The sequence below is a fragment of the Bombus vancouverensis genome, chromosome 1, assembly GCF_051014615.1.
Source record: "Bombus vancouverensis nearcticus chromosome 1, iyBomVanc1_principal, whole genome shotgun sequence".
In the NCBI taxonomy this organism is placed as follows: Eukaryota; Metazoa; Arthropoda; class Insecta; order Hymenoptera; family Apidae; genus Bombus; species Bombus vancouverensis.
Window position 1 is genome coordinate 15,815,661 of NC_134911.1, and position 114,896 is coordinate 15,930,556.

The following is a 114,896-nucleotide window of genomic DNA, read 5'->3' on the forward strand; positions in this document are numbered from 1 at the left end:
CTCTCCAGTTGACATCGTACTGTCGCTGTCGAACTCATTGCATGCAAGCAAGTTTCATAACACCTCGAAGACGATACTATCGAATCAATTGCGGTGTTTTCTTGCACAAAATCGAAAGAAAACCATTGAAAAGAGACTTCGGTGCGCAAGATCGACGGTCAAGAAGCTCGAAGTTGTACGACCAGTCCGAAGTGGTTGGCGACCAGTCACGGGCAAGGTCGACGAAAGCTGCTGCACAGGTGGCAGCACGACTCGACAAAGGACGGTTATAGACCCTCCTCGTTGGTACCGTGGCATCGTTGCCAACGAGAAAAGTGGGGGTTTGCTTCGGGCTATTAGGTGGGGGGGCTTCCCTTTCCACTTTCCACGCGACCACCCCTCTTGCTATTCGTCCTTCTCGCACCTAAAGGGACGGCAGGGGTGCCATGTATACTTTCGACAATGTGTGCAGCAACGGTTGTCACCGTGTTGAATACCCGCACTTCGACAGGTTCCACGAGTGAGACGTTTCTAACGCTAGACCGCGGTGCAACGAGGAAAGAATCATGGACGGGTTCAGCCTGCACTCGGTAGAGTGCGCTTCGGTTGCATTTTTGAATTCAATCTTCCACCTTTCTCTCGAATGCACGAATTCTTCTCTGGAATGCGATGGATATTGGCATGGATTCAATCTGATGCTCCTATTAAGACGAAATCCTATGATCCTTGTAATCCATGATTCATGGAGGTAAGCTTGAAACAAGTGATTATTTCAATTTTGTATACATATATTGTATACATATACATGTGACAAGTCTTTATTTTCTTGAGACTCGACTGAAAGTCTTTTTCACATTATTACAACATGTATTGTAATTACTACACGCTTGTCTTAAATATTTTTCACATAATGACTCGTAAATCGTGATAACCATCGCTGCCAATTTCTACGATATTATATAATCCTATAATAAGTAATTTTCAAGCCACGTCCCAAACTTTCTTGATCGTTTCTTTTCAATTAAAACTGTTTGTCCATCAAAGTATCATATCCATATCGGGACCTTATGCGCGGCTGCTCATAAATCAAAGACGCTAAGGGATAAAGGCAGCTAGGGCACGAAAAGCCTTGGAAGCAAAGCGAAGTGTACTACTTATGGAGTGAAGTGGATAGGAAGCCCGGTATAAACTTGAGTGATTAATCTTGCCGGATTGATAACGCTCCCCCTCGGTCGTACCCTCGTGCTCCCATAAATTACGTTATAAGGAGGCTCGGGATAATTAATACCGCCTCCCGTACATAAGCACGCCGTTGTTGGGCGTAGTTGACACAAGGTGATCTGCGACGGTGTTTCCACGGCGTCATTGTCCGCGATCACTTCGCCATGAAATCCATCGCGTGAATTCTGCCGGGATTCGAACGGATTGCGCGATCTTGTTACCTACAAGATATCGCCAGTCATTGCTGCTATTTATTGTCGCTGGAACGTGGCACTCTATCACGAGTAATTCCGAAGTTATTAATGAAATTACGGTTACTATGCCTTTGATTACGTCTAAACGATGACAATGCTATACGAATATTGTTCACTATGTTACTATCAATAAGAATGATAATAAATACTATATTGATTTTTAAATGTGTAAATGGGGAAATGAAAAGATTGAAATTGTAACTTTACTAAAGATTTCTTCTATTATTGCTTGGATTATGATTGACAGCTGCTGAGAGATTCTTTAGTTTCCTTTTCAGCTTACATAACGTTTTGAAGTTTGCTTTCGTTTTCTAACGTTCAAGCGAAAGAACTAAAATAGAAACATTTTTTGTCATCCGTTTGCCGATCCCGATTCAGCAACACTTCGAGTGACATAAGTAAAAATACCTGGTACCTGATAAGGGTCAGCTAGAATGAGTGGCATGTCTCATGATCGTCGGAGCCATCGACGATCACGCTGGCGTTATCAATGACGGACGGAGTGCACGTCCATGTTTCAACGCAAATCAAACAACGAATCGACCGATAGGCGATATCTTCAAAGGATTTCGGCCGACCCTTTGTCAACCTATCACTGATAAATCTGAAATCTGGTCCGTGTAAATATGTCTGTAGTTCGGCACGTCACAGGTCGATTGTGTTTCATGCAGAAGGCAACCGCAACAATCGCGAATTGTTAAACATTCACAACTTATCGTGACCATCCCTAGCTTTCATGCGAACTACAAGTTTAAAAGCTGAAACGAATCGAAAGGAAATGAATCATCGAGTGGATTAACTCTGAACGAATTTCCACGAAGTGCCCGAACAAATTCGGGCTAGCTAGTGGTCAGAAACGCTTCGATGTATCAGATCAGCGTCGATATATGTTTTTTCGTTCGACGTCGCGATGTTCGTTCATCGGGAAAAGTGAGCTCGTATCTCATCGAGCGGCAACATGAAAGATTGTTCGCAGTAGAAAAGCTAACCGGATTCGTATGTGTTCCGTTCCAACCCTATACACTACCGCGAGCTGAGTAGTCCATAAACAGCGTGATCGTTGCCATCCGCACATAGGACGCGCATGTAACTGTGAGAAGAATCCAACTGGCGGGAGAGAAGGTGAAAAGGGAGAGACCAGGGCTAGATCAGCGGTACGACCACCCTATAAAGGGAAGAGAGAAACGATGCCGGCGTTCATTAATTAAACGAAGCGTGAGATTCCCAACCCTCTTCGAACTGGTCTTTTCTTTGCTCCACCTCCTGCTTTGTTCCAAACCGGCCAACCCCCGCGGACGATCAGAAGGAGCCGCTCGCGGCCGATCATCTGCCAGAAAGTCGATCGACCGATTCGTAAATCTATTCCGAAGCCCCTTTTTACCCCTCTATCGTTAAACTGTTGGGACGGATCAAATGGATGGGATAAAGGATCGACGGATAGTTTGTGTAAGGAATACAGATGAAATAAATTTTCCTTCAGACATGTGGTTAATCGACCTACTTCTATAGCCATATTAGGTGTAATTGTAATCGATGCTCTAGCAAACGATGTTTCAGAAAGAAAGAGATACGATTCTCGAATCTTCAAGCAGAATCGGATCAATCCATTGTACTTTATATTGGTCTTTCAAATATATCAAGTGTATGTACTTCATTCAAGCAGTAAATTTAGGACAACGACACACAAGTGTAGCGCGTGCTCGTCGTAGAATTACGAGCCGCTTGGGCACGCCACGTCGACGATTCATCATTTATCATGGACAGTTTCGACTTTCTTCCGAATTTGGCTGATGGATTGTGATTTAGACGGCAAATGACAAGTCCGTAACCGCGGGCCGGATTCACCGAAAGCGCCTCGTCTAAAATACAGCGTGTTTTTCTTCGACAAGAGGGTGGTTTCTCTGAACTGGTTTCTGGATTATTGCACGACAACCAAAGAACGTTGTTCTCTTATCGGTAGACGTTCAATTATGGAGCTGTGCAGCTCTCTGAAAACTTCCTGCTGACTCCGAGCTGATAAAAAGCATGATCGATGCACAGGTACCTCGTCAGAAGGGCAACGAAGACGAGGAAACTATCGCTCGAGTGACGAAACCTTTCTACGGGACGAGAGAGATGGCTCGACCTCAACAATAATCGATGCGGATCGTCAACATCCGGCGAAACGAGCTTGAAATTCAGTGTCTGTCCGAGTTAATGGCGTACGTATTTATCGCGATCGAAATCGACAGAGCGTGGAAGGCAAGGGTAGGCGGAGAGGAACGAAAGGCGGGTCAGGCTAATCGACGAGCACTCGAATGTCGATAATCGCGTTTCGAGCACGGTGCACCCCTTATCTGCGGATATATTGACGGCACGCAGAGCTGCGAGCAACGCGTTCCCGCTTGCTTTCCTCTTTTTTTCATTTTTCCATGGTGTTAAGTGACTCAAATCGTTCGCCTGCCACGGTATGCACCGTTACGTCGTTAATGACGGCACTTTGCCTTAACAATGTAATGTCCCAGGACCGATAACGATGGCCATACGCGATATCATTTTCACTTCGACATGGGGTTCCCGCGATAGAACCGATTCGTTTTTATTTCGCTGGCGATCACGCGTATGCGCTTGTACGTATGCTTTTACGCGCGTACACACGCCTTTATAGAAAATACGATAAAGCGTTGCTTTATCAGTCGAAGACGTTCGTTTAGATGGACCGTAATTATTTTGCGAGATAGTTTGCGCAAGGAGAACTAGCGACGTTGAAAAACTCGTTGACGAGAATCAAATAGAGCTAGTTTCAAACATAAAAACGTATGTAACTGGTTCAGAGTTAGAAAATTGTTAACATTGGTTATAGAGGACATGTTTTTTTTTCTTTTTTACATAATATATACATAACGAGGGAAACTCTGCAATTATATAACGTGTTAGATATATGCTCGACTACAATGACCGAGTGCTCCAAGGAAACGATAACACGGCTTTTAACGTGAATTATGCATACGCTACTTATTAAAAGCAGTCTTTTATCTAGGAACGAGTGTGATGCCGTGTACGAGAATTAGCGAGGATAGTTTGGTTGCAAATTACATCGACGTTGACAGCGACGTATTTCTTTCAATTCAACCTTGTATTTCGAAACGCGCAACCTTTTGATATCTTGTATCTTATCTGGAAACGTCGCCATCACGTGAAATATTTGCCGATGCGATCCGCTAATTATTTCGTCGTTGGGAACACAGCGGGTGTCTTCCGCGAATCGGTGTAATTAACTGTTTAATCGGTTACAATTAAAAAGAGATTAATAAACTCGCGGTAGGGAGTATTCGTTTCTCCGGCAATTAATTTCGCGGCAGTCAAGATGTTATATATACAACGGCGATGAAAACGCAGAAAACGAGAAGATAACCTTATGCAGCGATAATTATTAAGTCAAATAAGTTTCTTGATATTAACCGCGGCAGGAGACGATTAACGTTATGCGAAGCGTTTTAGTGCGTTTTAAGCGTACGTACGAACTTCGCCGGCATAACGTGTGCTATGCCACAATTATCTCTCTACGATCTTTATAAATAATCAAAGCAATTAAATAGCTACATCGCGCGGCGTGTCGACGCATCAGGATCCCGGCGATGAGAGACAGGTGCGCTACCGTTCTCGTTCCACTCGCTATTAAACGGTAATTAAAGGTAATTGCGTGAGTTTGCATCCGCTCGATAACAAAGTAACAATCGCTTCCTGTTGTAACTTCGAACCATGAGTGGGGCTGTGTACCGGTAAACGCCGAACCGCTTTCCCGTTCTATCTGAAAAACTATAACGTTTTGCTTTCCACTTGTCTCTATAAAATCTAGCTATGTTTCATTTTTACTTATAACTGCATATGAACGAAATGAATCGCGCGTCATGTATCCGTTCCCACGTTTCCTAGGATCCATAAAAATGTTGATCATGCATCGTGTTCGAGGATTCTTCGGCTGTCTTGAAAACATCGTCCGTTTTCCATTGCGGTCGGATCAGGGTACACCGATAAAGCAACCAGCGAGAAACCTCTATGGTTCTCACGAGAGCCTTCCATAAATTGCGAATAACGTCGAACGTCGCGCAGCCAACGCCGAGGTCTCCAGACACGATTAGAGAGACGATAGCGCTAGCGTAGAGCAGCATGGTCGCGGTGAACGCGTTGGTCGCAGCTCTAGGACAGAGTCTCGGTACCGGGTAACGTTCGCAACCCCGCGAACGCTCTCTCAGTTTCACCACTCCCAGCCGTGGAGGCATGGTTTCTCCAGGTGAGTTTTTCTCACCTGGTGCACCGAGGGGTCCGTTCGTCCAACCAGGTCGCACCGGTGGTCGGGCCCACGGGCCAATCCCCGCTGATGATCGCTGGTCCAGAGTCACAGCCTCCTTTCGTTTTCCCTCTCCGTTCTCCAGATACGGTGCTCGTCCGAGCGTCTTCGTCGCACCTTCGGTTTCTTCGTTCGAGCTCACCGTCCTCATTAGTGCCTCCTACCTTCCTCGGTCCGACGAGACGTCGTATCCTGGTCCTTATATCAACGACGCGTAGGAAAAGGGCGACCGTGCCCCTCCACCCTCTTCGCCGTTCAGTAACGCCCCTTTCTGATACCTGCTCATGTTTCATTATTTTCCCCCGGAATCATTAAGGCAGCCAAGTCATCTCCCTCCAAAGAGGCGCGGACTGGACTCCCATCAGCCCTCCTCCATGCCATAGAGGAGATTAAACGCACACAATCGCGTTGTACGCATGCATCGACGAGCTCCGTCTTTCTCTCGCTGCGTTGTCCTTTCCTAGGTTTCTCGACTTCTTTTTTTTCCTTCCACTGACTACTACCCCTTCCACGAGCCTTCCTCCGTGTCTGTCTCTCTCGTCGTCTCTCCTTTCTCCACTTTTTCCTTTTCCTCTTGCTCTCTCGATTCTCGATCCTCTTTATCGTCCCTCCGTCTCTTTCTACATCATCCTCTCTTTGTTCGTTCGACCGGAGATTCTCGTTTCATTCATCTCTCCTCTCCGCCTCCGACGCCGTTCCTCCTCCACCTCGACGGCTTTTTAATTCCACGCTGTGCAGTGCGGTGCTGCCCTCTGCTACTTACGGGAACTAAATCTTTTTATGCGTTGCAACACTTGCTCCGAAGCCAGGGAATCCTTGGCTTATTGCGCTTAACGTTTGGCCCCGGAGATTCGCAGTGCTGAATTCGCTTCGCTGAACCGTCCCGCGGACTTTCGATCGAGACCACGGCCGTGATCGTTCTATCGAAATGATTTATCGTGATAGCAGTGCTGCGTGTTTCGAGGCTTAATGCGGTTCGATAGCTGTACCGGTTATTGAAGTCGATGTTAGGTCGATCTCGATTAAGGCTATCTTACGTGTGGATTTTTGAAGAAGTTTTACTTTTAATCGTTACTTTTCTACGTCAATAATCGGCTAAATATAACAAATGTTCGGTTACCATATCGGACAAACTGTTCAACGTATATAATTTTCCTCGTTCGTAGCGATAACCATCTTACCAGTTAGCTGATTGAAACGTACAATAAAAATACATCGTAAAGTATTAGAGAAAAACCAACACAGACATCGGTATGACCTTTGAAACATTCTACTTCCAAGTATCTACTTACTATCGGAGCATTATTGAACGGGCACGCGAACATATTAGAGACTTTCTTGCAGAAAACGACGTTCCATGTTCGAGCAAATGCCGACACGGGATGATTTGCATCCACGGATAATTCCCCGGGACACGAGTACGCGCAGCCGAAGATACATCATAGAGTTGCAACGCGATCGCGCTATGAGCTGCCATTTCTCTGATAATGAACGCTAAAGCTGCCATTATGCGTACGCCGATAAACGCCGCCTTTTTCACCGGCTTATCAGTAATAAATGATTACGAGTACACGAGTCGGGATTGCTGCAACCGAGATTGGACGATAAAAGTCCGCTAATGAACAACGAGCGATCCCGTTTGTCGACAGAGTGCTCGTTTCTCGAACGTAACGTACGTATGTTCGATGAACAGAATAGTAAAAAAAGAATGAAATAAACTCAAGTAATTAGTTGCTTTAACAAAATTAATTAATACGATTAAAATGTAGCAAGTTAGATTTACGAGACGAGTCGTGTATGAGTTTCGGATCGCGTTAGAGTCGATGGAAAAAAACCGGGGAAAATAAAAACGCTTATCGTTCGAGAATCGAACGCTAGAGAATTCGAAACGATAATCTGGACGACAGGAGTGGTGGATTCCTTCGAGAATACGTAGATACGAGCCACGGTTTGATTCGAGCGCTGATTGTCAACACGAACTCGATAACTACTGTCGGTAGAATGAAATGGTTACGTGCAGGAAAACACTATGTTGCCGGTGGTAATTATAGCTGTCGCTTGAAGGCGACGAAAGGTGCGAAGTGTCGTTAGACCGGTACATGAGCGCGCGACATAATTTCCACGACTTTTAACGAACCGAGCCTATCATTTGCCGCCACGAATTTTCGAACGTCTACTTAGACACTTATCTCGCCTGTTCGGAAACGAGATCATTCGCGTGGGAAACATTCCATCGATCTTCCATATACATAGATAGTTACGAATTTCGTATTTTCGTGTAATCTTCTTTGTACAACGTGAACATGCTTATCGACTTTTATCTGCACGATTGTACTCGAGAAATACGTCTCCGAATTAATCAAACCGTGAAGCATGAAGAACATTTTAATAACGGCTCGGGTAAAAACACGGGCTCGAACGGACCTCGCGTTGACGGTTCAGTCACGGCAACCCGATCGCAGTCCATTCAGATTTATTCAATGGACCGTGACTGGAGAATAATGTCCGTCCAGATCGTGCCCTTAACGCAAACGAGAACGCCGCAGTGAGTCGACCGAGGCGAATGTTTTTCCACCTCGAAAGCTCCTCGAATCATCGGCACACTCCTACTAAAATATTGTTGGAGGAAGCTCGACGAAATATCAAAAGATGGATAAAATAAGAAAGCTGGAGTGCCCCGTAAATAAACTGTAAATGGGGTGTAAACGAGGAATTAAACGTTGACGTGTCTCTGAATTAACCGAGGGTGCACCGGTCGAGAGCTAATCGCGAGAGTTTATCTGCGATCTGGGATCGTGCGCCGTGTCCCCTAGTGATTTCCACTGTCCTTGAGGATGCGTTTCGTTGGTCGTAGATCAGGATCAAGCATGTGGGGTCGGGGGAAGCGTGGTGCAAGGATCGCTCGCGTCCTGCTCGACGCGGCAATAATTATTCCGATGTAGATAGGGCCGCGTAACTCGAGCGTTAATGCTTGCCGACGGTGCAAGTCTTCGGGTCGAGTGGAACGCAGCGGCCAAGAGAGCGAAACGAGGAGACAGATCACGAGGCTCGATTGCCTCTCGACTATAACCTGGCTTCTGAACGATATTCATGCCAGTCAACGGTAATAACGATAAATTGCCTGTTCGTAATGCGTGGCCGTACGTACGGTTTCACAGGATTCGCGAGTGAACATACCGAGCTCCTACTCGTCGGGTTTGCCGCATTTTGGTTAGGTACATCTTTCCTGCGGTACGCTTATTTGTAGATGAACCAGTGTTTATAAAGATAGAGACAGGTATAAAATCGGGATTAATTGTTTATAAACGTCGATGGAAAATATTGATATCGTATCGGTAAGAAGCATCGTCGATTACTATACGGAAGCATTAGGAAACGATAGGATAAGAGGACAGCTCACAATCTAAGTCTGTATTCAAAGAAATCAATACTGTTCGAAATCTACAGAAACACGGGTCTAACTTTCGGGATTCTAATAAACGTAGATTAGAGATCGGTTTTCGCGAATCGTGTATTGCAGTCATCGACGAAGACGCGTTTCAAATGCAATCGTATCCGATCGTTGAGAACGCGACTCGTCGGCGAAGAATAATTCGTATCCCGGCATACGGTTGAAAACGAACTTAATCTAGGATAAAGTTTCCCCGTGTACTATCTAGGGGAGGACGAAAAAGGGGGAGAGAGCAAAGTTGAGAGCGCGAACTCGCTCGGCTCAGACTGTTCCTCGAAGCTACTTCACCCTTGCCGAGCACGACACGTGCACGAGCACAGTCTCCGTTTTCTTCTTCTTCCAACTGCCTTCTTCCAACTACGCTCCGTTTCCATGCTCTCGCGAGCGACGTTATGTTTCCGTCGAAGCTGAGTTTCCGGCCGCGTATATTCACACAGCCGGCTTCACCGACTCGGTGCTCTTTTCCCTCAGGAAAGTTCCTGTAAGTTTTGCTGCGTTACGACGACGTTATATACCACCTAACCCTCCACCCATCCCTTATCCACTCTCTTTCGTACGTCGTATATACCTACTCTAGTCGCTGTCGAAACGTCCTGTACGTACAGTTTGTACAAGTACCTGAAAGTTTCGTCACGATGTGTGACGTACACGTATAGGACGTGTCGTGTTGGCCGGATGCGAGTGCGACGTAAAAAGGGTTGGAAAACGTTGCTCGCGATTTTCGAGCCTGTTGTAGAGAGTTCGTCGCTTCGAACATTCAGCCACCCCACGAAGAAGTTTCGAGTACTCTCTTCGTGTGTTCGGTTGGTGTTAATTCGCGGTGGATGTGAGTGTTGCCTTTTTCGGAGTGTATTTGAGTTGCTGTGGCAGGGTGAAGTGGTTCATTTATGTTTTAGAGTAATTATCGTTAAGCTATGATGCCTGAAACGTGTATCATCGTATGATTTTCGTGTTATATATTATCTCTCACGTCATTCGTTATCTATTCGATCGCATACGTATTTCAAACTCGTGTAAGATCTTCAGAAGAAGCGAAGATTATTTGACTTAGTTGAGAATTTGAAGATTGTTTCACTTATTTTCCATTGAAACATATTTTAAATACACGTGCGACGTGGTCGCAGCGTAATTATATTACTGATCAGTGCACGGCTTGCTTAAGAAATATGTACTACGAAATTCGTCTCCAAGGGACTGTTCGATGAAAATTTCTTTTATACTCGGTTTTCCACGAAATTTGAAGCAACGAGTCGCCGAGGGACTTGTATCATCCTGGTAGCTGCAAGCATTTCGAGTCTTCCCTCGCGTCGTGTTGTCTTAACACGTGCAAAAGTTTCACCGTAAAAGCTCGACTAGGAGGAGACTTCGGTAACGACATCGCTGCGTACTTGCAAAGGTTGAAAGTTGGTCTCGTTCGACGTGTGCCATTAGACGACAAACTTGGTCGTTAACACGCGTGCCGACACCGATTCGAATCGGTTCTGACGTTCTATTTCATTCGCCAGCGAATTGCAATCTCGGATCGGGCAATCGTGCCTTCTTGAATGTTTAACGAGGTCTCGCCGTGCACGACGAATCGCGGTCCACTGAATACAATGGTCTCGAACTTGGCGGTCATGAGACCTCCGAACTGAGCCCAAAGTCAATTAGAAATTCAGGAGCCTGCGTCGAAAGTCAACCGGGGGATTGGCGACCGTGTCGGCGAACGTTCCTCCCGAGCATTTATATCGTCGTCCATTGTTGCTGAAATATTTTTCACTTCTCGGTAAGGTATTCAGGTATGCTTGGATTTGCATCGTTAGATACATTCGAGAGGAATGCGCGTAGGCGTTCTTGAGCAACAATGTGTCCGGTTAAGGTGATTTGGCTGTACCTGGTAATTGTCCTCTTGTTTGCCGTTGCTCGTTAAGTCGGATATTGAATTGAACTAGGAACCGAGTTGCGTGAGAGTGACGTTTTATCGATATAAGCTCGATCTCTAATAGTTTATCGAAGAAAACTCGAGTCCCGTTAAATGGCGTTGCTTCCACAAACTCGTTTTCGACAGTTTCGCTGAAAAAGTACAGTCTTCGAAAAAATAAAACTCTATCGTTAAAAAAATGATAATCGCGAACGATTCCAACAAGCCACCGACAAAGGCGAAACTTCGGGAACGTTAAAAGGAAGATGAAGAGAACCGTTTACTCGATTCCTAACTTATCAAGCAGTGAGAGAGATGGCGTCGATCGATCGCAGAAAAATAAAGAGCGCGCATTGAACCGGCCCGTGGAACACGCTCGACACGAACCTGGCCCGGTCGAGAGTGCGCCAATTAATTCACCGCGGTTTATTTATTTATCGAACGGTCCTGTGGTACCACGCCACTTAATCACCACGATCTACGCGAGCCTGGGACTCGGCCCGGACGAAAAAGGCGGCTGGTTGAGCTTCGTCGGTGCAGATAAATCAGCGCCGATCCGCGAGCGATCCGCGGACCAACAGCTCCGCTCTGTATCAGCGGAAACCGGGCGTTCGCGCGGCCGATCGTTTCTAACGAGCTCGCGTGTTCGCGGTGGCGCGTTTTGTTTCACGCCACGATACGGCCGAGTTCTCGAACCGATATGCAGATACAACGCGGTGGCAACGACGACGGCGGCGGCAGTGGTGTACACAGGTAGAGGAAAGGACGCCGGTACGCGCAGCTAGATGCTCGTAACGGGGTCCCGCAGGGAGAGTAGCTATCCTTTTTCCCGACTCCTACGCGCTCGCGGGGCTGTCCCTAATGTCTAACGAATGGCCCCCAATAAATTCATAAGCCGGCCAAAACATGGCCGCGAGATGCAGAACACGCCGCCGACGCCGCTCTTCCCACCGCATTAACCCGGCCCCGAAACCGCGTTTTATATGCACACGACCGGATATGTAAGTATACGACTCAGTCCTGGCGGCTCTAAGTATTACTCTACTGGCCGGTGTCCTTAGCGTTCTCGTCGGTCTGTTTCAAGTCGTTTGGGTGTCGAATCTGTTGATTCTTCGAAGAATGAAATGCCAAGTGGATTTTCACGAGTAAGGCAAAGAGAATTTTAGCAAAATAACGCGGTGCAGATTCTACATGATTCGTGCGAAATGTATGCTTCTAACGAGAATCTTGTAATTTCTATATACAGGGTGGTTGGTAATTGGTGGTACAAGCGGAAAGGGGGCGATTCTACGCGAAAGAAGAGGTCGAAAATATAGAATAAAAATTTTTCGTTTGAGGCTTTGTTTTCGAGAAAAACGACTTTGAATTTTCGCTCGGTCCGCGTGCACTTTATCGCGTCTCGTTGTAACGGATCATACTGTAGATCGTTGTCTCGATGGAAAAATTAAAAAAAAAGAAAAAAAATTAAAAAAAAAATGTTTATTCTATATTTTCGACTCCTTTTTTCGCGTAGAATCACCCCCTTTCCGCTTGTACCACCAGTTACCAACCACCCTGTATATTTTCAAGCTCGTCCCGAATTTGGTGAATATGGGTAATTCTGATAGCTGTATCGTATTACGATGTTAATGAAATTTCAAAAAGTTTCATGTAACGCGTAGAATATGTTCGCAAAAATTTCCAATAGTAGATTCGTAAGCCGCTCTAGATCTCGATATGATCAGCTAACGAGGCGTTACCATACTTTGGTAATATGTAATTTACGTTAAGCAAACAACGATTTGCCTCGCACACGGTTCAAACAAATAATTTGCGGTTTAGCGTTTTAAAAGAACTAGCTGTACTGTCGTTAACCTCCGTTGTCGGAAACCATAAAAATCCCTCATTTTTGACGTTGTTCCGTGACGACAGAGAACCAAACGGTGGTGTTGAAACGTGGCGGTGTGTAAGGACAAGAAGAGCGCAGAATGGAGGACGTACATTAAATTAAGTCAGTTTTACGAGGTTGGCGTGGAAATGAATACGCCACGCCATGAACGCACGCCCCATGCCTACCTTGGTACGCGATACCATAAAGTGTGCCGTATCACCGTAACGCGTGGATACGACCACCGGCCACGAAAGCGAGCGGGTTCGCACGTATCTACGCGCCTCCATGCACCCACGATACGCGCCTTTCTTTGCGTTCGTGTTTCCTCTTATCGCGCCACTCAACGCCGTTTCAATCGCAATCGCTTCCATCGCGGTTACTCTCGTAGAATACAGGAGAATACCAAATTTTCCATTTAGAGCTTGCGTGTGAATCATCGCGTTCTCCAATTCGTCAATTTCCAAATTCTCGAGTTATCGAGTACTCGAATTCAGAAATTTCCAAATTGCCCGATTCTCAAGCGAGTACTCGAGTAAACGTTTACGGTTTGTGAATCGTCAGATCGGTTTGCAACGGTCCTGGAATCTCCAAGTTCCCTAACTTCCAAACGAGTACCCGGACGAGTTACAGTTCTTGAATTATCGAGGTAATTTGCAACGAAGTACGTATAAACAAGGTATTAAAGCGCTCGTTCGACCGATTCCAATTTCTTCTTAAAATAATGCTTGAGTAATTATCCGGCGTAATCGTAAGCAAAGATTCCAGATAAGATTTCCAAGGCTTTCAACTCGAGCCGATCCGGTGAAATTGTGTTAAATGAAACTCGTTGCTTGAGCAAACGAAAGATACGCCCGTGGCGTATCGCGTGTTCAGAGAAATTTTTCGTCGGGTCGCTTAACTTTTCCTTAATATCCCCGAAGCATGATAATTGGTCGTTGCGAATTAATTAGGCCGGGGAAAAATCGTTGCGGTAGTATTCGCCGTTCCGTGCAAGCACAAATGTAGCGTAATTACGAGCGATCGTGATTCGAACGCGGCGCACGTCGAATTATGTATAGCGCGCAGTGCGCTTCTATGAAATAAGTCGGGGAAAGAATTATACGATGCCGGTGAAACTGGCAACGAACAACGGGACTAAATTCAAAAATTAGCTATGATATCGTGTAACGCGCTGACAGTTACACGGGTATACCACTACGTCGTCATTGTTCCGTCAGCGTGTCGCAAGAACACGGAACGCGGATGCGGGATAAATCAATTATTACAGCTGTAAAACGAGAACGTGCTCGCGTATGTCAGACGGCTGCACCGGTGGCGAAGCTTGGAACCTGAGCAAATAAGCAAGAGGTAGCTCAGCAGCCTCCTTCGACGATCGCGATTCGCTGACATTGATTCCTCCACGATTCCACCGAGAAAGAACCATTATCTTTCTCCTTTGACCAGTCTATCCAATAGATCTGTAAATATCATGGCAAGTCGGTTATCTGAATTCTATCGATCGTCGTGCGATCCATCGCTCGAGCTATCGTGCGAGCGAGCGAGCAACCCACGCCGTGGTGCGATAGATGATCGGTCGAGCGAAACGATCCTACTCCATCGATGACATTACACAGCATTCGAGCGCTCAATCGTTCTACGAACGGGTCCCGCGATCGATCGAACATCGTTCTAGAATTCGACTAGCCTCGAGCCTCGGAGCCTCTTAGATCACCGTCGATCTCCCGCTTCGAAAGCGAGACGATCGTCCCGCAGTAATGAGAACAATGCGAGGCACGTGACGCCGTGGCCATTCTTATTCGACGACTTTTCTCTCTCCGTCTCCGTCGTTTCTCGAGCTGGCTATCCTCTTTCTCTGCCGCGACCTGGCTCGCCCCGTCTCTCTCTGTCCTTTGGTATACAACGAGGCGCGCACAGAGAGCGAGTTATAGCGGCACGGATCGAGGTAAATAATATATTAATATAAGATACGAGTGGCGGTGCAGTGGTTGGCAGGGCACCAGGAGGTAATGGATGCCTGGGCTCGCTGGAAGTGACGGCTCTCCGCTGGTTGCGTGGCCATTCGTGGTTAAATTCCTGGTTCCTCCGAGGAGACCCCCCGCGGTCTGTAGGCCCCGCTGTCACCACCCCCTGCCAAGGCCCCCCCTCGAAACTACGCTCGCATGCCTTGGGCACCGCGTTCTTCCATCGCGTTCTCCGCCACGTTCCATCATCTCCAGCGAAATCCGCCGTTCTTCCTCTCTTTCTCTCTCTCTTTCACCATCTCTCGTCGTTTCTTCCACTTGCTTCCATTTGCTCGTATCCTAGCCTCTCCCCGTCCCTCGCCCTTCTTTATATCTCTTTCGCGCGAGCTTTCCTCGGTAATCTCTTAATCTCTCCAGTATTTCGGGTTTTCTCGCCTGGACAGACCTTCTCGCGGAACTTCGATCGGTCCGCGCTTCGGAACCGGGATTCCTTGCAAGTTGGTCCATACGTATCTCGCTTCGATCGATAAATTCTAAAACTAGATCGGTTCTTCGACCGATTCTAACGACCGAAACACGGCTATTCGCCACCGTGACAGTCCGTGTTGACAGAGTCGATAATCGAATTAGGCTGTGTAGTGGCTCACGACCTCGATGGAGAAGGGAAGAGGGAGAAGAGCAGGTGAGAGGCTGTCGTACGTATCGAATCTGTCGACCAGACGTTGGATATTTCATCGAATCGATGGAACCGGACCAAACCTCCTAACAGGCCGTCCTATACGCGTAACTGAAAAATGCTCGCAGCTCGTGGTGTTTCGTTTCATCCGTTACCCCCTGGTAAGTTGAGGAGGAGGAGGAGAGATGATGGGTCGCTGTCGGACCAAAACTGTCCGCCGATGCGTCGCCCCTTATCGTTGCCCGGCTTCAAAACGAAACGACGTTTCTGTGTACCACGTTGCCTCGTTCCGACGATACGTTTTCATTAGACGCCAGATCCGCTGATGCTCGCGGACGAGTTCGTGGCTGGACCCGCAGAGTTGTCGATCTCGTTTGACACGAGGCTTTTTCCTGGCTGATAGAATGTTCGTTTCGAACCGGAGTTGGCTTCACACATACAAGAAGGGTTTCCCAGTGTTATTAATGGCTCGTAATTTCTGGGAATTGTACCAGCTTTAATTGGATTATAGTTTTATAGGATTGCTCGTAAACAAGTTGAAATCGGATATTATTTAGTTTGCGCACAATATACTAGGAGCGTATAATGACAACCTTGCACGCGACGACACAGATGGAAGCTTCCTAAATTATGCTAAACAGTGACACGCGTCATTACCGTACAAACTTGATTACAGCGATGTATGCTACGCTTAGTAAATTTAGTATCGAAGCAATAACAAACACGACACGAAATTATAAAACAAACTGACATGTAATTCCCATCATGCGCGATGTCAACAGAAAGTTGAAACACGTCCAAGAGGACGTCGGCCAAGCCTCGGTTTATAGCGGAAGCTAAATTGATACAACAGTGTCTGAACGATGCCAAGCAGCGATTAGGTACGGCGATCTTCTCGGTGTCCGGGGACAAAGGGCGACAAGAACGTCGGCGAACGACATGTCCACGAAAACCGTGCAAAATCGTTTCGAGGGGGTTCGCGAGCGTGACCAATCGGTCGGGCGTCCGTCGCCAGAATATACGCAAGGCCTGAACACCAGGTACTATTCCTCTCTCTTTCTCGAAAGGGCCGAAAATAGCTTCGATACTAACCGTGCTAGGACCGCATGGATCTCCATCTTGGAAATAATTAGGGGGACCAAGATCGATGTCCTGGTCCCGAAAACCACTCGTAGATAGGATCGGGACCAAGTTTGAATGGAGCCCATTGATGCGTCCGCTTCTCTTCTCTCTGCTATCAGCATCCACGGGCCGGCCTAAATCTCCCAACTCGGCCGAGGGGATCGAGAGAGCGTTCCGAGAAATCGAGCGTCCTTTCCGGGACGAATTCTCGAGATAAAAAGGGTCTGAATGAATCAAGGCCAACCGCACGAGTCTATACGCCGACTTCTTCTTCGTCTTCTTCGTCGTTGTCTCTTCGTCCTCTACTCTCTCCACCGTCCACGTGAACATCGGTTGCCTTTCTTCGACCGCCGCTTCTTTTTCGTTCGTTCGGTTCGTTCTCGTCGCCTTCCTCCCCCTCTTTCTGAAGCTACGCGCTGTGTTTCTCGACCATGGTTCCCTCCGGTGAACAGACGGGCCTGTCGCCATCTCCCGAAGATGAGATCGCACGATAGAAGGACACCCGGTTTTTTTTTCCTCGCTTTCCGGGATACCATCTCGAAGACGGAAGTCGAACTCCTCCGCTATTGTCTTTGTCCAAGATCCAAGCGACTGTGTGTTTCGCACCACTCCGCTTCCTGTATGAGACGTAGCTTCGTTCGATCGGTACACGATTTTCTATTTCTGCGGTTTATCGCTTTCGGTGATTATCTATTTTTGGCTTGAAACACCGTTTACGGATATCAATTAGGGATTCGAATTCGTTGCTCGTGGCAGAAGCACGTAACGGTCAAATTATCGGCTGCCATACATCAAACGCCAGAATTTCGATATACCCGACGTGACGATCGATCTACAGGTTGCGCAATAATTACGGGAACATCATCGGCTCATTAGCTATCTCGTATAACGATCACGTTCTTATCGACGCTATATTTCGATCGTTTCCAAGTATTTTTGACGGAAACCTAAGTTCCGACCAGCTTTTTGTTCTCGTCGTCGATCCTTTTCGGAATAATCGGATATAGAGAAGAAAGTGGCGCGCGACGACGAAACATTTTCATACGAATCGAAGTATGATTCACTTTAATGCGTTTATTATGCGCGACAAGGAATGTCGGCGTGTCGCGTTAAGTGACAACGACAATGGCTCCGGCGGTTGTAACGATTTAGCTGGAATACACCACCGAACCTAGCGACAATAGACCGCCACGCGAATAGAAGGGAAGAAGGAGGATGAAGGAAAAGGAGGGACATAAGCCGATGATGATGTTTCTCGTCGTACGTGACAGGATGCACCGCCACGTGCCCGCTGTGCGGGTGGTTGCTGCCATATTCGGTGGTGCGATCTTCGTCATCGAGTACGTGGAAGACACTGGCACACGCTGCATGTAGATATCTGATCAATCGACACGCTATCAACCCTTCTTTCTTAACAAGCTTCGAGAGAATAATACATACTCTTCGTAGAATAAAAACAATACTTTCATCGTGGCATCGTGATATAATTGCTTACCCTGTGCTTACCAATTTCAACGGCGTACAAACAATTTCGAATTGAAAATTAAAATCTCTGATTCTGTTCCTTTTCTAAATTACGGATATTTATACATTTATGAAGAATCTAAAATTGCAGAAATACAAATGATATTATGGCATACGAACATCTGTATACGAAACTTTAAAACATATTCAACAAGGTGAAAAGCTTGTTATAATATTTCCAGGGTGAAACGAATTTCCATTTAGATTCTGTTTCTTTAGCTGCGCGTAGAAAGATACGAATGTTTATAAAAATACGTTGTGTAGTAATTGTTACGCTTTTGTCGAATCGAAAGCATAATTCGTGTCACGAACGCTTTATGTCACAAGGCAGAGAGTTAGAATGAATTCAGCATCGATAGAAAATAGAATTACAGTCCATCTTAGAGACCCAGCGAGCACGCAACTTTCCGCTTCTCAGAAACCATTATACGTCGATCCACGTGTCCCGTTCATAATTATTCTAGGTTGCACCTGGCAACATGCGACTGCATCAGTCTAGAGACGCGTCTACGGAATCGATGACTCACGGCTAGACAAGTCGAACGAGGTGTCACGTTGAGTTTCAATCGGTCGCTCGAGACAGGAGTACAATCCGACCGACGCCTGGTGGACGCGCGTAGTCTTGTCGAGTTCTTACGCGCTTTTGCGTATTCCACGCGTTCAGAAGCGACACGAAACCCTGTAATAACAGGCACAATGGATGGTCATTGTTTACATCGAGACAATCGACTCTATTGTCGCCGAATAAAAAAGAAATCACTTGTCGATGTTTGTCCGGCGAGTACCGATGGATTTGTCGATGCAAATCAGTGAGCGACGCTCCGTGCATTTTTAAGGAAACGTTCTCAGTAGTAGACATCAAGCGGTTGGTTAATCGTTCCACAGAAATTTATCGTACGCGACAAAGGGACGAATTGGAAACGCGTTAGACCGGAGGATTTGCGGCTGCAGCATGAAATTACGGTGATAAAGTGTCGAGGAACCTGCTCGCTTCACGTATAATGCTCATCTCCTGAGGCAGCATCGAAGCGTGGCCTGAGAATTTGCTCACAGGGTATAAAAGCCACATAAACGCGGCCCTGTCCGTGGCAATAAAATCAAGTTGAATTTAATTACGTACCGTTATCTTTCCGAGGATCTAGTCGTTTTATCATTAAACCCCCCTTCTCTCGATTCAACACCATAGACGGACCACCGCGCAAACCATTAAACTAACCCGGCTTTATTAAATTTGTAGCCGACCGTACGGTTCATCGAAATAATAGAACGGTCGGCCAATTACCAAACCAGGAAACAAAGGCCGGTCCTTTAAGCGTCGTCGGAACGTGCCAGCGTTGCAAGGAAATTTTCGCCTCTGATGCTACATTTTATCCACAGTTTTCGATGATTGTTAAAAAGAACGTAATGTTAAATACAACTGTCGCACGTGACGAACTCTATAAACGCAAGACTATCATTCGGTTCAATAACAATTAATAGAGAAAATACAATACGAACGTTGCTCGAAAACAAAAATCTCTACGAATCATCTTAGTCGACGAACGATCTTCACTGGACTTTCATGCTTTCCATTTCGGTCGTGTATCGAGCGAGAGGTTATAATCGGGGGAATTTGAACGACCGGATGTCCCGAAGGAGACGAGCTGTGGCGAGCAGCAGAACGCGGGCCCTCGTAAAGCGTGAAATAATCAAGCGAACGAAAAGTGGCAATAAAATGTGTCGCCAAGCTTGGTAACGAGCCCGAATGGGCCGGTAACGGAGGCGGCGGACCACCCAAAGAATCTTGAACGGGAGGCGGCTCGGGTGGCGGGGAACCTTGGGCCCTACGGGGGTGGGAGCGGGGACTGGGGGTCACTCGGCTACTCATTATGCATCTCGGATCTCTGCTCGCACCTCTGTTGTTAATCTCGCTAAGCGTTAATTTAATTAAACGCCTCCTCCGTGGTGCGCGACCGCGCCATTCATTCTGTTTCTGCGTTCCACTCTTGTCCTGTTCCCTTCCCTCCGTCCCGTGGTCAGATACCGCGACCCACGGTAATTAACGCTGGTCGAGATGGAACGCTCGGCTATCCTGACGGAATTATTCGCCTGCGGAAACGTGTACTCTTCTTCCAAGTATCCCTCGAGGGAATCTCCGCTAGATTCACTCGTTTTGCACGGTGCTTCGTTAAGAAAGATTCGATTTTGCGATTGAATACTGTTCGAGGGAATTTTGAAGGCTAGTCACATGGTGTACGTAGATGACGTCGAAGTCGAAGAGCAAGTGGCGTGCTTATTGTAGGCTACAGGTGTGCTTGAAGTGGAGAGAAAGTTGGAAGTAACGAATGGTGTAAGCGAATCGAATCGAGGTAGTATCGTTGGGAATATCTCTACGTTTGGAATATGACATTTTAAACTCTCGAGTTATTAACGTTTTCTGGGGTACCGATACTTTCTACGATATATAGTAGCAAATATATAAATCATCGAGGGGTACGCAACCGGGAACAATTCAACTTTTCCTTTAAAAGAATCGTTTTAGTTCGATATCCACGATAATAGCTTACTTGTTTTAAAACAATCCACGGTAACGTTGCGACGCAAAGAATTCCAAACTTTCCCTTTTCGCGTGGCAGCTGTACTCCCGCAAAAACATTTCGATCGAACCTCGCACCACGGTCGATCTAATCCTTTCCGGATACTTTTCGATTCGACTAAACCCGACTCTGGCAATCCGGCTGGTATCGATCCATTTCACGTCCACCAGCTGGAACTGGATTAACATGAATCGCGTTACGATTTCTCCGCTCGTTTTTCTTCTCGGATCCGGAGCATCGTGGACGTTCATCAATCACGTTTCTCAACGAGCCACGAGGCCCCGGTTACAACGTCGTACATACAGGAAACGATACGCGAACACGTCGAATCGTGCAAAGCGAAACGCTTCTCAACAGGTCGAGCGAGTCGAGCCAGATAAAGCGGACGATCGGTTGATTACGAACGGCGGCAATTAGTTCGCGCCAGTCGAGCGCGTTGGGTACCATTCGTTTCTTCGATACCTTCCGCGAACGTCCGTCCGATGCGCCGAGACTTGCGAAACGTTCGTCACCCTTTCACTCCACGGGAAATTATGGATCGAACGTCGTGGATAGATAGGACGGATGGTAACACGACGTTGCAACGCTGGTTCGCGCTCCTTTAGCGAAATACCGCTGCTCTTTCCATTCCGATACGCGACTCGGTGATTGTTCAACGTGTTCCAGGACGAGAGAAACGATTGAAGCGATTAAGTAGTAGTACGACTGCAGTACGAGTTACAATTATTTCGATAGTTGTTGGAAAACTTTGGGGCGTTTGGTGTGTCATCGAAGGGTATACGAAATATTCTATAATACGATTTCTATCAACCGTCCATACGACTTGTAGGTTCTTCTCACAACCCGTAGTGTTTCTTAATTGGATAAATTATCAAAGCAAGAGACGAGAGACAATAAAAAATCCATCGAAAGACCTTCGCGTGTTATATTTTCTTGAAGAAAACAACAGACTGCACCAGGCGGAAAAGGTAAAGATTGCGAAAATCGAGCGTTTCTTGAAGGTAGAAACGCGGACGCACGTAGCGTGGGGGTATCTCTATCAGAATGTGTTTTACATTAATACTTTAGTGTTTTAGTGGCGATTGCCGGCCGTTAATGCCACTCCGGCTTGAGTGGCCTGGCTCCCGGCTTTACAAATTTATACACTCTCGCCGGTCGCTCGTCCTCTCCGATATGATATCTACGTTCTCGAGCAGAGGCAGAGGCGAGGCGAGTCGAGGCGAGTCGCTTGACCTTATTCTCGGCACCGGTCTGTCCATCGCTGCGCGGCGACCTCGAGGTCCACCTGAACGATTCACCTTCGCCACGCGGAACTTCCCCCGTGATCGATGCGACCCGATAATTTTACTGATCCGTGGCCGATCAACCGAACCGCACTCGTTGCGCAACGCTCCTCGACACGGTCGTCTCAATCCACGATCTTTAAGTGTGTTTCTTGGTTCAGTTGACGCGTCATTAATAACGCGGACATTTGGTATACGCAATACGCGGTTCCCGATATCCTTATTTCTTTCAGTCGACAAATTGCCAAGTGACACGGTTTACCGTGCATAAAATTTAGCAGCTGTGCGTTAGATATGTATTTCTTTGGTTAAGTGACTAAACGTGGAAATTTGCACATCTCAGCATCAACGACCAGTATCACATTTTTTGCACAACGACAGTATTTGCAGTTCACGTGCAAAGATCACCTACCACTGTAAAGTGTTGCTTTATAGAATAATAGGATCTCGATTATCAGAACATCAATCAGCAAAATAATCAACTATTATTTGAACGTCGTCTAGGTAATGAAAAATTTGGGGATTGCTCCTTGTGGAAGAAGTTGGTTCTATCGTTTTACAGGTTTTACCGTACATCGAAGAAACATGTTCTAAATAATTTTCAAACGTCGTTTTCGAAACATCCTGCCTCAAGTGTAAAAGGACGAAATCTCCTCGATAGAACGCATACAGCGGCCGCAGCGAAAAGGAAACGTAGCGTGCACCGTCTTGGATCAGCTCGAGGATTGGTAGTGGTGACGGATACTCGGATACGAGAACGATGACGGTGCTGGTGGTAGTGGCGGTGGTGGTGGTAAGTATGGTACCCCTGGAGCGGGTGTCATCATTTATCTCGCACCGGAGATCGGGCCCGCCGATACAGCGGGACGTTTTAATGGCCGAACCATGTTGGAATTAACCAAAACAAAGACGAAGCATCAATTAGGCGACTTTTTCTTCCACTTCTCCTTCCTCTTCGTCTCGCTGCTGGCCCGCGTGATCTTGCTCCTTCACGGTCCGTCGTGTCAAAGAAGAGGATCGGAGGTGCATACTCGTATACGCGGCCCACCTATGTACTCTCTGCCTCCTCTGTGACTCCCTTTCCATCCCCTGTCAGGCCCCTTCTTCGCCGCTTTTACGTATTCTCTCCTTCTCCGCGATTCCCGCTCGCGCTTCTTTCTCGTCGTTGCTTTTTTTCTACTCTTCCTGCGGCGAACGCGCCCTCGCGAGTCCTCTCCCTCTTCGCTGTAAACCGTATGCGCCCTTTGGCGCCCAGGTAGCAGCATTGTTTCAGATAATGGCTAATAAATTGTCCGACGAAATCATGCGGACTTGGACCACCGCGAATCGCTGGCCGATTTTCTCCGTGATCTTCTCTCGACTTGTTTCTTCTTGATTTTCGTGAATTTTTACACGCGCAATAACCAGCCTATGATTTAAAGAGACTCGCGTCGAACAAAAGGCCGATATTACTTCGGAGAGTGAAAATAAAGCAAAGGTGAGAGGATTTTTGTTCCCAGCCGTGGCCCGCTTCTTCCGCGAGAACAATATATTTACTACAGCCGTATAATCTACGTATTTGTAATGGCTGTAAGCAATGGTTGCAACGTAAGTACATAAAGGGTCGGCGAATCGTACATTTTCCGCACCGTTCTCATTACCTTCTGTACAATACGACTTGCAAACAATCGTTGTTAAATCATTTAACATCGTCTATTCATGACCCTCGAATATTTTCTAGCCAATTTGAGCAAACCTACTCGTAGGGTAGCCGTAGGTTGCACGGGTCGTTGGAAAATAGAAGAAAATCGTTCGTAGACCCATCCGTTCGCGGTAAAGCAAAGGAACGGACAAATTGCCGGGCGTATATTACACGCTTCTCAGAGCCGCGTCACCGTGAAATATCACATTTTGGCACGAGACCCCCGCGTTTACGAGGGATCGAAGTGGCGCGCGATCGAGACGTTGCTTCAAGTGGGCTACGAGATGAAGAGGGATCGCTCCAGGCTATCCTTGACCATTTTCAAATAATTAACGTCGGTTTTCGTGAAACTATCGGTCTTCTACCTACCTGACCGTCCTTCGACCCTTACCATAGAAAAACGAGGATCGACGTGTCGTTTTCCTGGCGCGCTCCACAAATTTATCCCACGCTTTCAACCTATGAAACTACGGAAGAAGATGGAAGTTTTGGACAGTTGTTTGGAATCCTCGAGTAAGCAGAATTTGCAATTAAAAAGTTTTCAGAATCCGAGCTCGCAGAGTCCTCTTGCGTATTAGCAACGTTTTACGAGTCACGAATCGTAAATTATTCTCTTTTTACTTGTCGTCTCACTGTCATCGGGTATCAACGCCTCGCGGTGAAAGAGATCGGGACGACACCACGCTGCGACGAAAGGGCGCGTTTCACATGCAACGCCGATGATGATGGATAGTCGAGACGGTGGCTGGAAATCGGTCGCGGAAGGGCCAGGCTGCGACCACACGCCACAAACGAGAAGCTGATCGCGCAGGTGACGCCTCCTCCACTAATCACCATCGGTTTTAGATTATTCTAAAATAATGACGGCCTTCTAGCAGCGAATCGACGGTGACAAATCGCCGGAAATCGACGATCGGCTGACGTAATCACTGGATGTCCAACGTTCCTGGTGAACGGGTCGCGATGAAACGAGCTCTCAGGTGTCGCCCAGACATCCTCGGAACGCGCTTCGTAACTCGCCGCTCTCCTATCGGATGCCACGAATTGTTCCTAACCGTCCTGGACCACGGTTGCGGCAGGAAATCCTAAATCAAGTTGCTCGATAGTAAACGTACTTAGGTGCCGCGTGAGAACCAGCTCCAAGGAAAGGAAATCGATCTTTACACGATGAGATTTACCTGGAGGCGTGCCTCTAGACGAAATCTGTGTATCGTGATATGTATCTACTTCCAATCAGGTTTTAATAAAAAAAAAAAAAAAAAATAGTGAATATTTATGTAAAAGAAATTGCAATTATTAGGTATAGCAGCAACTATAATATATACGTTAAAGTGAGAGGGATTTCAAGAGATTATATTAATCGATAAGAATTAACCAACTAGTGAGAAACTCGAAAATTGAAAGGTTCGTAAAAAGAAAGACGCCTGTCCATTTATTTTTTCGAGAAAACCGAAGAATACTCTAGTCCTTTTAATTTTGCTCAATTTGTTCAATGAAAAAATAGGAAGCTACGAGTGTACAGCAACTTGAACTTCGTTCAGAGCGCACAACCGCGTAAATTCCAGTCATTCATCGCCAAAAACGAACAACCGAACTCCCCCATTGATCGGCATCCACGCTCGGAGGACAAAGCAGAAGTCGAGGAACGGAATCGTCGCCAGATACGATCAATTACTATAAAACTGTCCGACCCTACCGAAAGCTCGAGGTGCGTTCCGCGTCCAGGTGTGACCGCGACATCCTTGGAACGTCTTGACCGCACGGTCCTCCCGCTTTTTCTCATCGAGCGTATCCTAGGAGGCGACCGAAGATTCGGGCGTTTTTCAGCGCGCGGTCTCACGACAGGCCGCGACCAAAAAAGAACAGAGGGATCGTCGGGAGTATTAATGCGAGGGCCTTCCTCGTTACGCCATCCGCGTCGCATAGTTCCCTTCTTTGGAAGTGCCGCGATCCTCCGCCATCAATGGGAACGCGCGTGAATGAACCACAGAGAGGGGAAGATGGTCGCGTATATTCGAGGCAAGAATACCACTCTCACGGTATCAGGGTTACTCGTTTCGTGGTTATTCGTGATTCGTTAGCTCGAGCATTTGGGAACTGAAATGTAATTGAAACTGTTATCGGTTACCTATAACCCTATTACGTGATAAGAATAAGCGAAAGCATCGCGAAAGACTTGCCCAGTCGGTTAAGACATCCGAGTGACGTTCGAGAGCTGCAGGGTGGAACCACTTCGGCGTGATAACTCATTTTTCCTGACGTGGCTCGAGCGTCCTTCGTCGAGTCGTTTTAACGCCATTGGCTGGCGTAGCAACAGGAACAAAGCTCGCAGAAGGAGTTCGAAGCGTAAAAGACGAGGGCGTAGCTTCGAGCAGGGGCAGGAAAGCGTTCGTTAATTTGATGTAATTTAGGAGAGCGGTAATTATATTTAATGGTGGTATCGTCCGATCTTGAAAAGTCTCAACAAATACACTGTACCCTGACACGAGAGGAATATTAATCTTAGTCGTAAATTTTGATATGCCGCGGAAAGCTGGCTCCGCGGTGCCTCGCCTCGCGAGGTTTATTGTCCCGCGACATGCACGTAACATCGCACCTGAAATTCTTATCGACTAACGGCTCGTCGTATGTAACGGGCTAACGCACACTCTCCGTACGATTCCGAATACGCTGTAATTCGTTCGTTGCTCGAATCCTTCGTCGGTTTATTACTCTCGAGAACAGCTGAGCGTCAGAAAGAACGTTCCTTACGGTAGATTTATATCCCTGTTTGAAATCTATCGTCGAAAATGTACTTAAATTTACTCGAAATCTCTTTGATTCCAGCCTCTGCGAAGATTTAAAAATTGTAACGTTTCAAAATTACATTTGCTATATACAATTAGGTAAGAAATTGTCTCTATAAATGTAGAAAATACTATATACACCACCAAGATGTCTCATTCCCAAGGTGAGACATAAAAAAACCTTGAGACACCTATTGAAACCTTCAAACAATTAACAATAATGCAGCGCGTAGGAAGCGGCGGACGATCGACGTGTCGCGTAATTTCGGTTAACGAGGAGGATCAGCCTCGGCCGGAGAAGGCGCGGCGGTAAGCGTAGAGAAAGAGAGGCTCTCTGCTAATCCCAGACAATCCGTGACCGAGTAACTAGCGTTGTCGTTGCCCTTGCTCCAACAGGGTCTTTTGTTTTTCCCATTGTCCAGGCTGTTCATTTTCAGGATAAATGTTCGGCCAGGTTGCAGACGTCCGTGGCGACAGGCATCGCGAAAGCTTACCTCGGCCAGGTCAGCTTGCCTGCTGACCTTAAATCACGGCTTTTCGACAGGCTGGCAAAGCCTTCTTCGAGTAGGAGAAGGGAGTGGAGAAAACGGCAAGACGAAATGATGGTGAGGCGAAGAGGGAAAAGGAGAGAGAGAGAGAGAAAGAGAGAGAGAGAGAGAGGTATCGTGCAAGTTCACGAGGGTTGTTTTTCTGGGCGACGTCGCCGATAAGATAGGGCCCCGAGTGGACGGGGAATATCCGGTGCCCACTTTCGAGCACGTCTGACAGTTTTGTACCTACTCGCGCGGCAACAGATAGTCTGTGGACGACGACGCCGAATTCCGAGTGGACAGGGTGGTCCCTCGTTCGGCTAAACCGCCAGCGATCGGATACAACGAGTCGCGGCAGCGACCGCTCGTATCTCGTTTGCGGAAGCTACGCGATACTTCGTGCCGTTCCGCCTTTTCATTAGAACCAGGAAACTGGTAGATAAACCTGGAAACCGAAAGGGATTATTGATCCGGGATCTTCCACATCGGCATCAGCGACTCCTTCTTTGATCGATTCTTTTCGTTCTACAACGTTTAAGAGGTGTCCTAATGGAACGAATATGTATGGAAATATCAGGGTTACCGCTTGTTTTTAAGAATCGAATGACAAATTACGTTTGCGCCGAAAAATAATGTGAACGATCTTCTTGTTAAACAATTTTTTTTTCGTACGATTAAAAGTTCGCGTTCAGATATGTAGATTCGATCGATAAGAGCGCGCTTATTAACATTTAATTGCGGTAAACGAGGTTTTACCAGAACCAATATTTTCTGATATTGTCGTAAAACACGTCCTTTATATTTGAACGATGGACACGTGAAACCGGAGAATCGGAGAAGAAGTACTGTTAACAAGGATTACAGGAAGATTAAGTCGCGTGTCTGGGCGACAGGTCCAATCACCGGCGGAAATCAATTACCGTCTCTCGAAATGACCGTGTCCTGGTAATTAACCAGACAGAAGCTTCCCCGTGGTCTGACACTGATTGGTCATCGGCGATAATGAACTTATTTAGGAATAACCGAGTCGTCACGTCACGACCGCCTACCTCTCGCGTCTTTCTCTTTCATCAACGAGCGTTAATACGCGGGTTCCTGGCGTTCACGAAATTCGACAAGCACTTTCGACGTGAAATAACGTAGAGACGCGGCTACCCGTATTAACCGAGAGCGGTAACGAGAATAGACGGGCACGCTGCTTCTAAACGCTGCTATCTCGGGACATTACGTTTTCATGAATTCCGATTCGTCCGGTTGAAGGAAATCAGGATTAACGAACAAGTCTTTCTGGTCTTCGGCCGACTTATCGTAATATATTAAGGCCATTTAGATACCGCTATCCCTGACTCTGTCACCCTATTAACTGCATGAAACAGGAGGCTTGCAAGGCCTTCCGAATTGTCGCGGACGACCACAGAATCTTCAGGATTTCGGTTGTACCTGTAACTGCATTAAACGGTTGCCTCTTAGAGATCGTTTGCTTCTATAGAGGAAATAAGCGAAAGCATGGAAAATTTATCCGAACGAATACTTCGTCTTAGTTAATATCCTGTATTTCGCGTGATAAAAGTGGTAAATGAAATTTATTGCATAATAGATATAGGATAGAAATTAATCTTAAATATCCTAAAACTAAGAATTTCTTACGGTTACGTACAAGGCTGTTACAAGGGGTCAAGTACACATAAATTAAGCGCGGAAAAGTTCCAAACTAAAATGAATTACGAGTATTTCGAACTCGAATAAAAAGCTTCGATTTGCTATCGTTCTCAAAGGAAGAATTTACATGGCAGATAATTCCTACAAGTGATTCTACGAAACGTATCAGCTCTATAACGAGAAAACAAATGCAGTTGAGCGACACAATGTATAGAGAAAAATGGGCATTGTCCAGGGAAAAGGTAATCGTTGCGAAAAATCAGTGGAAAAGGGACCGGAAGACCCCCCGTGTCCGATTCACAGGCGTGAGCGCTCGCCGCGGACGAACTGACCGTGTAATTTAATTTAAGTTACGAGCACCGATAGCGGCCGAGCCACAAATCAATTAGAGTGGTCCGTTCTTTCGGGGTGATAGTGATAGTGGCGGCGCAGACCACGCTGTAAACATCTTTACTGCCAGATAAGTGTGCGAGCGTACCACCACTGTCCCTGCACGTCCCAACGCCACGCGGCCAACCTTCTCTCTCTCCCTCTCTCTCCCTCTCTCTCTCTCCCTCTCCCTCTCTCTTATCTGACCACCATTTTGTACTCTCGATTATTTCGCTCATTGGATTATTGCCATTAAGGTGGACCCATGGTCTTTGCCCAACGACTTTATACTTTTGATCATGCGCTTCTGCGACTCCTTTTCGATTCCTCGATCGTTTGGAATATAAAAATGGTAGGAGAATTTTGAATCGTTCTACTCTTAGAAGCAGAATTTAATTAATTATTCCGATATTAATACACACTTATTGTCAAGTAATTATAAGAACAGTCGTAAGAATTTCTCAAGAGTAACAGCCAAGAATGGAAACTTATTTGGCGATACAACAAAGGGCTGATGACAAAAGCGATTCTCGTCTACGTTTGTCTTTCTTCGGCTGAGCAATATTCTAGCGTCTTTAATTTCATTTCTATTATTCTCACAGCCTGTCGATGTTATTTCCGGACTCGTAAACCATCCAGTATTCTTTAACATTCGTTTCAACAGCTCGTACGATATTGTTGTAACAAAACGATAAAAAAAGGCGGGAAAGGCAATCGCAAGATTTTTTAGCGAACAATCGGTTTTACGATCGGTCGGTTCTTGCGGTATACGGCACAGCGAGCCGACAGACGAGCACGAACACTGTCGTCGAAAAAGGAACGTGGCCAAATGGAAGTTGGCATTCCAGCGCAGCGTGAGCCGGCTCGTCCTAGTCCGTGCACCCGCTGCTCCCTCTCGGTTTTCTTCATTCATCCGGACCAAGTTTTAGACAACGTCGCGCCGTCGGGGGTGTCCACCCGATCGCGACGATCCTCTCTTCCTCGATGACTCCATCCGGCCAGTTTCTTCTCCGACCGGTTTCAGCTGCCACGTTTCGATATTGTTGTGCGGAGATTTCGTTGACACGCGGCAAATAAGAAGCATCGTTTTTCTCAAACGTCTTTAAGGACCTACGTAGAATTAACTAGAATCGAATATGTCGAAAGTTTAAGGGCATTGAACTGTTTCGCCTTCTACAAATTTTACTTCATTCGTGACGTTTTTTGATAAACCTGTAACACTTCTATAGTTAATGTCGGAGATACTTGACATTGAGCTATCGGACTATTTATTCCCTCCGTGTAGACTGGTCACTTGTTTGTAGTGTCTTGTTTCTTCCCATTGAGTCTCATAGAAGAATCTTCGAAGTCGGGGGCAAGATGTTATCGCGTCTCGCGTAGTTACGTACATTTAGTTTATGTACACTTCCATTTTTATTTACATTTACGATTCTGTGTGCCTGTTTACACTCTAATCCTGATTATTTGCCGTTCCAAACGCAAACGAAGAGAACAGGCCGCATCTTTTCGAAACGAAAACGTAATTTGCGCGAAGCAAATCTTCGCAGAACGACCGAATAATCGAATATGAGAAAATAAACTTATAATCATCATCGGGACGAAAGATTTGCTAGTTTCTCGGTTTACGTATCATCCAATACGAGAACCTGGTGTCGTCGAAAGTGCAAAACTCTAACGTAATCGCGATGAGGCTAAAAATCCTGGTAGAAGTTAAGAAGCCTTTACTAGGAACATGAAAGTCCGCGTTGGAAGCTTATCTTATCCGAGTGATTTCAACTGCTTTCTAAAGAACGTTCTCTATCGGTGTACGGTACGGAGGTTTACGTTTCTCGTTTCTCCATCGTATGCTCGTATCGTCCTATTAATTCTCCCGGTCGGTTTTTGAACGACGCGCGATTTTTCCTCCTGCCCGACCTGAAAACGAAAGACCGATAGATCTGTTCGAGGGTTTTTCTTTTCCTTTCAGCGACAATCTATTTGCGCTATTGCTTGTCCAAAGCGGTGGTGCAGGGTACCAACGTCTGATTCGATCCGATTCGCACCAGTGCGCAACTAGTTCCGCGATACAATGTCTGATCCGATCTGATCCGATCCAATCCGATCAAATCCGGCCCGATTCGACGTAGTACGCGACTCGCTTTAATCACGCACACGCTTTGCATACCTGGCTTACAGATTTTTGATCGCGATACCGTTTCACCTTGTCCCTCCCTCGAAGAGAATTCTGGAGACCCTCGCGATCCTTCGTACCTTATTACGCTGCTCTGGATGACATTTCCTTTCAGCGACACGCTGCAGTGACGAACCTCTGGCTTGTATCAAGTACACGCGTCGAGCTCTATGAACCCGACGATTCGTGGTTTATCGTTTCGAGAGTCTGCTTAGTACGAGGTTCTAAAGCGTCGTTAGGTCGAACGTATCGACCAGAAAAAAGAAGACGCGATAATTGAAATAAGTCTTTCGACTATCGTACTTTTCCTTTTTACTATTTATACTCCCTGTCGTATCCTCTGATACTATGTTTCATGGATTATCGACGTAGTTACTATGTTTCATGGAAGCTAAGTATCTTATTGGTAGTTTAAGGATCAACGCTGGAAACACTTAAAAAATCTCACAATCGCTCGAAACACTCGTTGTTACAGCATCAGAATTCCGTGCAACGTTCGCAACGAGACGAGAAACTCATTTCTTTCGGAGAAGAAGACGGCACCCAAAGGGAAGAGCTCTTTACAGGATCGTACAAGAAGAGAAAGAGGAAGAAGAAAAAAGAGAAGTTAAGGCAGAGAGGAAGAAAATGGTGGTCGAGCCCGAGGGGTGTCCGCAGTGCGATGAAATAGTGTCCGTAATCCGGCGTAAGTTAGCGCGGAGCGGTGTCCCACGGCGAGGAAGACGAGGCCCAACGTGCTGCTCTTCGTGGTCCTCGCGAGTGCTGCGTGTGCTTGTGAATACTCGTTCGTCTGCGACGCGAGTGGCCCCTTGCTCTCTCGCGGCAACTCGAAAATAAAACGTCTTGGGACAGTTGGAATTTACGACGGAAAATTTCGAGCGAATTGCACTTCCTCCGGCTCTTCGAGGATGGTCCAAAGACGAATGGCTCTTAGAAAATCGAACGTCGACCGAACGCTGTGTCGCGCCGTTCCGTTTACAGTCACACGTTGTCCGTACTTTGAAATTTTTGTTGGCGCTTCGTAGCGTGTGGTACGGGATACGAAATATATATCTATGCTGAATTTTTCTTGTTTGTAAATATTCGAGATGTAGATAGAGCAATTTCTCGGTAATTGCCGTAGCCATTCCGATGTCATTACCGGCTCATTAAATCCTTTCGAATGAGGCACGCAAGTTGAACATAGCCGTACACTATCTCCGTCACGATCTACATAGAAACGTTGCTCTAACAAGCATATCAAACTAATTTCATAAGCGACACTTTGCTCCAATGCAACGCGACATTTACGATCAGATAGGAGATCGATTAAGACCTCCCGTGCCTGCGTATACCGCTTTATCCCTGTGAACAATGTTAAACCTTCCTACCGCGTAATTCATCCAACGTCTAAAACCTTTAAAATTTATTTTCCACGGACAATTTACCGTGCGGTGAAATTTGCCAAAAATTCAATGGCAACGAGTCGAAGAGAGCGTGGTAAGGTTGAAGGCGCAACGGACGAACGATCTCCCACGGGAGGGGAAAGGGAAGGGGGCTAGCATGAACGTGGAACACCGCGAACGATGCATCACGGTTGCACCCCACGCGGTGCATCCCGGTATATTAGTCACCGGGAACGGGCACCAACAGCCAGGGCCAAATTGAGTCTTTGCCATAAAGCAAGCCGTAAAAGGGGTTGCAGTCGCAGGCAGACGATTCAACCACGTGGAAGATGAGCCTCCGCGAAGAAAGAACACCGGTCGTGTTCGATGCTAGGGACCAAATGGTACAACGAGAAAAGGTAGAGAATAGAGAGGCGAAGAGGGACGCGTGGACATTCAAATTTATGGTAATGTCCGACCGCTCTGCACGGGGTTATCGATATGGTCCTCGTTGCACGTTGTTATTCTTATTATTAATATTACTATCCCGGCGATATTCGCGACCCAACTGGCCGCTCTTTTGCCACGTTTCACCGGGGCAAATTTCAAGCGCGACCTCGTCTTCCGCGACAGACAGACAGCTTTCTTTTCTTTAGTCTCGCGTTCTCTCGTTTCGCTATTTGTCGCTGCTCCGTTATTTCAGATTTTTCTTGTCTTTCGTGCGTTGTTTTAACGCGTTGACGTATTCTCCGGAATTACAATGAAATGTCAACGTTTCGATAAACTCGTCAAAAACTCGAAAGACGACCCACCGAAACAGGTTGCTAGGCGCTATTCCGTCGTTTGCCAGGCACGCGCGGCGCACGCGTTAAATCATCGCAATACGTCGCTGGGTTTCCCTTCTGGAGGACGCGTGCATATTCATCGGGAGGAAACGAAACGAGGCAAGGCGTATCCGGTCGCGTCGGGGACGGTTAACCGCTGTGGCGCGCACGTTACGAAAGGTTTCCGCGCACCCGCGGAGCCTCGCGACACGTTCAACAGCCGGCTGCGAGATCTCATATTTCTTCGCGGATGATATAAGGGCCATCGCGTCGCGGCCTCTTCTTGTAAACCACGCTGCATCTGCCTTGGCGCGCGAACCGTCCTCTACATAGACGGCGCCACCGCGCCGCAACGCGGAACGCTCGGTCAGACGGATTACGACTTTATAGCCAAGCGGATCCTTTGTCTTAACGGACTGTCGCGGCTGTACAGGCCCCTTTGTTGTCCAATTTACGGTTCTTAGGATTTTAGTACGCGGCTATACAAGCCTACGCATTCTTGCCTCGCGTTGCAGTCGTGGAAGGGAATCATTTTTATTGCGCACTCTGGGAAATCTTCTTTGTTTTCGAGTGAAAGAAGTTTGAGAAGGTGGGAACAGCGTGTAGCAGTCGAGGGTAGATGTTTTATAGGGTAGGGCTGGTGTTAATAGTATTTTTCAGGGTACGTTCTCTCTATTTTGACCGATTAAAGGCTTCCTCGTTTCAGTGAATACCAATATACCAATTGATATATTTTGATTTGGAATCAAGTTGTCATAGCGACGGCATGAAAATTGAGAAGTGTTGGAAAATTTGTAAGCTAGGCGAATGCTAATAACGTCGTCGCAATATGAGAAACGAAGCTACACGTGCTTCGTACAAATTTGTCTGTTCGACAAGTAGAACAGTGTCGCGCTATTGTCAATCGATAGTCCTGAATCCGCCATTCCTACCTGAATAATCGCATCGTCGAAGGAAGAAGACAGAAGGCGATGCTGGCACGACGTACCAACGATTTCGTACACGGTGCGGCGTATAAATCTAACTAACAAAGTAGACAATTGCGCGTTTTTGCGGGGTGGAAAGAGTCGTGCTCGTAGCGCAGCTTTCTCCGAACGACGCGCGACAAGCGGCGGGCTGATTTATGCGTCACGAACCGGCGAACCTTGAATCTTCGTGGGAAGTTTTCAAGCATAAATCCGACCTGTAAATAACGCCGTGGGCGATCGAAGCGAGCGGGAGAGCGCGAAACGATCGTAAAAATCACACGGAACACCGTGTAAACCACCCCATCGTCCGTTTCCACCTGACGCGCGATATAAAGCCAAGCGAAATTAGTTTATAATGAATTTGCAAAGCCGATAATTGCCGGTCGCTTAACCGCCGGTTGGCCCACCGATACCCATCGATTCTCCTAATTATGCCAGCTTGATGTTCGTGTTAACCGCTAATATCCTTATACGCGTTCTTCTCGTTTTATTGGACGAATTTGAAAATTAATAAATTACGGAACCGGTGTATGGAAATTGGAAATTTGATATTCGATTCACGCGTGTATGTAGATTAACGTTGTTAAAGGCAGTTGTCGGTTTAATCGTCGGGTAGATGCTCCTTTTTAAATTGAATATTAAAACGATATATATCGCGGTATGTAGGACGATTACGTATTATGATTGTTCAAAATAAAGTGGAAGTAACGGTATTAATAATACTTCATCCCTGACGATTATTAATGAAGAGATACGTTTGTTTGAAGAAGAGACGATGTAATATATCGTTTCGTGCTGTATACTTGGAACTCCGCCTACTCGAAAGTGCCAATTAAATCCACCGTGGAACGTCAGAGTAAACGTTAAATGAATCTTACTAAATCATGCAAAACTGCCCGACCGTTCTAAAATAATCGACGTCGTAATCTTTCATGATTTCGTCAAACGGATAATAACGTAATTTCGCATGTTTCAAATACTCTATAAAACGACGATATTAGATTTTTAATCAAACCGTATTATTTGCGTACGTTAATTTTTCGCTGGTGAAGGGGAGGGAAGATAATTTGGGATGACCAAGGTCAGAAAAAAAAACAAAGAAACGAAAATAAAAGGTGTAAATGTACAACATAATAGTCTCCTTTTTAATATAATGAATTCATAATGGTAATAGACAATAATAATAATATAATAATATAATAATATGATGTTACCAATAATAATAATAAAATTAATATAATAATAATAATAATAATAATAGATATATTCTGTCTATATTCACATTCAGAACTATGTACAGTTTAATTAATTTACAATTGAATTTGTAAGAACAACCAAATAGAACCTATTAATCGTAATATATATATATATATATTTATATATTTATATTTATATATATATCTCTATATACTTAATACCTGTATATATATTCACACAGATATTCTTTCATTTCCTCTTTTTTTTCTGTGTCGAGGGATCACTCTGTGATCGTGTACAAGAAACACGTAAAATTCTTTGTCTCATTCTTTCCCTAATCTTATGATTCTTCTTTTATTTTTTATTTTTTATTTTCTTTTTTCTTTTTTTTACTTTTCGCCTGTATTCACAGATGATACAAGCGACACGCTTGACCCTCGATGTCATCACCTAGCTACACGCTGCGATGATTATTTACAAAACCATGATCAAGTCTCTATTAATTACCCTATTACGATATACGTGTCAACGAATGCACGAGCACCGACCATCTTCGTCGAAGTACACTAGCACCGTAGTGTTCCTCCTTCGTTCGTTTTTTCTTCTTTCCTTTAATCAAGTACATTATATATTTCACTCTTCCTTTCATTCTCCAACCGTTTCTCTCTCGCTTGCAACTCTTTTTTTTTTTCTCTCGTTAATTCTCTTCAACCTCGCCCATTATCACAGATATAAATAAATGTATTCTTTACAAAACAATGTACAATTTCTCCCATCGACCTGCTTCTCAGCTTCTGACACTCTCCAAAATTTCGTTTCCTCTCTCTCTTCCTCGCACGACGCAAAACTTCGACGATAACACGCACGCACACTCGCTTACACATGCCAAAGTACAAAATGATAGTCGATTTCTATAATTAATTTTCTTTTTGTCTTTACTCCGTTCATTTCGCTGCATCCATACACACACCCACCCACACACACACACCCACCCACACACACATACCCACCCACACATACACACCTACACGCACGCACACACACACACACACACACACACACTCTCTCTTTCCCTCCCTCTCTCTCTCTCTCTCTCTCTCTCTGTCTCACGCTCATTCACGAATCGGTCCTCTCTGCTCGTTCTCCAGCACAGTAGGAGAAACATTTGCGAGTCGACGCGTAATGCCTAGATTCCAGCACTGTCGATGATCAGACTTTTCGAAAGGAGGGTTGATTTATGCGATATACATATAATATAAAAAAATACCAACAATCTCGAGCACCGCGCATCTCGCTCTCCACCCGTTTATTATAGATCAATTTCGCTTCTCTTGCTCGTCCCGGTTCGACGCGACACGAAGTCGAGCGAAATCATCGTGGCGATACTTTGTTCGCGCGAGATCACGAAGATCTACGAAATTAAGGGGGCCGATGAATAAATGGATCGCGATCGATCTTGCTACACATATGAACACACACGCGCCAACTTCCGCATCGAGCGAGAAACTTCCACTTTGGCTGGGATCGCGAGAACACGATCACGAGACATTTAAGCGATCAACGAGCACACGATCTAAAGCAACATATTGCACAGAGAGACGGTTGAAAGTAACGAGGACGAAGTACGATGCTAATTAAAAGTAGACACGGTATCGCATCGTCGAATTCTCGTGGTGCGCGCGCCGCGGCCGCAGGAAACCGGAAGTCCTTCATGGATCACGAGTGCACAGTGCCCGCGCGGAAAAAGGACGAATTTTTACTCTTAATTAGTTTACCGCTGCTGTTACCGTTCTTTTCCTCTTTAAATCTCACCGTAATATCCATCCTTCGTGGATAGCGCAGCGTCCATCGACGACGATATCACGCGGATACTACACACGCGGCCGCGTTCTCCACTTTTAAAGTTACTTCCGCTATCCGTCGATTTTTCAACCGCGCCAACATGTATACCGATATACGGTGGATTCGACTACACCTCGACGAATTTTTCAAAGATCCAGATTTAAGGCAAATCTGTGCTCCACTATTAGCGTTCTGTCCATGTGAACGGCGCGGCGGCGTATTCGTGTACACGAGAATATTCCATCGGGAGTTTAATTAAAGAGTTACTGGTAGATTAAGGATAGAGTAGCGCCTGTACGATCCGGCTTCATCTTCTCCTTTCGCCTCTTCTTCGCGGACATCCTCGACGGACGAGGCTGCCATTACGCGAGTCATGTTATGTCGAAGGTACGGAGAACCGACTTTATGCAGGGGTTGCTCGTTTTTCGATCGTTCGTGATTCCAACGACTTCTCATTGGTCAAACGTTGAAAAATCTCAACGAGTTCAACTATGAATGGACCGATCTATGATCGCAACAGGACTTGCCCAAGCGAGTTTTCGCGTGAACTATATGGGTTAACCTGAAATGGCTGCTACTTTGCACGTTGCCCGTGTGGTTTGCGGGTTCTTTTGACTCCTGGAATCGACAAGATCCGCTGATGAACAGATGCAGATGAACGAGGAACGAGAAATATCCTGATCCGATCAGCTTGTTCCTCCATCCGCGATTTATATACAAAACAAACGATATTCGACGCGTTACCGGTTTATTTAAGTTTTAAACGAATCTCGCGTACGAGTGTACGACGATCTCTTTATTTACAGAATCGGAGGCCAGTTAAACACGCGGAACGATCGACGATGAACAATTGGTTGACTAAGGAATCGTCGAACGCGTGAAACGAGGTAACTTGGACGATGTTTCGCGCATCGAACTCTTTTCGACTGCTGCTCGACGAAGGACGAATACCATCCTGTTTCGTCCAAAGAGATAGCGTTTCTCGCCAAACTTCCATCAAATGTCACACACGTGCGATTCAGTGCGCGTCTTCCCTTCGCGACTATCTGTTCTCTCGCGATGACATCTTGCTTTACGTATTAGTGCGTAAGCAGGCACTTTGACGTAATTCTCGTAATTTCTAAATCTTCTCTAAGCCGAAACGATTGGCTCGTGGCATTCGTTTTTCGCAGTCGCACTTTGCACGCCACAAGCACGATGTATGTATCTCAAGGACGAACCTCCGTGCTCCATTTCTTCCTTTCAAAAGATATCTCTTTTATCGCTTTTTTTTGTATCCAGCGGCTTTTCGCTCCCTCTGCTTCTTCTCCCGCGTGTTTCTTTGTCTATTTCTTTCTAGTTCCACCACCTTTCCTCTTGGAAATCACGCTGGTAAATCCCAGAACCTCTCAGCGGCGCGTACTTACAGTCCAGTGTCGCGGGCCCTTGCGTTCTTCCTTTAATCCTGCAACAGAGAGACGAGGATGGTCTTAAGTGCAAGTCGCCGTGTTCTTTCGTTTTGGGTGTTCGCTCGGGGTGTTATCGATTAGGATTTTTTCACAGGGTTAGAAATATCGAGAACTGTTGAAATAAATTTTGCAGCATGTATCTGTGATCGTACAATGACAAATGACCGATTGAGATTGAGTGACGCGTGTAATCATGTACGACGAGTGATATATTTATTTCCCATCTTTTTGTAGACTTGCCGGCGATAAGAAACAAACGGCGTTCAACGTAAGAAAGGATACTATGCTGAAGAGTGAATATTTGAAAATTTCCAGTATTTCGAACTCGTTCTAATAAAACCTCTTTCGCACGATACTTTATAAACCTATTATTTATATCAAAAAGCGTGTTCACGGGTCCAGATAATTTGCGAAATAGTTATCAGGATTCACGAAAACTCAACGAATACCACCTAAACACGGTAAAATTCGCCTTAGCTAAAAGGAAACACCGCCAGAGTTGGACGGCGATTGGTTGTCTATTCGCGATCAGGGGTCAGCCTCTAAAATCGTTCTTGGATCTCAACGAGTAGGCGAGCTCGATAACGACGATAATCGCGACTCTCGCAATTAGACGGCCGTGTACGACTACACGGGTTAACCAGTCTGTGGTTGCCACCGGTATAAGATTTACGAAAATATCGTTTGCATGCTCGTAACCGGACTATTACGGCAGAGGTTATACCGCCATCGAGTTGCGTCCGCTCTGTGCGGTTATTATTACGCCGTAATCCTGCGTCCACGAATCCTGTCATGAATTTTCCATTAGTATAGCTAGCGATCGTGTGGCTTCTGCCGTTCGTATCATTCGACAGAAAAATTGGAATTTTAGGTAACAAGTCGCCCCCTCCCCCTCCTAATCTCTGTGGAAATATACAGCTTGATGCAATATAAATTAAACTTTACAATTAACTGTTGCACCTAATTTATGATAATATTAATAAATCGAACTTTGAGATGTTCGTTGTTGTATTTAATTCGAAGAATGGACGTAACTTCACCCCTTCACGTTCGGTTGGAAGGCGAAGTCCGTAGGTTTTCGCAACCGCGGCCAGATGAGCTGGATGTAAACTGCTTGTAAGATCATAGTTAACTATTAGCGAGCTGCAATACACGTCGGCGTTGCGGTAGATCGGAGCAATGTACGTCGTGGCTGGCTATCGATACGCGATTACCATGCGTCTCACCTGGTAGACAAGCGATGCTCTCGCACACAACGATCGCCAAGACCGATATCGAGCCGCTTCTCTACCTTCTTCCCGTTTCGCGACACGCTGCTGCAAATGGAACGTCGCTAACGTGGCTCGTCACACGGCGTACCGGTTCCGTGTGTGGCGCTTCTGCCTGCTGTTATCGTCGCAGTCTGATTAACGGGATTATCACCGAGAGTATCTGACCTCCAGCGTCAGAGGCGTTTCATCGCGACGGCTAAATGGCATCTACGTTCAAAAATATCTGGACATCGAGACGTTTATGCGGGGAAAAGTGGCAGATTAAATGGTAAAGAAATGGTTGTTCGCGAGAGCTAAACATAGATTCCATTTATTGAGTTTAATGGCGATATGGAGAAGGTAAATCGTTTTTTAATTCATAGACGGCAAGTGTTTTATGCTGAAACTATCTGTCTTCTTTTTGTTGTTACAAGCGTTACGACGAACATGTATGTGCTTTTAACAAGATTAACGTTGACTTTTATTAAGATCGAAATTTGATTAGGGATAATTTGATCGGATATCTGTTTTATTTTTATCGTATCAATTTTTATTACAATTATCTATTTGCGTCTAGATTCGAGATTGGTTGTATCGGCGTTAATAGATGTTCGTGATGTTGTTCCGTGTACTTGATAATCGATTTACGAAGATAGATTCGAAAATAACCTCCTTCTAAATCTTCGATGATCAAAAGTCGTATAGAAAATTAATTAAACGAAGACGTAGAAAACGCTATATAAAACGTAGTAATTCAAGTCCTATGTCTTCCTCCGTCGTTACGTAAGAATTCCTCGAACGAACGTCTATCCTCTACCCCGTTTCGACGAATTTGCATACGTAACGACAGCTCCCAAGTACATTCCGATCGTGGTTCCACGCTCGAATACCGAAAATCGCTGGCATTCGATTATCAGGCGAAATCACAGCCGCGCTATTCCAGACGTTTCGGCATCCAAGAATCACCTCGTTCGATCTGTCAACGACCCGACTCTCGGAAGATTCGCGAAACCTTCGCAATTATATCGCCTTGACTCTTTGATCTATATCTATAGTTCGTATCTCTCCGTTAAACGTTGATACGATACGCGTTAGAGAATCGCCGCAGGAGTCTCGCGAACGATTGGAAAAAATGTCTCATTTACCTGCGATGGTGTACGGCACAGGTCAACCCGTTAAGCGTGTCGTTCTTTAATTAGAGACTTTTATAATCAGAAAATTAACGACGATGCGGCTTTTTTCTTGCGATTTTTTCCCATCGATTTGTATTATCGGATTCTGTTTTTTAACATCGTGGCTACGACAGAGAATTCCAATGATTCGCTTAATATATCTTCCCATCGTTTCGAAATTGATTAAACTGGTTATTTAACGGAATAAACATCTCTTATATGGTCTTTTTGCAATAGACTTTGATCGTTCAACGAAAATGAGAGCAATAGACGACAATGGCAACAAACATCGAAGGAATATATGGATGTACCACTGTACACATTCTACGCTAGAAGGATGCGAAAATAAGCTTCGCGATGGAAATGAGGGGAACGTGAATGCGGTGGAAAAACGTCTGGAATATATCAGGGCCGTTAACGGAGCGTTACGTATGCCAACGTCGCTACGGATCGACGTTTTACACAGCATGGGACTATCGATACGCGATTACAGTGTCTCACCTAGCGAACGACTTCGTGTACGTGCGCTGCCGCGATCACCGTGGCCGATACAGGCCTCCGCCTCCAAGCGTGGAGAATCTCTGCACGCTCCGAATGGAATGCCGTCGCTTCTCGGTTATGGATACTTGAAACGGGGGCGATATACGCCACAGTATTTTTTCCATCGACGCGAAAAACTTTACTACCATTTCTGTGGACTTTCGAATTCCTTCAACTTTACGCGAAACTTCAATTAAATTAATCCTTCGCCTTGCAATATCTAGTTACGCTCGTCACGCGAATTACCATTTTCTTTAATAGAATTTCACATTCCACGGATCGCTATAAATTAATATTAACTATTATATAACGCTTCAACGTTTTACATTTGATACGGTGTATCGTTAGATAATGAACAGTTGGCGCGCAAGCACATACTTAACGAGTAATTAAACGAGCAGTTAAACGAGTAGCTAACGCTTATGATCGATTATACGTAGCTACTGAAAAGATCATAAAGCAAGAGGCTAATAATTCGTTTAGTTGCGTCTACCCATCGATGTTAAGTTAAAGGAGACCACAAAATTACAAAGTAGACAGGTAGCATGGTAGAAGTATCGCATCTCAACGACCTCGAGCAACCCGAGCAATCCGATCTGATTTGCAACAACACGATGCACAAAACGAGAAGTACGATTGCACGACGGATCGTCGAAGCGTTTCCTCGATTAAAACAATTAGTGGAACCTGCTATACGTACGTACGGCGTCGCGGAAATTTTTCACGATCGATTAAACGAGACGCTGTGTAGCCATTTGTTGAACGTTTCAAAGGTGTGACAGTGGCCGATGGCGTCCGACAAATATTTCAAAGCGCCACGGGCTATCTGTCGCACCGGCCGCGTCTCTCTTTATTCCGTTGCTCGTTCTCCGGTTCATCGCCGAGCGCGTAAACCGAAATGACGCGAAACCGGATGACAAATGCCGCGCGATTACGCGACAAGTCGTTCGAGGAGATCCGACCACGTTTAAACGCGCTTTCTCGCGTGTATCCAACCTTCGTAGGACTTTTTACACGGAACTCTCTCGGCCATCCGTCCATCACGGCGACTCGTTGTGTGGTTCTCTTGGAAATTCGCTCGGCAACGCGTGGAAGGCCGCCCAGGAACGACGAAGCAAGTAATTGCGGGGTGATTAGTGCGAGGTCTGTTAGACTACGTATTTGTCTCTTTCTGAGATTATTACTCCGCGCTATCTGTCGGATACGAGTCCAGTATTCGTGTACTTTGAAGCGTGGAAGAGAATTAGTTCAGTTTGATGGCAGGCATAGTTAGGTATATGGAACGAACTATTTATCAACACGTAGCTTCTCTAACATTTTTCTGAAGTAGTATATCTATTATTCGCAATACGATTGAAATTAATGTAAGTAATATGTCGTAACGTTCCTATCAATCTACAAGCGTCGCTCTTGTACAAGGCTACGCCTTTCTTCCATATATTTACCTCTATATATTCAAAACCAACCTTTTCCCCTCTCGCACTTCTTGTTTCACTTTGTTCGTTCAATAAAGACACGCGCTGCCACGTTGTTCCTTCGCTCAAAGGGACCCAGCGGTGCATGTATTTTTCATCTATATGAAATTCATCGGACACGATGTAGAGTCTGCAAGTTTGGTTCGTTTATTCAAACGACAGAGTGTCCAGGATCGAGTCGGGGAATATTCATGAACACCGGTTTGCCGGTGAATCGACGCGACAAGGAGCTTACGTACGCGTGCACCTCGGCGATGCTCCGTGTGGAAGAAGCGCCATGAAAATCCGGCTTTCACGCGAGCTCGCCTTTCTAAAAGCGGAATCTCACCTGAACGAAATCGATACCCAAGCCTCCAAAACGGAACAGTCATTTCTGCTATCGGCTTCTCGTAATTGCGAAGCTTTTAATACGACTCCCCCACTTCCAGTACCTTCCAGCGCAAGAAACCTGTTTATCCGTTCTCCATTATCTTCGACACGAAAAACGACATTACGAAACGCGGTTCGCGGTTAACCTCTCTACCCGGCCGAACCTCACAGACGTATTCCCCATTTTTTCGACACCCGAATTTCACACTGTCAACGAGCGAATTAAAGTCGTTTAATCTGTCGGGGATTTTTCTTCGTCGGAGGTAGGTTGCGCGACGCAAACGTTGCACAATCTATCTACCGAGCAGCTGGATTTAGAGAAAGCCATGCTAACGAGATGAATCCGCTATCGACCTGAGAATCTCTCCACATTGAGAACGAAACGCTCGGTTTGATACTATTGCGCTAATTAATGGGATAGATTTTTCGGTTGACACGAAGTATACGAAATATTGCTGGATATTATGTGTTTCTATTTCGTCGAAACTGGAAGATGGAAATTACGTCGAAAACCTAATTTCAAGTAACTACCTTGATGTGCAGTGTAAACATGTACATATTTTCTCTTTCTATCACGTTTAGTGCTAAGAATTGGATCAATTAAGCAAGTATACCTGTACGAATGAAAAACAGGACGGAGTAGCGCGACTGACCGTATCGATTTATGGAATTGTACAGCAACAAATATCCTTCGACACCTACGATGTCCACCGTTTTAATACGAAAAGATTCACGAACAAAGAGCGTGACACGCATCGTTTGCGAATTTTGTCCATTTTCGCGTCAGAGCATCCTCTATCATTCCCGATAGCGGAGCAAGATCCCGGGATAAGCCGGATTAAGATCTCACAGAGAGACACGGAGAGAAGGTTCCTCTCGGGCTGGCGCGGAGGCTCCGTGACGGTAATTTACGCGTAATCGCGACGATGATCTCCAGCCTCCGAGACAACATCCAACGCGACGTCGTAATTTCACGCGAACGGGGAAGGTCACGGCGAGCATCTCGTGAAATCGACACGTGCGCCAACCACGAAGACGAGAAACCGACAAGAAATCAGATGAGAGCGATCCGCTGACACGATAACGGCTGAATTTCGAACGGACGTCGCGCTTTAACATAATCAACGCTTTGAAAAGGAGGAAAGGAGGGCTGAATTGGATGGAAAAGCAGGATTAATTACAGCGTCACCGCGTTATCTGTCGTACGAGTCGGTGTTGTTTGCATGCCGCGACGGGAACGAGCGTGAAATTACGATGATTATAAAATTGATCCTCGTACGATCGCGCATTAGACCCGTCGAAATTACCGGACGCGACCACGACGTGTTTTCCGCGAGATCGTGCCGACGTACCGTTGATAATACGTTCTGGGTCTAGGATCTGAGCGGACACAACGTTGTTGCTCCATGTTTAATTGTATAATTACAACACTCGACTGCGCCGAACGACTGTATTAACGACCGGTGGCAGGCCCATTTTCCGGGCAGATCGTACGCGATTAATTGGCGGCGGAGCGAGGTAATTAGAAATTATACCGATAAGCTACGAGGAAAAACAGCGCAGCTAGTTTTCTTCGACGGAATCTCGACCACGGGCTGTTCCATCACGGGTAACGTGTCCTTTTAGGAGAGCGGAAAACAACGAACTCTCCATCTTGATACTCGAAGGATGTTCGACGTGAAACGTTCGACGAGTTCGTTCGATCAAACGCGTTTACTTAGCGATAACTCGTTCCCCGTGGCGAGCACGAATTTGCAAATGTCCAGAACGATTCTGGTGGAAGAGGAACGACCAGGTTGGGGAGGTTTTAGCAGGTTCTCCGGTTACTCAGGTAGCAAGCTGGACCCGAGGACCGAGGTCGAGACGTAAATCCGGGCTACCGTTTCGACCCTGAGGATCTCACGATCTACGTTGCGGTGTAATAAAGCCGAGAGCCGCGATCGCGCGTCCATCGGCGGATCCAGGGTAAAAATGGGGGTCGAGGACAAAGAAGGACGCGGTCTCGGAGGCGACCAGGCGGTGAAACGCCTGCCGGGAATTCCAGAAACGCGGCGATGGCCTCTCATCGAGACGAAGAGGAAAGAAGAAGGAGGAAAGAAGAAACTGCGCGGTGGCGGTTTCTCGCGAGGATCGTGGACAACACGGAGAAGGGGCGGAGGAATCGCGACGACGCGACGTCCCGGTAGGATTTATCGAGGAGACACCTGAATCCTACCGGAATCTCGTAGCTGTTAAAAAGATCGGCTATCCTGTCGCGTTCGCGGAGGCAACGTAGACAACGTACCGTCGACGGTACGGCTGGTGGTCGCGAATTTTATGCAGATCCGGCGCGATCGTGTAAATATCGCGGTCGGTGTTGCTCGGTTGAGATCAGGAAGAGCGATCGCCGGACCCAGATCGGGAGTTCACCACCCAGCCTAATGGCAATTAAATATCCCCGGGCTAATTGGCAATTATAGGCCACGGGTGTCGAAGGTGTTTTTCTTCTTCGTTCCACGCGGCGCCATTTAAGCTTCGATCTCTCTTTTCTTCCTTCGTTTTCCGTCGCTGCGCTGGTTCGTCGAGAGGAACAGCAGAACCGAAAAAAAGAAACACACAGGTCCGGCAGGTAGGTGCAACAAGGGGCACTCTCTCGTACGATCTGGAGCTTATACGTATACCTGGCTGCCTGTAGCCATAGCTCGCAGGTTGAGCACAGGTTTGAGAAGAGCTGAGAAGGAGGAGAGAGGGTCCAGGAGGGAGAGTTCGGTGTTTTGGACGCGAGAGAGGAGAGTTATAAGCGTCCAGACGCCACGAGGCCCCAAATGTTCCCTGGTCCATACACAGGCCCAGAGGAGAGGAAATGAGGAGAGAGGACCGAGGTGACGACAGCGAAAACTAGTTTATTTGGGACGCGGCTATAAATTAGGATCAGATCGCCACGCGATAAGAGTACCGGCTAACACCCGGTTCCTTTCGAAGGTAGCGTCTCTTTCTCTCTGATTCTCCGTTCCTCCGCGTTCCGTTAACCTTCCTTCTCTTTCTTCCTCCGCTTGTTTCGGTCGGTCGAGCTACGAACAGAAGACGAAGAAGAGAAGACGAGATCGTCCTCCTCGTTGCACCTTCGCCTAGTCGTGTCTCGAGTTGATCCTCGTTCGGCGTTTCGTCGTCGTCGTCGTAGCCGTCTCTATCCCGGTGAATAATGCGGGAAAGTTGCTCGTTTCCAACCAAACGAACGACGCGACGCTAATTGATACGCCTGATGTTTGCAAACGACTCTTGATTCTTCACGATGCCAGAATTATCAAAGTGTCGACGAACAACAGGCATTTTCATCGAACGGTGTTTGATTGTTTCTTTCGAACCGTGATTCGGATCTGTAATGGCCTGTCTTGTCCTTCCCGTTTCTTCTTCGTTGCTCCTTGCTTCTTGTTTGAAAAAACTGGTCCCGATGTGTTTACAACATCGACGAATCAGATAACCTTGAAACCAGCGATGCCTTCGAAATACGCGACGAAAGAAGCCAGAAAAAAATCGGAGTAGGAAAGAGACTTGGCGACGAATCTCGTTCTCCTTCTTTTTTTACATTGTCGCGAGTGGTATGAAGCCGCGATATCTCGGAGCCGATTAACTACTTGGTCGACTACTTTTCTATCTCTTCTTTCTATTAACGGGTCGTTGAAAGATACCGATAGCGAAGGTAGATAGGTATATCTGCCTAATTTCAGCGTTTCTTATTTATCTACGATGCGCGGACGAAGAAAGCGACGAATCATAGCAGAAGACGAGAGATAAGTGACTTGATCGTTCCAGGACTGGTTTCTAACGAAACCGCTACGTGGTTTCGAATTCATTGAAAGATTAACAAACCCATCGTTTTCGTTGCTACTGAAGACCTAATGGTGTCATTGCGATCCAATGTTATTCGATTAAATACGCTTTCATACCCTCTTTCTAAATAGAACGAACTCCCAATCAACGATAAAGACAAACGAATTTGCATATCAACTGGGACTATCCTCCCAAGAATTAATCAAGAAGAGGAAACCGCACCGCTTTCCCAAAGCCACTCCCGAAAGCCAGAGATCCATCAACCGAGTATCATCGTGACCTCGCCACGTTCCACGTTCTCGAAATGCTGCGCGTCTTATTCCAGCGAATTCGAGTGCGGCGCGTTCCACTCTGTGAGAGGATACATAGTACGCGAGAGGACCGTGCGGTCGGTCGTTCAGTCAGCAACGCGACAGGTTGAGGTGTGCCCGGTAGAGAGTGCGGTGTGTTCTACGGCACACAAACGTACACACGCTACTTTACACACAGGCAAACAAGCTCGGAAGAGCGTGGCCATAACGCGATGGGTTGCGCGCGCGAGAAAGACGCGGCCAGCCAGTGGTGATTCCATTCACTGATTGAAATCTCCGTCCATTTGTCACTGTCAAGGAGGTGGCGATAGCCTCTCTCCTCTCCCGTTTTCTTTCTCCGCTTCCCGCTCGTACTCTCCCGATCCGTTCACCGACCGAGCCCGGCTCGATACTCGATGCTCATTATTATTTAAACAATCGAAAGGCCAACCCTAACGACCCATTGACAGCATCCAATATTAATTTCTTATCGATTTTCGCGACCACGTACCGCGAAAAGCTCTCGCGACGAGATACTCCATTCCGCCGATTTGCAAATCTATTACGCGCCAGTGTACCGTGACAGCCGTCCTCTCTGCCGTGCATCCACGCGTTTCCCGCTTCTCGTTCGCGAAATGAATTATTGCGATCGCACCTCGCGGTGGTACACGAGGCACGCGATTAGCGTCGTCAATGTACTTATGATTTGTCATCGAGTCCCCTCTGTAGACATCGGCATACGAGGTGTTTTTTCACTCTGACCGTACAGTGATTCTTTCGTGATATGTTCTCGACGCGACGACACGTATATCAGGAATTCTATCCGACGACGCGACGTTGCCCTAAGGCGATCCAGGCATACGGCGTAGGTTCGAGAGAGATCGGAAGATCTGGTTCGTTAAGTGGCAAAAAATCGAGGCTTTAGCCGGGCGACAAAGAGAGCGGAGAGGTTCCACTCACCTGGAGGATCGCGACGGTGATCCGGAATCGACCCAAGGTGCCTTAGACCGGCGATACGAATCCGCTACCCATGGACTGCGAGCTGTAACAGTTGATTTCGAACGTTAGCCCTGTTCCTATTTCTATACCACGGTGGTTTATACACGCGGTGTCTGCGTGGATCGAACTATCAAGGTTGGAAACGAGGTTGGTCCACCTACCCCTTGTAGAACGGTTTGAACGCAGTGGTGGCCTCCGTGGGCGGTAAGCTGGCAGTGGTCTGATGCTGGTGCAGAATGGAGTTCTGTCCCGCCGGCGAGAAATCCTTATGAGGCGATGCCTGTAATCTGGAGCTGAAGGAGGAACCGCTGCTGGCCGAACCGGAACTGGTCGACAAATAACCGCCGGCAGCCGGATGACTCGGCCCGTACGGATTCGGATTACCGTTGGTCGTTGCGTTGCTGTTGCCACCAGTGCAGTAACCGCCCGGTGGTGCCTGGATCACTCCATTCGGTGTAGCCACCTTCATGTTGGGCGGTGTTTGGGGTGGAGTGTCCGTACCAACCTCGGGAAACCCCGCCGCCGCCGAGGAGGACGCGCTCGAGCTCGATCCTGACGAGGAATTGGGGTTGTAATGGAGCTGCCCTCCGGACGAGGACGAGAGAAAACCGCCGTATCTCGTCGCCGCGCTCGAATACGGCGCGGTCGCGGCTGCTGACGGACTCATCGACGCCGACGAGGGTAACGCGAACGAGCTCAGGTTTCCACCTCCACCCCCGGCGCCACCTCCACCACTACCACCGGAACCACCTAGCCAAGGCTGCTGCGAATGATGGTGATGAGCCTGATTGGACAGGTGGTGCTGCTGCTGTCCGTAGTGTTGTTGGTGATGGAGATGATGATACTGTTGATGGTGAGGATGCGTGAGAGGCGGTGGAGTCTTGCTCGCTGCTGTGTCCGCCAGCGACCAGATTTTCGGTTTAGTCGCAGGGATTGGTACGCCGGCCGCGCTGCAGTCCGACTTGATACCCTCGTCCTTGAGATGGTCCTCCCCGGCGTATCCTTGATGATGATGGTGATGGTGCTGCATCGCATGGTGAAAGGCATGTTCTCCTCGTCGGGGGTCCTCCTCGAGATCGAGGTCGTCCTCCTCGTCCAGGTCCTTGTCGTGCTGCAAGTGCTCCGCTTTCACGTGCCTCATCGGTTCTGCAAACAGACCGGCGCGCGTCAATTTAGTAAATTGGCCGTTGAGCTTCGATGGTCGACGCTGGGCCGTGCATCGTCTCGTGATCAAGGAAAAAGTTCCCTACCGGTCATAAACGCGAATACCTCGAGTGGTAAGTATATAACGAATAAAAGCCAACTTAATAGCTCGTAAAATTCCCCCCTCTTCTCCTTCTTCTTCTCTTTGTCCGCGATATAATACACAGGATAGAAAGAAAAGGTAAGGAAAAAGAGTAAGATGGAAAACATTTTCCACGGAACTGATAGAAAATTTAGTAGGGTTAACGGTATCGCATTACGAGCTCGCCCCTTCCTCTCGTTATTTGGCCTGCACGCAATGTCAGAATTAATGGTTTATAATCCCTGGTGTGAAAGTGAGATCTACGCGAGTCGGACGGTATATACATATATCGGGCTCCCTGGGTAGCGAAGGGTCGACGACGCCGGGGGAAACGTATCGAAGCCTCCCTTGAACCCCTTATACGGTTAAGCTGTAAGGGATGCTGTGAAAAAAAGGGAGCGAAGCCTTCAACCACTTTGAGGCGCGAGAGATTTTAGTTCCCCCTCGAGGCAGGGAGAACACCGGGAGAGAAAATAGGGAAGCTGTATCCTTTTTCCCTTTTCCTCTGCCTCTCCTTCGTATCTTCCTCTCTTTTACTCTCGCGAGTCTCTCTCAGGGCACTCTAGGATCGTCCCAAGCGTCTGCCAGCTAGCTAGCCAGCCAGCCAGCCAGCCAGCCAACCAACCATCGAGCCAAGCCAGCCAGTCAGTCAGGGGTGAGAATTTCATTAAGAGGTTCGAATGAGTCGGCAGAGGGTTTACTTGATGGGTCGTCAAGCGATAATTCCCAAGCTAGAAGGGGCCGCAACCCCCGCGCCAGGGAAACAGAAATGGACGGATAGATGGCTGGCACAGCAAGACAGAGAGGAACAGAGATACGGAGAAACAGAGAGATTAGGGTGCGTACGCGCCCCCTTATAAAGGGAACCTTATGGACCAACTAAATAGATACCACCGTCGAGTCCACAAGTGGCTCTTTAACTTTTGACCCCCTTTTATCAGTCCTTAATCTCGTAATCTTCGCACTGTCCGACACTGTACCTCGGACAGGACAAACCACGTCATCGATTCTATTTTATAATTTCTACATTCACGACGGAAATCGTAACCGTGCTTCGACAGACGACAGTATCGAAATTTACCGACGATGATAGAGATAGCCTGTTGCTGTTGACGTACTTGAAAAAAAAATCGAGTGGACCACTCGTGGAGAGTATCTTACAACAAGGCCAGACTGTAGCAGCCCTCCCGCTCGTGCTCTCGAGTGACCTTTTCCCTTCGACGTTTGGCATGGAAATTCATGAGGGCTCTCTTGAATTTAGCAAACTTCCTGGCAAACCTTGCGGCCGTCTCGTTCGACCCGGTACACGCCATATCCTCTACCGTATTCAAGGGCCAGCGATACGGAAACCGCTTTCGACATTCATAGGCGTGGAACGGGCAAGTTATAACGCACGACCGAATACGTTCCACGTTTCCAACGTTTCATCCGACGACTGCTTCGCTGTCAATATTCCCGAGAAGCAAAACGGTGGAAAGGTTGGATATATTCATACGCGAACACAAGCGAGTTGGGAATAGAAAACAAATCGCTTTCGTACGGACTCCGTTCTTTCTCGGCGAATTTTCGGTGGGCTTGTTTCCTGCGTGGTCCTTTAAAATTACGAGGCATCACGGGACGCGCGTGACGCGGCTCGACAACGCAACGCCTAAATGTCCCGAATCGAAGAGAGCTGGGCCGAGAGCCAGTGAGAACTGGAGAGAACGAGCGCGAGAGGGACAAAGTAAAGGGCGGCAGACAGAGGACAAGCGACGAGGCAGAGAGGATGAGGACGCGAGGAACAGAGAGGACCGATATTGGCCAATGTGCGGTGGGGTAATGGTGGCCATAGGAGGGTCCGTACCATTCGTCTCGCCGCGGGCGCCGATACATCACCGTGCCTCAAACCACCACTCTCCGTGTATCTATATACACTCTGTATATACATGGACCCTGTGGCACAGAGTGTATATGGTCCTACGGATGGCTACTCAGCCCGGGCGCACCCTCCGCCTCTCACTCACAGAGCCACGCTTAGGGAGACGAACGTGTGCGCGCGCGCGCGCGCCAAATCGAGCGCCAACCTGTACGTACCTACACGTACAGGTACGTATTCTGTACATGGCGCTGTGCACGGTGAAAGTGTACGCGTATCGTTCAACGTATACGTGTATACGTGTGTTTGTATGCGCGTGTATGTCAAGCGTATACGCGCGCGATCCTACCAACACCGACGAATCCGGCCGCCGGTCCACCAGGGGACCAAACCGAAGGCCATTAATCTCTTTGCGCGGCAACCCGCAACCCGTCACTGTGTTTACCCACATGTGAACCATTATGTCCGCCTCCGCGATATAGAGCCCGACACACGGCCGGTTTCGCAGCGAATTTCTAACTCACCGTTTCCGGCCGTTGGGCAAAATGCCTGAATAAGTAGCCTATCGAGCCGAGCGACGGCCGAACGACGCCAAGGGGCGAATAGAAACGACTGGATCTCGCTCGCTCGTCCGACGATTTCAGCGACGCTGAGAAACTCCAGTTTGGTAATTGAATTTACAGGCTGTCCGGGACAAACGACTCGTGCTACGCGACTTTGAAACTCGACCGACTCGAAACGACCTGCTTCTTGCATCGACGTTACGTGGCTTGAAAGCGTGGTACTGGGATTTGCACGATCCGATAGGGAGATGGTGTAGGAGGAATTTTAAAGAGGGACGTGTAGACTGGAAAACAGGAGAGAAGTCCAAGATTCTAGGCAATGTCTGTCGATATTTTCTAGAAATCTACGGACGGCGTAAAGATAGAAATCATGGACATCTATGTATAGCACGATATTTACGAATACGTAGGTGTAAAAGAAGGCATATTGATAATTAATCGCAAAAATGCTCAGTGTACGTATAATACGTAAAAATATGTAAAGCCTATTTGAACGCGTAATATGCAGGGAAATATAAACACATCTAGAGATATATGTAAATATTATAGCGTCAGCAATGCCATAAAATCGCGTAGTTTCTCCGCAACGGACTCTCCAAAACAGCGTACAATTTCCAAACAAGAACGAAGAGTACTCGAACAAGAAGAAACTCATACGCTTCTCGAATCCAATAGAGAGAAGTGGCATTTATCGTAAATCGTAGCGGGACTCGAGAGGATCAGAGAGGCTCCGTTCTCCCTAGAAACGTTCGCCGTCCGCAAGGATCTCGTCGCCGATCGCCGTGAATGGCGCGCGATCCATGCAGGGTGAGGTCGCGTACGGTTATTGTGCGCGGAATGGATGCTTGCGCAATATCAGAAACGGCGACCGATGGCCACTCGATATCGGGGAAACTAGTCACGCGAACGCTACACGCTACCGACATTCCTCGAAGAGATCGGTACGCTTCGCGGCCTGGTTCACCCTCGACCGCGCAACCGCGCAGCCGACTCCGACCTATTGTGTACACCGTACATCGGAACATCGATAATTGGCCCCTAATGGCGGTGCTTCTTCCGAGATTCGAGACACGGGTTGTTCTTCGAACATTCTTGCGGCAAATGCATGCACGACTGCATGGATTATTGCGTTTCGTGCTGTTACACGCGTGCAAGCTTATCGACTAAACTTGCCGGCACGTAGGTACGGTGAAACGAGGCTTCGACCTCAACTTTTTACGGCCAGTATGTATTTTTATCTTCGGCATGCTGTTTCAAATAATTGGGAATATAACAAGGTAGGGTTGCTCGAGTCAGCCGAGCTTCGATGTTTTCAAATTCAACGGTGAACCGTTCGCATATATTATAATAATCAAACTCGTTGCATACTACTAGACGTTGCTGCTAGTTTCTAACGTAGCAACGAAAGAATTATCCGAATAAACCTATGTTGCTGGGATCTACCTCGTTCGCTCGTTGTTTCGTCGTTATGTGCGAGAGAAAGCTGGAAAAAAGTCACTCACCGTTTTCCTCCAGGCCTCTCCTTGCCTCCTCTCCTACTCTGTCGCCTTGAGTGTCACTCGCGAGATCGTCCTTTTCCTTGTTGTCCTCCGAGTCCGTGAGAACCGCGTCATCGTCGTCGTCGGTCTTGTTTTTCGGTTCCCAAGTCATTTTGTTCTCCTTTTTGAGGCGCCGCCGCGCGTTCGCGAACCAAGTGGACACCTGCGTCAGTGTCATCTTCGTGATGATCGCCAGCATGATCTTCTCACCCTTGGTCGGGTAAGGGTTCTTCTTGTGCTCGTTCAGCCAGGCTTTCAGCGTTGCCGTGGACTCCCTCGTCGCGTTCTTCCGCCGTGCCGCCAGGTCGTATCCGGCGCCATATCTGCAAAGATTAGTATCGTACCTTGTAAATCGACGTCACTATAGCGTCAGGGAAAACTTAACTTTTTAGGTTCGGCTAGATTTCCTCGATCTACTCTGTAATCGTTTCTCTTTACATATAAAAGTGCTCTATATCGTGAAATAATTGACCCTTAAATCAACTCGATTTAATTCGACTGACATAAATCACTGCTACAGCCGTAACGCTGCCTCGAATCGCTATTTAACGCCTCGAGCAAACACACCAAGGCCAATCATATTTCAATCAAAGACGTTCCACGTGATTCTATCCTAAAACCAACAATTCATCCTCCGCAACGATAGTAAAAACGTAACCATTGTTCAACATTTGTCGAGTCGAGCCACTCCACTCGAAAAGTGGCATCTTGTCGAGGGTGCGAATTCCCCGTAGATTTTGGCAAGACCAAAGTGCTGGGCGGCAGAGGCAGAGGCAGAGAGTGAGAGAGAGAGAGACAGAGAGGAAGGGAGGAAGAGAGAGAGAGAGAGAGAGAGAGAGAGAGAGAGAAACGGCCTTCCTAGATTCATTCCCCTGGCCGCGGGCTGCGCGCCGGAGCATCGAACCCTCCGGGATAGGGGGCGACATCCTACTGGGTCGAGGGTGATACTCCGGCAAATATATACGGAGAATAAACCCCTAGCGGCGGCGTGATTCCATCGAGCAACCCCGGCACTCACTCGCTGTAATGGCGATTCGATCGATCCCCTCTCCCTTTTCCGTCGGTTGTCTCGCTCTAGACCTGCTGTTCTTCGTTTTCCTTCTCGCTCCCACCCCGTGTCCTCCCCACTGGGGAGCACCACGCGAGCCTGTTATAGGTATGTACTATTATATACTGTAGCCTAAAATACCTATCGACGATCCATCGGACGTGGAAGGGTGGCGGCGAGGACGATGGTGGTGGTACTACTGTTCGAGGCAGTGGTTACCAGCGACATTGTAGCCGAAGCGTGACGTAGCTTGACGGGGTACGAGAGTCGGATTCGGGGAGGACACGCGAGAACAGTGAATAGTCCGACGATTAATGGAAACCTTTGCACGATTCCTGATATCGCGATAGATCTCGTCGAGAATCGGGAAATAGACGGAGGTGAATGAATTTAGGCTACTATCGCTTTAAGTCGACGATAAATCTTGGAAAGCTCTTTAAGCTCGATATACGCAATAACAATGCCACGTAGAAGCAAAATTCATAGATCGTTGCAATGAAAAGATAAATTGTGTAACTTGTATTAACGCAACTCGTACTAACGTGATCAACTTGGTAGAAACGACTATCAGATCCTCTGTTTCTAATACGATTACCAAAGACGTTTTCAAAAAATACAGTTGGTCGATTTGATACTCGAGTGACTCGATTTAGAGCCTCTGAAAGCTCTACATACGAAACACGAAAAGTGGAAGCTTACATACGAAAACAGTGTTTTATCGCGACTCGTAAATTGATAAAGCACGAATCGTAATTCGGCGTTTCGCAAGGAAAATAAATAAGCGCGCGTAGGGCGATGTTTTGCGGGGTCGAAAAGTTTACGGCCGGCACTGCTTTTCGAAAGGGAATCTATCGCGTTTTACGTCCTCGCCCGACGAGATCATCAAAAGATCCTTTTTACGCGAACGCCAGAGTTTATTCAAATGGAGACGTTTCCCGAGACTAAATCGCGTTTTACGATCGCGCGCCTATCCGGCCGATTCTGTTCTGATGGAGCGCGACAAATGGCCCGATGAGATCTTCTGTCCAGGCTTACAAGTTTAGACGTGATCTAATCTCGGGTTTCGTCGGCGGAACGACCGACGAGTCTCCTAAAATATTGGTCGCGTTACGTCGATCGAAATTCGTACCGAGACGCGACATTCTCTGTGTAGTTCTACGTTGTATATCGAACATATGCTGACTATTTAAGAATTTTTCAACTATACTGGACACACGCGTTATATCAAAATGCAAGGAAAATGTCTTTGCACGTGAATAAACTCGCGAGATTAGAGTCGAAGAAGTCGAAGAATTGTCACCGAGGAAGGAAAATAGTGGCAAATCGAACGAAAAAGCAACCGATTAGGATCGTGTGCTGTCACTCGAGAAGCAGAGCAGAAGATTACGTAATTCCCCTTTCGAAATTCAACCGTTCCTTCCCGTCGTTACTGCAATCCACATCCGAGATTGGCGATGACCGCGTCGATGGGGATGAAGGAGGTAGCGATCCGAAGGAAGCGGACTCGTGCAAGTTCGAGGACGTTTCACCCTCTATTAAACTCCCTCGGACAAGGGAAAGGCGGCCGCCGTAGATCTCGTAGCTCGTCTATAAAATCAGCCGCTTTTTTGTTCCTACCTTTCCCTCTACCTTTCACCTCCCGTTCTCCCATCCACAATATCTTTTTCTTCTTGCTTTTCGTTCGAAAACGTCCGATCGATCGAGATTGTTCCAGATTATCCGAGTACGACGAAAAGAAAATGGACCACGAGGAAAAGTCGGTGCCTTTCTGGGTATCTTCCAGGATTCACGTTGAAGATGAACAAGGTAGAATCAGGTACGAGGAACCAACTACCGAATTTTTCTTGGATTCTCCATTAATTGTTTACGAGTCAACTAATTCTCGATGGTAAGAGACACGCTAAAGGTAGGATCTTGAGGGTAGCTTTTATCGAGTTCAAAAACTATCCTTGTGTTTAACATTAACGCGCTTGAACTGTGTCGATACATTTCAGTACTGCGACAACTTTTAATCGTTATTATCACTCTGGCAACTATTTCGACTATAGCCCGTTCCATCCACGGCTATCCATAGATCAACGCCAAAGAGAGTTCCTCTCTGACGGAACAAAAGTTTCCATCGAAACTATCCTCGTATCAATACAGCGACGAAATCGCCTACGAAATGGCGAGGCTTCTTTGTCCGCGAGAGCCGCGGCCGGATCGACGAAACAGTTCATATAAAGTTGCGGGAGCACCGGTGGAAACGTAACAACTGGTTCTGCGAATAGCCGGGGCGGGAAGTTAGAAATTGACAGCGGCCGCCGCCTCTAGATTTAATCGACGCCCGAGCCCCCCCTCATTGATATGCGCAATTTCGACTGCCTCCCACACGCGCGCGGGGGCCAGCCCGCTGCCGCCGCGCAATTATCCACACGTATTCAAACGGTTGGCCGTGTGTAGGGGCCGCGATTTACATACTAAGTGTGGCGTTGCGTGCCAGCGGAGAATCGCTCGGATGTATCGACGCGATCGTTCTGCGCCCCGATGCAATGCAGATGCGACAACCAGCGAAGCTCGCGTCTTATACGAGGAAGGTTAGATCGAGTCACGGTCTTGCGCGTAAAAGTTTGCGACACGGCCGTGCGAATCTTTAGAAGCAAAGAGGGGAAAAAGCACTCGGGCAGAATCGTCAGGAATCTGAACTGCGTGGGCTCTTCCACGATCGATCGCCGAAATCGAGTTTCAGATACGAACGCTTGGAATTTCGTGCTGTATATTGGATGTTGGTAATCGAGTAAAATTCCGAAACAACACGCTTTATACCTGAATCCTCCAATTTTAATAATCGTGTAAACAGAATTTGCTGGAGATGAAAATATCGCAAGCTGTACACGTGCAGTAACGATCATCGTACAGTGTCGGCGTATACGATTATTACAACAGCGTACAACGTCGCTATCAACGATCAGCGAAAATTTAATCGAATTCTCCTCGCACAGCAAGCAAACTATCCTTTCGCGTTTCATCCACGCTTCTCGTTACATCTCGAGCTTAGATACCAACGAATCGGTCAACGAATATTCATCGTCGGACGATCGTGACGCGTTCTCGTCGCATATTATCGCAATGGGGACGAAAACGTACGCAAATTTAGAAGGACAAAACACGAGAGAAACGAAGAAGGGTGCAACGCGAAGAGACGTGGCGAGTGGTGAGCGCGCGAGGGTGGGAAATAGTGGAAAAGAGAGGATATCGTCGAATAGCTCCGGTAGGTAATAACGATGCGAAAGGGGGGTAGAGATGAGCGCGTAATACTAGACACCAGGGCCACTCGAGCGACTCATTAGGGGCTTTGCATATGGTGGCGTCAACCTCGAAAGGTTAACCAATATTGGCAGAACGCGCGTAATTACGTCCTCCGGCCTCGTATAGAGCCGTGTATATAGCCTCGATAGTTACGCCCGGTCCCGGATGTGCAAACGTTTCCTACCTACCTACCTACCAACCAACCTACCAACCAACCAACCAACCAGCCAGCCAACCAACCTACCTTGTGCTTGCACCACGCAACCTACCTACCGCCGCGTCTGCTCCGCGCGCGCTGCATCCAACTGACCCGCCTCCCCTCTCTCTCTTTCTCTCTCTGTGAAACTGCAACTGCTGCACTCGGCGACGACAACTTCGCCACCTCTTATCTAATCCGAAGCGTCGCGTCGTCGCTGATCCTTTTCACCCGACTCGTGTTTGAAACGATTTTACTCTTGCGCGAGAACGACGGTTTAATGGTTGTCCGCTGCTACTTGGAACACTCGCGACATCTATTATATCTGGCTAGGTGGATGTCGACTTTGGAAGCATTTTAGATCCTAGAGCAGAAATTGCCGAGCGATATCGTACGAGTTTCGGAAGACTTTCGACTGCGTTAATTTCGAACAAACGCAAATTGTTGAGAGAACAAAGTATATAGAATTTGGCTGTTAACGATTAAATGGTGGATCGATATTTTTGCAGTCTACACGGTGCTACAAGGAGGTATTAATAGGAAAATCACGAGAATCTTTCAACTCAAGTGCTGGATAGAATCTAACGAATAATTTGCAGAGTAACGTTTTCAAAACCTTCGTGATCGAAGTAGTAGTCCTGCTACAAAGTCTAGGAAAAGTCTCTCGTGCCACTGTTATAAGCATGTTAAAACAATCAGGATATTGAGAACATAAACGAGATAAACAAGATATCAAGGTCACTGTATAGAGCTCCTACGGAAAGCGGACCACGAATTATAATTTTAATTCCGATAAAACGATTTACACGAGAGTAAAGTTAACGAAGGTTCTTTTTACCAGCGAAACGATAAAAATTCCACACCTCCGGATTAGCATAAAAATTTCACGATCGTTACATGGTAAGGGTCGATTATAGAGTTGGCAAACACGCGAGAAATTTTTCTTGCAAAGTTGGAGATACCGATCGATCTACGCGACGACGAGAGCAAAGAAAAATCGTGCTCGCAACCGGTCGCGGCTCCATCGCGGGAAAAAGCTCTCCCTCGCGCGAGACCGTTTCTCGTCTCCATAGTAGACGTCTGTATCTAACGATCGGATAAAAAGCGGTATCTCCGCATCGAGCCAGAATTGAGTTAGCTCGAGCAACAGCGTTCGAGAACATTGCGCGATTTCATAGTTTGGAACGACCGTCGGCGAAGTCGAGGAAAACGGTACAGTTGCGACCGATTTTCTCCGGTTTCGACGAGTGAAAAGACTGGCGGTCGGCTTCGAGGCAATTAACAGGAGCCAACGAGAACATTTGGAGAAAAGAGAGTGACGGACCGATGGAACCGTAATGGTTCTTGAGAGTTTCGTCGACGAGTTTCTCAAGGAAGGCCGACGCCGTTTCACTGTGATTTTTTATTCAGCAGTGAAATAGCGGGGTATCGCGAGAGGACTTGGAGAGTTAAAACGGGAAGGAAGAGAAGAACAGAAGGGCGAGGGTGTCGCGGGATCTACGTGAAAAATGGCGCTCGCGAATGGAAAAGCTCCGGAGAAGATCCGTACGTGGCCAGCATCTGCGCCACTTTTACTCGTCCTCGTGAAGATTATTCGACGGAGTGAATCGAAAAGGAGTGTCGATGTATAAGAAAAGAGAAAAACATTGATCACGTTAGCTCGCGCTATAAATTGTTTCAGGAAATTAATGTTCTCCGATAGAATTAAATGAACTGTATTGATTACCACGTGGGAAACTTGTCGTGGAACGAGCCTTTCGGCAAACTGGATAAATACCAGCCGCGATATTTTTCACACTATTATTACACGCCATTAGTAAACAGTTAGTGATTCCGTAATTTCAATATTCTTCCCATGTTCCCCTCATACTCGGCGTTTAAAATATTTAATTCAGCAAAGTAGCGATTAGAGGTAACGGAAGTTCTTTAAAAGGAGAAAACAGAAGCAGACGGCACGAGGGTTTCGAATTCAGCGTCACGGAAGAAAGGATGCAAAGGCACATGGATGCTGGCGACAGTTCCCAAAGGATCCTAACGACGTATTTCTCATTTCCTGTAATCACAGCGTCCTCATCCGTCCGTCTCAATCGAGTCGCTTCAGCCTGTTAGCGGACAGTTCTCCAATTCAAGCGTTCGAAACGCGGCACCGAGCGGAGAGCCGGCGAGCGCGCCGCTGATGAAACAATAGCGGCCCGTCGCCAACGACGAAAGTGACGACAGAGAGAGAGAGAGAGAGAGAGAGAGAGAGAGAGAGAGAGAGAAAGAAGCGAAGCGACGAGGAGCACAGCACAGACACAGAGTGGAGGAGACAAATAGAACGAGGGAGGACAACGAGGAAAGAGGGCGAGAGAGGGCCGTCGTATTATTAAGCAAGTAAATTAATAGAGGCTCGGCGAGCAATGGAGAGCGCCGCCCGAGCGAAGAGGGTGAATATTCCACGATAAACAATGCCTACAGTTCGGAGTTTTGCACGGGGCGAGCGCGCACACACGCTTCGCGGCGACGTGTACGCGCGTTCGTTGGAAGCGGGGATTCTCTAGGAGGAGAAAGAGGTAGAAGAGAAGGAGGAAGAGACGGCGAGGGACAGAGAGTACCGGTGGATACAGGAGAGAGAATCAAAACTGCGACGTGTGGTGCGTGAACGAGCGAGCAAGCCGAGCAGAGGAGGTGTACACGCGCGTGAACTGTGCAGAGAGCCTAGCGTGTTTGTGTGTGGACACGAGGGTTGCTAAGCAAAGTAAGTAAAGCACCTGTGGGAGCTGGCTCGCTTTGGAGGGTGGAAGGAGGTAGCTACGTTAGAGGTGGAAGAAGACGAGGTGGGAGAGGAGAAACGTAGCAGAGACCGAGGAACGAGGAGCTTGATAGCGAAAGAGAGTGGCGGCAAGGGGGGAGAGCGAGGAGGGAGGGAAAGGGAGAGCGAGCGAAAGAGAGAATAGAGACTAGAGAGGCTTGGCGAACAGGCGAGCCAACCCCGGGAGGAAGCCAATCAATAAACTCACTCACTCGCTCTCCTACGGAGAGAGACCTACTGCTCTCCCTACACTCGCAATGCGACTATATATGTATACAGGCAACCTGGAAGCCTCCATTACGTACGCCCACTCGGCTGCCTACAGCCATTTTGTAACCGTTCGCCGTGCACGGTTTCTCTCGAATCTCTGTGTCTTCTCATCCCCCTGAGCAAACGAGAGAGACAGAGAGAAAGAGAGAGAGAGAGAGAGAGAGAGAAAGAAAGAAGGAGAGAAGGACGACCCGACCTGACCACGTCACGTTCAACGATGACGAGAAAGCGCCGTTCGGCGAGATCAAAGGAACTCGAACGGCTGTCGATCGAGATCTAGCTCGATATCGAGTTCTTCCTCGCGATTCTTATCACCGCCAATGATCTTTTCCCTTCTAATTATCCATCGAAATTTCCTCTCGTGAAACGAGAAACGTGTCTCCGTGGAGAAACGTGTTTTGAAATAAAGGGGAGAAAAAAAGAAGAGCGAAAAAGAAACGAGAATTTAGATTTACGAGCCACGAGGAAAAATCGAGAGCTGCAGGGGAACCAAGTGTTTCCAATTACGCCTAGCGTCGAAATCTACGTCGATGTCTCGTTTTGTCAACGGCACGCGACACATGGTTTTCGAAAATAACCCTGTTCGTTCCCACGAAAGCTGCTCGGAAGCTACCAAGAACCGTAGCCAGCGCGCCACCTTCGAGCCGGGTTGTTACATGCAGGTTACCAGGGCGGAGCTTCTCTTTCGTCTTTTTTTCTCATAAAACGCTCTCACGAAGAAAGTAACGCGACCTGGTTTATTTTCCTCCGTGTTCCCCGTTCGACGCTCCACCAACGACGAAATTGCCACTCGCGAAAGGTGACCATGTCCCTTTACCTTCTTTTTATTTTTGCACGTCGTGTTTCGAGTAAACGCGCCACCTGCGAATGTTGGTGTCGCCGCGGCAAAAGAGCGACTTTTTCCCCATAATTTTAATTCTGCCCCGATAAATAATCGTTCTACCGTTCTGACAGATTTTGATATATCGCCGATGTATCGCGATACAGCGGCGCGCGTCGAGCGTGCTACGCGAGAGAGCGAAATAAATTTCCGTCGTAAATTCGCCCGTCACTTTTTCGTCCGTGCTGCCATTATTAATCAAAACACGGATCCGTAACGAAAATACGGATCCCGTGGGCCGGCCTCTATCCGCCCGCTGAAAATACACACCGTCACCGACGAAATCACTTACTCCGATACAATGTTTGCGGCCACGGATCGACGGTGTCGTCCCCAATGCGCGACAACCACCTCTTTCTCGCCATCGATATTCCGCAGCTTCCCTACAAGATGAAGTGCAGGGGTCCTCGTGTTGACAGCACCCTCGTAACTCTTATCCACGAGCGGCAAGAACGAGCATCCGGTTTGCTCGTCACCCTTCTTACGGATTAATTGTCGCCTACCTTCGTTTGGCCGTGTGTTGTTTTGTAAATACCAGTCTCGAGACTCGATGGGGAGAAATGATGATTGAAACGGCACGTGGAATAAAGGACGGCGACTCTTGAAACGAGCGAAGATAGAAAGAATTGGACGATTTATCCCGTTGTTTTCAGACGATTTTACAATCGTCTCGTAAAGCCTCCTTGGATGAAGTAAAAAGAATCGAAAGTCGCGACTTTGAGATTCGAATCGAGTACCTTTAAACGCGAACGCGAAGCAGAAAAGGCAGTTGTCCGTTTGGTATAAACATCAACGGGCCGCTTAAAATTGTGTATCACTCCGGTTATATCGGGGCAAAGATATTACGAATTCGCGATAACGATAACCATTGCTGCCGGGATATGTGTAACGAGTACGAGAGATCGTGACTCCTGTTTTAATGGCGGCACCGAGAGCGGTTCTCGAGCCACGCGAAGGGACGAGAGAGAGTGGAACTCGGCTGGTGGTTTAATCTAATGGAGCCGAGAGACCATGAAACCTGGTGATAAACTCACCCGTAGGCGGCCAGGGTTGGATCGTAGGGATAGTAACCCGTAGCGGCAGGTTGGAGGGCGGCGGTGCCCCATGCAGCACCCATATCCGCCGTCATCCCCATTCCTGTCGTGTCCTTCAATCCGTACGGATTTCCCTGCAATCGAATCGCATAATTAATTACCTTAGTAGAGATTGCGGCAACTCGAACGTGTAGAAATTAGAAATTCAAAGTACCCTTCAAAGTTACGGTAGGAAATTAAAAAAAAAAAAAAAAAAAAGAAAAGAAAAAAGAAAGAGTAAGTAAAGATTTTGTTTCCGCATGGAGGAATTTAATTTTAGATGGCGTAAATTAGCATTATTAATTGGTAATTATTTGTAACATCAAGGAGAAGAGACGAAAACGAACAACACGATCCATCTTCCACCTTCTTATCTATCTGCGTATTAAGGTCAGCCGTGCGAGAGCGCTTAAGACCGCAATGTTACAACTAGCTTTATTGTAAACATTGGATACCATATGACAACGCTACACCAACTTTTAAAACGATGATCGATTAGCTACAAGCGACGATGGTTACCAAGGATGAATACATTGTCTCGGCAAGTTGCACACCTTCCGGCGAAGCTAAAATAAATACACGGTATAAAACTCAACAACGTGTATCATTTATCCGTACGATTACACGTACCATTCGAGATATCGCATTCGTATGTTAACAAGAACGGCACAAGCACCAGAATCGCGACCATGAAGAATGATATACAAAAGCGACGGTTATTTTTACCACCGCCTCGTGACTAATTTCGTCTCCAAGCTCGAATATTCCCTGTCCCGAACGGAGCAGCCCACTCGCGGCAATTTATGCAAACGGTCCATCCGAATTAAAATCGATCGATCCATCATCTTAAGCGGCAATCTCGCCGCGGCGCAGGTTCGTTCCAACGAGGTCACGCGGATCAGTCAATCCATCGACGAGTGACTGACGATCCGTTAATCGAGCTACACCCACGAGAAACGCTCGTATTATCCACCAGCGAATTCGTTCGCCAGTAATAAAACGATTCCAGGGACGATTATCGCCGCGAACAATCGTGTACTTCGCCGTTCTTTTCTCCTTCCACTTCGCCTGGTTCTTCGAAAGGAAAAACGAAACAAACGTTGGAGAAAGAGAGACACGAACGAGGCAAGGGAGCGAAAATTTCGAGTTTTAAACGAGCCAACGCAGACGCTGCGACTCCGTCTCGGCCGGATATGTCTACTGGAGCACCGACTCGCGGGAATTGGATGTTTCCAAGTTTCGGTACAAAGCTCGTCATAAAGACGCCCCTTGCTCCGAGGCAGAGACAGAGAATCGAGGAGAGACCCGAAGAAAAAAAGGAGAGAATAGACAGTGACGTTTGGGGGTGGAGAAGCACGAGAAACGGTGGCGGCGCGTTTGCTGGCTAATGGTAGCACAATGGGATATTATTAGAACGAAGGCTTAAAGCCGTTTGGCGCCAGGAAGTTTCGCGTTACACAGATCGGCGGCGACTCGTTCGCCTTGCTTCCCTGACTCTTAATTCTCGCCGGGTTCATCCCTTCGTTTCGATTTTCGAATCCGCTCCGCTCCGCTCCGGTAGCCGTGGCTACCTTTGTGGACCACCTTCTTTTTTTCCTTCTTCCTTCCAATATGTAAAAAAGAAGCGGAGAAGAGGAAAGAAAGAAAGGGCACACGTATTTGTCCCCTGTTGCCGGACTTCCATGCCTTCTCTTTCCACGGAGGCAACTTTAATGGAGAACCGCGGGTGGTCCACCGTCGACGCCTCCAACTATTGTTACGAGTGCGGAACGCCGCTCGGTCACCAGCCGATTATACGACCCACCGTGCATTATTAAGGTAGCAATAAACATGCGCCAGTCGAATTTTCTGAACGCATTAGGACAGATGACAAGCCTCGCATAGACTTGATCCTTATATCTGGTCTTCGAAACTACAAGCGACCGATATTAGCTTCAAAATCATAGTCAATTAATATTTCTGTAGTAACGAACCATTCCACTTTCGAATATGAAACCTATACGTTTCTTTCTCTTCCGATAAACGCTCGTAGAAATTACAGAGACGGTATCTTTCGCCGTTTGATCAGCGTGCGTCACGACACAGCCGCGTCTCCGGGCGAAAAACGATGTCGCGGCCGATTATTATCAGAGAGCACGTGCACGAACGGATATCGGTGGATCGACTGCGATGAAGCGATTTACGACTGGCGTGCATTTGAGTATACGTGACGAGCCCAGAAATTATTAAACAGCAAGTGGAAGCGTATAAATTCGATTAACGTTAGATTCGAGGCCGAATAAACGTTCCGTTCGTTCTTTTCGTTGTTCGTGGTTCTGATACTCGAAAGGTGAACGAAATGGCGAACGCAAGTTTTTTTTCCATGTTCCATGGGTACTACAATTTAAAAAATTTCCAAGTTCTCGTCGATTCGTCCTTGATCGCGTATGGAGAAGGAAAGCGAGAGAACGGCATCTACTTTATTTGCTGAGAGTTCTTTTTACGACTATGTTGCATGATACGTACTGTTCGCCGGAACTCTAACCTTTCCTTCGCTATAGAAAGCTTCGAACCTGTAACCGCCAAACCGATGCTTAGTAAAAAAGGAAAGCTTCCAACCCTTTTTAATTCCGTGTAACACAAAACAAAGCTAAAACAAACCTTACCACGTTACTCTAAAACTTAATCCAAACGCTTCTTCCACACCCTCGGGAAGCCGTGATTCGCCGCGCCCGCGCGCGCACACACATACACACACGTACACTTATATACATACACACACGGCCAATTAGCACACGCGGCCGTACTGCCCGAAAGTTTGACGGCCGAGTACAATGGCAAGTTGGACGGCGCCGTTTCGCGGAGTTCGATCCTGAGGTCAGCGACAAAAGACAACCGGCGGAAAAGTTGGCCGAATATAAAGAGGGGACGACGTGACACGAGGCCCTCGAAGTTTAAAGTTGGAGGCTCGGCCAGCAGTTCGGCTCGACGATAATTTAATTAACGGTCGACAGGGTGGGTCGAAGGGATCGGACGGAGTTTAGTATCGATGCGTAACGATAATGAAGCCGTAGTGAGTTTTCGCGTGGGACAGCAGCTTTCAGAACATTCTAAGCTACGAGGCGATCGGTTCGCGAGATTTCGTTGAACGTTCCTTCATTCGCGAGATGATAGATCGTACATGCTCTCTATTCGGAAGACTATTTATTCTGCGGAGAGCTTGCGTTGAACAAGGACCACCGTGGTCGGCTAAAAGAGGCCACTTTTTATTAGTTCCTTTATCGCTCTTCGCTCTCGCGCCACCCACTTCATTCAATGCTAATCCGATTCTTATTATATTATAATGCTCGTCGAAACGACGGCGCGCCGGCCGAATCGTCGGAAGCACATGCTTCCTGCTTAACGATCCCCACTTTTTCTGCCTTTCTCTATTTTTTTCCTTCCTCGTCTTTCGAAGAGACAAAGGGTCACCGGTGAAACGAGGAAGAAAAGATCGAAGGAACACGAGAAGGAACAACGGCAACGTAGAGGAACAGGTTGAAACGAGGAAATTCGCGCCGCTATTGGTTTGCGCGACGACAGCATCGTCGTTGCTGCATGTGCCGCCTGTCGATGACCTTATTTGAATCACCTCATTATGTAAGAATTTCGTGTACGCGTTCGAGCTGGCGCGCGAGCGCTCCTCTTAGGTAACAGAATGCGTGTTCGCGAGTCAAGTACCGAGCTGAAATCAAAGACTTTTATTCGACTTTCTTCTTCTGAAGTCTTACGGGTTTCTTCTTTCCATGTACGCGAACGATCATCACGACGTGGAAATTTGCGAAGGTCCATCGCGCCAGAAAGGCGTTATTGCCCAGTAAAGACGTTCAGGGAGCCATGTAGCAAGAGGAATACCCGATCCGATGCGAGTTAGCCGGCGGGAAATGGGGAAAATAAAGCGAACGGTTTCAGCGTATTCGCGACTCAAATGGCGGAACATCTGATAGGATAAAAGTTGCTCGAAACAAAACCGTTGCTTATCAAACTCGACTACATTTTATTTCATTTCGTAGTCAATATATATATCTGAGAAGCGATAAGATTATCTACATTATATTCGATATGCGTTACTAATAACTTCACCCTTTCAGATAAGATTAGTTGGCGAGCAACAACTATTTTCACACGATAACGCAGCTTTATTACCAATTCGGGTACTGGTGGGTCGTATTTTCACGCGTGTGCCACCCACCGTTTTATCCTTTGTACGATACATGCAAATAAGTATTATTTTTATAGAAACGTTTATCAACCTGATTACTAAGCAAAGTACTATGAAAATTCCCTAGATGCTGGCAACTTACGCGTTACACTTTTTAAATCCTTCCGCCTCCTAGCGAGATTAAACGACGTTGCACGAACGTCAAGAGGGCATCGATATCGCGAGCGGAGGGTGACCGCGGGCTCGTCAAAATTCTCAAAATTCCCGCTGGTCGTCCATTTATGACATTCCTCGGTTGGCTCGGTTGTCGCACGACCGCGGGAGGCTGAACGATCTCGTCGCGTGCACGAAATTGCACGACGCCGCTGAAATTCCACGAAGGGCTGACCAGGGCGAGCAGGCCGCGGGCTAGCTGCAATTTATTGCGATAAAGGTGCAAAGCTATGACGTTCGGCGCATCGTCTCACGACAAATGGCATTCCTCGAGCGTCGATCGGTCAAGCCCGACTAATAACGCCAACTACCGTCCGGATAGGGGAGCCGCGTTGAATTTTTCGTCTGACGTCTGACACGGGGGACTGCGGTAGGTTCGACTTCCTTCCAGCTACGTATCGAGGAGACTACGCATTGTAGTAAATAAATTCAATTGGTCGCGTCAGGTCGTTTAAAAGCAATCTGATTTGCTTCTCAATCTAAAGCGGGTTACACAAATTTGTATGTCGATGTATTCTCTATATTAAACTATGTACGGATAGTGCAAGGAGGCTTGCTCACCCGATACCTGCCTCGCTCGAGCCTGGTGCGGTCACGTTGAGTACGCGAAGCAAGCAAGCGAGGCAGGATGAGCCACGGTTACGCTTTCCACAAAGTCATTCAATACGCGTCCAAACGAAACGAGTAAGAAGCTGCGGGGCATCTTTGATGTTGCCAAAAATTCGGTACTCGTCGACTCGCCTCGAGACAGCCTCGCGCTGTCTGTGCATATCTTTACCTCTGCTTAATCCTGCTGTTGTCTTCTAGTCTATATTTTAAGAGATACAAACGCAAAGAAGAAGCGAGGAAAAGCAACACGGTTAAAAACAATGGAGTTAATGCTCGGGTAGTAGAATAAACACTCTAACGTTCTACCAATCAAAGTGACAGAAACGTAATACCGCCAGCAAAGTCGTAAGAAGAGAATACCTGGAATCGACTTTGGCCAACAATATTTACCAGCATTTGACGCTGCGATCTCGCTACGCTTCCCCCTCCATTACACATGGATGTAAGAAACAGTAGAGGGAGGAGTTGTCTGTAACGCTGGCGTTGAGAGGAGCAGCCTTCGGCAAATAATTTCGTGCCTCCTATACCTAGTCTGTATAAACGCGATGAACTCTGGTATTCTGACTCGAACGTTTCCAACTTAGAACGCGTCTACGTTACAGGATGTTACACAAGCGACGTGTGCAACGAGCATTATCAAGTTTCAGCCGGACACCATAACGATGTCGGGGAATAAAGATCGGTGGGCAACGCTTGTGTATTTACCGGGGACGCGTTTACATACATTAGTGGTACGAGCGTAGCGCGAAACACGCGTTACACCAAGCCAAGAACCGTGTAGGCACATTGTATCGCATGCGAGCCGCGCGTAACTGCCAATTATAAGAGCGTAAACGGTCCGCGATTAAGAGTGCTACGTGTGTTACGCTTATCAATGAGCCGTAAAGTAACGCATTTCGCGATATCGCGGATCGGAATGCTCCAACGGCTCTTTCATTGCGCCGGAGACATGCGACCGCGTGGATTCGAGCGGACGAGCCCGCTCTGCGAAGAGACAGGAAACGTCCGCTATTTCCATTTATTCGAATAATCGCGTGGGATCACGCCAACATGTGTTTCCAGATAAAACACAAGAAATTTCAATCTTTTTCTAAGTCGTTGCAACGGAAATCTTTTTATCCTTTTGTAGTCGAAAAGTGGAATAATATACGGCCTTGAGCCATTAACTAAACGCGTGAGAACCTTTTTGAATCGGATACAAACTAGATTGAGGGGGACAATTATAAAGTGAAACGAATTGTTGGAACGATACGTTAAAATCTACCGAAGCAGTGTCTCGAGGATTGCTAACAACACCGTTGTACGTAGGTTGAACTTGTTCGTCGCTGTGATTCGATCTTGAAGGACACAAACGACAAAAATTTACGTTGCACCCCTTCAAGTCTGAGTTTCGTACATCACACGATAGGTACGAAATCCTGTTTCTCTATGTACTTTTAAAGAGAACCAACTTAATTCGCAATTCCATTTAATTAACAGAACGACAACAACCTCGACGACACCAAACGCAGCTGAACCAGTATCGACTCCATAAGTAGGTTCGTTGCAGCGCTACTTCTGCTTCCCGCCTTTCCTTCGCTTCCTCTTTCCTCGGCCCGTTGCGAAGAGCATCGAGAACGAGCCACGGCAGCGTTTAAGAATCGCGCGGAACACAATTTTTCACCCAGGCATCGAACTTCTAGTCGATAACGTTCCGCGCCTAATCGAGCGACAATTTATGAATGACACTGTCGAGAAACGGTGTCATAATTGGCGTACAACGTGTCGGGAAATATCCCAGAATCGATTAACATCCGCTTCAAAACGCTACGCACTCGCGAAACGAACTGTGAAATAACAGAAATCACACCCTGTGCGTTTCAATCCGCATTCCTTGCGTTCGCGAGCCACCCGCACCCTATCGCCGATAAAACGCCAATCTAAATTAATTTGTCGACCCGATATCGTGCGTTCGTCGATCGCTGGCACATTCATAATGCTGATTGTCATGGAATCACGTGAACCGTTAAGGTCGACGATTACGAGTTTACAGGGGAAAGGGAATCGAGCGATTGGATATGTTTGAATCACTGGTTCTATTTAACCCATTAAGAATTGGCAGCGCCACGGCATTGCGTAACATTTTATTTGCAATTCGTTTTCGATTCGTATCATCGAATTTTACTTTTTAATATCGTTGCTGGAAAGAGAAATTCTGAGAATTTCATAGATTTTTGATATCTTGAAAATAATAGAACGTAAGTTACGGTATTTTTGTTTTCCAACTTCTACCATGTATGCTGTGTACGTACTGTACTGGCTCTTTAATGGCTTGATTGTGCTGTATAACACAATTTAACGAATATTAATAGCGAAATCTTACAGGTTACAAATTACTTATGCTAATAAATTCTTCTGCGTGACAGTAGCAATTTTGCAATAAAAACAGGTATAACTTAGTTTTACAAATTGCAAGTCAGCTAAGTGTATAATTTACAACATGTTACTTGTCAATTCATTAATATTAATTAGTGCATTATTGTGCAAGAGAATTCTATTCTATGAACTGAAGTGACTATTACATTACATGTCTGTTATAAATTTAATCCCCCGAAACAGGGGAAAACATTGACAGCGTTTGCTGTATAATAAAGTCGCTGGAGAAAGTACTTGCAAATACTCTTATTTTCAATGAAACGTTGTTTCAATTTCCTTATCAGATTCTACTTTTTCATTACGTTCCTGTCTCGTTTCATTCCTCGTACTACTATAATGCTATTAATCAGCGTAATTAGGGCTCGTAATTGGTACCTATCATCGAATGGTCACGACTCGCAACCCTCTTCAAAGAATCGCGCACAAAATCCAAGTCATTCTTACGTTTCGTCAGCTTGACTGTTCGAGATAAATAGACGAGCGATGGTATCTCTCGTTATCAGTTCCGACCGGGACTGATTGCGCGGTGAAGATCAAAAAGCCGCGGTTAGCATTTGCGGTGGTGAAGATAAACGCTTCGAAAGAACCAAACCGTGTAACGACACGCGCGCATTATCGGCCGCTAGATGGAGTCACGACGATAACTTTCCAACTTGAGAATCGGTGTCGTGCGATCGATACGCGGGGCACGGAAAATATTCCGAGAAAATTTGAATGTCATGGAACGATGAGGCTCGCGACAGTCGAAATCGTTCGTTATCTGCGATTTCATCCGATTCGTTCCATTTGGCGATGTAAAAAGCGACCGTATAATTTCACCCAATGAAAGGTGGCCGGTCGTTATCGAAAGACACGCGTTGCTGATTGGCTGTGTGCACGGTTCGAGGTAGAAATTCATCATAAACGTGGATATCACGGACATTCGTATCTCGATCAGTTAAATACTCGGTTACACTCTGTCTACCTCGCATCGTCACCTTGTCCTATTTTAAGGCGGCTGTCCCGTTAATTAAATCGCGCTCAGAGAGAAGCTGTTAAGATAAGAAAACCGGCACTTTTGTCACGGAAATATCTATTCCTGAACCAGTGGAATTTTGCTTCCGTGTCGATGTTGAAAGAGCGTTAAACGAATTCCAGTTTCAATTTGATTTCGATTACGTCTTTGTACGTGAGATTTAAATGGCTTGTTGCGTTTAAGTGGTAGAATGACGAGTCACTCCGGACGGTGCCATAGAGGGATAAGTCTGTACCTGGAACTCGTTGCCTGCCTTTATCCAATCAGTCTCGACTGGTTGGCAGAGGGGCGCAAGATTGATTGTTCCATGATTTCGTCCAAAACAACCAATTAGTATAATTATGCCGATAAATTCAAATTTAATTGGCCGCGCTTCCTCTCTCCACCCCGGAGAACTTTCTCGTACAACGAAAGCCAAATAACGCTAATAACGCGCCAGTTATTATCTTCGAAGCAACGTATTTTGGAACAAAGTTCGAATCTAATTGCACGAACGATCCGTCGTATGAGAAAGGAAAGCAAACGCGTACACGGTGCTCGATGCACGCCACAGGAAACGCGTGTTTCGTACGATAAAAATTCACCGACACGATATTCTAACGTATGATACGGCGTGTCTCGAATTGACCTTTCACTCTGGCAAAGGATTAATGTACTTATCGTTCGCAACGTACTACGAGAGAACTGCGGCGGCAAAAAGGAGAACGTCGCGTCGCCGGCAATAAATGCAGAATTTAATTATCAGCTCTCTCTGTCTATCCCTTTCTTGGTTCGAAGCTCGCCGGTCGAAGTCGCTTCAAATGGGCTTGCAACATCTGGCGGACCGAGCGTGTTTTCCACGCCAATCTTTTTATCGTTTCTACCTCCCGGTGGTGAGTATCCACGCTCGAGTGCAGATATAAATTGGCCGAAACCCCGATACGATCGCGCGTCTATTTCTATACGTCTACGTCAACCGCGTTTTATCAGGCTATCGTCGATATGCTCGCGATTAAACGCAAACAGTTTTGCTCTACACGCGTGATCTCGCTCCAATCTCCCGTCTAGAGTTCATTTTTGTCGTGTTCAAAACACTTCATCCGCCTACGTAACATCGTCCGATGCCTCTCTTCCAGACGTCACATTACGTATCTAGTACCAGTTAATAACATCTCTTAATAATTCAACGCCCTATAGAGAATGACCGATGGTCTGCATATTCTCCACTTTACGCGTATAAAGTCGTCGCAGTCTTCTCAACTAAATGCACGTACATCGAACAGAACTCTGACCGTGTCGCGTCGTGTCGATCCCAAGCTCCTTTCGCTTCGAACAAGTTTTACAACGAACTTGAATGTTTCTCGCTCCGCCTACCTATTTCTTCGTGTCCTGCACGCGATACCGATTCGATGTAATTTCAATGTCCGCGGTGACTTAATTACCCACGCCGACACTTTTGTTCGGTAGCACGCGAGCCGCGATCTTCGCGATGTCATTTTCGTCTCGGGTAAAAGCGTTTCTCCTAACGCAACCACGACGAGACTTATTCTTAGCCGTGTTTTTTCCGCGCGATGAAAACGGCCGGGAGGAAACGCGTATGTTTGCACGAGAAACGCGTGTTTCACAAGATTCCCGGCCAGTCTTTGGCGAGAGAGATTCGCCCCTGAAATATAACCGTGAATCCATCATGGAGTCCTCGTTAGACGTAGCTAGACGACGCGAGACGCGTCTTCCGCGAACCGAAACTTAAACGAGATTATCGTTCTGCTCACGACAGCCGCGCGTGAATAATTCGACACAGCCGGCGACGGAGGCGGCTAGAAGACGCGATCGAGTCAGACGCATGGATTTCTCGGTGGTTCTAGCGGGCGCGAGAGAGACTCGTCTCCGCGTTTCCATCAACCGGGATTCCAAGCTAATTCGTGACAGGACCAACCGCTAATCCGTCTTGAGTTCGGCCAGTGAGAGTAATAATTGTCCGGCACGCCTAGCACGACGGTCCGATCAGTCTGCGACCACGATGGTCTCGCATATTTCACGCCTGAAATGTTACAAAGCGTATTGCAAAAGCACAGAGAGGGCGGACGTCTGCTTTCCTCTTTCGAAACGCAGCTAATAAACCGTTTAACGATCGCGTTTATAAATACGACGCGCTCGTAAGTCTTTCGATTAGCGCTACAATACGCAACTCGTGTAATTTATCGTTTCTAAGTAACGAAAGTTATTTCGTCGAGCTATGTAAAGAGTGACACGAAATTCTTTAGTTAGACGAGCATACAGGCTGCGTCGAATAAAAATAATTCCTCATATGCAATAACCATAGAAATATTCTGTAATCTCGGAAGGATATTCGAAAAAAGCCGGGATCTTACTATTTAAATCTCGCGACACTCGCTAACCGCTGTACACGATATTCAAATCCCACCCACCCTACAAAACATTGCCGTACGCAACAGCTTCGTTGAATAATCACCTATGAATAATTCATTTGTCGTTGCGTAAATATCGCTAATTAGCTTCTCGCAATTAACCTGCGACCTTCTTTCTTGTAGAGAAAGGAAAAAAAAGAAAAGGAAAAGAAACGAAAGAAAAAACGAGAGTAGCGCACAAGGAAACAAGACGAGTGATACTCACCAAAGGAGGATAGAACGCGGAGCTGTCCATACCGATGCTAGGATATGGTCCTTGATCGGTGGTGGAGGGTGTCGGCGTAGGGTAAGACGAGTAGGAGGTTGCGGTGGGTGCTAGCCTCGGGTACGCGCCCAGTGCCAACCTGGCCGCGCTGTCGTATTGACAGCTGCAGACTGTTTGTCCGGTCACGGGGTCCGTCATCATGGGCCTGCCGTTTTCGCAGCAACCAGGTCCCGTAGTGCCGGCCACAGGGGTGCTCGCTCCTCCGGAGGCGGGTGCGGCCGCGGCGCCGGTCGTCGTCGCCGTCGACGAAGGCGAGAGCGCGCCAGGGCTGAGTGCGCCTCCCGACGACATCGCCGGCGACGTCGCCGTCGTTGGCTGTCCGCCGCTCACCAGCAGCTAAAATGATTTTAACGGGACGTATTAGCAACATGCTCGCTTGCTTTGGCCAGCTGATTATGGGTGTGTATAGGGTGTGGTTCGAAGGTGTTCCTTATGGGTTTGGGCGGGGTTAAGAATTTGAATAATCGTGAAAGAATTATTTTTTTACGTTTTATAGGAAAAAGGAAAATAATTTGCGGATTTTAACGTAGGTATGGTGTATATGTATGCAAATATACACGTAAGAATAAACGATTGGAGGTATTTTCAGCGTTTGAGCGGAATGGTAGGCGATCGAGATTTTTTCTGATTTTTCGAACAAACGGAGAATAAAAAATCTTTGGCCGTATGGGTTACGATCTTCGTGAACTTGTGGATAGATATCGTGGAACGGGTGGATGGTTCGATAAAAAACTGATTAACAGCGGTTTTGACGAAAGCGGAGATAAGAGGTGATCTTGTCAATGAAATTTGAAGTGGTGGTAACACCGAATAATAAGATAATCAGCTAGATAGGAAATTTAATTGAATTAACATTAAGAAGGACGAGTTTCGGGACGATATCTGATACATCGAACGAATTACGTTTAGATAATCGCGCTCGAGTATCGAAACAAGGTAGAAAAGCTGTACGTAAACAAATTATATGGCAATAACGTGGTACGATATAAAATCCCTACGCCTTTCCTCGACCCTTTGTCCGTGACTCATATTACCGCTGATTCATATTACCCGTTTCGTTGTCGTTTCCGTCAACAGCTCTTAGTTAACACCGTGTACCGATGTACGTAGGTAAAAAAAAAGAAGAAAAAAAAAAGGGGGAAGAAAAGAAAAACGTTCGCAGGTCGAATAAAACAAGTAGATACATGGAAATAAATTGCGAGTTAACCAGGCGATATCGGTTTTAAAAATAATTCTAGAGTAAAGGGTTAATAGCGGTAATGACGGTAATTTCAAAAGCAGGTGATACACGCTTATCGCCGCGGATCCGATTATAAATGCGTGCTCGATAACTCGATAGCAATTCCGTGTTACTTTAATGGACGATAATCGAGGATGGAGTAGCGGTATCTGTCGTTATTAAACAACAGATGACACACGACAATTAACTCCTTAAAAGGACCGTCAACGCGAGAAGGAGATCGAGAGGTGGAACAAATAATAATAAAAAATACGAACTATAATTCACTTCGGAAATCTTTGATCGAAGTTTCAAACGAAGTACGTGCTATGTTTCCCGTGGCTGGAATTATGCAGTGCGACATCAATGTTCACTCGCGATCAGGGTCCTCCGATAGCAATAATTGTCACGTAATTTCGTATAATGACAGCCGAGTATATTTGCCGTAAATGTCACTCGAAGCTTTCCAGACCGAATAAATTAAATGGAAATTTATCTTGGAGCAAGTCAAATTGTTGGCCAGCCTTCGTACATCAACGATCCTTGTTTACGCTTTTACAAACGACCAAAATATCGCATGAAAATTACGCTTGTCGCATGTTAATGCGGAAAGAAACGCACCCGACCGCTTTTTTTCGTCGAAAGTACTTCAATTTTGTTTGGCTGCTATCGCCACGTCGAGAACCAGAACCAGACCAACGATAGCAAATATCTTGATGCGTACGTCGTTCTCCAGCCTAATTGTTGTACACGTTCGACCAAAAATATTCCACGTTTTATGTAACAAAGGATTATTACATTACACTATACGATATCGTTCGAGTGAAAATACAGATAGTGCGTGCAAACACGGAACAAGTTTCGGAACGGCAAATTGCAAATATGTTTTACACGAGTCGACGACATACGCGCTTGATATTCAAAGGAACAGACGATACTTCCAAAAAAAAAAAAAAAAAAAAAAATGCCACCGATCTGTTGATGGATGGACCTAGGTCGGAAAGGACGAGCTTCGCAAAACTATCGATAATTAATGTGGTTGGCGTAATCGATCAGGTTTGAAATTTGCATTATAGTACTTCGGCTTAAAAAACGAGATTGATATCACGCAAGGAGAACAAGACATTACCACCACGATAACTGCTTAATTAATGTTAATCATTCGTACGATATGCAAGAGCTACACAAAGATAAAAAATCGTTTGTCTCGTCGGTCATAATGCACGTCATACCTGTTGCACGTCTTGTTAAAAAATAAAATATAAACAAACGCAACATCGAAATCGAATCGATAAATATACCGATAGGTTTTAATCGCGGGGAGTGCTTTACATAATAATCTTGCGTTAATAACTTCTCGTTAAGGCGTCTCTGAATCGTGCTTCCGTACAACTTTTATCGTCAGTGGACACCTCTGGCTACCTTGCGCTTACGCGCACTGGTGCTTCCATTACGTTTGAATAATCATACGACTGCTCAATGTCTCAACCTATTATTTTTGCTTAGAATACTGAATGTTCTTCGTCGACGCAGTATCGACGGATATAATTCACGGAGTCCTGGTTATTTAGATAATCGCGCGTATACTCCTAGCATTTACAAATTATCTACACGGACAACAGAGTTAACGACGAAGTGGAAAAGCGAACGAGCGAGACAAATTATTTCTAGATTGACTTTCTTGCGTTCGTTTTACCACCGCTAGCGATAAAGTAGCAACGCATCGCGTGTTGCTAGATAAATATTTCTATATCGAAATATATCTGTCACGCATCGAACGACTCCTCTGTTCGGACAGGGCGGAATTTAATCGCGCGCGGATTCCAAAAATACTGGTCTCGTGCATATTAATTCTCCCCGTTTGTTGCCTCTGATTCCACGAACCATGTTCTAGCGTTCTAGGCAGGCAACGGTGGCGCGATCCCGCGATTAATCGCTTCCCAAAGGCAGCGTGCGTCGTCGATCTCTCGCGTAGAGTACTCACGAGGGAAGGTCTGCGTACATATATATCGCGTAGGCTTCTCCGCGCGGTAAATTAGCTCGCGGTAAATGAGGATGAAATGAATCCTGGTAATTAATACGGCAAGGGCGTGGAGTTATTTCGAGAGAACGAGCTCCGGAGAGCTGAAAGGGTGGAAGGGGAGAGAGAGGATCTTGTGTATCGTCGCGTTGATAAAGAGAGTGTTGGTCTCGCGTATTCCGCTTGGTTGTAGAAGCAGAGAGGAAAAGGAGACGAAATCGAAGGAGGAGAAGAAGACGAGTCAGAGGAAAACTGTTCGCTCACGTAGTACCTTTCTATTCGTAGAGCGCGTGTCGAAATCGGAGGCCAGGCGACAGGACGCCCACGGGAAACGTGATAAATAGGATCATCGGAAACATTATTTTCACACGCACGATTTTCCCTTCGCCCCTTTGTTTTCTCGCTGCTCTCCGACAGAAAAGAAATCTCGTCGAACAAGAGGCGGAGAAGAAAAAGGAAGGAGGAAAAGAATGGAGAAGAGGGAGGAAGGAGACGTCGCCACCGTTTTTTATAACGCGTCCATATTTTTCGCGGCGTGGACGTGTTTACGAAAAGCGGGATTCCACGTCGCGCTAAATAGTCGTAAGATATTTCGACGCCCCGTGGCTGCCGGCTACAAATTTCGTCCGATAATTTATCGCTAGTGATACTTAAATAGCGTTCCACCGTGAAATTGGACGACGCGCCGATCATCCACGAGATCATCCTGTCGACCTCCGATTCACCGCAATTCGTACGCGACTTAATTTATTTTCATCAACATTGACGTAATTTTCGTGGTGAACGAGCTGTCGCGACCACTTTCGCTCGCTCCATCATCTCGCACGGCTTTTTCGCTATCGAAAATGTGCCCCCTTTCGGTATCCAACCCTAAGAGACGTACGCAAAGTCCCACGATATCGCTACAGCGAAATCTTCGATTAAAACGACACGCGTTTGCCATAATCGTTTAGGAGTACCGGCGTTTCTCTATTTTCACGAGCGAAACGGTCTTCTCTGGTCGTTCGAGGCTCGTTCGCGCGCTCGGAAAGAAGCTGGCGCAAAAATAGACGAGAAAAAAGCAGACACCCGGACAGACCCGGTCTCGGAAGGGAACGAGGTAAACCGAACTTTCGTGAACAAAGAGCCGAGAAGAGGAGGAGTATGTGGAGGAGGAGGAGGAGGAGGAGGAGGTGGTGGAACACCTCGAGGCCGTGACACATGCGTGCCTGTGTGCGCGTGTGTCCCCGTGCACGCACAATCCTCTTTCTCTGTATGCGTCCTATACTCGTGTCTCTTTCTTTTCCCCGTGACTCTGCCTCGTTCCTTCCTCGTCTCGTCCCGTCATTCTCGCTCTCGCCAATTCGTCTCTCACGGAACGTTTCGGCTCCTCCAGCGCGTCTGGAGCCGTTCACGCCCTGCTGGGTTTCCCATCGGAACCTTTTAAAAGCCCGCTTTCACCCCCGCGGCAGCAACCACCGCCGCGAAAACCCTACGGATCCTGGGCCTGCAGGAACAGTCCTGACACGTTCGTCCGTTCTTTCCTCTATCGTTCTACCTTCCACCACGGTTCGCTTCTGCAGCCCTGACAAACCCACCACCGGTCTCTTTTACTCGTCGACGATTCGGTGACAGTTGCGTTCGCAAATCAACCCCTCTCCAAGGGTGAAACGAACTCTCTGACGGGTTCTCTACGCGAGAGGCTTCGTTCGTGCATCGCCGTATTCGTGCGCCACAGGCAGAAAGAGAAACGCGAGTGATTGAGAAATAAAATTCAAATCCAGCCACGAGAAACGTTCGATCATGATTGCTGGGTAATTATAGCGTATGTTTTAATTGGAAGACGCTTGGAGCGGTTCGGTCTCGAGTGTACGCGCGAGCCAGTCGAGAAGCGAATGGTTCGTGGAAAACGTTAAGTATGGTTTATCGATGATCCGATGCACGAATAAGCGGTGCGTGACGCAGGTGTAAAGAGAATGCAGCCTCTCTCGACGTCGATGATGAGGAATAATTTACCGGTACGAACGTGTAATTTCGACGTAAGTGCGGCAACCCCTTATTCTCGATGCCCGCGAATTTACAATGTATCGATATCGTGTTCGATACCTGCACTGAATAAACTCGCGCGCGATCGATGAAATCGTCGCCTCTGTCGATGACTGCGCGATCTGGCATGGATCGATAGCGTCGTCATTTTATCAACGATTGTTTCGTAAGTAAATAACGTTCATTTCGAACATGAACGAAATGTTGCAACTATGTTGGATCTCTCGTCGATCGTCCGATCGGTTAGCACAATCACGAGCCGAAGGACCGGAAGTGCGTCCGTCCAAACCTATAATTTCGTGCCGCGGACTATCGCGGTAATCGATCGGTCGATAGACATCGTGCTCCAATATCAGTGACGATAAAAGACCCTCGGGCTAGCTCTTCAATTTTTTCTTGAAAGTCGTCCGTCTGATTAATTTAGACTCGGAAGGTAATCGTTTCCAAGAATTTCGATAGGCATCCGTCGACCACGACACGTCACGTTCACACGTTCGACTGACACGTTCGACCGACTCGTTTTGCGAACGTGAAGACCCAAATTCGAAAAGCTAACACGGCGGTTTCCTTTATCGGTGTTTTTCCTCACGAAACGCTAATCTATGCATACACGCGTGTCGGGAACGAAGACACGCAGAAGAAGAGGCGAAAGCGCGAAGACCAAGTTCTCGGAGAACAGGACTCGCACCGGTAAGCAAAGGGTTCTTCATAAACAGGATTACACGTGTCGAAGTTGAGCTAAGTAGCGGTTTGATCGCGAGTTATCGCCGCTCGCGCGAAGTAATCGGAGAAACTTGACAATGTGCCGCTCTTAGTCACCACTGGCACACGCGACAACGAAACAACCGACGTGATAATCGTCTAACAACCGATTTCACGGAATCACGCGAGACAATTTCAAACGTAATTCTGCGCGGACAGTCTCACCGGAGGCTAACGATTCGATTCACTCTGAGAGGGCAAAATCCGTTAAAGCGAAAGAGTGCCCGTTGGAGAAGTAAACGCAGTCAGAGACCGATAGGAACGCAATACGCGCGCGCAATTCGCACGAAAAAGATGGCGGACCCAGGGATACGAATGGACAGAGTCTCTAGACCGATTCTCCCCTTCCGTCCCTGGCCGTTTCCTTTGCCAAGGCAGCTCCTTCCACCTTCCTCCACCATGTGTCTTTTTCTCGTCGCTGAATTCTCGAGTACGTAAGGAGGGCGCAGGAGCCTTCTTCAGACCTCCTTGCGACCCCACCTCCTCCTCTTCGCGCGAGATCTTGTACGACAACGGCATTTACGGCCCCGGACCCCGACAGCACCTCTTTTTCGCGACAAATTAACCGTTGCTGTGATCCTTTCTCTCTTTTATTCTCTTTCAGTTGCCAGCGAAACACAGCTCAAATGCAACGAGTCGCGTGATTGCAATTTGTCTCTATCGCTCGTGGATAGAAGTTAATCGGATTTCCAGCTGTGTTATCTGTTGTCTCCGCGCTGCGTAGAATATTGTTTCGAACTTAAACGTCTCGATGAACGTACTACCGCGTTAGCGAACGAGTTTCAATCCCGTGCCATTTATTTCGGAACGTAATCGTATCTCGTGTCGAACTACGATGCGGAGCATTACGGTTAGTTAGCGGTGTTGTCAACTTCAACTTCAAAGTAAGAATGGAAAATAAAAATGTACAAAGCATTTGATGACGTATGGTTTCTTTGTTCGTCGTTCGGTGAAAGTTCTCAAAGGAAGCACCGATTTTTCTAAAGTTCCTATTTATAGCGAATGAATCGTTGATCCACGCACTTGATGGCGACATAAACAGAGCCGTAACAATGGAAACGAGGAGAAGAACGCAAACGTAAGAAATCGTGATTTCCCGTCTGTGGAGTCGGGAACAACGACAGACACCAGATGCCAATGAAATATCGTACAATAATGACGGCAACAATTTAACGTTAATTACCTCCGGGGGCTAAAGGGCGCCACGGAATGCCGAGAGCGGTTTCGTGGAGCGTCGCGGCTTTAAAAACGTCTAGATGGAAAAGGATGCGCGTCAGGGGCCGGCAAGAGATCTATTTGAAGCCCTAAAGACTCCGTTAAAGTGGCTGTAACTCGACGTTAAGAAGGCGTGAACGTTAACCGTACGAGTGACGGGACCGCTGGTATTTTTACGCGGCTTGCCGAAACACGTTTCTTTACCGACCGACTAAATTTTTACGACGGGTCCCGCGTCGGAGAAAATTTGTGAAAAATCCTCGCTCCGGCCGTTTGATTTTATACCATTCGCCGAAAGACAAACGAGAAGCGATTCTTTCTTCTCCTTTCTGCGCGATCTCTCGTTCGCAGACTAAACGTCGATGTTAAAAAGGTCGGAGTACGAAAAAGAGAAAAGAATGATGGAGAAAAAGAAATAGGACGTTGCTCGGCGTTCGCGTACGCGCTGCAAAATAAAATTCGCCCGAGACAGGACGCTCTCTGTCCCGAGTGAAATTCAATCTACACGATATACATATCGATCGTTTTTCTCAGAAACGACATTCCTGCCGGATCGGCCGGGTATATACGGTCTGCTGCGGCCAAAAGAGACCCAGGTCCCCGAGAAATCGTGAAAAGGAGAAGCCCGGCCGAATTCGCACCGGTACGAGGCCGTTCCCGTGCGAATGAGACACGTGCACCTTTAAAGAGAAACAACCGGTTTCCGCGACGTGCGTGTAAGGTCGGTGCAGCAGGACGGTGTGGTGCCCGGTAGGTAAGTACGTGCGAGAATCCGTGCCGTAATTGCCGATTCCGTCAATCATCGAGCAGCCTAGCTTCATGCTTCCACCGAATCTGCGCCGATCCCGGATAAACACCACGGGTAATAACAAAGTATAACCGGATAACGATGGTATAATAACGCGAGTTAACGAAGTGAACGAACCTCGAAATTCCCTGGTCGGTCATGCAATACACGGCTGTAGGTACGTGAAAGACGTATGTATAGAACGCGAAGCTGATATCTCGACGGGCATTATTGTAACCGATCACACACCGTCCACGAAGTAATAATTTCACGAAGTTAATCGGGTAACAACCGGCGGATTTCTGTGTGTATCGTTACAAATTGCTACGCGTATCGAAAGGATACGAGGGGAGTATCTTTGCTCGGGTCGGTGGTATCTACGATCGACGATACGCGTCAAATAAACCGCAATTAAATTTTTCAGGGTTTAATACGAGGGAATACCGCGGTAACGATTCGCGTCGTTTCGATCGACTCTTTGTTACGCTTTCTACGCTATCGGTACAGTAGTAGGGTACGAAATGCGTAAATACCAGGTGCACCATTCAGATAAATGTTGCGAGACGCAACCCCAAATTGCGACGATCAAACGGCATTTAATCTCATTTACCTTGCAATTACCGATTACACGAAAAGTATAGCCTCGGTATAAGCTCGGCACAAGGTCGCAATTTTTACCCGCCCGGGAGAAAAACGCGGTGGCTGTCCGCGGTTAAGAAAATCACAGCGAAACGTAAATCGGAAGGTCCATTTCGGCCCTTCCAATTGAAAGTTCGCCGACGACACTGTGTTCGTGAACATGGTAAACAAAAAGTGAGTGGATGAAGGACAGGAAAGAAGGGGCAGAAAGAGGGAAAGAGGGCAAAGGGGGAAAGGGAGACACGAGAAGAGCGTAGGCCACGATCATGAAAACTGATATTACGGAGATATCGAGCGCTTCCGTGTTCAGGGCCGTAATTATACGGCGAACCGACGTATCCATTGCGCCATGCGCGTTATTGCCATTACGCTCTCGCGGACGTAACTTTGCAAACAGATGCTTGACCGTTGATATCGAAATCGCGCGATGCGCTCTGTTGCAAACGGCGGGGACGTTACGATAGCGAGGATAGAGGGGCTCTCTCTGCTCGATTCGACTCGGCTCGGCTCGCGAGTCGAATGCGATCGTAAATTTAGCGGTGCTCGGGACCGATCCACGTCGCTCATTAGACGCAAGAGACCAGAGTATCCACGTTCTCGTTGTACGAGCATGATTTCTCGGATAGAATTCGAGCTGCTTTCTATCTAGACGATAGTTTTCATTACTCTCGGCCAAGGGTATACTCTATTTCGTTTACTCGATACGCGTAAACGAGCGAACGAGTGAACTTTGACTCCCTTCTGTCTCTCGTAGCATGTACGTGCGTGTACATAGACACACCGATGATTGGTCGTTCGGTAAGAAAAACATTTCATTGAAATCGTTTTGTCGAACTTAATCATCGACTTACAGGTCGAACGTGTATCTATGTGTGTAATATATACTTGTATACGCACTTACATATTACAAAAGAAAATACGATTTTCGCTATGGTAGAACGTCGTTCCGTTTTCGTTCAGCGGTTTAATTAATGCATACTCATCGGTGTCTTGTTAACAAGCAGCACTGTAAGAACAGTGGTACTAATAACTTTGTTACTAATTATTCGCCGAACGAAAAAGTAATTACCGTCGTTACGCGGCCGCGCATAATCGGCGAACAGATGTTCCCGCGTAGAAAGTCGACCTGTCCGACATGTTTTACGGCCGCTGACAAATAACGGAAGAATCGCGATCGATGCGTTGTTGGCGAACTTAACGAGCCACGGCCAATTGCCGTTTCTCATTACGCGTTAACAAACGAATTCTTAAACCGTGTCTGCGAACCGTGCGCCCTCAACCTTTTTCCCCACCACTGTTCCAACCGCTTCTCTCTCTCTCTCTCTCTCTCTCTTTGTCCCTCCCTCATTCTCTCGTTCCTACATGATTATTCAATTTTTCCACTAAATACACATTGCGTTGCATTCTTGACTTTTGAACAACTTTTGCAACACCGCATCGACTACCAACGCTGAGTCGTTTCATAACAAGTATCGTTACTTCTTTGACGGTGAATTAATTAATATCATTAGGCTGTTAACCTGTGACCCCAGTCAAAGACGTAACCAACGTAGATGTAGCGCTTAAGAGACGCGTACCACAAGTGCAAATCGGTATATCATTAACGTTATATTAGGTGGATTCGAGTTAACACTTTGCCCTACACTACGCAACGCAGTCAAGACAAGAGATTATAGAAAAACTTCTTTCCAAAAACTCTCGCTTTAGTTTCTATTTATCTGTCTTTGTGCAGAACGTAATTCGTTAGGCTCGGTATTTCCTTTTCCTTTTTTTTTTCCCAACAACCGTGACCATTCGTCGAGTTTACTTTCTCGCTCGAAGCGAAATTCTATACCTATAACTGGATAAACACCGACGATAACTGCGAAATTAGAGGATTAACTTGTAAGATAATCGCAGAATACGAAAAAATTAGAAACAGAATGTTTCAAGTGTAAATACTTTTACAAACGTATTACTGTACTAGCGGCCTGCAAAGTTTTCGCGTATAAACTTGGACATAACTTTCCCGTTAATTACACGGCCATCCATAAAACGAATCGAACGCATTCCACGGCGAGAATTTCATTAGCATGTAACGCTGAAAATGCTGGAAAATTGAATGGAGACCGTGTAGCGTGCAGGCTAAATGGCCGCGCGGGAACCGCACAGAGATTAATCACTGCCGTTCAACGCCACGTTCGAATTTTTTACGTTAAACGGCATACGAAAACATACGCGAGCGAATCAGATAGATAGAGAGAGAGAGAGAGAGAGAGAGCGCGCGCGAGAGAGAGAAAGGGAGATAGACGGGGACTTCATAAAACAGTACATAACGCGCTCGTGGCAATATCCATCGAGTTCGCTTAATTAAAGGTGCCATTATAAGGCGTTCTTTCAATCGACCAACGATAAACGTAACCTTTCTCTCGCTCGTCTCGACACCCTTTGCCAAAGAAAAATTAAATGTCTCTGTCTTTTAACGCGAAGTAACGTTGATCCGAAGAAAGGAACGACGAAGAGGAAGGGAGAAGGGAAAGGGGAGGAAGAGGGCAAAGAGAAAACGGACGGAACAGGCGATATCGCCACTGGATTCTCTGGTTGTAGTAAATATATTAACTACCTAATCTGTAATCGCAAATTTTACGATTTCGCCTGGCGTAGCCGCGACCAGCCGCTATTATAAATTCACGTAAGTATGCTATAAACTCCAATTATCGTTACTCGCATTTCCGTAGAAATGATCCGCGTAAAATATTTATTATCCCGGACAACAGGAATCGCCGATGCGATCGTAAAGCATCCCAGGGATCTTGTAATCGTTTATATAAACGCACCAAAGAGACGTACGCCGTTTCGACTATTCCACCGGTAGCAATTAAACCCGTCTGTTTTTTCATTTTCGTTACACCGCTGGCTGGGCTCGAAGCTGTGCCTCGTTGCAGCCTGCACGCGTGTAAACGCCCGGTAATTCGTCGATCGCGAATACGTTTAGATAGGGAACACGCGCAGTTACGAGAGAAGATAACCGACCAATTATTATCGTTGTTCCGTATCACGGCACGTATCGGTATTCGAGAGCACCGATGACGCACTTGCGCCACTCTCTCGGATACGAAATTAAAAAGTCCTCTGCTCGTTCGATCGTTAAAATGACGAAAATAGATGTACACAAGATAGAAAATTATCTAACACGAGTTATAATCGAGGAAGAAGAAACTCCAAGTTGCAGCAAGTGGCTGGTTAAGTAGTTATTCATGAATTTTCCACCTTTCTAAATACAGCAGCGTAATTAGCTGATTTACCAAGGACATACCTCAAAAATCTACGCTAATTGCTAACTTCCATGGGCTGAACAAATTAATCTTCTCATACATATAAAATAAAACTTACGTATACATGCGTGAACGTACGGGAAATAAACGACGAAGGAAAGCAATGTTTCACCGCCACCAGTACAATACCAATAATACTCTAACAGTACGACAAACAAGATCGACGGTCGGCTCACGGCGAAATGACGATTTCAATGCGCCTTTAATGGCGTTTACTTCGGGTAAAGTTCGCGCGCACCGGCTCAACCGTCGGTTCGGCCGAGGAACAAAAGGGGCCGCGTCCCCTTTATCATCGGGTTAATCAAAACGAAGGAAAGCCCGAGCTTTAAAGCGTGGCAGCTCGCGGGCCGCGGTTAAAAGGAACAATGCGAGAGTCGAGAATCGACTCTCTCTTCGGCCGATGCAACTCGCACCTTTTTCGCGAGCCCATGCGGGTAACACGGGGCTACCCGTATTATTATCTAGCCTGGTCGCTGCACCTGCGCGTAAGCGCGTCGTTTTCGTCCGATGTTATTTCGTTTGAGAGCCCCTTCCTTTTTTCGGCTACAGGAAGATTACGCGCCTGCGCGGATCTCAACGCCACCCCGTTCCACGCACCGCCGCGTCGCACCGCCGATCATCGTCGACCGATCCCGTAAATCAGAATTCAATTTTCCACCCTTGTCTCGATACGTCCATCGAATTGATTAACAGGTTAGGAAATCAGAACACTAGGAAATTATTACGCTCAAGGTCTCAATGGTGCGTTTAATTTATTAAGGGTCCCCCATAAATTTGAAAACAAATGTACAAAGTAAAACATCGTTTAGCTAGGCGTTTGCTGTATAGAAAATTGTTGCGCACGAGTCTCTTTTATGGTCTTTAAGGCATTGTTAGGAGGCATATAATTAGATTTGGAGATTCTCAAGTTATTTATGGGCTAAATATGACAATGCAACAAAGGTAGAGTCGTAAGTTAATTAGGCAAAATATACGATATTTGTACTTCGTAAAGGATATTATAATATCATCGCTAATCATGTTTCAATATCCTATGTACTAACGTCGGCTTAGAACAGACGGTATATACCTGCACACCGACAAGTACACAGAGATTACAATAGTACCGTAATTTATTTTGACCCTTCTCTTCGGGCCTTTTTCTTTCTTTTCTTTCTTGTCCCCTTTTCAAGTTACCTTTCTCGTGCATTGTTACTTTGCGAATAGATATAAATACTAATAAGATTGAAGATAACTCTCCGTCGAGGTGTAAATAGGCAAAAGCGAGGGTTCTATTTGTTTAGAATCTTTTCAAGACAACCGATCCTTGTCATTTATCAATTACGTATATCTAAGGACAAGACTACGGGGTGCTTTAGCAATCTATTACGAATTTTTCGAGCTAATTTCCGAATACGAAAGGGAAGTGTAACTATAACAATGCGATAGCATTTAGAATTTGGTAATTCTTTGGACGATATTAATTCGTATCACGAAACTTCTATAAATCGGTTATTAATTGTATCAGTGATACGTATTGAATACCTACACTTACAGAGGGGCCCAACGAGCATCGTAACTCGTGAGCGACGGCCGTCGCGTCGGTACACATTTGTAAGGGACAGGTGTACTTATAGAACACGACCGACATTGCGTTTCACGGAACTTTACTCTTTGTTTGCTAGTATCGATCGGAAACAATTTTTTTTGTTGCGACTACCTGGCGCGCCTTTCGAGCGTCAAAGGTTAAACGCTTTATCCGCGTAATCAAAATGGTTTAGGCGTTAATTAGCTGAAATTTGGCGAGGAAAAATACGAGTTTCCCAGAAAGCGAACGGCGAGTAAATTAATCGTAACACGTGCGTGATGCCGGAAAACAACTTTGTTACACTCGACGCATAACGAGTATACATAGACGGAGAAAAATTAAAATCTCAGCGTGAACGAGATCTCAAAAAGCAGCCTAACAAGGGAGTAACGTTTAATTACCGGCTGTCGGTCTCACAATGTGTTCGCTTTCACGAAAAAAAAAACAAGAACAGAAACGATCGTTCGCCGTGATTAGCAACGATTCTGAAATTGCTGCCTGATAAAGGACCATCATTAGACGAATAATTGAGCTACGATTTTGCAGACAATGGAACGAACCCGTTACCCATACTACCGCCTCTGCATCGCCAACGATAATTATCTTCTATTCGCCGTGGATTTTTCTCGAAAACGTGGCCTGCTACATGCGAAAAGTGCGCGACAATATTCGGGGCGATGTCATCTTGCGTCAAGATCGCGAACGACAACTTTCTATTCTCGGAAACTATTAGCCAACGAGACACCACTGAACACGACGCCTACAGTCAGACCGATACGAATAACACCCAGCAATTGCAGGAAAAATCTCAGAGCATCGAAGCAAGGCGTATTGGATCGTGGTTTACGACTCACCTGGGACGCCGACGGATACGAGTATCCGAACTGCGCGTATACTGACATCTCGATTCGTTTCGACGATCAGTTCTCTCTATATGTGTTTTTTTCTCTCGATGTCTCTCTGGTCGACTAACGGAGAGAATTAGGTCACAACCGCACCTGCACGCACTACTACACTCTCTCACTAAGTCAGTACTACTTTCGGTAACGCCGTGAACGCCACGAATATAGCAACGTATTGAGCAGCGATGGTGAACGATCGCGATATCTCGCGAACGGTGATTGCCATCAGGGTGTTTTTCGGTCGTGATCGAGGAATCCGACTGGCGACCACATGTCGAAACTGGCGTTCCCCGTGGTTTGGTCAGGAAGACAACGTGCCAGCTCGAACCGCCGACGGACACTCGAAGATCCAACAGTTCCGAGAGTGTCCACAGGTGAATCCAGCCGTGGCAGATCGCGAGCGAAGAACGAGGTTATCGCGGCACGATTCGACGTGGTGAAATCCGCACTAGCGAACGCGGGGATGCTGACTCTCGGGGAACGTTCGTTCCTCGCGGGTCGAACGCCGCGCGACACGTCACAACTCCACGGGTCACGTTACCGCGAGAAGGAGATAACAGGAGTAGAAGAACGTTGTCGTATCGGCGCGTCGGGCGATGGGACGGACATTCGGACAGACGACGAAGCGTCACGAGCGATTAGTTATAGAGTTCGTTCGTTCGTTCGGTCCGTCCCCTGCTCTCACAGGGCACTCCAGTCTGCGACTGACTCGCGACTACTCACACCACTTCAGCGCCTTCCACTCCGCTCCGTCCCAGTTCCCCCTCTGGCGAGGAAAACCGAAAGCAACGACTACCCCCACTCTCGTTACGTGGGACGTAGTCCTTACGGAACCGTCCAATCGCGTAGCTTCGTACAACCCTGCGGGCGTGTCACGTGGGATGATACGAGACCCGTGGTTGGTCGAGCGTTTCGCGCGCGGGCGTCCTTTCGAATCGAACGTGCCCACGAGCGCGACGACGCCTTTTGCCCCACCCGCGAGAAACTACCGTGAAACGATCCCGCCGCCGACGTCGCCGTCGCCGCCGCCGCCGCCGTTTCCCCGCTAAGGCTCGACAAACGGCCACAGCGGAACAAGGAGAAACGAGTATGTTTACGCGAGTCTACTCTTGTCAACCCGACGGCGAGGGACTTAAATAAATCTGCCGGTCTCTCTCGCACGTTCTCTCTCTCTCTCTCTCTCTCTACACCCAACCTTCTCTACTAGCCAACTCCGTCATCCAACCTATCCACCCGCTCTGTCTTTCCTTATCCTCCGACTAGCCACCTTCTTCCGGCTTATATCGCGCCATTGTCCGGTTCGTGAAATCGCTGAGTACTACGATGCGTCGTGCAGCCTGTTTCCACGCTTCTCGAGCTCGGAAACTTTGTTACAGCTACGTGACACGAACGGCCAAACGTTCGGGTTACAAGGACACCCTGCGAGAGTTTTGCGCGCGTCGCATTCGCGACAATCGGCCGCGCGAGTACGTTTCGGGGAGAGTTGGAGTAACGTCCGTGACGAACAGCCCCGACGTGGACGAACGATTCCAAGAATTCGGCTGGATCGACGCCGTCTCCAAGCACCTATGGTTTATAAATAAAAAGTGGTGGTGGTCGTCGCGTCGAAGGCTCGAAGGCGACGAGTATCGCAGCTGCATGCTTAATGAACTTCGTTAAATTTTTTCGATCGTTCCGTTCCGATCGCAACGATGAGGTGGAAGAAGCGCGGCGAGAAATACGAGACTCGAATGTCTCCAAGATCATCGATCGGAAACATGGTTTGTAGAAACGTAGATAGAACATCTCGGAACAACGCGTATGAATGAAACAATAAAACAATAGAAGGTGTACGAACCGCATTCATTAGATCCCTATCATCGCTTTCGAGCATACTATTACATTTAGGAAACGAGTTTCTTGATTTCGCGTGGATTATTTACTAAACAGCTAGTTTTTTTTCTTTCTTTTTTCGAATTTACCGTTGAAATCTCGTTCATTAAATCTTTCCAGCAAAGATTAATGGGCTCGCGCGTTATTATGGGTTACTTTCACGGGAGATACCTACCATCTCCTCTTTGAAATAACCGTAACGTCGGTTATCTCTATTCAATTTCTAGAAATTATTCCTTCCGAAATGCCAGCGCCACAATTTCTAAGTTTCTAATAAACCACTATTATTCCGATGTAGCACGATTTGAATCGTGTTGCTCGTCGAAAGGTTTTCTTTCGTAATACGAGCCACTTAAAAGAAGAATCGGCACGTTTTCTCGAACGACAAAGTTGCCCGATCCCGGCAATTATTTCGGGCAGCGCATAAATCTCTCCGCTCTGAATCGAGCCGAATATTCCGAGCGAAACGCGACGTTCGTTCGGAACGCGGAGAGATTTCACGGACTCGGTTCGTCGTCGGAAGGATTAGCCACGGGGATCGTTCGGTTACTCTGACATTTAGAATAATTTCACGGGTTATTAGACAGTAGCCGAGACTGTTACCTGCGAAGAAGTATTTACTCGGCAAATTAGAGCGTCTTAGATTATCGAGTAACATCGAAAGACTCGCCTTTAAAATGGCGCGCGATAATAAGTTTGGAACGGGTGGTGGTTTCGTGCGGTCGTGCAAATGGTCGCGTTTTCCTCGCTATCATGCTTGGCCGGCCATGTGTCTTATTCGTGTCAATGCAAGCCACGCGGCGGACGATTTTCCGCGACGTTGCCTCGAGCAATTTGCTAGCCGGCGTGCCACGTACACATTCTGCACGGGGACGCGTGAAGCGTTCCGACAGCCTCCTTCTTCTCGCACGCCAGAAATCGTATCGGCGGTTTATCGCGCGAGAAACGCTCCGTGCACTCGGAAGATACGCGGCGATTTATAGGGGAAGAAAAAAGATGCAAGCGTTCTGTGGAACGTGGAATATCGGAAGAGGAAATATGGAAACGAGAGGGAAAACGTCATACAGCCGAGCGAAGAGTGAAATAATAGCGGTTGCTATTGGGAACGCAAGATTCAATGCCGCTAATAGGATTAACTGACAGGTCGACGAGGTTCTTAGGAGATAAGGATCCTTCCAAGGATCTTCCAAGGATCTTCCAAGGATCTTCCAGTACCTGAGTATCTGTTGGGACCGTTCAAGAGAAAAAAACCAAGAGAGGGGACCATAGGTCTCTCGAATGATTTATTGCGCTGCGTAAACCTAGTGATCTGCCGATCACGCCCCCTCGACCAACAGTCGCCAGCACAATGTGCTCTTTTTTGGAAAATCTTGTCTGGATCTGCGACTCGTCTCGTGCCACGACTTTCCCTTATTGTGACAGAGTCATTGTGACCCGTCAAAACCACAATAATAACCCGTTTAATCCTGTTTCACCTTCGTTGGAACGTACACTTTTGTTTACCGTTTCGACGGTAAACGAAGCCTCGTCCGGTCCATGTCTTCTTGTTTGCGCGGCAAATATTTTGCCGCCTTCGTCGGGACGCGAGGAAGCTTCGAAGCTTCTACCGACGATCGTCGGAGAATACGAGGCTTTCGTATAACGAAACTTCGTGGAAATGAAGTTGTCGCGATTTCTAAGTAGAAATTGTAGGGAGCGCATGAAAGACGAACAAAGCGATCCGCGTGAAACACCGATAGTTACTTTACGTACGAATCGGTACTTAGGTTAAAATAAGCTTTAGTCCTAGCCATTAATCTTTGGCGTTTAATCGCACGAAATTTTATCACCGATCGATCGTACCTTATACGCGTAGCAGCGCGATGGTGGCCATCAGAACGAGAAGGCATCGATATTTTATAGCAGCTCGAACACCGCCGTTCGCGATCGTACATCGGCGAGTGCTTCTGTTAAGTAACGCTTAAATATCCCGCTGCGTAGTTAACGCCGCTTAAAGACGCATTGTAAATCTCGACGCGGGGAGTATCCGGGGGCCAGTTGCAGCGTCGTTTCATGTTTACAGCCGTCAAGTTTTTCAAATGTGATAAGGCTTTTCAGTGGAAGGTAGGCGAGGGTAACGTGGCGAGTCCTATCTCCCTGGCCAGTGTGTCCACTACTTGTTTGCAGGTCGAGTAAAAGTTAAACGGCCGTGTCGGGGCAGGCTGTCTCTAGCGATAAGACCGCTTAATAAGGCAGCAAACCATCCACCTTCTTTACTACTCGTTCATCTCACCCGTCCCTCTTTCTTTGTTACACCCTCGACCCAGTTAGCTAAGGCCTTCTCCTCCTCTCTCTCTTATCTTTCTTTCCATTGCCAGGTTTCTTGTAATTCGTTACTCTCCCTTGCGAGAACGTTCGTTCGGGCCCCGGCCTTAACGAGGCAAAGATTTCAACTACCTAATTCAAGGTGAAACGCAAGGGAAATCGAGAAACACGGGAACCTGTGTAGCCCGTAAACCGTCCTGCTAACCAAGGAATTATACGGAGCTCTCGCAGCAAGTTCGTGCTTCCTCGTCAAACTCGTTCGAAAGGCTAACCAAGATTTCTTCTCGATTCGGTAGAATTTCAAAGCAGCGGACGGCGTACTCTCGAGCGTCTGCCCGTCTTTGATCGCTACGACGATTCAAGAACAAGAATTCCCAAAGATTTCAAAGACCAAGGTTTATGAAATGCGTTGGTTCGACCCATCGTGTATCGTCGGCTAGGCTTCTCTAGCCTGGTGCCGCAATCACAAAGGTGGGTCCAATCCGAACGCCGTAAAACGGTGCGATATTCACACCGTAGGATAAAACAAAAGGCTGCTGCGGGTATCCCAAGGTGGACGGTAAAAATCGAAAGAGGGGAGCTAATAAGGGAGGTCCAGACTGCCCTGGCGCCTTTGGTGCACCTTCGAGGGGCACTGCAGTTTTATTGGCCGGTGTGTCCTTGTTCCTCGTCGTCGTCCTCCTCCTCCTTTTCTTCTTCTTCTTCTTCTTCTTCTTCTTCCTCCTCCTCCTCCTCCTCCTCTCTTTCCTCTCTCTGTACTGCTCCTCTGCGGCGACTTCGTCTTCCTCCACGGCACTCGGTATGGCCGACCAGTATGTTGCCGTAAAAAAGCCGGTCTCCCCTTGTCTGTCCTCCTCCTCTCACCTTCCCCGTCCTCCTGTACAGTGGAACGACGAACGAACGAACGACCAACGAAATGTCAACCGTAAACCTCGCGAGGCAACACTAATTAACCCGACCGAAATAAACTGCGCCGTTCAGCGGCGCTCTCTTGCCTTCTCGTTCACCCTGGCCCTTTTCTCCTTCTTTCCTTCCTCTGCCTTGACCGGGCTTTATACCGCGCGCCTAGCGCAACCTCAAAAAGAATCTCGAAGCATTCGCAACCGAATTCGAACGGAAGAATTTTCACCGACCCTGTTTTTCACCCTGTGCTGGTGCGCCGTGGAAAAAATTCGAGGGATAGAATAGCCAGCGATCCTCCCGTACATTCTACAAGACGGACATTAAGGACGTAACGATCGATTCTTTCGAGTTACAAGGCGTGTTATGGTCGAAGGCAACGTAGATTTCAAAGAGCGGAACTAGCACACGATTCGAACTTCCTCGATGTATTCTCGATGGACGAAGAGAAACGGGGTGAGAGGAGAAGAGAAACGAGCGTTCGGTTCGGAGGAAATAAATCGAGGCTTTTTCTCTCGGCGTACGACCAGGAACTGGCGTTTTCGGCCAAAATGCTTCTCCCTTCTTCTCTTTTTCTCTCCGCTGGCTTCTCTCCGTAGATCTTGGCCGAAACAGTCGAAACCGCGGGGTTTCGCCTATACCGCCCGCTGCCACGCATTTCCATTTTACCCCCCAGACGAGGGGCGTCGTGATACCTCCTTATACTTTATGCGGAGACACCTACATCGACGCCCACATCTCCGAACTTTATTTATAAACAAAGAGGACAGTCGATACCTCCGGAGATTGCGGAGACATCTCCCTCCGGTGTCTTCTCTAGCTGGTAGGAAACGATTTCCTAGAAGCAGCTTCTCGAGAAGCACGGTCGTCGCACGAAAAATAGTCAACTCAGCCATTCGGCTTCACCTCGCCGGCTCGATGAAGGATCGATCGACCCTCCAGCCGGGAACAATTTTTCTTTCTGCTAATTAGTCGTATACGCGACAGTATTTCAATCGAGTGGAAGTGTTTCGAGCGTCACGAATGTTGCGTAGTTTAGGTATATAAACCGTTCAGAGGTTATAATAAATCTGTAATAAATTGAAAGAGTAGACAAGCAACAGTCGTATAAATATTATTTGTCAAAATTTCCCTCGAAATTTACGATTATTTATGTGATACTTCTTTGCGACCAGCATCCTTATGGATGTGAATAGTTCGTATTCTGAGACTGATCGAATAATTAAATTGAGAGTCTACGGGAAGCGAGGTTGATCAGTGTGTTTTCTATGAGACTCAAATAGCTAACAAGGAGAGGCTACGTTTTTCAGGAAACTAGCCAGCAAACCAACCAGTATGGACACATTTAGATGTTGTACAGTCAGAAAAATCACGTCGAGTAAGCATCTCTTACACTTGGAAGAAACTTTCTTTCACGTGGATATCGCACAAACGGCGAAGATATACAGGGTGGTTGGTTCTACGCGAAAAAAGAAGTCGAAAATATAAAATAAAAATTTTTTTTTTTTAATTTTCCCATCGAGACAACGATCTACAGTGAGATCCGTTATAACGAGACGTGATAAAGTGCACGCGTACCGAGCGAAAGTTCAAAGTCGATTTTCTCGAAAACAAAGCCTCGAACGAAAAATTTTTATTCTATATTTTCGACTTCTTTTTTCGCGTAGAATCACCCCCTTTCCGCTTGTACCACCAGTTACCAACCATCCTGTATATTACGATGTTTTTAATATAAAACGCGGAATCATAACAAAAAGTTGGAAATGCTCTGTTCGAGTTGTCGATCGATAAACCGACGTGCAAGCAATTAAATGATTTTGCAACGAGCTGGCTTTGCTATCCGTCGTTTCATCGGGGCTCCGCTCCGTTTCAATTCCGTTGGAAGAACAAACGCGTCGATGTTTTCGTAACAAAAGCGGCGCGATTCCGTTCGTTGGTCTGACGCAACGCGAAAATATTGTCCGACTGTGTCGACTAATTGCCGGGTTGCTTTCATAACTGCACGTTTTACAAATATGCGTGCACACACGGCCCTCCTTCCTCCGTTCGCGATCCCGTCTCGTGTTCATTGTGCCACGAGACTCGCGATACGCACGCTACCGTTCTTCGAACACTCGCGTGAAACGACTGCAGCGATTCTAGCGTGCGCAGAAAACGCGAGAACGGGAAACAGAGACAGCGAAGAATAGGCGAGGAGGATGATCGTAAAAAATGAGGAGCAACGCTAACGAAGCATATGTTTCAACGATATCGCGATCACCGCCTCATCACTGTCCTATTATAAATTATTTGTAACGATTAGCGATACTGTGACTCCGACGCTGTTATATTATACGACTATTCGACGATCGATATCTGGGAAAGTGTCGGGAAAAGCCGAGGAGTGTTGTTATTGCGGTTGATGTGTTTGATTATTCTTCGTTGGGGGCTGAGAGAACGTATAGGGTGACACGACGTCCGTTGTTCATTATCGAAGATTGGATACAACAGATTTTGGATATCGCGTCCTTTATACGAACAAGACGATGGCGCGTCAATGTGATTTTTGTAAGTTATCTTTTTTTTTTTGCGCTTGGACAGGACTTGGTGCACGGATCCTGTTGCTTGCCGAAGGAGCGCGATTTATCCCTCGGTAACAGAAAAACTATACGTACATGGTATACACGATATACAAGGGTCAGAAACTTCGCACCACAGTTTCAAAGATTTTTCCACTTCGGATAACTGCACTTGGTTTCCTCTGAGTCTAGGTCGTTCGAAGATCGCCAGAGCTGAAATTCTACAGGATACATGCAGAGAACCGCATCCTGGAGTCGGAGTATGGGCAATCGACGACAGGTTACGCGAAGCACGACACGAATAGCAGTTTCTCTGTTGGCCGTCAGCGAACGGTCGTTTTCTATCTACGATCAGGTGCAAAGCGTCGCATGAGCAGCGAGCACCACGATGTTACGTGCCCATAGAAAATGAATAGGTAATTATAACGCATCCATAATGCAGAGAGACAAGGTCGTGCGGTTGGACTGGAGAGACTCGGTTCTCGGAAAGGGCGCTCGCGAGTCGGCAACCTACGCGAGACCGGAGAGTCAAATCGCGGCCCTCGTTGAAATTCATTCGCGGCTCTCGTCTTTTTGCCTGGCAAGCCTCCTTATCTCGGCCTCTTGTTTCACAGCCACTTCGCCCCAGGGTCGTATCTCAACGGAGAAACTCGAAGATCGCACCGGGCTTTTATAATTGGACTTTATTAGCCGTTCCGCTGATTAGAATCGCTGAACGTGTTTTTCAAACCGTCGAAAGATAATTTGTTCTTTTTGAAGGTGTCGCTCTACACGAACATCCGTGTAGTTAATTAATCATTCGTTAGCAGATTCGTAATTACTTATTATATCAATAAGGCATTTTTTTATTCCCGGATAAATCGTTTCTGTCTCGCAGCGAGTGAAAACAAGGAAGAATTCCAACATCTTAATTATCCTTCAACGTTTGTAGGTAGTCCGACTATTATAAAAACCGACAAGCTTTTTCTACTCCGCGGAACGCTACAAGTAAGTATACACGAGCGAGGGTTACCGGAATTCTATCGCCGCTAATGCAACACGAGGAGTGGCGCTAAACTTTGCGGTACAAACATGAAATCGTTAAGTCGAGCCACGGATTTTTCCTCGCGGTACTTTAATACCGCGCGAGTATATTTTTCATGCAGCCAGCCATCCAACATCCAAGCTCGTGATTCACGTTGATAGGCGAACAGAGCCTAGAATTTTCCCTTTCCTTCATACCGAAGTTCTTTATCGGCTGGATAAGTGGTGCTAATTATAGTTATTACAATTAAGACCGGTGTTCGTGGCCGTAGCGAGCTTCTTATAACGGTGACCCGCGTCTTGCTCGTTGTAAACAGACCGAGGTACGTGGACAGGGGTGCGGGGTAATGCGTGCAGATAAAACGACCCGATATCCCGCCCTGTGAGAAAATATCTGGCGGCCATCAACAGGTAATTTCGAAATGAACGAATCCCACCGACAATCGTACCGCGTCATGCGATCCACCGACATTTTCGTTCTCTGGTCTGTTTGCGCCACGATTCCCATCGGTCTTTCCACCAGAGAACTCTTATCGAATTACGTCGATGCGCGTTGCTTTCGTCCATCGTGATACGGTCTCTCGATTTCACCTTTCGAGATGGACGACACGATTATTTTTACCGTGGACGCCTGTTCGTGTATCGTCGGACCATATTCTGCGTTTTAATACACCGATACACAGCGACGACAATTATAGTATACAGTGTGTATGCGAATAGACGATACGATATGAAAATATGCAACGAACGAATACCGACTTTTATAATTGCGGTTTTACGTTGATTTTCTATCTTTAGGCCACGAATGCTTCCCTTATTTTCTGCTAGGTTAGGGTATAACGATTTTCCATGGATCGCACGAAGGGTTCGCGTGGTTCGCAACGAGCATGTGCCACAATGTAGAAGCGAGCGTACAGAAACGCGGCCTGGCCGCGTCGCCGCGAGGATAATGATCGACGGAAGTTTTCGTGCTAAAATATGCAGATCCAGCTGAAATTACCGGACGAGTAGCGCCTACTCGAGCGACCGCTAGCCAATACCGGCAATGTGCATCGTGTGCGTTTCGTTACACGAAACGACACGCGTACCTGTGCGTGTCGACGCGAACTCGAAATGCGAAGCGACGGCGCGGCGGTACGCTTCGCGATTCCTGGTCCACTGTTATCTTCCTGATTATTACTGTGTATCGACGGCCGTGTTAATCCTACTTACTTACTCTACTGCCTTACAATTACGAGTCAGAAAAATCCGATGAATTCCAAAGAACGAGGAGCGATTACCGGCTCGACTGTACGGTGAAACCGCGCTAAAGCCTCGAAGACGGACGTGTATTCGTTTAAACTGAAATTAAAGTCATCTTGTTCAATGTAAATATTACATGGAAACGATCTTAAAGAATTCGAGGAAACAAATGGAAAATTTCGTTCCAACGAAACGAATACTTCCGTTACCATAACAGAAGCTGCATAATTGAAACGTACCTACTTATTCGTCTTGTTATTTGTACGTCTGCGAATAGCCGGTATGCGGTCCGTAAGTGAAAATCGTCGGAGGGGAACAGCATCGAAGTCGAGGCTAACGTAACGTTCGGGTCACAGGAACTAATTAACTTCTTTACAAGGAACGACCATTACGTTCAACTGCGTTGAAACGATCTTGTCCGATGGGAGGAAATCGCGGAGATGTCACCGTTGTAACAATCGGAATCGTTAAACCGGTACACGAGAATGTCCTCGTCGACCGACGGAAGACCGGAAGTGACGTCATTATGGAAAATTCAGTGAATCACGTTAATACCGCGGCGATCGAATGCGAGGAATTTTTCTCGCGCCGCGTTTCACTTACTTATTCAGGTGCACGGAGCAATATTTCACCGGTCCCCGATCCGCGTAACCTCCGCGGTTATTAATCGTGGCAACATTAATAATCAGCTGCGCGGCGATAACTTAGGTTAAGCAGGGAGTTACGGTCTCCTGCTACCAGCCAGGCCTCCGTTTCCGCGTACATATCCGCCGATCGTTCGCGGACCGATATCATATATAATACGGATAGATGACATTTCTTCCACCGATATATCATGCGTACCGATTTTTCGAAACTCTTCCCCACTTTCCTCTTCCTTCTCGAGGTCGCCGGGGTTAAGACTCGCGTGCAACAACCGGAAATCGTTTCGCGATTCTTTTTCTGCTGTTCGGATCGTGATTAATGGCGTACGTCGGGATGAAAAGGTAAAAATCATTTTTATCGAAGAGTACTTTGCGACTTTGTGCAGTGATTTATGTTTTGGCAACAACGAATCGACGGTAACAGTTTAATTGTTCGAGGATAAGTAGTATCGGTTATGCTCGAGCATTAACATGCGGTAGAAGGAAACACGTGGCGTTCGTATTTTGACACGCGTGATACGAATATCAATGCGTGCGTCAAAATCACGTCCGAAACTCGACGTTTCGCCGTTACATTCGGGATACATCGTCTAATAACTCTGGCCGCAGAAAGTTAAAGCACAATAATAGACGAAAAAGCTCGTGTCTGGCAACGAGAACGCTAAAAACCACCGAATGAAATCTCGTTTCAAACCAGCCCTCGAAACTAGTTTGACAGAGAGCTGGCTGAAATACATATCTGCTGCATATTCATGGCAGTTGTACTCGTGTCAGGAAGATTTTTCGAGAACAAAAAATCCGGACCGATCGAACCATTTTTACTTTAATATACAACTATATCCACCATAGTGGCGATACGCTATTGTTACGTAACGAATGAATTGAAATATTCAACGAGGAAACAAGGGATGAACGGTGGGCATGGTCGATGCTCGAGGACGAAAGAAGCGATTGAAAGAGGAGCACGGTGGTGCCGGCCATAACCGAGCACGTTTTATGCGCGTATAAACGTACGTGTAACGACGGAACGAGAGTACACACGCGCCGCCTACTCTAACCTGTTAACAAATATCCAAGGCGGGCGGTTAACATGCGTTTACGATAATTTATCGCGGCGACGTAGCCGGGGCAGGCATTATGTTCGGTACCGGGTACACGCGTACGCGCGTTGATACCGGGTCACCGTGAAGAATCGAAAAGAAGTGCACCGGTTTCGTTCCTCTTGTTCGATCGACCGTGCGGGCCCTTCGGATCGAGAACCTTGCGATTTTACCGTTTACTTTACGAGCGTTATTAATCTCGCGAAGCATACTGGCACATATGCGTAATACGTCTAGTCTTTCTTTAATCGAAGATCTCAAAGATACGTTAAATATTGTGGAATATTATCGAGTACCTATATGAAATTCTTTCGTAAATAATTAACTTCGATATTTAATAGTCGCACGAGCGTAGATTACTTTCTTTCAGAAAGATAAGAAGAAATTACTTTTCGTTCTGACTTTAATAAATTCACCTTTGGGGCATTAATCTGCTGTAATAATTTTGCAGTGGTACAAATTCAATCCAAATTTGCCCTGTTTTCTTTTAAACATTGATCGCGCGCATATATCTACGCGATTAACTCAAGACCCGGATCTCATTTGTCCTCCCATAGTTGTCATTATTCGTTCTTACATTATACGAAGTATAAAACCATCTTTCCTGCTCGATGCATGATCGAACCACTTTCAGCTCGTGTCAACGGAATATATTATCGAACCCTTATCGGTTAACGTAGCGAGGCGAAGCATCGCCGACAGCAGACATTAAGCAATATTAATTTATCAGCGCGAGAGCAATAATTACTGCTGGCTGGCGGTCGATTTAGGAGCGATGGCAACCACGGCGACAACGATGGCGACGACAAAGACGAAGACGACGACCACTCGATGGAGAAAAGCAATACAAATTATCCAGCGGTGAGAGAGAAGAGACGCCGGTCTGGGTACCCTTTCCTTTCCTGTCTTTTTTGGTATGGTCGCGCGATCGAACTTCGCGACGAGCCGAGAATCATGATGGATCGGGCCAGCAGCTTTTATCAATCGTTTAAGCGCGATCGTGCCTCGATTGTCGAGGAGCGCCGCTCGATTTCGCAACGCGGCCGTCGATATTCTTTGTCAATGGGATAGCTTGAAACGTTCCCAGAGTTGGTTCGCGACGATCATCGATCACTAGAAGCGGGCTCGACGTAGTGCGTGATCGAAATCGCTACGACGCGCTTATGCGCGCTCGAGGACGCTAGCCGGCAGCTTTGTCCGATGGATCCTTTTTCTACTTGGATCGTTGACTAAAAAGAAAAGCTACGTCGCCAGAGAGAGGATAAAAGTGGAAAAAGAGGAACGCGCTATCCAGTGGAAATCACCTCTATTTATAGGAGAATCCACGGTGGACGCTCGTGGCGTCCAGATGCTCGCGTCCAGATAAGCTCCCTTATGCGAACCTTATGAATTCACGCCCTGAGAGATAACGCGGGGGATATAATTAACCTGCGATAAAAGCAAGCAATAACCGCCGGCGTATTTCATTGACACGCGCTTATTTCACGGCGAAATCATCGAGCGCGCTGTGCCGCGTCCCGTCTATATATTGCCGACGAGAAATCGCCTGTACCGCAAAGCGAACGGAGAAACCAGGGAAAGAGCGAGTAAGGGGGTGAGAGGGGAGGCCACGTACTCGAATATCGGAACACCCTGTACACATTAAGCGAGCGAGATACGGGGGCCTTTAGCAGGCGAACGGGAATAATAATTTCAAGTGCTCCTCGCGGAGATAGATACGAGCACGAGAATCAAGAGGAAGAGAGAGACAGAGGAGAGAGAGAGAGAGAGAGAGAGAGGAGGCAGCGATGCCGTGGCAGAAGCGAAGCGACCAAAGCAGTACGGGGAAACAGCGAGAAGGTTTAAGTGAGAGAGAGAGAGAGAGAGAGAGAAAGAGACAAGTCGAGATATACGTTACAGGTGAGAGCGCGAGTATCGCGTGCTGCAAACGAGCCGGCAGCTGCCCGCTTCTGGCTACATGGTCCCAGCTATTAATATGCGACTGACCGAGTGGGACCGATGCTTTCGTTGTTAGACCGAACCATCCTATTACGTCACGTCAATCGAGCACACAGCTACGCGAACACCCTTTGATTTTCAAGCACCCTTTGTAATCGGCCGTTCTAACGCTCTCTGCTAGTTACCGCTGCTGGCGACTTTCCTTCGTCGTGCTACATACCGTGCTACGCTGCTTATCGAACCGGTAGCGTGGCAAAAATCTGCGCATATCGTCCGACCAAGCGTCTCTACTTATCGCCATTATCCATTCCGTTCAAGAAAGATTGTTCCTCGATTCTAAGCTACTATCCTCACCGAAGAAAACGTTTTTTAAAACTTCTTATTATCGAGGTGGTCGCGTGATTCCTCGCGCAGGTGCGATCCTCCTGAAAGGATACTCCTTTGATTGACGGATGGACGTGTTCTTGGGGTCAAAACACGTATTTCGCAGTTCATTATGCAACTATATTGCTCCGAGACATCGAATCAAGATGCATATACGGGAGATGCGAGGAACCTCGACAAACCGTAAATCCGAAGAAACCCGGAAGGAATGGAGCAATTGACGAGCTGTCCGCTCGTCAATCGAGGTACGGCAATTTCGAGAGGGCGAGCAAGAGATTCTGCGCGTCCTTGCGAGCATCGCGGCTGATACTTGCGCGTGTAAAAGGCCGGCCCGCCTCCGGGCGAATATGTGTTTGATTTACACCGCGTCGCAAAGCTGCCGATACACTTCGTCGAGGCGAGGGCATTAAGAGGGCCCGGTGTTCGATCCCGTCATTACGGTTTCTTAAGAAAGGGTGCTTTTTCATTGGACAGGCTCGACCGCCGGCAGAGAACAAGGCCCGCTCGTCTCACGACACCGCGATACACCTTCATCCCATGCCAAGAAGGCGTCTTAACACGAGCTTCGTTCGACTTTTTAATGGAATTGACAGCGGCTCGCGGCGGTCTTGCTTTTTCCTCTCGAAATAATGCCTCGTTTGCAAGGTCGGTCCATTTTGCACGTCGTCCATTGGTACACGCGTGTTCTCCACAAAGTTCTTTTAGGTACGAGGATACTCAAGATGTACGAAACAGTGGTATACGATTCGAGTACAATTCACTTTCCGGACGATGCCTCGTTCGACGCAGAAGTCGTGGAGCTGGTAATCACAGGCCGTCGATACGTCGATAGTAGTATAAGGCCGTGCAAGACGGACGCGCACGGTCGAGAACTCGACGGAATGAAAGACGCTGTAATTACCAACACCGTTCACAGAAAACGAGAATGGTAATGACGACTCGTTACTGGTTTCGCAATTACCTTCGCCTGAAATTCCCAAAACCGTTCATCATACGAAGAGAGATAACGTTTAACAAAGAAGTACCGAGCTCCGCTCGTTCCAGTTCACGTTCCATCAATGAACCGAGGGGCCCGACGATATGCATAAAAATTACGTTAAGTAGATGCGGCTCGATAAGGGTCGGCATGTAAACGCGTAAGAAGCTCCTTTATCGGGTGAAAAGGATCCGGACAGGTGGTGGTTCCGTCGAGGGTGCGGGCACCGAGGGAAAAAGAAACGAGTAAGCCGAATTAAAGGAACGACTTGTTGGTTAGTCGACTCTATCCTCTCGGTTTTTCTCTCACGAACAGGCAGGAGGCGGGGAGGCGAGACGAGGCGAAAAGAGGTTGAAAGGAGGGTGGCGGAGGCGACGGTGGCTGAATTCCGGGCAATCTGTTTTCAGCGCGGGATAACTTCGCGTCCCTTCTTCGTTTCAACCCCGTGCCGTCTCTCCTCCGCTTTTGCTCGTTCCCCTTTTCGGTTAGCTAGACTGCAACCGCGGCTCGGTAACCACCCACCGACGCTATCGCCGTCGCTGTCGGGCGTAAAAAGCACATCCGAATTGAATCATTGCTGAATAAGCGGGAAAGTGGCTGGCTGGGAGGAAGGAAGGAAACCGAGGAGCGACTAACCCCCACGAACGAGGGTCGTTTTCCATCCGGCTCATTGGTACACCTCCTCTGTCATGTCGATCGTTCTGTCCTGCTCCCTCTACGCCCTTGCTTTTTCTCCGGTCGGGTTCTCTGTTCCTCGAAGTCGATAAAGTTAGGGCGCTTCGATCCGGAAGCCTTTAGAAATCATAAAGAGCTTTAGAGATTTGGAATACGGCTTTAAGTTCGAGTCGTATAGAAACGAGTACGCACGAAACGGCCACCTAGTTCCAGTACTTTCCATATTTACGAAAACACTCTACAGCGTTGTCTAATTTAACCGGAGAGTTGTCCAGAGACATCGATGGAAAGTGACGTCGCGATTTCCCCGATGGTTAAAGGACTTTTACACGCGGTCGTTAACAGGACGCTGTAATCTCGCGCGAGAGCGATACTACACCCTCGAGTGACGTTTTGCGGAAGATTCAGGGTGCAGGAAAATTGGCTGGCACCGACATACATTCGTTCCGTCGAAGGCGAAGCCGAAGGGGGCTGGACCGCAAACTGTTGCGTGAAAATAGCAAAGGGCCGTACGTTGCGTCTGTCGCTTAATAAAGCGGCGACGAAGCGAAGCGGTGGCGGCGAGACCGTGTACACCGCTAGGCTGGAATAAAGGCGGAGTTGCTGCTCTCTCGTATCCCGTACGCTATACTCCCACTTTGGATCTAGGCCCGCGTTGACGCGCGTCAAGATAAACTCACCCTCGTGACGGAGCGTGCGGCAGCGGGCTACCGAGGGTCGTTCAATTAGAGCGGAAGCCCCTTTTCGCCGAGAGGCGGCTCGCCGTTTACGGCGAGGGTCGAAAACTTTTCAAGGAACGGGACACGACGAGGCAGGAAAAGAGGAAGGGGTGAGAGCGGCGGCGGTGGTGCTCTTCTCTCTGGGAACGCCAGAAGTCAAAGGGAAAGAGCGGAGAGTAGAGAGAAAGAAAAAAGGAAGCGGAGACACGAGGGGGAGAAAGCGCGCTTGTCGGAAAATGGAGAGGCTGCCTCGGGACTCGCTGTGCGTGATACACGACCGGCCGCAACGACACAGAAAAGATTTTTACTGCTCGCCGGAGAGATTGAACGACGCTCGTCGCTGTTGCGTGTCACGGCTCGTAGACGGTATTCTTGCGCCTGCTGCTTTTTGTCTATGACGCTTAAACGAAGTACCACGATCGTCCCCCGATCCTCCGATCGAGCGTCATACATTGGTCTCTATGAGTACAAAGACACGGCGTTTTCCATCTTGAAGATCCCATTCGCGATGGCTCGCGAAGCGTTCAGCGTTTCCCGGATGCAATCTTTTTTAGCAACAAGTGGTCGATGTACTTCTTTAACTGTACGTACCGAAGCTTCGATCGACTATTTCCCGCGGTGAGACTCGCTCTTAATGGCACGGAACCGAGGATCGTAGTTCCGACAGGGTCGGTGTTATTGCAGCGACGAGCTGGATGCGCTCGAAGGCTACTAGCGAGAACGTCGGCGTAGAAGCGTAACCACGGGGTTCGGGCGACCGTGGAACCGGTGAACGCGTTGCACGTGTCCACTCGATACGGGATGCACGTGTCGCGTGTTTTCACTCGAAGAAAGCCTTCATTCAGCGGCTCGATGGCAGGAACGCGGATCGTAGTCGAACGAAGAGGGTGAGCCGAGGGGCGGGAAGCAGGAAGGGCGACAAGTGGCTGAACGACAAGTGCGTATCCTGCGTGCGTTGAGAAGCACGCGGAATATCGGGGTATTACAGGGTGCAGGCCGTGTGAACCTCGCAACGAGCGTTCGGTTCGGGAAAAGGAGATATCATCGAGCGGAACGCTCGATGGAGCGTCCCGTCTAGCGACATCTTTCCCCTCTTCGGAGCGCCATGGGAGCTCTCTGCGTGGGACGTTTAGATTGTGGGAAGATGGTATCGCGCCTGTACGAAATTTAGTGCCGGTAGAGGGAGAGAGAGGCGATGTATCGTATCGTTTCGTGCATCTCTCGCGATGCCCGATAATTCCAGCCCGATTTGGAGAAGATTGATGCCGAAGGTGTGTACCGTGTAATGTTTTCCCCTTTTTCCTTTTTTCCGTCGAAGAGAAACGCGCTCGAATAAAAGCGGTTGATTAACTGCGCTCATATTTCATCGGCGTCGTTGTAATTATGCGCATTCGTGCGGGCCACTTTCTTCGGTAGAGGGACGGGGTCGCGGCCTCGCGCCGTAGATTTTTCTATCCACGAAAGCGATATAAAGGGATTTATGTCCGTTTTTGCGAAAATACCGAACATCGCTGCGAAACGATTCTTTCCGACCCCTGATTCACGCGCCTCGGTTTTAACCGCGACAGTAAATTCGGCTGTAAACGGCTAAATCTGGTTCGGACGCGTTGTAAAGCAGACCGCAAGCCGCAGCAACCACTTACCGCGCGAATATTAAATCTCTAAATCGTAAAGCGCACCATTACGCTGTCGTCCATTCAGCAGTTCCAACAGACAATAGCGCAGGCTGAGACATTACGCTCTAAGGAATCCCCGAAATAGGTCAGTTAGCGAGACAGCTGGTATTAAACGAGACAGGCATTATCTGTCCGCTTGCAACGACCTTCGAAATTGGCAAATGACGGGCAGGTTCTACCTTTGGAGATTCCCCGTGTTTGGTCGTAGTGTCGTAGCTGATGATACCTTCATAGAATACGTACGATCCTTGGAGACTGGTAGCTCGAATATAATCCACGGATGGTAATTAATCGGATTGAAAATATCACGAAATAATTTACAGCGACGTTAGCGGTGAATAAAGATCGGAATGTCGAGAAAAGCAGTCGTCTCTGCGGAGGTCCTTCATCGTCGGCTGTTAATCAAGCCTAATTAATACGGACGCGATCGGATCTGGACCCGAAGGAATTAAAAGGCATCGTTGCAGCTGGCGAGGATTAAAGTGGTAAAGGTGTTACGTATCCTATGGACTACGTTGAAACGTCAAGATTATTCTGATAACGAACCCGCTTTCTTGGCTGCTATTCGAAAGTAGTGAGAGGATGGGAGCACTGATATCAAAACGGGCAAGGGGTTCCGAGTCGGCCGGAAGTATAAGTCGGGGGCTATAAAGAGACTCTTCGGAGTGATCAGCCCCGAGACAAGTCCGAACGTGGTAAAGCACAGGTGTACCGCGCCATAATTTACAGCTAGCTAATAAATTTCACTCGGGGAATCTTGTTCGTCGGTTTACGCTCGAATCTGGAATCGTATCGTGGAGTGGTTGCGCGCCAAGTTCTAACGCGAGGACATAAAGCGACCTCGGAGATATTTAGAGGCGGCATTAAGGGAAAAATAATTGTCAGCAGGGAGAGGCCGCCATTGATAAGAACGAAATGCGCGCGATGGTGCCGGCCGTTTCGACGGTAGGATGACCGTCGAACACGATTCGAAACGATCATTGAAATTTATCGTACGTCACCGATAAACGCTTCGAAACGCTCGATTAACGTTTCTCATTTCCTCGACAATGTTCGGTGGACGGATTGGCGCGCGTCGCATTCCGATTCCCCGCCGACAGAATACTTAGCCTCGTCGACGCGTAGCCGATTGGTCTTTGCTATGTGAAGCAGTTTGCATTGTGGATCAGAAGTGCGATCTGTCTTGGAAATCGCGTGGAATTCCGTGGACGTGACGCGCGAGTCCCATGCTCGACAGCCTCGTTCCACTTCTCATTTCAGTTTCACGACGATGCCCGGCCGGTGTCCAAGCGAAAGCAGCAATTCGGAAGCAGCTCGTACACCGTCGTTATCGTACGAATCGGCCGAGTTCTCTCACGAAGCGCGTACGTGCCTCGAGCAGCGAGCCACGTTGTATTTTTCTACCAGAATCCGTGGTTTTCGGTGTGAACGGAACTTAAGAGCTTGAAAGAATGTCGCGTGCAACGAGAACGCGCGCACCCTCTTCGACTTACCCCTCGCGTTACCCTGGGTATACCGTGTTGCATTACCGTGCCGCGCCGAATCGCTACGAAAGCGCGAAGAGAATACGAGAAACGACGAAACACGGATAGGAATGTACGATGACGTCACGTTTAAAAAAGACAGAGAAAAGATCTCCGAAGAAACAGGAGGAACGGAAAAATTGGTAGAGGTAATGAAGAAATTTATGGAGGGAGAAAAAACGAGCGATCCAGGAGGCACGAGGGAGGAAGAAAAAAGCGGGACAAGACGAAAAAGGAGAGAGGCGAGGAGAAAACGCACACGAGGAAGGAATACGAAAATCGGTGGTCGATCAAGGATCGAACGTGTGTTACCTATGCGCGAGTAATAAGCCTCGATATTCCCACACGGGCCCATCCTGGCCCGCCGTGGGAAACTCATACGTGAGCGGTGCGCGCGAGTTAATCGAGAGAGACGTGTGGCGGCCTTACGAGCCGAACTATTTCGACTCGCAGGTGCGGATTTTTTGATACGGGAACACGTCGCGTCGCGTTGCGTCGTACTCGCAGCGTTTCAACGCGTCGACATATTTTATCGCGCAGCTGGAACGCCACCGTGTTACGTATTTCTTTCCCGGTTAAAAATTAAAGAAATACGAGCTGACGTTTTTAATCGATCTCTCTTATTTGTCCAGATAACGATCCCGTCGATCGGCGATGAGACCTTTACTTTAAAGGAACTGGACTGTGCGGCGTCCCGTTCGCAATTTTCATCGTAATAACGCGATTGTGCAACGTGTTGACGTCGCCGATCGGTAATTTTTAGACGGGGGTAAATCGCGTCTCCGGTGCTGGGAAGAAGCTTTTAATGTTTTAATCTTGCGAAGCGTATTAAAATCGCTGCGAGGAAGCTTAACTGCGTTCCGGTACGGCCGGTATCGTCGCGGACCACGCTCGATCGGTTGTTTATAATTCTTCGCGTGCACTAAGGAAGCAATTTAATAATAATAACGGCAGCGGCACACGGATTCTACACGGCCGAGTGTACGCAATCATCGTATATCTATATACATACGCGTATATAATCGTTTATCATAATAATGCACACGCGAGTGTGCGTGCCGCTTAATGTACACACCCATACAAATGGACAGCTGATTGCAACTTATGTTGCCGCAGTTATTATCGTCGTCCGTCGAGAGGGAAGAAGAATTAACCGAGCCCGATAGTTCTTGTCCCAGAATTTTGTCCGTGTACACACGCACACGTACTCGGGGGTCGATCGGGGCCAGGGGAGAGAAAAGATGCCAAGAACGGAATACATCGAAGGTGAATCTGGGCCTTGATCGGGTCTTACATCGCAGCTGCAGGTGCCTTTAGAAATTGGCGGCATAGCAGACTCGAGGTAGGGTTGACGAGAGAAGTTCTCGAAGGGGGACCGAGGGCATCGGGCCGTCGATGCTGCACGCGCCTCTGACACACCGATGCCACCGATATCTTCTTAAACTTTCCTATCCGCTCATTCATGCCCGGCTAAATGCCTATAATTTCCGGGATGATTACAGGGCACCGTAACCAACGCCCTATAGACCCATGCTGTTCCACCGCGAGAGCTCGTTACACGAGACCCCCGAAATTGAAACGGAATGAGCTCCCTCGCCTTCCGTTCTCTCTTTTTCGCCCTTTCTCGTGCTTTTCCTCTAGCTTCGACTTACCCGAGCCACCCTAGCCACTACGCTCCTCGTCAGCGACCATAACGATATCTAAATTTTTCGTTCTGCTCTCATCGACCCATCCATAAACTCCTTCGCAGGATTATTGCAGGTTGCTCCAGTTAAATAAACAGAGAACAGAAAAGGCACGGAACAGCTGGCTCCCTTTTTTCGATTTTGGTGCTTCACTGAGCCAAGTTTTTACACTCGTGTCACGTTCCGCTTCGAAACACGATGCTTTCAGAGTGGCAACGAATTAATAACGAAGCACGAAACGGTTAACACGCCCCGTGTTTTAGCAGAGTCGAGATCCGAGATCGAAAATCACTTGAAAAATTAGCGGCGAAAGATACGTTCGAGCCAACTTTCGAATTCGCGTGAATTTTAAGGACGATACAATCACTTTACCGGATACATATATCGAATAGTTAATTCGATAAAACTGATCCGATGTCGTTGACGGAATCGTTCCGGAGAAAAGTGCATCGTGTCGATGGCATCGTGCCCGCGATAAAACTAGCCCCCGATGATCGCGTGCACGAGAACATGCTTTTAATTGTAACGCGTCAATTAAGGGGTAGCACAGATTTGATTCCACATCTATAATCGGAATTGGTTAACGGAGTTTAAACTATATTGTTATATAGAGCGTATCCATTTTTTGAGAGAATAGAATCGTTCGAACTCTTTTTACCGATCCCATTCGAGCATACGAAGTATCGATCTCACCGATATACCCTGCAGAGTATTCGCGGAGGTTAAATTGATTCACGCTGTCGTTGTTATCAATTTTCACGACAATTTTTTAAAACGTCGTACAATTTTCCATGTTCGTTTCATGGAACGCACTATGGTGAATGTTTCAACGTTCCAGTGGAACTAAACCAGTCCACTATGTTATTATGATAACGCGTGACAGTGCAATCCACCTGTGCTCCGTGTAAATTATTTAAAATACAGCTTCACCTAATATACGAGTCTTCTAATTAGTTTAAACACTATACTATCGGGGAAAAAGTTACGCAAAAATGTAAATGCTCGCCTATTACACGATAATAACGCGTTAGCACGGAAAAAATGTAATAAATCAGTAACATAAATCATCCGTACCGGTTCCTATCGATCTTAACGCACACGTGATTTCTCTCTCGATTCGAAGCGAAAGGATACCGGTGTTTGCAAAAACTGTAACGGTTCGATCCCGATCTCCCACGCTTTTTTCGTTCGACCGCGCACCGAATCGATCGAATATCCCGATCACGAGAGTATCGTAGCAGCGAGGAAAAAAGAAATCAACTGCTCACCTCCTGTTGCTGAATTAGGAAGTCGGGAGCGGGTGGTGGCGGGGGTGGTTCCGTGGCGGAAACCTCTTGAAGCAGTCCCACGTGCTCCCAGCAATCTTCCGATATGTCCATGATCGTCCCTCCTCTTCCTCCTCCTTCCTGTTCAAATGTCTTCGGGGCGAACGAGACACAAAATCCGCGCGGCGGGACGTCGCGACTCGGATCAATCTGTTTCTCCTGGTCGGTTGTCTGGTTCCCAGATCTTCCTCTCTCTCTCTCTCTCTCTCTCTCTCTCTCTCTCTCTCTCCCTCTCTCTCTCCCTCTCTCTACCTCTTCTGATTTTCTCCCTTAACAGCTGGTTTCGTGGAAAAACCGGAAACTATATCTAGACACGCTTGGTCACTCTATCTTTTCTTTTCTTTTCTATTACCAAGTGTTCCTTCTTTCTCCCTCTCACGATGGCTGTCTCCGCAGCCGGAACTCTGTCACTCGTGAACCGGGATACGTATAGCAGTTCGAGGTAGTCGTAGACGGACGACGCGCGAAAAAACCGAACGGAGAACGCACGAACACACGGTAACCGTCGACACGGCGTGTCGCGTGACCCGCGTTCTATGACGACGACGACGGCGTCGAGGACGACGACGGCCGTCGGTGGTGGTCAGTCGGCGTGGAATGAAGTTGGCCCGCGGGTTAGGTTGGGTTAGCCGAGCCGGAGTTGCAGCATCAGCGGAGAGGGACGAGAGGGCAGAGCGCGCGAGCGAGCGAGCAAGCCGCCGAAAGAGGGGAGAGAGAGGAGAGAAGAGCAGAGAACAGAACGGAACAGACCGGAGTAAGCGAGCATTGGAGCGAGCGAGAGGTGTCGAGGGGCGAACCGACGAGGGAGAACGAGATACGAATAGTCAGAGAGCTGGAGAAAGGGGAAAAGAGAGAGGGAGAGAGAGAGGCGTAAGGCGTAAGTCTGCCCTAGTCGCTCGCTTAACCGTGCAGGAGGTGGCGCCAATATAACCCGTACTCCACCTCCGTCCGACAAAGAGCTTGCGTATACCTGTATGCGCCTGTTGGTAGGCCATACCGCCTACTGACTACCGTATTGCAGGATTTGCGTACGTGCCGCCTGTAATTATTCCGATTTCACTTATATTCCGTCATACCCGATGTTTTTACGTCCTTCGTTTAACCGCTGCTCCCCTCGATGTACCTTTTCCCGCGCGTCTACGCCGCTCGGAGAACGTGACTTTGTACTTCTGCTTCCAGCCTCTGTGTGGGTTAAGCGAACAAGCTTCACGATTCCGTCTACGTTTCCGCGATGACATCTTAGGAAATGTAAATGACGACGCCCTCGCGTCACGGTAATCGTCCTCTCTATGTCATTCCGATCGGTCAACCGAACACACAGGATATCGATGCGCGCTGTAAATCTGCTGACCGGCGATTAACACTTTCTTCTACCGCCCAGTCGTTCTTTTCGACTAACGTATATTGCGTTACTTATCGCAATTACCGCAATTCTCCATTTCCTCGAATCGATCTGTCGACACGGGGACAGAGAACGATAGTTCGCTGGCGCCGATAAACGATCGTTATCCATGATCGAACTGCCCTTACCTTTCGCGTATACCTCCCGGTAATCGGCGACGACGTGGGCGGCGTAGCGGTCTCTCTGAGACAACGCGAACCTCTTGCGTGAACTTGCAAAGGGTGCCCTGTGATCGTGAACGAACGTCCTCTCAAAGAGCCGGATGTTCCCTCTTCCATGTCTCGATCAACCATCGCGAGTGCGTGCCATTTGCATTGACATGTTCCTGTCTTTAACCAGCTCGTTCGTACCTGTAAATTTACATTAAACTTAGATTTATATTTTTCAATTCAAATAGAACGCAGTGAAAAAATGCGCACATCCTATCCGCATTTACGCGAAACATATATTTTACGCGAGTGCACTGCGCGCATAAACATCAGCCTATGATACTTTGTCTTCGAGAACGTCTTCCACTTCCTCGTTGCATCGAGGTAAGATTTTTCACGGCAACTCTTCGTGACTGGTTTCGTAATAAGCTCGCAGGTGGGTTGAAAAAAAACGTTAATTGTACCTGTCGTTATCGTGCGTCATCCACTGTTTACTATGCATTCATATTGTACAGAAGTCGTGGAACGCGAGAAATACTTTACGAGAGTAGATTAGCGGTTTAGCAGGCGCGTTATTACACGCTGTCACCGGCGCGTTGCCTGTAACTTTTTCCAGCGTTTCTTGCGACGTTCGTTACTATGCACGACAAATTGTAATATAGCCAAGAAGAGTGATTCGCGCGATAGGTGCACACTCGTTTCGGAAACGCGTGCTACATTACGCGAGCGTAATGACGGTTCACGTACGTCAACGAAACCCTATAGTTAGAGTTTCACACTTTTTACCAGCGATACTCACCGGTAGCACCAGCACGAGCAAAGCGTTGGACAGATTTTTCGCGAGCTTACAACTTGACACATATTTAACGCGTTGTCCGGCTGTGTACTCTTTGATAGCCACGAATACATTTCCGCTGTTCGCGCAAGCTACACGGCAGTGCGCGACTTAACACGAGCGAGCGCGCGAGTAACGAGACGCGTACAAAAGTAAAGAAGAAAGAACGAGCGCGAGGACATCGAGCAGCAAGCTGCAGTCGAACGAAGGGTTGGAATGCGATATGAATGCGTTAATGCGTCGTTACTGACAGCGACACGAATCGTTGATAGTATTTTCGGCCCTTCTTCGTACCCAGTGTACCCACCACTGGTACCTCGACGTTCATACAGTCAGCCATTGCTTCACTTTTTAATTTCTTTTTTGTTTGTTTTGCAAAATTCCCCCCCATTGGCGGGACGCGTTTTAATTTGACTGCTACCGTTTGCGTCGACTGGCGTACCTGGCTTAAAATTCTACTAATAGTCGCCACTTGGCAGTCGCTATTATCGCGCGGACACACTCTGAAATAGCACGGGTTGTCACATCGATGTCAAAGATTGATCGCAACAGACTGTGACATTCTCGTGGAACGTCGGGGCATCGATAAACGCAATTGCTGCCACATTGAAAACTCTCCGAATGACTGCTCCAATCGTTAGTCATTTTGAAAAATTCTCCACGATATTTATATTTCGGATAGTTGTATTGGGATGCCGCGTCGTTTAATAAAAAATTAATAAATAAAATAAACC

At 47.3% G+C, this 114,896-nt stretch overlaps 2 protein-coding genes across 3 annotated transcripts; both read right to left on the reverse strand.

Annotated features, from left to right (window-relative positions):
• Positions 1-37,345: 37,345 nt before the first annotated feature.
• On the reverse strand, positions 37,346-111,967 carry LOC117153512 (homeobox protein araucan). Of its 2 annotated transcripts, none has more exons than XM_033327619.2 (7): positions 111,720-111,967; positions 74,723-75,118; positions 63,639-63,772; positions 54,096-54,454; positions 49,052-50,036; positions 48,852-48,933; positions 37,346-38,981 (listed from the first exon to the last, which is right to left on the reverse strand). In XM_033327619.2, exons 1-6 carry the CDS (start codon positions 111,828-111,830, stop codon positions 48,894-48,896), a joined length of 2,025 nt encoding a protein of 674 aa, XP_033183510.1. In that variant the 5' UTR covers positions 111,831-111,967; the 3' UTR covers positions 37,346-38,981; positions 48,852-48,893. The 2 variants fall into 2 exon arrangements, with proteins under 2 accessions (XP_033183510.1, XP_033183511.1); XM_033327620.2 differs by lacking the exon at positions 111,720-111,967 and adding an exon at positions 89,185-89,958.
• Positions 111,968-112,432: 465 nt separating this feature from the next.
• LOC117153502 (uncharacterized) lies at positions 112,433-114,502 on the reverse strand. The gene is made up of 4 exons (XM_076621464.1): positions 114,457-114,502; positions 113,515-113,528; positions 113,307-113,425; positions 112,433-112,821 (listed from the first exon to the last, which is right to left on the reverse strand). The coding sequence occupies exons 1-4, from the start codon at positions 114,500-114,502 to the stop codon at positions 112,677-112,679; spliced, it is 324 nt and encodes a 107-aa protein (XP_076477579.1). The 3' UTR covers positions 112,433-112,676.
• Between the last annotated feature and the right edge of the window lie 394 nt (positions 114,503-114,896).

What these genes read in the sequence shown, in the direction of transcription:
- LOC117153512 (XM_033327619.2), bottom strand. Translation starts at nt 111,830, where the DNA reads ATGGACATATCGGAAGATTGCTGGGAGCACGTGGGACTGCTTCAAGAG. An exon ending in TCCTAATTCAGCAACAGGAG is followed by an intron (nt 75,119 to 111,719) that starts GTGAGCAGTTGA and finishes AAATCATTTTAG; the next exon opens with CTGCTGGTGAGCGGCGGACA. An exon ending in TTCAAACCGTTCTACAAGGG is followed by an intron (nt 48,934 to 49,051) that starts GTAGGTGGACCA and finishes CAACTGTTACAG; the next exon opens with CTCGCAGTCCATGGGTAGCG.
- LOC117153502 (XM_076621464.1), bottom strand. Translation starts at nt 114,502, where the DNA reads ATGGCTGACTGTATGAACGTCGAGGTACCAGTGGTGGGTACACTGG. An exon ending in CCGGGAGGTATACGCGAAAG is followed by an intron (nt 112,822 to 113,306) that starts GTAAGGGCAGTT and finishes AAATCGGAATAA; the next exon opens with TTACAGGCGGCACGTACGCA.